This window comes from Chelon labrosus (genome assembly GCF_963514085.1).
Source record: "Chelon labrosus genome assembly, chromosome: 23".
Lineage (NCBI taxonomy): Eukaryota > Metazoa > Chordata > Actinopteri > Mugiliformes > Mugilidae > Chelon > Chelon labrosus.
Window position 1 is genome coordinate 407,068 of NC_140356.1, and position 125,254 is coordinate 532,321.

Below are 125,254 nucleotides of genomic sequence, written 5' to 3' on the forward strand. Positions count from 1 at the left end.
TTATTATTAGTGTTAAATATATTAATTTATCTTCTTGTGTACTGATTGCAAGGTCAGTGTGATGTAGCAATAGGCATCCTGTGTACAGTATGTACCCCAGACCTATGTTAAACACAAAGAATATTTCAAAATCTGTAAATACACAACAGTTCCCATACCAGTAAATGTACCAGAGGTTAGCTGTGCTGCACATTCACAGCCCTACTCATGGAAATACTATTACTGAAACTGGTTATTTCACTGATTAGCAAATTACTCAGACAGTGTAGCCTTTGGTTTGTGGAAAAAAAAAACACCACAAAAATGGTTTGAGGAGGCCCAGCTTTTACCAGACATTTCTGACCTACTGTATAATTTAATGTAGGACTGTTAATTAAAGTAGCCTATTCTTGACAAAAAAATCAATCACATTTAACAGCAATGGACTGATTGTGTCAAAGAAAAAAACAGGCCCCCAACTGGTAAGATCACTACAAACCAAACTAAAACTACTTGTTTCATGATTTAACACAGGCAACACAAAACCACAGTTTCACATTTCTTCAAAGACACTTCTTTTACTTTGACCTACTCTGTTTAAAGGGGTGTGGCTGCATGTAGGGGAGCTTTGCAGCAGTCTGTATTGTTTGGCCTGAGCAGACTGTGGGGAGGCTTTGTTGGTCCACTGGGGGCTGGGAGGCGGGAACCATACTGCTTCGTACTGGGCTGGAATTAGTATTCTCCTACCATTCCCAGAGGAAAGGCACAGCCCCACTTCCTTTTGTCCCCCATTCATCACACACGAGCGCACACACGCACACAATATTTCTTTAGGTTCCTCACAGTTTAAGCTTTGGTCACTGTAAAATAGGCTAAATAAACTGTCTGGAGTGGGTGGGTGTTAAGCCATTTACTTGTAAGTGTACAAAACTGCTGGCCAGTGGTAAAGGGATTTTTTTCTCTCCTAAAGCCAGTGTTTTTCATACTTTCACAAAATAACGTTTATTCTATTTTAGTGAAAGCTTGTTATTTTTTCTTGCTGTGTGAGAATGCAAAAAGTGTGGACTGATCACATTGGTAGGTCTATTATTTGGAGATATATGCCCCTACAACTTTTTGAAATGTTCAGTCCCCCCCCCCCTTAAAAACATAAAATGTTAAAAACACTATTAAAAAGTTGAATATTCATTACTAAATAAAATTTTGTAAATTAAATTATAATGTAGTCAAAAGAAACCAAGAAAGAAATTATCTTATGGAATGAGTCATGATTGGTTGAACTTAACTAGTGTGCTCTTGTGAACTGTTGGGAGCAGAAATCTGTTTAACTTAGTATTTAAATATAAGTTTAATTTCTAACGTTTAGCTTGGCTAACATTGTTGACAATATTCCTTCAGTTGTTTCTATTTTCAAATCGCCACTACACAGAAAAAGGAATGATGTCTAATGATCGTACACCTGCTAACATAAACAGTACATATTTTTCTTAAGAATTTAAGCTGCAAAGCGAGGATCAAACAGGTTGTAGCGAAGTGGGAAGCTCTTCTAATTTGTTAAAGTGCGTTGGCGCTCTTGTTCATTTCTTTATGTGCCGAATTTAGAGATCCGGACGCACGGCCGGTGGCTCTTTGCAGCGCTGTTCAGCGGCACTGATCCGTCCAGTCTGGTTAACACTAGAGTCCCCGTCAATCATTTACAAACCAAAAGAGGGAAGAGTTTCAATTCCCCTTTTACTGAGCAATCAACTCGGGGGGTAGTGGGGGAGGGTACAGGCAGGAATTTGGCCACTCATTCGGCGGAAGTGAAGGAACCTTCATAGATACAGAAAGGGAAATTACATCTGCTCGGAGCCCTCTTGATATTATTATGTTTCCTTTCCACTCTCTCATTGTGGGCGTCCAGACCGCTGCGGCTGCTGCGTGTCCCTAACCACATGTAGTCTATACCATCATCGAGCCAGATCGGGTTTAGGATGATGGAGCGACAGAGCGGAGAATGGCATGCTATTTCAGTCCCAGCTGATCGGCAACGAGATTCTGACATTTCACCATATCCATTTAATTACTGTTGCCATGGCAGCACAGGCTATTGCCGGTAAAGGCCAATTCGGACTTAACACAAAATCAATTTGCCATGCAGCTTTCTCAAGCACATAGACGGAAACCGTTATAAGCCAATCACATAAACCAGTATAGCACTGCAACATAGCTACGCCTTTCTAATATGTGAATGAAAAGTTAGCTAGCCGACCTATGGAATAGCTCATCATAAGATAGATAGCTTAATGGATCAGGTTAGAGCAGGTCATATGTGGACACGCTGCCTTCGACAAAGAGATGCTGTAACTTGAAGTCGAGCACCCTCAACGCACATGAAACGTGCCGTTCACTGAATCCGAAGCCGAAAAAGGCGCCTTACCGAAACTTCTCTCTCTTTTCTGCATTTGTTGAGCCGCTGGAGCAGCCGAAGCACAACCATGCAACCAATAGCTGCCTGGTCCAGGGAGCAGCTGTCCGCAGGTAGAACGAGATCAGGCTTTGTTAGAGAGGGGACAATCCAGCACTGCGACCACAGGAAAATGAAAAGGAGGAAACAAAGACAAAAAGACTCAACCAAGGAGCAATAAGCGAGCCGTTTGCTTGTGTCGTCGGATGTGAACGAGCGTTTATCGCCAGTCGGTACTCCGTGTGCAGAGAGATGCAGGCATCGAATGAAAGGGTGACAAAGAGATGCTTCCTCTCCGCGGCGCAGATACCTTCTAATCCGAGGCAACCTAATCGCAGCTGCAGCGGCAGCTGCACGCTGCTTCGGCACTTTATCGTGTCACCAATACCGTGTAGGCTGCACAGCCAGTCTGCTCTCCAGACATGACACACACACAGACACACACACACAACTTTTTTAAGTGCTTACTTCAAAAGATTTCTTGTTTAGATGCTCACAACAGTTAACAAGAGCACTGAATGTCAAATTCAAACCAATGTGTGTGTGTATATGTATTGACATTGGTTTCTTTACACTTTATTATTGAGAGGCTATTTTTTATTTTTTTTTTAATTTCTGCTCTCATTTGTTAACACACACATATGATGTGGACAGAGAGAGAGAAATGCACAGAGATACAAAGAGAGAGAGGGACATAGTGATAAAGCCATAGATAGATAGATATTCGCGAGTGTGTGTGTGTGTGTGTGTGGGGGGGGGGGGGGGGGGGGGCGTGTATGCCTAGTTCCAAATGTATCATTATGTTGCAAATTACTGGTTGTCTCCTGGTCTCTCACCTTTCCGTATAAGTTTTAAAAGCAGAAGGCTTGATCTAGAAATAAGCGGCTCCAAGTGTATCGGAGTGATCAATTTGTTGTAAATTGTACAGCTACAGGTGTTAATTATCCCAGCATGGACCATATAGGTATGGTGTCCATGGCTCAGGCTGATTTCTCCATGCATCAGTTACAAAGTGACAAGAGATGAGGAAGCCTTTCATTCTTTCCTGCTTGCTTGCTTGCTTCCTGCTTGATGCACATTATAATATAGACAAAGCTAAGCCTAGCAGAGCATGCAAGTTTCAGTTTATTGAGAAGATAATACTGCTGTCAGAGTGGCATTACTGATTAGCTACATGGAGAAAAACAGCTGTGATGTCTGTTCTTCACTAAGAGATAGCCTCCACCTACTAAATAACACTGATCTAGAGTCTAACTACAGCAGTGTAAAAGGGTACATTGATGTAAGCCGATACTGTCCATGTGAATAGGACAATTGCATATTTGACAGCTAAGAGGGATTTCAGCCCAAACCCAATACAGTCAAAGCACCACCTTTCCAAAATGCCACAGAAGAAGCGAGTGCCTGTATTATGACATGATTTATACCAGGCATTCAGACTTTTCTGTGTTAGCTTGTTTCACAAGGCGACTGTATTGGTCCTAATTAATAAACCTTAAAACAATTAGTATGTCAGTAAAAGAGTAGCCTACAAAGTGAATCTGTCAGCCATTTGCACATACCTTAGGGTACTTTGGAAACCAAGTGGCCTTTCATCATTTAAAGTTCAGCAACAGAACACAGAAAATAGCCTATCTAAGTGCAAATGAAAAGGCAGCAAATCTAATATTAGGCTAGCATTAAAAGAATCTCAAGCTAATAGATTGCTGTTTTGGTGGCATTCATTCACAGCTTGATCAGTGCAGACAGCAGGGACGCATTAGCCTCTAGTGAGTCCATATTTAAATATGAATTCAAGCAATTCAAGCAATTATTACAGTTCAGTAATGCATTAGTTAGGGACAATCTCGGATTTGATGAAGCCTTGAAGAGGCCCATATGTCATGGCACCATGACCCCATAAGACCCACCGCCCACCACCACATCACCACTCCTTGTTTTATGCACTTCACACAGCCTGCAAAGTTATTCCCTTAAATATTGTGAAAGAAAGAGGAATGATCAAGGTAGGGGAAGGCAGCTGGAGGAGGAGACACAAGTCAATAGCTGGCATTCAGCTCCAGCCTGAAATGCAGAGATAATGAGATGGGTCATAAAATGCTCCTTGCAATAATGAGAGATGAGTTGCATTAAACCTGACAGGGCATTACCTGCCAGTAATTAGGTTTTGTCATGGATTGTATTATTTCAAGGCAGTGATCATGCAATAGCTTCCAGAGTGTGTGTAGTATGTGTGAGGCTGGTACGTCTTCTGGTGCCCTTCCATCCGTATTTCTGCGTCCTACCAATTAATCATTCTCCGCATGATTTGAGACAGAAAATACAGCAAACATGCATAGCCTACTCTTTTGCGCAAATGGAGACGGGTGACGCTTGCTATGCTTAAAGTAGCGCACACGACGCTATAATTCGATTCTGTCTCTAATGAAGAAACAAAATAGCAGGGCCTGCACCAAAAATCAACTGCATCCTCAAAATGGTCGGAGGATTCGTTTGACTACATGTAACATTTAACACGAGCAGAAGACAGACAAATGTTTTTTGCCGTGAACTCAGGATCCAGAAACACAGAGGACTGAACACGTACCTTGTAAAGCCAGGGATGCCCAAAACAAATAGACTACTTCGTTTGTATCTTCTCTGCTGTCTTGACTTTGAATCAAACTGTCAACAACTTTCACAATTCTTGTTTTTGCTGCCGATTGCTAAAGAAAACCTTACAACATAAGTTAGATAAAAGTTGTTGGGCTGTTTCGGCTCCCCCGCGACTTAGCGCATCCCGAACTTCGCTACACGAGCGTCCCTTTCCCACCTGCGGCGTTCTCACCTTCTCCTCCCCGTCTGTCTGTGTGTCTCTCCGGTTCTCTCTGACAGTGAAAAGCCGCACAGAGTCGAGCCTCCTCTCCTATTTAAGCTCCTCCACTAGGTCCCCAGTCAGCAGCACACTCCAGCTCATCCAAGGAGCTGACAAGCAACGTTAGGGAAGGCAGCGCATGTTGCTCTAATGGACCTCATTAAGCTCTACTTACAGATGTTCTCTTAACATAATTGATCTGCAGCGAGTTGAGAGGACGGCAACCTATTCCCCAGCCCCCAATTATGGCCCGGTAATTAGATCCCCAACCTCCAGTTCTCCACATTCACCCTTCTTACATTCCGAAATATCAAAGTATCTCTTTCTCTCAAAACACCCCCGCCCCCCGATCCCCATCTACCACCTCACCTTCATGTCTCCTCCCTTCTCCTCCTCCCACCCATAAGACAATATTGACAGTCAGATCTGCTAACCTTCGCAGTGTAGCCAGAATTACAGTGCGCTCACTCCAATATTTGACAATTCCCCCCGTGCCTCCCTCCCTCTCTCTCTCTCTCTCTCTCTCTCTCTCTCTCACACACACACACACACACACACACATTTCTCTCTTTCGCTGGGAGTCAGAGAGATTTAGTGAACATACGTAAAAAGAACATTCCATAAAATGTTGAAATGACAATGATAACAGGGTATTTGTCAGTGGAGAGATTATGTTTTTTCTATGCAAGTCTGTATATTAAGGTGAATTAAAAGCACACCCCTAGTTATTTCACTGGGTGTACCAGGAATTCACATAGGTTTACGGCACTTTACTGTCCACATACACTAGCCTGCAGTAACCTAATACTGGAGACAAACGCATCGATACGCAAATAAAAACCATCTCCTTTTCTGTCTTTGACACATGCTACCCAGACTACCTCCAAATGCGGACAGAGATCGGATCTATCAAATGCGATATCAGTGCGTCCTGGTGGGGTTTCCAAAGTTTGAACAGGCCCTGAGAGGCCCATCCTTATCTTCCACACTTAAGGCTGGCAGCAGGAGCGCAAAGCCGCAGTCTTCAGTGCCAGTTGTAACTTAAAAATAATAACTACTATAATAACAAGTGATCACTAAGGGGTTCTACCTAGGGCCCTAGTAGGGAGATCTGATCTTTTTATTTATTTATTTATTTATTTTTTATTTTTTGAATGAATTGGGCCCTCCAATTAATTGGTGTCATAATGTATTTCAAATATATTTATAACATCAACTGAGAGAATGAACTTTGTGTCACAGCCCTCCCAACATATTGGACATTCTGGGGGACGCAAAATGGTTTAATCCGCTCATAGACAACGACCGGCGACAAGTACGTCAGTGAGCGCAGACTGAATGACCTGGAGGCTGTCATCATGCCGACCAAAAAAAAAAAAAACACAAATCGGGGTACCAGAAAAAGAAAGAGCGGAAAGAAAAAGAAATAGGGCAGAATGAGGGGAAGTAACTGTTAACTGCTTTCTTTCCGAAAGGTGAACAGAGTTTACTTGTTGCGTAACTGGATCCAATTAATGTTAATGTTGTCGTAGTCCAGAGTCCGTGGGCATTTACTGGGATGTAAATTACATCCTTACATCTCGTGTAAGGCTTCAGCAAGGCTTTATTTCTTTTTCAGGAAGCTTTATTGAAAAATTAGATTTGATTCTCTGTGTGGAGTTGGCTCCTGTTCAAGAATAAATGTTTTTAAATCAAAATGTGTTATGGATCAGAACGTTACACAAGATGTAGCCTAAAGTTTATAGGTGTTTGAGCACAAGTAGTCCGAATGCATCAATTCAGGTGGTGAATGAAAGAGCCAGTCATCAATATAATCTGATCTGATTTTAGCTTAAAACCCGATTTATTTGTAAATAAATGCCCACAATTTTTCTTTTTTTTTTTTTAATTTTGCTCGTGCGCTTCATGCACTGGCATGGAAGCGCACAGTGACATAAGAGTGTAAAGGGTCCAGAATCAGTAATATGAAGTTTGATTAAGTTTGGGTATATATACTTCACAAAATACCCTTGCAGTTTGTCCTGGGCAGACACTTTTAGCTATGCAGAAAATTAAGGCAAAAAATCGGAAGAAAAACTATAGGGATCCTGCAACTTCGTTTGCATGGACCCCGAATAATAATAATAATAATAATAATAATAATAATGAGCCCATGCAGATTCACAAGAGTGGGAAAAGGCTAGATGAGTGGTGTTTTTGAGTAATGGATTGCTGAATTACTGAGCAGAGTTGTTGTCCATTTTAAGTGGGGTTAAGCACAGATGACTCTGTTTTTGTTAGTAGTGGAGAGAGCTTTTACAAATCCAATTCACTTTAGTTAGATTCTAACCTGTTAGATTCACTGAATGTAATAGTCAACATAGCTGTACAAAAAAATAAAAAACTTAACAGCAGAACTGCTGGGCAGCAGAGAACATTCATATGCCACGGGATTACAAACTGATTGTCTTGATGAGGCAGTTTATTGTAAATTATGTCTCTTTTCACATTCAGTCGAGGCGAGAGCTGAGTGGCATGGCATTGTGTCACTTGATGGTCGTTGGCAAGAAAGAGCCTCCTTATTGTTTTTAAGCGCACAGCTATACGAGTCTGTGGCTGAACGTGCTCCTGAGTTGCCTCAGCCTGACATTGTTTTTTGGCTCCCAGGCACACAACAGCAAAGAAGATGATGCTTGTCACTACTGGAGAACTGGAGAATATCCGTGACTGGTTCAGTTACATCAGGGTAGACTGAACACTGGCCATGATTTTACGATTTTGCGTTTATTTCAGAAGCTCAGAACATAGTGATGACAAACACAAAGAAGGCTGCAGATTTCAGAGACTTAAGCTGAGGCTTCCAGTGAAACAATGCTGGCTGGAGGGATCTGGAGTACAAGGAGACACAGGGTTTGTCAAGGCCACAAACAGCATACGGAAATACCTAGTCAGATGTAGAGGTGGCCTCAGCACTCATACGACGTCAGTAAACTGAACAATATGGCAGAAAATGCAGTGAAGAACTGGAGTACATATAGTGCTGGAGTCTGATTAGTGGCTGGGTCTCAGCTGTGCAGGCAGATTGGTAACTCTAACCCTGTAAAGGAGAACCACACACAGACGCACAAACACAGAAAAAACAAGAAACACAAGGGAAGGGGGGAATAGAAGACCCATTAGGAGAGAGCCTGCATTTGTGATGATGTTGAACTGGATTGTCTTTTACTGAGAGGTGTTTCAGTTATATGGCCCCCAGTCAATGAAATGATTGGGGCAGACGAAACAATAGAAACAACTGTCAGGCACTCACTAACAACATGTACCAAAATGCATTATGCACTTTATACATTTGACTCACCAGCTATCTAAAATTGTTACAATACTAATCCTTAAACCCTTCATGAAGATTATTGTAGGCTTATATTGCAGAAATAATATGAGAACCAAATGTGGTTTGTATTAAAAAAATGTTGTTACTCAATTTTTCTTTGGTTAACATTTCAGCCTGTAGCCAATCACAATCTATTTCTAGAGTGAACTAATGTTAAAATGCCTATTTTAGAAAGAATATTAATACAAATGTTCAGTGTTGGATTCCTTGGTTGTCAAAATTTACAAAACTATATAACTTTAACAACCATCTCCAACTCAACATATCATCTTCTTTAAACTATAATAATTTTATGTCTAGAACAATGCTGCAGCGTGAAATTAATATATTATGATATTATGTAAATGCACATTGTTAAATCCCAATCCCATGCACATTAAGCCCCCCCAGATGGGGACACCCCACCTGTCTCCTCCTCAACTACCTCATCACTGACCAAACCTACCTGGACCACACCCCCCTACCTTATATAACCCGGCCTTTCAGCCCTTTGACCCCTCTTTTTTTCCCTCCAAATCATCCCATGAGAACAAAGAGATACTGGATGTGAGTTTTATGGGCTTTCACCTTTCTAATATTCATTTGGTTGATATTGCATATTGTTTGATTTATTCATTGTATGTGTTTCATGATAATAGATTCCTAATTTTAATCCTTTACCGGTAGAAAAAAAGAGATTGTGGATGCATTGCTGATGTAAGTCTAAAGACAACCTAATTTCTTATTATATATTTGATACTCTCTAGATTTGTAATATTTCCTTTATTTTTCATATAGACAAAATCATCCACCTTTATCATCCACCTCTACCATCCACCTTTACCATTCATCACCAACAAACAACTGTTAACTTCATCAAAATAAACTATTGGAGCTTGGAACGCTGTCTGGATCCTGTGTTTGAATGTGCACCCAACCTCTGATGTTCAGTGAATCAGCGACATGAGGATACATATAGTTGACAGTTTTTTTCACACATAGCTATCTCACCACTTTTAAGCATACCAAGCCATGGCAGGCATTAAAGTCAATACAATGGTATGCAAAAGTTTGGGCACCCCTCTAAGATTTCATGATAAAAGAAGATCACAGCAACAAGATTTGATTTCCCACAGAGATGTAGACATTTGAGTGTTTTCCAGACCAAAATTCTCAGAGTAGCATTACATAGTTTTGTTATGATAAATTAAAATGTAAAAAAAATGGTATATGCAAAAGTTTGGGCACCCTTTTAATCACATTGATTTCAAGACCTGTAGGGATTTATAGTTGACAGGTTGCAGCACAAAATTGCTTTGACTAGCTTGTGAGACCTTCAATTACAAAGACAGGTGGAACCAATCATGAAAAAGGCTATTTAACAGAGGCAACTGCTGGCTGTGCTTGTCCTAGGTTATTTTTTAGAGTGTGGCAACATGGGGGCATCGAAACAACTCTCCACTGACCAAAAAACTAAGATAATTCATTATCATGAATTAGGAGAAGGGTACAAGAAATTATCAAGAAGGTTTGGACTGTCTGTCTCCACAGTCAGAAATGTGGTGCAGAAATTGAAGGCCACAAGAACAGTCCTTGTGAAGGAAATACTGGAAAGGCACAGGCGAAGGATGGTTAGAATGGTCACAGATAAGCCACAGACCACCTCCAGAGAACTACAAGAACATCTGGCTACTGATGGTGTAGTTGTTCATCGTTCCCCAATTCAGCGTCGCACCAGGAAAAGCTCTTTGGAAGGCTGATGCGCAAAAAGCCTTTCCTGAGTGTTTGTCACAAGAAAAGTCGCATGAGGTATGCAAGAGCACATCTGGACAAGCCAGAAGCATTTTGGAAAAAAATACTGTGGTCAGATGAGACTAAGAGAGTTATTTGGTCAGAACATGCATGGCGAAAAAAAAACCACACTGAATTCCATGAGAAGAACCTATTGCCTACTGTGAAATTTGGTGGAGGGTTCATCTTGTTATGGGGCTGTGTGGCTAGCACAGGGACTGGAAACCTTGTTAAAGTTGAGGGCCACATGAATTCCTATCAGTATCAGCAGATTCTTGACAAGAATGTTCAAGAATCTGTCACAAAGTTGAAGCTACGCTGGGGTTGGATTTTTCAGCAGGACAATGGTCCTAAGCACTGTTCAAAATCCACCAAGGAATTCATGCAGAAGCACGAGTACATCTTCTGGAATGGCCATCCCAGTCCCCAGACCTTAACATCATTGAAAATGTATGGATTGATTTGAAGCAGGCTGTTTACGCATGGAAGCCAAGAAACCTGACTGAACTGGAGGCGTTTTGTATGGAGGAATGGGCCAAACTACCACCTGCCAGACTTCAGGGACTTGTCTGTGGCTATGGGAGGCATCTACAGGTCTGTTCTTGCAGCAAAAGGAGGCTCTACTAAATATTAATGGAATTCTTTCTTTGGGGTACCCAAATTTATGCACATGTCTATTTTTGTTTAAATACACATACAAATGTTTCTGTTGGACCAATGAAAATGATTTCACTACTGAGATGTTTCTGTTATACCTTATGGAAAATAAGGTATAACATATGTTAAAATAGTTGCTGCTTCAAAAACTCAGCAAGTGACAAACTGATGCAATGATTTTCCTAAGGGGTGCCCAAACCTTTGCATACCACTGTAATGTTAAGTTGCTCATACTGAAAAAAACACATTTTGTATGTGTATCACTAACCTAAATTGTAATGCTTCAATATGCCAGCTCGATAACCAGTTAGCCCTGTTAACTCAACTGCACCCTTGCTTGAAGGCTAACTTAAGGCTAATTCATGTGCTTTAAGGTGGTAATTTTAATTGTACTGAGTATGACTCTGTGGAATCACAGTCTGTAGAATCAAATATAACATTATCCTGCTTCTAAATGACAAGAGATAATAGAGGAATGTCATTAAAATATCCTGCTTGCTGGTTGTACTTATTCTTTGGTGGTTTGATAAATAACTTTAAACATCTAAGTTTATATTGGCATTTTAATGCCTCTTTGCTTCTTGAACAGCTATTAACATGCTATAACGTAGTTGCAAACAATGCATGAGTAGTACTTAGAAAAAATTAGATAAGAAATTAGAAGACAGGAGCTTGGTGGCAGAGAACAGAAATTAGAGGAACTTGGTTCCTTGAGAGAAGGGAATAGAGGATAGATGCTTAGTGCATCTATTATGTTACTATATGCCTAGAGTAGCATAATCAAGGGATGGAAAGGAAAGTCTTAAGCCTAACCATTAGAAGTAGAGAGCGTGTCTCCCTCCCGAACCCAAACTAGGAGCTGGTTCCACAGTAGAGGAGCCTGTTAGCTGAAGGCTCTACCTCCCATTCTACTTTTTGAAACTCTAAGAACCACAAGTAGGCCTACACTTTCAGATTGAAGCGATCTATTGAGATAATATGGTACAGTGAGGTCTTTAAGATACGATGGAGCTAGGCCAGGGGTGCTCATTACGCCGATCGCGATCTACCGGTCGATCGCGATCGGCGTAATGAGCAAGTAGTGCGGGTAGATTGTGTGCCATTGAAAATTATTTTTAGATGTTAGTCTAAAACATTTATCCGTTGCAACTCCAAAACAAACAGCAAGACAAACGTTCATCTTTATTTATTTTTACTTTATATTTGCAACATGCCCTCAGTTCAGCGGCACACATCCACAGCCACGCACAACTTTAACAACTCAAGACTACCGTCTTTCTTAAAGACACAGCGCTATTTTTCTAAAGGTGCAGTGCACCAATTTTTCTTGATAAAAATAAATTATAATCCGGGGTCTGTAGATTGACCTACAGACCGCGGATGATGTCTTCTGACCTGGAAGATGTCGCCTCTGAGCTGCGTGCGCACCCGCTACAGTCGGCTTGTTTACCTGCAATTTGCTACTGCTATGGTTCGTAACATTGACTGTATATGGTTCGTCAGCAAACTCAGAATCAGAAAAATATTCAGCCATGTTGCAAAAAACTAGCAGCAGCAAATTACAGGTAAACAAGTCGACCTGCGCGCGCAGCTCAGAGACAACATCGTCAAGGTCAAAAGACATTATCCGGGGTCTGTAGGTCAATCTACAGACCACGGATGATGACACTCCAGACTCAACGGAATAGCACTAGCGTATCATAACTAAATATTGGTGAAATGAACGAGTTTTGCGGCAGATTGCGAGATGCGTTATTTAGGGGCTGTGTCTCAATGCCCTGATCACTTCCGCTATATGGATATACACTGATCTAATTATCTCTTGAACAAGTGCAAATGAAACAAAAGTGATACTGGTGAGTAAACAATGGTATTTTATGCTAGAAATAAGGTCCAGGTTGTAAAAAACAGTAGTTTCCCTTTAAGCCTCTGTAACTCAACAGAGGGTGTAAAATATATAGCTTTATAAAATAGACTCACAGACACAGACTCTCTATCTGTTAGAAATAATAATTTCTCAACAGGGGCGCTTTCATGGTTCTCAATTTAAGTAGTACTGTGTAAGATATAATGCCGTATCTGCAAATAACAAAAAAAGTCATGTCTGGGGACAGAATGTTTCGCTACCATTTGTTCAAATGTCATAACCACATTATCAAAGAGTAAGTCCCTCAGTCTATGGGCACCATTATCCCCCCACTGTTTAAAACCACTATCAAACATCTCAGGCTGGAAATCAGGATTATTCACAATAGGGGTGAAAACAGATGTGAACCTGTTTGACCTTCCCTCAAGTCGACATACTGACCACCAGGCCATAAGTGTATGAAATGTAACCGGGTTATTACAACTCTGGTATTTTTTAATTACTTAAAAAACAGTAAATCCCTTAGTGGATACTTTGAAAGGGAAGCTTCAACTCTCAACCAAATAGAGAGTCATTTACGACTCAGTCATAAATATACCTCATGTGAGTACACAACTGATATGATCTGACATTTGGCAAGTCCAGACCCCCTACAGAACCTGGAAGTTGTAATATAGCCATCTTAAGTTTTGGTCTGCGCTTGCTCCATATAAAGGAACTTAGCCAGCCATTCAGGTCTTTTATGACCCTATTTGAAAATATGACTGGAATCATTTGAACAGGATGCAACAATGCAGGGAAAATATTAATTTTAACCAAGGATATACAGTTGAAACCAGATGTTTACATACACTGTGTTAAAAAAACACATAAACCTTTTTTCCTCACTGTCTGAAGTTAAATCAGACTAAAGCTCTCCTGTTTTAGGTCAGTTAGGATTACCAAAATTATTTCTATTTGCTAAATGCCACAATAATGAGAGGGAGAATTTCTTGGAGAATTTTTTATTACTTTCTTCAAAGTCAGAAGTTTACATACACAAAGATTACTATGTCTTTAAACAATGAAGGAAAGCCCTAATGATGATATTATGGCTTTGGAAGCTTCTGATAGGTTAACAGACAACATCTGAGTTAATTGGAGGCACACCTGTGAATGTATTTTAAGGCTACACCTCAAACACACTGCTTCCTTGTTTGACATCATGGGAAAATCAAAAGAAATCAGCCAAGATATCAGGAAGAGAATTGTGGAGCTCCACAAGACTGGTTCATCCTTGGGTATAATTTCCAGATGCTTGAAGGTGCCACGTTCATCTGTTCAAACAATTACACACAAGTATAAACACCATGGGAATGTCCAGCCATCATACCGCTCAGGAAGGAGACGGGTTCTATGTCCCAGAGATGAACATGAATGTGTTTTGGTCCGAAACGTGCGAATCAACACCAGAACAAAAGCCAAAGACCTTGTCAAGATGATGTCTGAAGCTGGTAAGAGAGTGTCATTCTTCACAGTGAAACGAGTCCTGTACCGACATGGGCTGAAAGGCCACTCAGCGAGGAAGAAGCCATTACTCCAAAAGCGACATAAAAAAGCCAGATTACAGTTTGCAAACACACAAGGACAAAGACCTTAATTTTTGGAGACATGTCCTGTGGTCTCATGAAACTAAAGTGGAACTGTTTGGCCATAATGACCATCGTTACATTTGGAGGAAAAAGGGGGAAGCTTGTAAGCCTGAGAACACCATCCCAACTGTGAAGTATGGGGGTGGTAGCATCATGTTGTGGGACTTGTTGCGGGTTTCTCAAGCAAGCTGGTGAACTCCAGTCATTGTCTGAGCTGCCCATGTCATAGGGTAGCAAAGTATTGGTGCATCTGTTGTCAGGTGGAAGACCACTCACTAGGTCAATAGGCTCAGTTACTGTATGTCCCGCCTAAAGAGGATCGTGATGGGTGTGACCTGTGGAGCTGTTTGGTTGCACAAGATGCCATGATTGCATATGGAATCACCTAGGGCTGCAAACCTGAACATTAAGTGTGGAAATTCTGTAAATAAAGATTCAGTAAGTTGCATGCAACTAGAAATTAAACTGCCCCCATTGTAGCCCAGCTGCTTTCTCATGACTCTGACTCTCTGACTTCCTGACCTCAAAACAGCGATACACCTGCGTCAGTATTTGGGCTATTTCAGTTAGTTTTGTCAGGTTGTTTGTTGGTTGTCTGCCACAGAGTCGTTGTTGTGTCTTTATACATAGCAAATGCTGTAGTCACCCAATGCAGTCTGGTAACACTGCATTGGGATTTTATAACAACACTAGACAGTTGTTTTGCAGTCAGTAATGTGTATAACAACGTTGATGTTACTCTTCCTTCCATTCCTGCATAAGCCCACTCTAACAATTTGACTGGCTCGCAGATCTTTGCCGGACTGTAATCAGTGGGTAGGGAAGTTGGTTGGATTCTTGGGCTAGTTGAGTTCAACAATAGATTTAAAAGCATTACAGAGCAAGTGTGATACCTTTTGATTGGATAAACTGTTCGTGTGGTTAACCAGTCTGCTTGCAGACCAGTCAATTGTCAATTGTTCGAACTGTTAATAATTGCTTATAAGGCCATATTACATCATTTTGACATGGACAAGAAATGCCAGATTAAGTATCCTGTAAATTAGGGCTTTTAAATGACCATTTTATATAAACTGAACTGAAATATATTTGCCAATTCAACCAACTACGCTGATGAGTTCATTCAACTAAGTAATTAAAATCAACCAAATTAACAGTTATTTACTACGTTAGAACAACATTTTGTATTTTTACCACCTTAACTTAAACTTTCAAGGCAGCCCTTCCACTAATATTTTTATACAGAAATGTGTTGGATTTTACAGTGTATGTCTCCTATAGTTTGCAATATCCACTTGGACAGTGCATGTGATATATGGGTGTTTAGTGTAAGTCATTGTGCACTTTCTGGCAAAGTTTTACGTTCCTCGTCTCTGCCTCCCTGCAGTTAGTGCTGTTTTTGTTAAAACATGCAGAGGTGGAAAAAGTACTAAAATATCGTACTCAAGTAAAAGTACCAATACTTGGATGAAATATTACTCAAGTACAAATGAAATTACCCATCTGAAAAATTACTCAAGTAAAAGTAATAAGTAGCTAATTTAAAATGTATTTTAAGTAAAAGTTACTTAGTTACATTTAAAAAAAAAAAACCTGTAGAACGGGGCGGGGGATCTCTCCCATGTAGTGAAAATAGGACAAGGGGTCATACATCCAAAACTGTTTAGTTTTTAATTAAAGAACAATCTATACAAATGTATTAAAGTCTATACAAATGTATACACATGTAATGACAACATAACACGTCACACATGACATGTAAGACCCTTAGAAAGGTATAATGTGCAATTTTAGTTCTGACCATCCCATAAAACTTTTTCAGATAATCAACTGTCAATCAAACTGTCTCTGAACCGTCGTCGCTCTTCTGATCCACCTCCATCTCGTTCTCAATCTCCTACAGAAAGACTTGGCGCTTGGTAGTGGTAGCCTACATGCTGACCATACGTCACTCACTACGTGATTCCGGGCGCGATTTTTTTTTCAGTTTTCGTTAGTCAACGTTTTTTTTTTTTACTCAGTAACGGATGGGATTTGTAATGTAGCGAAATACAATACTTCACTCAAAACGTAATCAAGTAAAATTTAAATTACCGATTTTAAAAACTACTTGAAAAATACAAAATACACAAAAAAACTACTCAATACAGTAACGTGAGTAAATGTATTTCGTTACTTTCCACCTCTGAAAACATGGCACATATGTGTCACTGCACTGTACTCACTGTCTCCTATTTACTTAATTATGAGAAGCCAGTAGAAAGGGCACACGGTGTCCTCAACCTTAAATAGCCTGCCCACCCTCACTTTCTCTCTGTTTGTCAGCTACCAAGCACATGAATGGCTGATAAAGAGGAGGGTTGTGGATGACTGTTGTTTTACTCCATATTGATCCTTGGAGCACAACTTTCCATCATGCAGTGAAGGCCAGGGCCATAGACGACAGCTAATTAAGATGGCTAATCACTTAATTTCACAATGGATACAGCTCTGTCACTCTTCTCTCCAGCACCTGTGCATATTAATGACATTATAAAATACAAGCTAAAAATGTATTTTTATTTAAATAAGTGAAGCGAGAAGTAAGAGTTAAGCAAGTATTACACTGAACTAGGACAGCCAAAACTGTCCTCCCAGAATATCTCTGATAGTCTAAATCTGAAATTTCTAATGGAAATCAAATCCTGTTTCTTCTGCAACTTTTTACAAATGAACAGCAATGAAACAGAAGTCCTCCTTGTCAGATCTAAGTCCACTCTAGCCAATTTGACAGTTTCTCATTAAATATCAATATCTCAATATCTCCACTGTACTTCCTTCCCCTCAGGTTAAGAGTCATACTTGACAGTACTTTATCTCTAAAAGCCCATATTAACAAAGTCACTTTGTCTGCTCATTTCCACCTTCTGCAACATTAACTGACTTCGCCCATCCCTAAAACAGAAAACCACTGCCATTCTTGTCCACTCCCTTGTCACCTCACACATCCACTACTGCAACTCTGTTCTTTTTGGTTCTTCCAAATGTCTCCATAAACCTCAAATGGTTCAAAACGCTGCAGCTCATATCATCACCGAAACTTCCTCCATGGACCACATCACCCCAGTTCTTTAGCTGCTCCACAGGCTAATTACTTGTCCCACTTTTCCTCTACTATCCACCACCTGCCCAACTGTGCTCTAAATGTGCTCTTTTAAATGTAAGATCTCTCTCGTCTATATCTCTTTTAGTGAATGATTTGATAACTGATCATTAGATTGATCTTTGTTGTTTGACAGAAACATGACTGCAGCATGAATATGTCAGTTTAAAAAAGTCTACACCACCCAGCCAAAGCAAATATCACATTCTTCGAAGCACAGGCTGAGGAAGAGAGGCAGCAATCTTCCACTCTGATTGATCTGTTAATCCTTGACCTAGGCAGAGCTTTAATTCGTTTGAAAGCCCAACTTTGTATCACCCATCTGCTCCTTACACTGATTTTTTTAGCTAAATCCTTACACTGTAACTAGATATAAGGAGTTAATTTCTTTATTATTTACCCTGGTGCCATGTTATGGAAAGCAACAACCATCAATTAACTTTAACACAAATTGGTTGTTTTGTTGATAGCAGCCCCTCTGAAAAAAAGTCATAAATTCTAGGAGGCTAGCTCCCTGGTATAATTCACAATTGCGCATTCCAGAGCAGGCAGTCTGAAAGCTGGAAAGAATTTGGCATTCCACTAATTCTGAAGACCCTCACATAGCCTGGAAATGTAGTATAACAACTCTTTCAAGCTCTTTCCTCATTACATTGGTCTATTTAAAATCGTCTGTCATTAACCCATCAGCTGTTAAGTTGAAATTGCCCAGGTCTGTGCATGCACCATTTGGATTCTGAGCGTGATCACCAGTATTTTGTGGATTGAGAAGGATTTGGGCCAGAGGAGCATTCATGGATCCCACAATCTGTCACTGTGGAGCGTACACTCATCAGGGTTCTGTGTTCTTTCCCCTGTTCCTTGTGGTTTTGGTGTTCATGTCTGCTGTCCTTGTTTGTGTGTGTGTGCATGTGTATGTGTGGTACTTCCATCATTTCCTACTGTGCAGTCAGCCTGTACGCCTGGGCCATATTCCTAAAGATTCTTGGCGCAAAGAGTTGCTCCTAGTGGCCACATTCTAAGAAAATTCTTAGAATCATGATGTTTTCTAAGAATTTCCCCTCAAAGTTAAGAGTAGATCCTAGTAAAGATAAAAGGTATTCCTAAAGAATCTTAGCTCTTAAGAGTGCTCCTAAGATGAGATCTGTTAAGAGCAGGGAGGAGGACTTTTAGGAGGCTTAGGAGTTTCTTAAGCAGAGGAGAAAATGGCTGAAAGAGGCATGAGAGATATTCTCCAAACACTAAATGACTATCAAGCTTGTTACAATCGCAATATCACTGGAAATGAAAGTCATCACAATACTGAGTTATTTAGCAACAAGAAAAATGCAAAAATGCAACAATGCAGCAGTGATGACTTGGGGCCAAATCTACGTCTCAAAACACTTTTATTCTCATTGACCAGTTGAGCCAGAAGCAAACCCTGTTCCTCTGTCCATTTGGGTTTCCTACTTAATTTCTTCTCAATTGCTGTTCGGTTTGTCGAAGATTTGAACGGCAACCAACACTGCTTCTTCTAGGCCGGTTAGCAAACACAGAAATTGATGAAAACTGAGCCATTTTACCTTCGTTAATACTAAATGGATGAAGGACCAGAATGGTAAATGAATGGAAGCAAATCAACCTGGTTGGATCTATTAATGATAAACTTTTACTCATTTAAAAGTCATACTCTTAGTCTCTCACATCCAAATTAGAAAACACAAAAAAATATTTCCTGGTAACGTTTGAATTTACAAAAATTACACAGCAATTGGAAAGAAATGTTACAGCAGATGTCTATCTGAGGACATTGTCACTAAATATAAGGAGTTCATTCCTTTATTATTTACTTGAGTGCCGTGTGGCAATAAACAGCCAAAGACCAAAGACAGCCACCAAAACTTAACTCCAGCATAACTTGAATATTTTTTTGATAGCACTATGGCTTCACTTGACACAGTTAAACCTTCTGAAAAAGAAGGTCATAAATCATGTGAGTACAGTGGCATTTGAAACATCTGTAGGACCTAATTTAAGTTTGGACTTCTTGAACAGAACTTTCTGAGCTGTCTTCTATGGCATCCAAACCATGAATGTGTCTTTTAGACGCCTTTCCAACTAAATTATGACACATGTCTTAGTCATTTAAGACTTTGCTCTACTAGATTCATTCATTCATTCATCTTCTATAACCACTTGTCCTATGAAGGGTCACGGAGGGGCAGGAGCCTATCCCAGCTGTCATCACAGCTCTAGCACAGTTCTGTGCTAGAACCAATACTTATCACATTATACATACTTCCCTAGGCCATATTATGAGGAAACACAGCTATGTAGATGACACCTAGTGATATTTATCTATAAAGCCAGATGAAACAATTAGTCAAACTCCAAGCATGTCTTGAAGGCAATGTGTGTCTGTCAATGACCTGTGACTATCTACTTCTAAACTCACAACAGAAGTAATTGTGTTTGTTCCTAAACATTTCAGAGATTAACGGAGGTGGTTTTATAGTTTCTTTGGATGGCATTACCTTGGCCTCCAGTACTACTGTGAGAAACCTTGGGGTTATGATTTACCAGAATATGGCATTTAATTCATACATAAAACAAGTGACCAGGGTCATATTCATTCACCTGTAAAATATTGTCAAAATTAGGAACATCGTGTCCCAAAGTGGTGCTGAAAATCTAGTTCATGCATTTGTGTCTTCCACGCTGGATTACTGTAAGTCATTATTATCTGGCTGTTCAAATAGCTCTCTAAAAAACCTCCGAACTCAATCAAAAGTTTCAGCAAGAGCATTGACGGCAATTAGTAAGACCATTCATTTTACATCGATTTCATCTTCTCTTCACTGGCTCCCTGTAAAATTTCGAATAGAATTTAAACTCCATCATATCTCAAAGACCATAGCATATTACGCCTCCCTCCTGTGGAACCAGCTCCCACTTTGGATTTGGGAGACAGACACCTTCTCTACTTTTAAAGCTAGGCCTATACCATTATAGTTGGGGCTGCCTCAAGTGACCCTGAACCACCCCTTTCTGATCTGCAGCCCTGCACACTATTTATCTGTGGTCCTGATCCCCATCATGAGAGTTCATTGACTGTAGTTATTCATTCACTTAAATTGCCCCCCGGGGACAAATAAAGTTTTCTGAATCTGAATTCCTTGCTGAATGCCATGCATAATTCTCAAACCTGCTGATGATATTGCAAATACTGTATTCTTACATTATACCTAGTAAATATTTCTCCAATTAATATTTTGAATGCTGCAGTAGCTCTAGCCATTCTTCAAATACTAGGAGAGAATAAAAGGTTAATAGCAACCTCATAAAATATTGTAAAGTCTTTCCAGATAATAACTTCTTGTAAGTGTGTGTGTGTCTGTGTGTGTGTGTGTGTGTGCATTTCAAAGTCCAAAATGGCTCCAAACCAAAATGCAGCAGACAGATACTGGACAATGGAGATGAGGTGTAGGTGTCTCTTGTGTGAAAACCACCCTGGTTGGATCTCAGTACAGTCGAATCAATACATCGTTATAGATTGTAATCACGTGAAGCGTATAATCGCCTAAAACCTATCAATTATAGAGGGGAAGATAGCTGGGGCCTCCAAATCATGGCCTGCAGCCCTCTTCCACCTTGGATTAGGATCTGAGATTGGGTCATGGGGGTTGTGCCTAGGCTTGCCAGATATCAGATTAATGACCACTCCAGGGGTGCACATCTCAGTCAGCAGTTAGAAGGAGAATGAGCAGCGAGTTACAGCAAAATAAATAAAACATAATTTGGTGTGGGACCTGACATAATTATCACCTAAGACATAGGTTGTCTTGTTAGTGCATAAAATCAATTTTATGATCACACATCAGACAGTCATATGGTGTAGTAAAGGGAGAATCCATCAAAAGGCTTAGAGACAAACACATTATTTTTTTTTATTTACATATTGTATTTTGCATTCATTTAATTTTGTTTCATCATTAAAATATATAGGTAGAATCCAATTTAATTCATACAAGCATTTGAACTTTCTCCAGTCATGGAACAAAAACAAAACAACAAAGAAAACATCATATTGACAAGGTTATACTTATCAGTAAACTTTTGTAGGCAGTATTGTTATCTGCTGTGGAAGAAATCTAGTCATGTGGTGCCTTGGTGGTAAATTTTATTTACACAAATCATTGAACACACATTATCATTTCGTATTCTGTGAAATCTAGAATAGAATTTAAAATCCTCCTCCTTCCGTACAACACCCTTAAAGGCTTAAAGGCTCAACCATTATACTAGCCAGTAATGGAACTATTTTTGTCACTGACAATTTTATGTCCCTGTTCTCTTGTCTATCCCCTATATCAGTAACTTTATGAGCACCCATGCCCATTAAGTCTATTTCTACAATTAATATTTTGAGTGACAACCCTAACCATTCTCTTTTATTCATTCATTGTTGTTTGTATCATGATTAGAAACTATGTATGACAGAAGTATGTATGTAAGTATTATCTTGCTCCTCCTCTCCTCTCCTCTCCTCTCCCTTTTTCTGTCTCTACCCGCACCCAGGCACACAAAAGTAACGCACAAGCAAGTCAATAAACAAATTCAGAAAAAAAGGAGAAATTAAATTTCAAGATTAAATCTGAAAAAGAAATGATGACAGAACAAGTAAATTTTCCATGTTTTGATTTTGGAAAAAAATGACAATGAATGACAAACACAAACAGCAGCCGACTGACCCTTCACAGTCAAGTTGGTAAGCAGACGCTATAGCCCTTCCGTGTTCATTTCATGTGTGCCTCTGCAGCAGAAATCTGCAATCAGGCAAGGTGAGGTTCTCATTTTTTGCTACTGATATTGTAAATGGGACAACCGCCAGGTTCCAGCTTCTTGTTACCCTCTGTTTTCTTTAAAAAAGTAAAATAAATAAATAAATAGATAAATAAATAAATAAAAAACTCTGATAGTTATGGGAAATACAACTACAAAAATAAATATGTATATTTTCAATTTATCTCACCTCCCATACCTGTCTGCACTCCCCACAAGCTTTGGCATCCCTCCAGGCAGCCCCTCCAAGACACTATTTAAATTCAGAATTCCTAAGCGGATTTTCTCAATTTAGCTATACTCTTAATCTTTGGCGAAATGAGTGATGACTTCTTTCAATAAAAATAAATAAATAAATAATAAAACTGACAGGCTTCAGCGAACACCAGCGGATTAGTTTCCTGTGGAGATGAGGTTTTCCTTTGTGCCGCTGTGTGTCTGTTTGATGGGGTTTAACAGGAAGCGTTCGTACTAAAATTGGTTGCAGCAGGGATCATGGGTAGATGGCCCAGGCTCGATACAGACCCCCACGCTGCAGCTGTGTTGTGCCTTTCCCTTCATTTTCTTTTCCCTTTAAACACTCATATTTGACAGACACACAGATACACACATACAACCACAAAGCTGCCTCTAAACACAGAGCAGCACACACACCAGAATATATGCTATTAGGAATATTGAACACCAAAGCATCTTTTGTTTGTATGTTCCAATCAAGTGTTCAGTTCCACATGCTTCATAATGAATGGGACAGTCCAAACTTCCAGTCCAAGCTTACTATCTTTCATCACACAGGGATTTACACCAATCTGGAAGTCTTGAGCTCCAGTCATTCACCCATATGGCCTTTGTCTATGTGGGGTCAGAGGATTTTTAATTAAATCAGTGGTTTCTGGGGCTTTGTTCTGCCACTCCTCTTTATTTATCATGTCAGTGTTTTTTGGTTCAAGAGAGAAATATAACAAACACAAATAATAAGGCCAAGTGTTTGGTCACAGAAAATGTGAAATGTGAAAACTTCATTACCATTTGTGGTTGGAGGAAATCCACTTTGCAGAAGGTAGTGCAGGCTTTTTTTTTGCCTAACAGAGGTACATCCAATTTAATCCCAGTTTCTTACTCTTTTACAACTTTGCAAGCAACCACAGCCAGCACTTCTTAATATAGTATTAGCCAGATTATAATTTGGGGGTTTTGAGGCAGCTTTCTGTATGAAGAAAAATAGGTATACTCAAGCTCTGTTTTGGGGCTGTTCAGCACTTCCCAAAGCCAGAATGAGTGACATTTGTATTTGATACTACACTCCCATATGCATATCACATTATGCATATGCATAATTGTTGTCCCTAGTTTTGCCTTGATTTGATACGTCGCTGATACTTGCACATTTCTGTCTGTCACCCACCTGAAGTTTGAATGGATAGCACAATGGATCACAATGCGTTATCTATGATTTGATGTTTTCATTTGTTACCTATACCCCAAAACTAGAGCATTAACTTTAATTTATTCAATTCTGTTTGTACTACTGTACACTGTACACTATGTGCTGTACTTGTGCAGTGTGTAGATGTCTAGAGGGTAGTGTTGTAAGTACAGTAAGTTGTGCACACACCAGAAATGACAATAGCTGTGTCTTCAATCCATCCATTCAAGCCCATGTCAAGACATACAATCTTTCCAACAAGTTCTGGGTCTCCTCCCAGCTGGCCATACCCAGGGAGGCATACAGAAGCCACCCTCACCAGAATGAGCCCAAATAAACCAGGACAACAATATGCAGAGCCCTCAGCATCTCGGGGCAAATCTCACCTATGCCCTTGTTGCAGAGAAGCTTCCTAACTACCTTAGCCTCTGCCAGGTACATGGACTAGACTTGTTCCAAATGATACAACCACAAAATAGATCATCAACTTGGCCTAAGGTGCTCTCGTACCAACATGGTGTTGTTATGGACGGTCTATGACAAGCATAGAACTCCAGAAATATTACACCTCTCTGTTTCATATCTGGCATGCTATTCTCTTTAAATGTGTTGATTATCTGTTGATGATGTGTTAGGGGTGTAACGGTACACACAAGTCACGGTTCAGTACGTACGTCAGTGTGGGGGTCACGGTTTGTTTGGTACAACGGGAAAAAGCAACAAAAACTCGCACATGTATAAGACTAGCCTTTTTTCATTTATTTTGAACAGACACAGATTGACTGAAAAAAAACTAAAAACCACCTCCTGTTATAAACTTACTTAAAACACTTAGCTTAAAATATAAAATAAATGAGTGTTTCAATTACTCCACCTCCGCGAAACATCGTCAGCAGACAGTCTTTGTCCGGTCCACCACTCGCGTGCCATTGCCACCAGGAAACCAAAGCGTATGTTGCAGATACCATTCTATGTATGTAAAAGCACAAGGACAAGGATCTGTTTACACAGTGACAAACCACACAATAGCAGCAGCTAAATGAAACACAAAAATAAGACTGATCAAGTATTAAAAGGTATCAACACTCTGATACCTTTTAATACTTCTCATCCCACAAGAGTGTAGAGACTGAATGTATAAAGTCCTGGTGAGTTTTTTGACATTAAAATCCGTTGACTAAATTTTCTGTGACACAGATGTGTTTGAGAGAGTTTATTGCACCTTATTCCAAAAGGGTTGAGCTGGCAATGGGGGTAGTGCATGGGTAGGAAATGTTGGCATCACTGTTGGCACTCTGCACTTGAACTACTTTTCATTACTGGGGATTCTGGGTGAAACACAGAACTGTTTAGCCTGTGATCAAAAGTATAATGACATTTAGTCATTCCTTTTTTTTGACTGGGTGATACTGATGATTAGAAGGTCTCACCTTTTGAAACATGTTTGCTGGTGTGTAGTATACACATTGTGTGAGTTTCTTGCTTAAATATTTGCACATTTATTGTATTTACATAGTCTCTTTTCCTTGTACTGTGTTGGTCATGTTTTGTTTGTCAGTCTGGCCTACTGTATGTGGAATATTTGGCTGCAAAACTATTTTCTCCTAGTGGGACAATAAATCAACTCTGAACTTTGAAAGTACTGCTGAGAGGGGCAAGCCTAAGGAAAAAGTATTTCCAAATTTGTTTCAGTCACAGTACAGTGATCGGAAAAAATATGAACAATATTGAATGAACAATGTCAATAAAAAATGGAGAGAAGAGAGACATGGTAATGACATGTGTCAATTACAGGCCACGCCTGACATCAAAGGGAATAATTTACTTTATTACCTTATTCCTTTATTTGATTATTGCCATTAAGACGGCGCATTGTTGTAGTTTTAGCCTTGCTATAAGCCTGAAATAATATTGTTATTGGTATAGAGCATAAATTGTGGTACCGCATATGTAATGTTGCATCATAATTTGCAAATTATTTTCCCCAGCCTGTAAATACAGTGTATGGAAACTGTACTCTACAGCACGGGTAGATTTCTCTAACCCCAAAGGTCTTACACTGTATAAAGAATCTTCAAATTGAAAAAATATATACTTCACATCAACCGTTTTATACATTTCCTCTGCTCTCTGCCTCCATTTCCTTCCTTTCATATTCATTCTTTTGCTCTTATTTCCTCTCATTTGCTATTTGAAGCATCTATTAGAGTTTTAACACCACAGGAAAGCGGATTAATTGAAATGCAATGAAAACTGCACAGAGAAAGCAAAGTTAACTAATGGGCTCAAATTTTCAAACGAATGCAAGATTAAAGCAAATTGAATCTCCCATTGGGTTTTGACTGAAACTCTTTGAAAAGAAGCCCCATAGTGGGTTTTAGAAATGAAAAATAAGACTTGTTCTAAAATATTAATAACATTTTTTATCCCCTCATTACAGCAAGAAATAACATTTGTTCAGAAACTTACTTCTATCTTTACCTTGAGGAAGTCTATGTGTTATGTTGGTTTACTCCTCCAACATGAGTCTACAGATCTTACTCATTGGCACATCAGAGAGCAGGATGTCATTGCAAAAAGACAATAGTTATATTTGATCTTTTCTCATTATTTGTCACTGGGGGTATTTCTTTGGGAGCCATGATCCAGATAAAGGGAATTTGAGGAAATGCAGGAGTAGGAGTAATAAATGTTGTGTACATGATAAACAAACAACATAAGGAAAGCCTCCCTCTTTGACAACATATTCAACAACTATATGACTTGGGCTCTCATTTATATGTACATTCAAATCGACATATACACGGATCATACACCACAGAGGCCCCTCCCCTAACAACATTCTGTTAGCAGACACCACAGACACCCTCAGAACTACTTTGGCGGCACAAGGGAGGACAAACACAATATTCGGCAGGTGGTCATAAAGTTATGCCTGATCGGGTGTATATTTAAAAGTGCATGGAGGATTTAATGTAAATAAAACTCACATCCAAGCATGATTTAAAGAGCAGCAGGCCCACTGGATTGACAGGAAAAGGTCTGAAACACTGGGCTAGAAGCCATTAAAAAATATCACTGCCAGCCTAATTAAGACAGGACATCTGGTCTTTCCTCACAGAATGGATTACAACACACAACAAATAACTTCTCTATGACAAGTTGAGAGGTGTCATACATCTCAGTGATCGTCAATCAACATGGGACTTATTGAGCTTTTTCATCATTAACGAGCAAATGCTTGTTGTGTAAAAAAAACAATAATAAAAAACAGAAAATCAGTAGAAAACAGTAGAAAAACTGATTTTCCCGTGTCTTTTGATGCTGCTCAAACTCCCTTTTATATTCTGCCAGTTTGCTGGAATAAACATGAATCTATTTCTTTGATGATGACTTGCATGGTGCAAATTTGCTGCATATGGTCATTTTGGACTAAATGATCCACTGATTTAGCTGTCGGACTATAAATACTGTATGCCATAATATCTATGGAGGAGTTATGTGGACAAAATGAACACAAAATATCTAATATACAATGGATATTGTATAACGCTTTTAAAGGTATAATGAACAGCAACAACAATGTCCAGTTGCCTTTGTTTTAACTTTGTTTTTAAATATACCAAACATACCATGACCTAGAATCATCTGAGTATCATCAAAGACAACGTGTTGAAACAGAAACTAATCCTTTTAAATAATCCCTTAGATTCAAAGATTCAAAGAGTTTATCGTCACGTGCACTGTATAGAAACATCCCTGTACAATAAAATTCTTCTTTTGCTGTCCACCCAAATGCCTAACAAATATACAATCTTAGAAGTACCAGTATGAAAAAATACCAAATATACAATAACTACTGAACAATCCATGTGCACCACACATCCATGTGCAATGACAGTGTAAACAATGAATTGAAATGTAAACAGAAACTGAATAAGTGAACAGTGCAGTGTATGACATGAAGTAGCCCATGATTTTAGTCCATGATTATACAGTCTGCTTGCTCTGTTTGTTTTCTTTATTCTCACTCTAGCTTGAAACATATACAACTATTCAGCCATTATCTGCTTAATTATCTACCTCAATGCTCTTCCTTGTCAATTTAACAACGCTACAACCACAATTTAAAATAATATATTTATGTAATTATATGATCAATTAAAATATATGATATATGCTAGTTTTATGTGTCTTTTTTTATTTCAAGTTTAATGTGTCTTTTTACTGTTTTATTATTTGTCCTTTTATGACGTGATATTTGTACTCCCAAACTTTCAGCTGCTAAACTGAGTTTTGTTGTTTTATTCTATTCCATTCTGTGAAGTCAAGACAACTTAAGTTCAGGAACTAGACCATCCCCCATATCATTCTATTTCCCACACTTACCAATAAAAATGTCTCCTAACCCTCTCTCTCTCCGTTCATCTGAGTTCTCAACATCCACCCTCCCCATTCTATTCTTTTCTTTTTTTCCCCCTCTTCCACCTGTCATTACAGGTGACAAGGGTTCCTGGGTTCCTCTGCCATCATCAGTCTACACATTTCTCCCCTTTTTCATCTCATCCCTTCGACCCCTTTTCATCCCTTCCACTCGACCCCTTTTCATCACTTCCCTTCGACCGTTTTCATTCCTTCCCTCTGCCCTTTTCATCCCATCCCCCTTGACCTCTTTTCATTTTTCCACACTCTTGGACAGTGTGACCACCTTTCACTGTTTCTGGCACCAGCATACGGGCCCCTTATCCGCAGGTCAAGACCTACTACATCAGGGGTGCCCACACTTTTTTGGCTTGTGAACTACTTTTACAATGACCAAGTCAAAGTGAGCTACCTATATATGTAGATCACTTTGACTTGGTCATATGTACACACACACACACACAGTGTTTAAATCTCTATCTTTGTTTTTATTTTTAGCAAGAAAATTGGTGCACTGCACCTTTAGAGAAATAGCGCTGTCTCTTTAAGAAAGACGGTAGTCTTGAGTTGTTGTTGAAGTTGTGCATGGCTGTGGATGTGTGCCGCTGAACTGAGGGCATGTTGCAAATATAAAGTAAAAACAAAAAAAATAATAATTCCCAATATTTTTTCCCCACGCGATCTACCTGCACTACCTTCGCGATCTACCGGACGATGGCGATCAATGGGCACCCCTGCACTACATAGACAATGAAAATCTTGACACCCCCATAGACAACGGGTAGAGGACCACTTCAACAGCAATGACACCAAGGCATGTGGCAAGGCATCGGAGCTCCCTAACTGTAACCAGGAATGTGTCCCAGGTCGGGTTTTTAAGGGACTGTACAGGACAATTAGCTGGAGTCTTCACAGACATTTTCAATCTGTCTGTGGTAACAGTCCCAAAGTACCTGAAATCTACGATCATCGTGCCAGTCCCAGAGAAGTCAAACATCACCTCCCGGAATGACTATCAGGCAGTGGCCCTTACTCCAATGGTAATAAAAGTCTTTGGAGAGACAGGTCCTCTCACACATCAAGGACTTCATCCCAGCCACACTAGACCCACATCAGTTTGCCTACAGAACAAACAGATCCACAGAAGATGGCTGAACTGGAGAGACAGAGCACATACGTGAGGATGCTATTCGTGAACTATATCTCTGAGCCCACAGCTCTGTAGCTGTATCCAGGACTTCCTCATAGAGCGACCTCAGGCAGTGAGAATGGGCCCCCAGGCGCACCAGGGCTGTGTGCTCAGTCCCATCTGGTACTCTCTGTTCACCCACAACTGTGTCCCTGCATTGGACACCAACTTACAGAGCAGAGATACAGAACCTGGTCGACTGGTGCTCAGAGAACAACCTCTATGTATGCTGAAAAAAGACAAGGAGCTTGTCATCAACTCCAGGAGATCCTAGGTTGAGGACTTCACTCCTTTTTTCATCAGTGGTGAGAGAGTGGAGAGGGTGTCCAGCATCAAATTCCTGGGGGTACACATCTCCGGGGACCTCACATGGACAATATACAGGACTGCACAGGTAAAAAAAAGGACACGTTCCAGACGACACTGAAGAAGGTCAAACTACAACAAGAGATGCTGGTAACCTTTTACCTTATCGCTGCTCTATAGAAAGCATTTAAACATACTGCATCTCAGCATAGTATCGCAAAAAAAATTCAGACATGGTACAAAAATGTATAGTTCTTTACAGAAAATGAGGGGAAGCATGTCTGTTTGATATGCAATAAAACTATTGCTGTGATGAAAGAGTATAATACATGACGACACTCAGAAACCAAATGTCAGACCTACACTTGTGCCGAACCAAAGTACATAGTCAAGCAAATGGGAGCTAGCCTGAAGTTCTACACTAGTTTTTTTCCCATGCTAACAAAACATGGGAAAATGCCACACTAGGCAGTTCTGAGATACTCAACTCATTGCAGATGGTGACTTCATAAAACAGCTTCATAAAAATCATTTGGATTGCCTGATTCTTGCCACTGATCATCTTCTCTAAATTTCTGAATCCATGATCCCAGACCGAAACATCTCTCTCAGGAGGCGTCTGGGAGGCATCCTTACCAGATGCCCTAGGCACCTAAACTGACTCCTCTTGACATGAAGGAGTAGCGGTTCTACTCTGAGCTCTTTACCCTATCTCTAAGGCTGAGCCTGGTGACCCTGCGAAGGTAACCAATTTTGGCTGCTTGTATTTGCAATCTCAGTCTTTCAGTCATTATCCAAAGTTCATGACCATAGGTGAGGTTCGGGAAATAGATCGACTGGTAAATTTGGCCTTTAAGCTAGCTCTTTCTTCACCATGACAGACCGTGCATAAGCTGGTCCGTGGTTCCACGTTTGGGACGAAAACTGCATTGTTCCTCCTCGATATGAGGTTCAACCATTGACCAGACCCTCTTTTCCAGCACCCTGGCATAGACCTTACTGGGGAGGCTGAGGAGTGTGATCCCCTATAGTTGGAATACACCCTCTGGCCCCCTTTCGGTCTGCCACTAAAGAGGAACTGCCCCCAATGTCCACGAAATGTTGCAGAGGTGTGTCAGCCAAGACAGCCCTACAACATCCAGAGCCTTAAGATGACCACGGCGGATTTCATCCACTCCGGGAGCTCTGCCACTGCGGAGTTGTTGCATTACCTCGGCGACTTCTGCCCCAGAGATTGGACAGTCCAAGCCCAGGTCCTCCGGCTCTGTTTCCTCTATGGAATACGTGTTGGTGGGATTGAGGAGCTCCTCGCCCGACGCTATCCCCAGTTGGCGTCAGATGGTAGTGGGTTTGATGTGTTCATGGGAGGGGCTTGGCATTGTTCAGCAGATGCCCTGCGGATGGGAAAAAACTGTTCGCCATGTGAGTGGTCCTACACTCAATGGATCGCAGCCGTCTGCCAGAGGGGAGTCTGACATAGTCCATGTCGAGGGTGAGAGGGATCAGCCACAATCTTAGCTGCACGCTTCAGAGTCCTGGAAATGTACAGCTCGTCGAGAGACTTCAGACTGCAGCCAGTCACCTTCTCTGCAGAGCGAATGACACGCTGCAGTCTGCTCTTGTCCTTACCAGAGGCTGCAGCAGTTGGTGAGGATGGACTCAATGACGGCAGTGTAGAAGTCTTGTCTTTGGCAGATTGAATGTCTTCAGCTACTGCAGGAAGCACATCCTCTGCTGTGCTTTTTTAAGTAGGGCACTGATGTTCAGCTCCCATTTGAGGTCCTGGGAGATGATGGTGCCCAGGAAACGGAAGGAGTCCACAGTGTTGGCTGTAGAGTCACACAGGATGATGGGGAGGAGTGGAGCTGTGTTCTTCCTGTAGTCCATGATCATCTCCACTGTCTTGGAAGTGTGGGACCTGAGATGAGCCCGATGAGGGTGGTGTCATCCGCAAACTTCAGGAGCTTGACAGACTCGTGACTGGAGTTGCAGCTGTTTGTATACAGGGAGAAGAGCAGAGGTGAAAGGACACAGCCTTGAGGGGAACCCGTGCTGATGGTACGGGAGTCTGAGATGTGTTTTCCCAGCCTCACATGCTGCCTCCTGTCAGACAGGAAGTCTGTGATCCTCCTGCAGATGGAGTCAGGCACGGTCAGCTGGGAGAGAGACGGAACGACCGTGTTGAAGGCCGAGCTGAAATCCACAAACAGGACCCTGGCATATGATCTGGGGGAGTGCTGGAGGATGAGGTGGAGGGACAGGTTGACGGCATCATCCACAGATCTGTTTGAGCCAGTGGCGGCTGCTGGTCTTTCAAATAGGGGAAGCCCAGTTTTGTAAAATTGGCCAAATATTACATCATTAAATTTAACAGGGTTACTAATTAATTCTCCTGATATTGTATAGGCCTATGTTTATAGTTATTATTAGTTAATTACAGTGCATGAAAATGCACTCTACTGTTATCAGAAGTGTTCTTCGTATTATTATTATCATTCTTCTAACCAAAATTAATTTAATTAATTCAGCTTGAATCGTTTAACGTAGAAACTTCATTCAACTTTTAAGCTATCAACTTTTAAACTACAGTGGGTGCAGCTAGCTAGCTGGCTGGCTAGTTTACCCCCTACAATTGCAAATAAACGAACTTTTTAAAACTGAAATGAAAACAAGTAGCAAACTCAATAATGCTATATATTCACGATTTTATTTTGACAGATGGAAATAGTGTGATATATCGCAACAGATAATTAGCAGTGGCTTAGTATTAACCCTATGGTATTACTGTAACTTCACTCGCCAAATATCCGCATGGGACTGACCCAAAATCCTTCGATGCAGAAGTATTCTGGTATAGGCTTAAAGCGCTGTCAATCACGACGAGTTCCAGCCACGTTAACAGTTCATCCAATCATCATACAGAAGCTCGGCGTCCTGGTACATCCCACTGCCCATTCACTCCCTGAGACGCCCGGCTTCCCTGGAAGTGACGATTTTGGAGCGTTTGTCCAATAAATGTCGAGCTTTTTTGCCCTGAGATCGGCCCCTTTCTGAAGCCCCATTGAAAGTCCATTGAAGCCGAGCCTCAATGGGTTTTAAACGGACCGTGATATGAGAAAAAAAATCACGATAGACGAACGGCTAAAACTTATTAACGATTGTGTTATTATAAGAAGTAGCCATGAAGTCGATCATGTTCTAGCACATTTTAGTTTAAATTCGTAGTATTTGACGAAATTGCCAGTGATATTTTAGGGGAGGCTGAGCTTCCCCTGTAGTCTTAGAGCAATCGCCTCTGGTTTGAGCTGTAGGTGAACTGCAGGGGGTCCAGGAATGGGTCTGTTAAGTCCTTAAGGTGTGAAAGCACGAGGCGCTCAAAAGACTTCATCACAACCGATGTCAGGGCGACAGGGCGGTAGTCATGGAGTCCAGTAGTCCTTGGCTTTTTGGGAACTGGGATGATGGTGGAGGCTTTGAAGCAAGCTGGCGTGACATGACTTCAGTGAGATGTTGAAGATATCCGTGAACACTGAAGACAGTTTATCAGCACAGTGCTTCAAGGTGGATGGAGACACAGTGTCTGGTCCAGCAGCCTTGCAGGGGTTCTGCCTCGCAAACAGCCTCTTCACGTCCTTCTCCAGGATGGTGAGAGGTGAGATGGAGGAGGGAGTCCACCGGCTGTGAGGGAGCCTTGGTCATTGTTGTTGTCGGGGAGGAGGGGGGCACTAGTGTGAGGGCCTGTGAGGTTTCACAGATACCAGTGCTGGTGGGAGAGGTGTCATCGTGGGGGTGGTGGTCGTCATACTGTCCCATTGTCTTTCAAAGCGGCAGAAGTATTCATTCAGGTTGTTGGCCAGGCGTGAGTCGTTCACATGGTTCCACTGACATGAGATGTGGTTCTGCTGAAGGTTTCTTCCTGTTCTAAGGGAGGTTTCCCTTGCCATGGCAGCATCATAACACCCATACAAACACAGAGTATCAGCTTATTCTACACATCTGTAATGTTAACACAAACCTGTTGTAAGGTTTCAGAGCCATACTACATAATGCAAGAGCTTTGTTTGTGGCATCTTACTCTCTCTGTAGCGAGGAAGATGGGAAAGTAAAAAAAAACAAACAAACAAACATTAACCCTTCCAGCTCATTCCAATCTTTTGGCACATTTCCATTTTTCACCTCTATCTTAATCTCCATTGAGTGACTGTCATCACCCTCCAGCAGTAATTAGGAATGGACTCCAGACAACAACAGAGGGCCGGTCTAGGTCATCAAGAGGAGCCAATTACCTTTGGCAAACATGGTAAGCAATAACCAAGCCAGGCAACTTTTACAGCGGATTAGCAATTACCCAAAACTAGAGTTACCCTAACCAGCTGAAGCGCTAATGTTTAATTTGCTTCTCTAATGATACACACCATTGTAATGTAGGCAAGTGGGAATGAAATGAGTCTTGAAAATGTATGGATTTCCAGTTAATTTAAAAGCCGACAGGCCCGCAGGTAGGAATAGTAGGAAATTTCTTTGCAATTAGTAATGGCTGCTCCTCAAAGGGAAGGCAGCAGGCAAATGTTAAGAGGACACACACACACACATTTACTGTCTCATTTCTGTGCCCTTTTCAGCACATTTACTCGTTCAATTATTCACTTTGAAATTTGAATAATAACAGCATTTGCTCTGAGAAAATAGAGTTATTACTGGTCACGTCTGTTCCGTTTGTTACAAGAAGCAGTTGTTGCAAACATGAACTAAATGCACTTTGAGTATCTCTGGCCTGGAGTGGTGTGTTTCCCGTGGAGCTCTATACTACATCTGTTGTCGTGGTCTCATCAGCCTGCCTAGTCTTCATGGAATCCTGCAGTTATCCACTCCTACCTGAATGAACAATTCTCCAACCTGCCTATGATTCCTCTTACATTTTCAAACTGTCATGTAACATCATCAGTTTGTATCATAAGATTTCACATGTACACTTTAGTCAGATATGTGTATCTATGACAGATGTATGTTTATCTTGCTGTTCTCTTCTCTTCTCTCTTTGCTGTTCTCTTCTCTCTTTCTTCTGTCTGTACCCGGCTGGCCTTAGGCAGATGGGTCCCTCCATATGAGCTGGGTTCTGCTCGAGGTTTCTTCCTGTTAAAAGGGAGTTTTTCCTTGCCACCGTTGCCTTCAGGCTTGCTCTGGGGGTTTCAGGCCGGGTTTTTGTAAAGCGTCTTGAGACGATTTGTATTGTTATTGACGCTATATAAATAAAATTGAATTGAATTGAATTGACTAACTGTCTCCAAGTGGAAAAGTATGCAGTGACAATGCCTCTTAGCCGAAATAAGGGAAATGACATTAATAAGCACCAGTAGAGTTGTGCTAATTATAATGTATGAAGAAAACTGTGATTTAATCTATGGGATCTGTCATTCAGAAGGGATATTCTGTGCAATAAAAACTAGGGCCGTTGTTAACGCGGTAATCGCGATGCGATTAATTAAAAAAATTAACGCGTTAATCGGACGAAGAAGAAGAATGAGAGCAGTATTTCCTCTATGGAAACGTGTCCATTGAAATGGTGGTCTGAACATGCAGGGGCCTACAAAAGCTTGGCACTTCTCGCACAGAAGTACTTGGCTACACCTGCAACGACAGTACCGTGTGAAAGACTGTTCTCATTGTCTGGTCACATTGTGCAAAAGAAAAGAGCAGCACTGTCCACTGAAAATGTTCCCAGACTGGTCTGCCTTAGCGATTGGCTTAATAAATAGGAGAAAAATTAGCACTAAGAGTTCAGAGTTCTGAATCTGATGTGTCTAATGACTGCAGTTTTTCATTCATTTAACTGTCATTAGGCCCTGTTCTGTTTGTCATTTGTTGTCTACTACCTCTTCATTTTTAAGACCACATTGTTGTGGCATTTTATGTGCTGTGTTTTTGAAATAGACATGTCAAGTGGGTCTACAATGCACTTTTTAATTTAAAAGAAGAAAGAAAAGATAAAAGACATTTTTCTTTGTGTTTATTTGATTCTAACTCTATATTTTTAATATAGAGATTAATCGCGAGTTAACTATGGAAAAAATTAAAAAGTAAAAATTAAAAAAAATAATCGTTTGACAGCCCTAATAAAAACATATGTACAACTTCAAGTTTCAAAATGTGCTGTTGTCTTGTCATCAACTGTAGATGTAGTAGTGACATTTTAAACAAGCTTCTGCTGACTTGTGCTGAAGTAGTGTGTTCTATACTAGGCAGTGGCTCTTTAACTCCTAATATGTTATTTACTGTAGAGACTGTCGGTTTGCACAAAACACCCAATGTCAGAGGCTCCAGTAATTCTAACAGGCCTGCCATAATCTGGGGTGGATTCTTGTTTAAAAGCAAGTGTGCCAATAGGCTGGGCTTGATAAATCAGGTGGACTGGACAGCTCTCTAGTGGATTCTGTCTGGAACAAGGTCTTGTTAAAAAGTGCAATGGGCACTGAGGAAATAGCCCTTCTCCCCTTGGGTTTAGGGACTCCTCCTTTCTAATGAAGCTGCAGGATGACGCTTGTTATGTGCTGCTGCCTGTTATTCTCCTGGATGCAACTTTCTCACTCTCTGCCTTGTTGTCTTCCAACAGCTGTAGTGCATTGACTACACTGTGGAGCCAATCCTGCAAACCATTTCGGGTCCTGTGTTTTCTTTCTGCTCCAGTATTATAGACATTTGAGAGGAGAGGGATTAAGAGAAGATGTGGCCCTGCAGAAGTTGAGACAAATGGAGGCAGTCAGGACTGCTGGTGAACATCCACTCTTTGAACAGATGTTGGGCTTTGATGGTGGCGATAACAATGAGGATAGTCTAGTGGGTCATTACTGCCCTAACAGTGACAATTATTCACACACTGGCCACATACTTGTAGGAACCTACACTGCCGTGGATCCCAAACATGGAAACATGGAAAGCTGCAGGCTGTTTTGTGCTATACAAATGCAAGAGATATGTTTTTTTTTCTCAAGATCTGTTATATCTATATATTGTACATTGTTACACCATGCAATATAGAGATCTGTCACTCTGAAGAGAGGGTCTGCATGATTTCAGGTAATCATAATACCAAACACAATATCACATTTTTGCTAAATATTACAGGAAAAAAAAAATAGATTTTACAAGAAATATTCAGTATTGGTTTTTTTTTTTGGTTTTTTTTGCATCAAAAGTGAAATGTGGGTCAAGACCCTGTTAGACAGAGAGCTATGCTACTGGGAAAAAAAGATGTCTGAACTGGTGTTTAGTAGTATGTGAATAGGTTTGGTTTCATACGTGTGATTTCTGTGAGAGGCTAATTTTGAATACGGTTCCTAACAACTGCTCAGAAACCCCTTCAACCCTCTCCCAAATATCAGTTATTTTACCCATCCAGCTACCACTACACATTCTTAGCACCTACACAAAAAAACAATATTTCCTCCCACCCTACACACCCCTCCCCCATTCATTGTGTTTTTGCAGATTAATCATAAACCCGCAAATATGTTCCCTGTCTTCGCCAGGTTAGATCCCCATTTAATTAAACTGGCTCATTATGTCACTCTCTGATTAGTGGAGGAGAATCAATTATTCAATTCACAAACATGGGCCACAGGAGCTATATGTGCACAACAAGCTCCTCATTTAATTCCAAGGACACTAATTAGCTACAAAGCAGCCATTAACTTTTGTTGTCTTCTTCCTCCACAACAGCCTTCTTTTCCAATTACCACACATGTATGATATAAAAAGTTTGCAAGCAGAAAAGACAGGCCTGCGGGAGGTATTTTGAGGTGTGGTGGGTCAGTCTTGCATTATTTAGCCAGATTCTCTTCAAGTTCCTGAGGTCAAGAAGAAGAAGAAGCATGCAGGAGAGATCTGATATGTATATCAAGGAGCCTAAGCATTCAGGAAACAACCCCAGGGGTTTACAAATTTGCAGGGCTGCTTACTTTTGTTTTCTGCAATCAAACAGAGGGCAATTATCTGAATTATTGACAGCAGATTTCCCATTTCAACTGCAAATTAAGGCTATCAATAAAGCTTTCTGATGCAAAAGTGGCTAATTAACCAACAGAGTGAAGCTCTGAAGCCTTGATGTAAGAAAAAAAAATATATAACAGTCAGCTGCACATTGTGGAAACACAGGGGAACTAATTAGTTTAATTATCAAAACAGCTAATTAAAATTACACAGTTGCCTAATTAGTTATGTGTTTCTTGTTGTCTCCTTCTCTCCCTCTTTTTTGTTGGATTCTCTCTCACTCTTTAATTGACAGGTTGAAGTAAAATACAGAATGGGTGTGTGTGCGTGGGTGGATGAGTGGGTGGATGTGGAAGGGGCTATGTCTGTCCACGTGCTTTGAAGAAAGCAGAAGAGAACTGAATAACTGTTGTCCCTTTGTTGAGAATCCTCAAATTTTCCTCCCATTCATTTATCCTCAGAAGATTGAATATGGGTAAGGCAAGGAGACGAGGGGAGCAAAACAAATGTGTGGGCAAAATCTGCTGTTAAATTTGACCCCATGCAGTCAACATTTTAAAACATTCATCATACTTTTGAATCTCAACGATAGGCTATCTGATGCCATGTTGTAAAATTAAGCCAGTCTATTTCTCATCTGTCATTTAATCCCATGAATAAACCAGTAGTGCAAAAAAGCTGAACAATAATTATGCAGCTTCTGTCTACAATGCATCTCTTCTCTCCCCTGTAGTTAATAATAGTAAAAATGGTTTAAATAAGTAGTATCAAATCCTTGTTGTGAATTATTATGGTACTTGTAGTTGGTTTTGCCTCAACACAACTTACTAATTATTTTCTTGACAAAGATGTTACATCACTAAACAGCAAGAGTTTCTTTTGTCCTTTCGGTTTGGAAGGCTTAATTTGTTAGTTTACTTGTACGCATGGCGGCTGAACTTTTTCAGCCTGCCTGATCATCTGTGATGTGATGCGATGTGTTCATTCCCTCCAGCAACTAGAGGTGCTCTGCTACATGTAAATGGTCTAGTGTTGAGCAGATCCAGCCAGAAGCCTTTTTGGCCAGGGGTATTTTTAGCCACACTAATCAGCTTATTATTTCTTGGGTTCACAGGAACTTTGAACTGCGGACTCTCCTCATCTAAAAGATTCATGAAGGACTGGCTATCAGGGGAACCTCCTCAAGGCTAGAGAGGTCAGAGGTTGGTGTTATCCCTACAGCAACCACAGAAAAAACAAATTAGACTACATGGGTTATTGTGTATGTTTAATGTAGCATGCAGCATGCTGCGGTTGTAACTGATTTATAACTGTGGTGAGGTATTTGACATGTACAGCCTGGTGCAAATGTATGGGCTAGCTTCTCTGTTCTAATTTAAATAAACTGTACAATTACCATGACAAACTATGTTACTGCTGCAAAAGCAGAGATCTGCTGTAAATCTCTGATTTGGGGATTAAAAAGTTTGTTTTGAATTTAGGAACATACCCATAAATCAAATTCATACAACCCCCCCATAAAACAGTTTCACCATCTTCCATGTGCATTATTGTGGATATACTGGAACTGAATAGATTGTGAGAGAAGACGATGGCTCTCAGAAAAGAAGGCCTTTTGTATATAAAAAGCAATCTAGTTGGGGCCAGCTGGTGAGGGAAGCATGTAGATTACAGGGTGAATTGCCTGCAAAGCATGGTTTGATTTGAATTAGCTCCAATGTTTGACTCATACAGAGACCATTTTGGCTCAGATAGAGCAAAGACAGATTCCATCAGGTCCTTATCTGTTACAAGCTGCATTGCTTGCAACTACATTCAATAGGAACCAATAATGCAGTTATTTCTTAAACATTAGGATACCTGGTTTTTCTGCAATGGTCAGCAATGACGTGTGAAAAAAGCATAAAAAACATGCACAGCTTCTTCTCCTTGTAAGGAAAAAGTAATTTTATCTTGTAATGGGATGTATAATATTCTGCCCTCCTGTCCCCCAAGTTGTGAGTCTCACTGCTGCATTGATATATCACAAAAACTATCTGCAGACTGACAGCAAGACCAATTTGGGCCACATGTAATCTGACCATGACATTTAAGAAAAATTAATTCCTTCGAAGATAATTACCACCGTGAAAAAGGACTAGCATCAAACCTCTACCGAAAGACAGTAGCACGTGAGGCTAGTTTTGCAGTTCTTTAGTGTTGATCTATAGAAGAGAAAATGTTTGACAGCTTTTTCGCTACATGATCCTTTTGTTTGTGCAGAAGTGTCTTTCTCCCTGATTCAGCTATTTCTAAATATATATATATATATAATTGTTATAGATAGATTGAGATAGATTGTTCAATTATATATCTATATCTATATATAGTTATATATATATGTATATAGTTGAAACCAGATGTTTACATACACTGTGTTAAAAGACACATAAACCTTTTTTCCTCACTGTCTGAAGTTAAATCAGATTAAACCTCTCCTGTTTTAGGTCAGTTAGGATTACCCAAATTATTTCTATTTGCTAAATGTCACAATAATGAGAGAGAGAATTTCTTAGAGTTTTTTATTACTTTCTTCAAAGTCAGAAGTTTACATACACAAAGACTACTATGTCTTTAAACAATGAAGGAAAGCCCTGATGATGATGTCATGGCTTTGGAAGCTTCTGATAGGTTAACAGACAACATTTGAGTTAATTGGAGGCACACCCGTGGATGTATTTTAAGGCTACACCTCAAACACACTGCTTCCTTGTTTGACGTCATGGGAAAATCAAAAGAAATCAGCCAAGATATCAGGAAGAGAATTGTGGAGCTCCACAAGACTGGTTCATCCTTGGGTACAATTTCCAGATGCTTGAAGGTGCCACGTTCATCTGTTCAAACAATTATACACAAGTATGGACACCATGGGAATGTCCAGCAATCATACCGCTCAGGAAGGAGACGCATTCTATGTCCCAGAGATGAACATGAATGTGTTTTGGTCCGAAATGTGCGAATCAACACCAAAACAAAAGCTAAAGACCTTGTCAAGATGATGACTGAAGCTGGTAAGAGAGTGTCATTATCCACAGTGAAACCAGTCCTGTACCGACATGGACTGAAAGGCCACTCAGCGAGGAAGAAGCCATTACTCCAAAAGAAACATAAAAAAGCCAGATTACAGTTTGCAAATGCACACAGGGATGAAGACCTTAATATTTGGAGACATGTCCTGTGGTCTCATGAAACTAAAGTGGAACTGTTTGGCCATAATGACCATCGTTACATTTGGAGGAAAAAGGGGGAAGCTTGTAAGCCTGAGAACACCATCCCAACTGTGAAGTATGGGGGTGGTAGCATCATGTTGTGGGGCTGTTTTGCTGCAGGAGGAACTAATGCACCTTATAAAATAGATGGCATCATCTCAAGACATCAGCCAGGAAGTTAAAGCTTGGGCACAAATGGACAATGACCCTAAGCATACTGCCAAAGTAGTTACAAAGTGGCTTAAGGACAACAAAATCAATAGAATAGAAGAATAGAATGTCTTTATTTGTCATTGTGGTACAACGAAATTAAGTTTTGGAGTGGCCATCACAAAGCCCCAATCTCAGTCTCAGTTACACAAGTTCTGTCAGGAGGAATGGACCAGAATTACAGCAGACTAAAGGAGGAGATAGAAGCCACAGACATCAAGACAAGAAAGCTCCTCACCATGCACGGAGGGTTTCACCCCAAATCCAGCTTTTTTTGTGTGTGTGAAACGATTTTTGAACTATTTGACTCGAACCTGATTTGAATTAGATTCATATTTTTGAGTGATATGAACACGTGCAAAACAAATTATTATTCAACAATTTTTAATACAAAATAAAAAAATTAACAGAAATCTGTCCTGCTTAACTTAAAACTGTATAAATTAATATAAAACAATAGAAAGCAGAGCATTCTTCTTGTGCAATAAAAAAAAGTTAAAATATGAGACGCGTACTTTTGTTTCTAAATATGGAACGATTCTGTTTTTCAAGGGACGGTTGGCAACCCTCTTGATATGGACAACTACTGAATTTATTTATTCATTTATTTATTTATTTATTTTTAAGTAGAGAGAGATATTTTGTCTTGTTAGCCAACCTTCGTGCTTGAAAGAAAGAAGTCAGAGCAGTCAGAGCCAGGCGTATATACACTCAGCGCTCAGACAGCGTTTTGCACTCGAGCACGAACGGCAAACGGCGACTTTGATTGGTCATGTGCGGTCCCTCAAAATATATATTTTCTGACGTGTGTATACCATCTCCTACTGCACGAGAGAATGTACAATTAGCCATAGTCATACGCTGTATTAGACTATCCATATGTAATAACTACACTGTAAGGGCCGGTACAAAATTCCTCAGGAGACGAACCCGGCCCGGGGGCCGCCAATTGAATAGGCCGGCTCTAGGGGTTTCAGGACAGATTTCAGGTGGGTTTTGTAAAGTCTCTTAAAACTATATGTATTGTTATTGAATTTAATTTAACTGAATGTTTGAGAAGCCCGACGATAGACTGGCGACCTGTCTGGGGCAGGGATTCCCAAAGTGTGGTGTGGGCACCCCTGGGGGTGCGTGAACTGCCTCTAGGGGGTGCGCGAGATGAAAAATGCAATGGCGGAGAAGAAGTTATCTTCTTCTACGCACCGTGTCTATGTGGCAACTAACTGAGCCAGCTGCGCTGCACTTGAAAATCGTCAGATGGATCCTCATTTTTTGTATCTGTTCCTGATTCTATGCTCTTTGTTATTTATGTTGTGGGTCGTGTGTAACTTTATTACAACTTAATTAAAGTTAGCCTACTAATTTTATTTCCATAACAGCTGTGTTATAATGACGGATTGCGTTAGCTCCACGGTCATTTAAAGTTGCTGCAATTTTTGTTTAATGCGGCTGAAAATATTAGCCATATTTCCCCCAACTTATCTGCTTTCTGCCTCTGAGCCTGAGCCTGTGTCATACATCCCCTTTGCTCTTAAAGGTGGAAGTTTGTGCGTAACTTTGTTTCATTATATGGAAAATGTTAGTGTTTCAGTTTAATTCAAATGCGAGAGCACATTTTTGTGATCATGATTATTTTGTTATATGTGTGTTCTGGTAACTTGAGCATGATTAAACATGCTGCCTTTAAAATGGCTATAAAAAGGCTTGTTGCGTTTTATTTTTTGTGTTTTTTGTTTTGTTTTTTAAGGTGTGGGGGATTGGGGGTTGCGCCCTCCCGCGACCCTTCACAGGACAAGCAGTTACAGAAGATGAATGAATGAATGTTTGAGACCATAACTGCTGGCTAATACAGTCTAGAAGTAACACTGGGTGGGACAGTTAATGTTAGCAACCATGCCAATATTAGCTGTCTCTTAGACATTGGAAAAATTACAATTCCAATGTATGGTTACTTCCTCTGTTGCACCCACACTTATCGATTGCACATTTTCCAACTTTTAGAAGAACCATAATTCCGTGTTTTAACGCTATCCAAGTTTGCAGTTTTTAATTTTCTGGACCCCCACATGACTATTGTTTGTCCAGTCTAGCAACAAGAGGTCGGGACTGCACAAAGTCAATTGCTGTGGAGACAAAACATTTGGATTATGTGGGCATGAGCACTCAACAACATGACAGGGACACAAGCACAGAAACATACATTCAACCATCATATGATGGCTTGAAACTTGGACAGAACTGCATATTTCTGCTAGTATCAGGTTCCGTAATGTGCAGTGGGACCAAATGAGCCACACAATTAATTTAATTTAGGTTTCCTTTTCATACACTTTCTGTTCCAGTGAGGGTGTAGAGAGAAGCAAAAGAAGACAAAAGGAAGGGAAAAGGAAGGAGCTGATACAGACAAGAAAAGAGTATGTTTCAATTCCAAGGTGCCTGGGACTGTTTTGAATCCGTAAATGTTCTGACAGGGAAAGAAGAAATGAGGGCCACATTGTTTTAATTTAACACTGCTGAACGAAAGGAGTTAAAAAGCAGTCTTTTTTCTCTTGAGTCAATGCTAAAAAAAGAACAATCCTTGATTTTTTCCTGTTGGTTTATGAAACTGTTTCTGTGTGCAGCCAGAGGGGTAAGTTGCTTCAATGTGGACATTAGCTGCTGGGCAGAAATAAGGACACCCCCTTTCTCATTCCTCCACCTTATCCCCACCCCCAACACAATTTATATACCTCCTCCCTCCACAGATATAATCCTCTCTCCTTCCTACACTCTGCTTCTCCTTGCTCACCTCTGCATGCGCTAGGTCCCACCCTTAATTAAGTCTGCTGGGGTTTAAAGTGTTGCATATTATTTAAAGCCCATCTCAGCACATTTAAAAGGATTGTGAAAGTGTGTACGATAATCAGGACACCCGTAGCCATTAGTAACAGCGTTGGCTACTGAGAGCTCTTGAGTCTTTCACAATTGTTTTTTTTTTTTTTTTTCTCTGCATATATTTTGAGGAATAGAGATGGTCGATTATTCCCAAATACCCCTTCTGTTCCACAAATAAATCTTATCACAGCAAAATTCAATTATTGTTATCAAGATTATTTTATAGGTTGCATTTGTAGCTTAGGAAGACCTTATTCTGTTATTCATTTTCATTTGTTTGCATGTATTTTTGTGCCAATAAATGAGCTCCACTCTTACTCCCAGAGCGCTGTGTCCCGAGGAGGAACAATGTAACAACTCTATGAGAAACCAATACTGGGTGCATTATTGCAGTTAACCTCAGGCCGAGCACCTGTTACTGCGTTTCTGTTCTGTGCTCACAGTGACATTTAAAATGGACATTTTTTTGCATTGATTAACAGGTTAGTGGAAAGGCTGCTAGCCAAGAGTCTGATGAAGGACATTTAAATGCTTGCAAAGTGACAAGATTAAAGATTAATTTATCTGGGTCCATTCCCCCACACCATCCCTGTAGTGGAGGATGGTGGTCCTCTAGCCCATCACACCGACTGCCCCAGGATGGATTTTTTTTTTAGTGAAAAATGATAATCGTGTAATGGGAAGTCAAATGTGTTGATGTGGGTTGTTCAGCCTCTGTGAGGTGCAGAAGATGGAGACATAGGATAGGTATGCCACTGGTGAAGCTGTAGCAACCCACTACCATCAAAATAATCAAGGACAGGTGCGGCATTAATGTGTCAATAAAAACATGAATATATTATATTGTATAGGTTTGTGGAGATTGAATTGGAAAGTTTATTAAAATATCCATCTCCCAAAAGAAACAAGCTACCTTTATTGAACTCCACTAGCTAACCACCACACCACTGTGCCGCCCTTTTCTTTTACCAGTGAGTAAGATTAGGGGACCAATACCAAAAAAGGATTACAGTATTCTGTATAACAACACACAACTTCAAACTTAACAATAATTACTTTCCTTATAAATATGGGTTTACCGTGCAGAATAAACCTATACTTAAACCTCCATGAGTTCAAAAACATTATAGCCTGTAATTACACGATGAGGAATAACATTATGACCACTCACAGGAGAAGTGAATAACATTCACCATATTGTGACAGTACAATGTTCTGCTGAGAAACTTTTGGATCTAGCATTTGTGTGGGTGTTTCTTAGACATGTACCACCCACCTAGACCAGACCAGGTACCCCCACCCCATAGCAATGACACTCCTTGATGACTGCAGCCATGCCCAGCAGGATGCAGCTTGACATAGACACACACACAAAAACGGTTTAGGAACAACTTAAAAAAACATGAAAAACAGCACAAAGTGTTGACCTGGCCTCAAAATTCATTAGATCCCAAACTAATCAAGTATCTGTGGGATGCACTGGAACAAGCCTGATCCACAGAGGCCCCTCTCCTCAACCCACAGGACCCAAAGGCCCCCACTAAAAAAATTTGTTGCCAGACACCACAGGACACCCTCCAATTCCCATGTCCATTCTCTGATCAGTCATAAAAGTTTTGGAGGCACAAGGGAGATACCTGATCAGTGCATAAACCCTTTGATACCATTGACAGCTGTAAAGAACAATGCTGGGGTGGGTAAAAGGATGACATGGAGCCTTAAATGAATGGATACATAGTCAGTACATTCACATGTCTACTGCACTGTATTAAAAATCTTTACATTAGACACACAGTCAATAGTTTATTTGCTGTAGAAACAATCTGAAAATGTGTACTCTTGTGTGAACTTTCCTTCTTTTATTAGGTCTTGGTCCAGTTCATCGCTACAAATCTGAAATCAATGAAATTACAAGGTCAGACAGTCTTTAATCTTCATCCATGCATGTTTATGCTCTGATAATGGGTTATTATTAATCCATTATTATTACTATCTGTTCTGCAAGTTTTGATGGTTCGATGTAAAGGGCTTTCTTGATGAAAAAATTCGCGAGTTTGCTGAGAATTTGCTCTGAGAGCGTGATTACAGAGCCCGAAGGGCATCCGATTCCACTCAAACAACCCAACCGGTCTTGCACCATCACTGGAACCTGGTTGTAACCACTGGTTAAGTCTATGGTGGAAAACCAGGAGGCACAAGGCGTCCAAGGATTCCTCAATGCCTTGCAAAGGGAACACATATTTCCTGACCTTACTGTTGAGCATCTGTAGTCAACACACATGTGCATGCTGCAATCCTTTTTCCTAACTAGTACAATTGAGGGAAGCATAGGGACTGCTTCTTTCTCTGATCACCTGTGCTCCTATCAGTTGATATGCTCTTTTACTACATTGTATGCAGATGGCGAAATTCGCCTATAAACCTGCTTAACAAGTACATCATCTGCAAGGGGTATGTCATGGTTTATCAGATTAGGGCAACCCATTTGGGTCACACATGCTAAGCATAGTGAGAGAAGCGCGAGTCGGACAACGAGAGGCACTTTTCTTATTATTTTCAGATGTTGGCTAATCGCTTTGACTGCCATGTCCATTGGATCACACCGTTCATTCAGCATGCACCCACACACAGTATGCCCACACATCTCTACCCAGGAGTGATCACACTGCAAGTATTACCATCTGGGAGCTCACAGAGTGGCCGGACACCGCACGAGAAAAAAGTTCTGCCCGGTTGATGTGTTGAGAACAAGCTGCGAGAACTCCCAAATGAGGAGCGAGAACAAACTTCTTGCTTCTCACTAAGTATGTAACAGCTTTTACCTCACCATGCTCTTCAGGAGACAATGGAGACAGGTCAACTGCTTCTGTCTGATTGGGCACGGTGGGTGGAACCATTTGGGATGCCACGGTGGCTACACGACATAGCACCTCTTTGACTCTTGCGGGCAGAGTGACATTGACTTTATCCAATGACCCTAAAGTGGTGCAGGGGTAGAGCAACACCTCAGTGGAGCCCACATTGATAACTATTATGCAAGCAGTGCCACTAATGACCCTCAAACAGAGATGGTGAAGCAAGCATCTCAGCGGGTAATCCAGAGTCCCGAGACTTAAACAATACCAGAAAAAAGCTTTGAGCAGTGGCGGCCACCGTCTTCATCACATTACATGGGATACAACAAACCTAACTACCTCAAACTTTTATCTTTCCTGAAAGCTTCTGAGGGGCCTCCACACTAGCCTGCACAAAAATCTTTGGGGACATCAAAGGCCATTCAAACAAGGCTAAACCTTGCTTGCCAAAAAGCTCCTGGTAGCATTTGCAATCACATTCATCCTAAAATCATCAGGGACCTGAGAAGACACATTACCAGGGGGATGCCTAAGGACCAATAAGCCACACCGGGCACATAGTTCAACGCACACACTCCATGTAGCCTATATAAGGGATAGTCAAATCATTGGCTGTCCTAGGTTGCAACTTGTGACATGCCTAGAGGTGCTCTTGTCCTCAGGGTTCAAAATGCTGACAAAAAATCCTGATGGAAGACACCATGGAGCCAGATCTATCGAACAAGGCATTTGAAATCCACCTATGTCCAAGTCATGTCCATATACAGATGTGGGCAAGACGAAATTAACATAGTACTGTCAATAAACACAGGACATGTCTCAAGTCACATAAACCAGTCTCTCTGTTACAGGTACACTAGCAGTGGAAGGAACACTAGAGGAACACACAAGATAGCTGTAACATTACAGTCATGGCGGAGCCTCTCATTAACTGCTTTTAACTGTTCAATTGACCTTTGGCTAAGCCCCGCCCTAGAATGTAGATTGACCAATCACAGCCAAGAGAGCTCCCACAGGGGTCCGACACTTTTTCCACAGCGCTCCATTGACTTTAACGCAGGCGTCTCATATTTTCAGTTTCGGCAGGCTATACTGTCGGTATATATACAGCATCCAGGGTATGGATAAGCCCAATGATGTGCGCGCAAAACCCTGTGGAGCTAACCAAAACATCACCGTTACAGCTTAAGTTGCATAGTTGTTGATACGCTAGCACACGCTGAAGAAATACAACGTTATACGTGCGTAACGTTAGTCCGTTTGCTTCGTAATAACGATTATAGAAGTGAATAGAGACGTACCCAGCTTTGCATGTACAGTGTTGCTCCTTGATATTGATACCAGAGCCTTATAGATAACCAGAAAACCACAGCCCAGAAGAGAATGTCGGACGTAGCAACAGTAACTAAGGGGGGCGGGGCTTAGCCAAAGGTCAATTAGCTCCCTATACTCTTGCGAGGGCTTATGGTGGTGCTAAGGTTTTCTGCACCAGTTGAAATAAAACAAATCCGACAACGCCACCCTGGGAATATTACCCAAAAATTATTACTTATTAACAAATACCAATAAGGTGTTCAGATTCGTATGCAGACAGGCATGATACAAGGTATCATCCATAAAGTAGTTTTTATTTAATAGGTAAAGTATTAAAAAGCCAGCTGTCACACACACACATCCATTAAAAGAGGGCTCAGAGCTGAGGCTTACCGGTGGAGAGGAGGGCTGACAACAACCCCAAACACACACGAACCGAACACACACAAGCAAATAGGGGGTGCACAGTAAAGGGGATGCCGACCTCAGGGGCCCAAACGCCACCACTTTAGGCTCTTGTCTTCTGAAACATTCAGTGGAAATCATGTCATATAGAAATGAAACAATTCTGCATAACTACACAAAATTAATACAAGAGTACAAATCAAAGACAAGTTTAGCCTTTTGTACACAATATGAAGAAATGAAAATCGAATTGCAAATTTGCGACAGCAAAATAAATCAAACATTGCACATTCATAAAAAAATGGATAGAGGTTAACATACAGAAACATTTACGCCAGAAAATGCCAAGTTCATACTACCACATACACGCCATCACCTAGAGGCCAAGCAGCACAGCTAACAACAACGTTAGCCAAACATAGTAAGACAGCTAGCTCTGGGAAACACTACGGTGCCGGCTGTCAGCAAAGCAGACTATGCTCTAAATAAGATAGGTGCACATATAGAAAGCTGGTCACGTGAGGCTGCTGTATATTATTATGTGTTTCACACAGAATAAACCTCCTATGCAGCTGATATAGAAAACGTTGTCCTCATCTCATTTTTCATCACAGAACACAGAGTCTGAAATTACACTTTTTTGGGCCAGACTGCCTACATAGGTATTTACAGTGATTGTCATGCTTAGAGAAATTAATGGCAACCATTGAAATGATTGAAATGAATGGAAACTATACACAAACACACATATATGATGATTGGTGCAAGTCTATACAATGTTATTTTCAGCTTCAGCGTGGTTGCGCGAGAGCTTAAGTAATGGGCCCAATTTTACTCAATTAGGAGGTGTTTGTGCTGATGGTTATTGAGTGTTATTGAGTCCCTTTGGGTTTGCTGGCAATTCCTGCGGGACTCCTCGAGGCCACAGTCTGGATAATTAGAGTTCATGTGAGAGGGTTAACCCACCTCAGTGAGCACAAGAGAGCATGACAGCCTACTGCTGCATCTTGCTTTTGATGTCTGGGCAGCTCTCTCTCCCCACTATCTACCTGAATGTCAATCAATTGGGACAGTGCAAGGGCTTGACATTATGTCTGCGGGTTATCATTATATGTATTTTTTTTTCCTGATCGATTGGCTCTCGCCTGCATTGGTGCTTCTGGGGGTAACTGTCACTGCTAGTTAGGGACTGACCAGTGGGTATCATTAAGAGTGAAAGAGCCTGCTTGGGGGAGGCTTTGTTGTTGGGAGGGGTTATGAAAAAGCCAAGGCTTTTTCTTTTAGCCTCCTGGACTTAGTTGACCTTTCACTTAGGTAGCAGCTGGAGCTGAGAGATATTTAATTGAATGGAGTCTTCAGATGTATTTTGGAGGGAGCAGAGAAGATACCGCCGGCTCAAGACCATGGAAGAGTGAAAAGACAGAAGGAGAGCACAGGGGGAGTGAGTTTGCTTGACCTTCAAAGCCTAATTGATAGGCTTTTCATAGACCTTGTTTGAGATGTGCGTGGTCCCTGTTGTTCAGCAGACCCTTAAAACTCCTGCACAAGTACAAAGTCAACTGCAGGTAGGGAGCCCCCAGTGGCTCGTCGCAATCAATAGCAGTCGGCTCAGCTAACGAGGGCTGCAGTTGCTCCCCAGCTTTCATAAGCCCCATTAACAGGCAGTGCCCAGCCTAATTCCACCGCCTTACTCATTAATCCACAGAAATACGAAGAAACAGCAACATTATGGAACAGCTTGAAGAATAACTTATATTCATATTCAGTATATGAAGTCAAAATAGAACAGCAAAATGATCCATCTGGTTGATGATTGATTAGGAAGAAACTGAGTTAACAAACGAGGGGATACATCAAAACAAAAGAAGCTGTGCAGTGCTTTCCACCTCACTCTTCACCCTGTATTTCTCCCTTTAACTCTGTATCTTTTTTTTCTCTTTCTAACTCCCTGTTTATTTTAGCTCACAGAATTTTAACAAAAGGTGTGATGGGCAGCACAGAAAACTAAAAAAGATTAATGACAATTCAATTCACTAAATGCCACAGAGCTATGAGGTAAAAAACTAAAGCTTAGTACCTGATTGTGACAGAACAGGAGAAAATGCCGCCCTTTTTTGTCCTTAAAAAGCAATTTAATTACAGTTCCCTCTTCCTGCTTCCTCTATCATCCCCACTCTGAGGAGCCAGCAGGGATAAGAGGCTCCAGTGGAGGCAGCAGCCTTGAATGTATTGAAAGTACTTCTAAGGGATCATGTACAGAGACTAACTAATAAGCAGCTAATTTTGTGTACATATGGGAGCAAAGACTTGTGTAGCCATCCTTCTTTCCACCCCTCTCCACTGGAAGTCCTTCAGCTGTGAGTATGAAGCCAGGGAGCGGACCTCAGATCTGAGGCTGCTTCGGCCATTAATGCTAATCTCAGAGATTAAAGATTTATACCACTTGATACAGCTCACGAGCAGTGGCACACATACCGAAAAAGGAGTATGGGGGTGTGTAGCTTTCTAAAGATTTCTTTATTTGAATGGGATAGTAGGGTGAAGGTGGGGTGGGTTGGCAGACACAATAACGAAGACCCACTTTTCAGCTAACTGGAATCTCTTGAATGAGTTGGAGCTCAGTGAAATTTAATTTGGAAAACAAATGATCTTTCTGATACAAGTGTTTATAAGAGAAAGGATGCATCAGTTCAGTTAGGATGTAACAGACAGTTTTTGTTCATCATTTGCTTGCTGATAGATCCATGGTTCTTCATTGCCTGACAAAGACAGATACCTCACTAAAAAAAAGTATTTTTTTTTATTATTTTCATAGTGCATATGAACTCAGAGAGAAAACTGTATAAATAAAAAGCTTAATCTGGTAGTGATATTGTGTCTAGTATCAATTACATTATGCAGGGATGTTTTGTAAAGTATTTCAAAAATAGCACTGGTGAAAGTTACTAGGTCTTAAACACCATTCGTCGCAATATTTTACTGCAGAGACTACAACATATCCTTTGGAGTCTGGTTTGTTCATGTCAACAAACCATGGCTCAGGGTTTTTACCTCATAAATACTTTCCTTTGGCGATGCCACTAAGAATCACTGCTAAATTCCCATTGCTATGCAGGTGACACCAGCAATATTAATTTGGGGAGCCAGATGAGAAAAATCAGTTAAATTATGCATGACTTAAAAGCAAATTTCTTTGTAAATTTCTACTTCTACATTCAGACAAGGCTGAAGTAATTGTATCTGGCCCTAAACACCTCAGAAACTGTATTACTCTAGTTTCCCTGAAGACATTACCTTGGCCAACATTTTTGACCAGAATTTATTTCTCAGTCAGTCGAAACGCACCGTGTTATCAGGATGTTCAAATACCTCTCTAAATTCCTCCAGATGATCCAAAATGTGAATTAACAAGTGAGATCATATTTCTCCAGTTTAGCTTCCCTTCATTAGCTCCCTGTGAAACCCAGAAGACAGTTTAAAGAGGCACTATTTACAGGCAAGTTCCCTGATGACCCTAATATAACATGTAGGGCTGGGTGATATGGCTGGAAAATGTATCACAATATAAGTGTTTCAGTCGATATCGATAATTATTGATTCGTTTTTTTAACCTATTCTACCCAGACTTCTCAACTGTGCTGAGCGGGAGCATGTCCTTCGCTAAATGATACGTCACTATTTCTTTATATCGCTTTGTTTTGTCGTATAATGCCGTGTTGATCAGAGGTTAGACTTTGTTGTTTGTTTGTTTTGGTCATAAAAATCCCGTCATAACCCATTTTTACCCGTCACTTTAATTTTTTTTTAAAATGATAACAATGACATATTCAATAGCATTTAATTTTCATTTGTTTTAATTAATATTCAGTAGCGGTGGAAAAAAAGATTCGGCTCATATAACCGGCCATCAAAGACGACACGAGTCATGAATCTAGATGTCTATTTAACCGGGTCAGTTGAGTCCTACCACGTTTGATTGAAACAGCACCATTCAAACATCTTACATCTCATTTGGCAGAGAAACAAAACGTACCACCACTAGCAAACTAAGGCACTCAGCCACTCACTCACTTACGCACAATACGCAGAGAAACGAAACTTAACCGACTAATAACTGTGGATCCCTGCTTAACCGAGAGTCAGCAGCCACTCACTCGGCCGGCAGATAAACAAAACTTAAACGACTCTTACACTACTAATCACGAGAGACAAGAGCCAATAATATGCTCGCTCTCAAGTTTACAGACAACATCGGTCTGACGCTTGTCTGACTTAAAATAACCAAAATTAGGGCTGGGCGATATGGACCAAAAGTCATATCCCGATATATTTAGGCTGAATATCGATATACGATATCCCGATATGGAGCTTTTTCGGGTTGTGGATGGCTTGCGACTGGGGCTTCTGCAGCGTGCAGTTTCACACACAGGTTGTACCACTGTTTTAGGTGGTGAAAAAGATTTGTAGTGCTTCCACCCCTGGCTGTAACTTGTTTATGGCACAACCTACATATAACCAGGGGTCACATTAACCGAATATTTTCCGTCAATGACCGTTTTTTTAAAACTGGCACGATTTCCTGGTACACCGATTATATATACACATATACACCGTCAGAGCTCGGCTAACCATATACAATATATATGTATGTCTATGTCTATGCGGCTAACGGCTACCAAAATGGAGGAATTGGATGAAGGCACGTTGCTAGGACTGATGAGTGTTTGTGCAAATTGTGCAAAATAAAAGAGTTTGCATACCACCGAAACACTTCAACCCTACGGCGCCATCTAAGAGCTGTTAGCGCTAGCAGTCCCGGTCCCAGTACGGACAAGATGTGTCGGCAACCCAAACTTTTAAAGTCAATAGTGTCAATACTGAAAAAGTACTTAAAGTTAATGAAATTTTAATTGAATTGCTATTGAATTGCATTATTATTTAAATAATTAATTAATTTAAAAAAATTAAAGTGACGGGTAAAAATAGATTATGACGGGATTTTTATGAGCCTGTCAGTCAAAATGACAGACAACGAAAAAGTCTAGCACAACCTCTGCATATAACGTAATTTTGTTGCTCATCTCATACTTTGAATCTGAACCATTTCCAAATTTCTGAGCCACTGCTTTTTCTTTTACTAACCAATTTCTCCTCTGCACACTCTGCAGGTGCAGACGTTGTTGCGCCCCTCCTCTGTGCATGAAAGAGGAGGGGCGGGGGCGCGGGGAGCAGTGCAGAGAGCTCCAGGTCAGCAGCTTGCCTGGAGCAAGGATCACAGTGCAAATTTGAACTATATCAATATACGCGATATAGTCTAATTCCATATCGCATTGAAAAATATATCGATATATTTTTTTTATATCGATTTAGGTCTCCATAGTTTTCAGTTTCTATAACCACAATTCACTCAACTGAGGCACACCTACGCTCTCTCTAAACAATGTTTTATGAAGGATCGTATAAGGTGGTCCCAGATTCCAACTATGCCCTGTTATAATGCCACAGGCAATGCATTCATCTGACTCTGTTCTGACTTTCTAAACAACATCTTTCCAGTCAAGAACCAGAGTCTTCGTGGAAATGTTGAATACAAGGAGGAAGGAGGACTGAAAAACAGTAAAACTCCAAACTGTCTCCATCATGCACAATTTGCACAAAAACTCATCAGTCCTAGCAACGTGCTTTCATCCGATTCCTTCATTTTGTTAGACGTAAGCCGCATAGACATAGACACATATATATTGTATATATGTATATGGTTAGCCGAGCTCTGACGTGTGCATCAGTATAATCGGTGTACCAGGAAATCGTGCAGTGACAGAAGTTCTGCGATGTTTGGAATGCAAACTGCGATTAGAGACAGGAGCCAATTAATAATGTCATTAGCCACCAAGTGGTCAGGGGTGTGAATTGCAATCTGTCAAAATGACAGATGGCCTTCAGATTTTTCCATCGCACGACGCCTGGTTATATGTAGGTTGTGCCATAAACAAGTTACAGCCAAGGGTGGAAGCACTATGAATCTTTTTCACCACCTCAAACAGTGGCACAAACTGCAGTACAAAGAGTGTGTGAAACTGCGCGCTGCAGAAGCCCCATCACAAGCCATCCACAACCCAAAAAAGCTCCATATCGGGATATATATCGTATATGGATATTCGGCCTAAATATATCGGGATATGACCTTTGGTCCATATCGCCCAGCCCTAAGACCTATAATTAATTTCTTGTGGATTATTTATTTTTTTCCCCCATCAATTGATTAAATCATGCCAAACACTAATTACAAAACTACCCACACGTGGGTATGCGTCTCAAAGACGATTGCAAATGTCATGGATGAGTGTGGCATAATCTCTTCACTCTGCTAGAGACAGCTGGGATTGAATTTGGTATGCCTCTTCTAAATGAGCTGGTAAACTTGTCCATCTAAACTAGTGTTTCAACCATTTATTACAGTGCTGATAACCGTCTTAAAAAAAATAAATAAATAAAAAATCATGTAGTGGCCAGTTAGTTAGTGGGGCTCACTGAAAATCATATTAAAAAGAATAGGCTTATTATAAGAATAGAGCTTCGCAGGTGTCAAATATGTAATATACTGTAATGAAATGTAATATTACTTTAAGACTAAACATCAGTTGACAAGATAATTTTTATAATTCCCTTAAAGTTATTTTTTTTGCCAGCTTTCCCTCCTGGTGCTTTTAACTGGGAATTATATTTTTCAATATTATATTTTCCCATATTTATTTAGTATTATAGATTGTCTTGGGAAGGAATATGGGGAACTGTATGTGCTCTCTGTTCTTATATATGGACTCTGTGGTTGTTCATAAGCTGGTCATGCCTCCAGCTGAAGAGACAACAAACTAAAGGGTAAATGTAAATCATACACATGGCCTTTAAAACAATGTTAAAGTGAGAGCAGTGGTCCTCCTCAAGGAGAGGACAGTAAAGGTTGCGCACTTCTCTGTTGGCAGGTTTTACAGGCCCTCAACACTCAGCTCTCTCAGTGGCAAAATACTACAAAATGTTTGGAGAAGTGCTACTTCTGACCTTTCCTTATACACAGAGATATTTTATGTGTGTGTATGTATGTGTTGGTGATGTTGATTTTTGGCTGTGGGTCAGTCAAGTACATACAGAAGTGTGAATGGCCCTCCAAAGCAAGGCGTTATTACAATGTTTTCTAGTCAACACTGGGGTTACCAACAATGCTATAGCTGCCAAACCTTCTCACCAGTCTACATGTGAGATGTTTGTACAGCACCTAGCAGGTCTTCACCTAAAACCAGAGAGTTATGGTTCATACTGACACCTTACAAGGAAAAGAGGATCAGGCTGAATCAGTTCATTCATTATAAACAATAGAATTTCTCTATTGACACAATAAAATACTGTATGATGTTGCTTGTGTTGAAAGAAAAGCAAAGATTGGGTCAACTATTTTGCCCAATTACCAGAGGTGCATCTGGCAAGCTCATACATAGCACATACATGGCATATACACAGCTTTGGAAAGGGAGATTTATGAAATGCATACCTAAGAACAGCTACTGTGAAGAGTCTTTGTCTTTGAGGTCGGGGCCAAACAGAGGCAACTGGACTTATTAAGTTTTCGTAAAGATGTTCCACTACACATCCAAGAGGCTTCTTCAGTCTAGTCCATGTTGCTGAAATTTCATTGCAGCAATTCAAAATGGTACTCAGTAGTTTGTCTCCTGGAATCTTGGCTCATATTGATGTGCCATCCTGAAGGAGTTGGACTGCAGGGTTCAGGTATCACCCCAGTAGTGGCACTGACCCTAGCCAAACGCAAAACTAGTGAAAAACATTTAGAAAAGACGAGGAGGGAAAATTGTCAGTGGCCCCCACCTGTAAAATCATTTCTGTTTTGGGGATTGTTTCATTGTTGCTCGTTTAGTTCACATGTTGTTAATTTAACTAAGCAGCTGAAACTGTTTGACAATGTCCGCTGCTACTTAAGTGACCAGTTCAATATTGCAGTTTTGACTTGATGCTATTCTCCTGGTAAGACCAATGTTCCTTCATTTTTTGAGCAGTGTAGTAAAGTAAAACAAACCATGACATACAAGAAATGTGATTTTCCAAAATATCTAAACAAAAAACTATGGCAACTGCACTTTGTTTTCTGTAAAATATTTCATGATTTCAGCTTCACAAATGTAACGAACTACTGCTATTGCTTACTTTTGTAGTTTTAATGTAATTGTTTGGACAAACCACCCCTGCCTCTCGCCCGATGACAGCTGGGATAGGCTCCAGCAGACCCCCGTGACCCAGGACTAAACGGGTATAGAAGATGATGAATGAATGAATGTTTGGACAAACCAAGCATTTTGACAGTGTCATTTTGGGATATGGGCAATCTTGAGGGCATTTCTCTGCTTTGTCATTTTTACAAGCAGACAACAGAGAAGATAAGGATTAAACCATACTGAAAATGAATGAAATACAGTAAGCAGTCTTATACAAAATATTTGTGCTGCATCTCACTTAACAGCTTTCATATGAATGCTTTTACCTGTATCTGAATATTTGTACTTAAGTAAAGAGTCTGAATACTTATCATTGATGGAACAAGGAAGCAACTACCGTATTAGTGTGCAGAAATATTACACAACTCAAAGAAAAAAAATTTCCCATCTCATGTCTTTATTTTCATCATTTAAAGTCAGAATAATAAACAACTCAAACTTTACAAATAAACATTTCTGACATTTAAAAAAAATAAATAAATAAATAAAAAATAATCAGTGACCAATATAGCCACCCTTCTTTTCAGTAACACTGAAAAGTCTTCCATCCATGGAGTCTGTCAGTCTCTTGATCGTTTTGTGCACAGCCTCCCAGACACGGTTCAGAGTACTGTTTTCCTTCACTGTACATTTCACATTTAAGAAGGGCCCACAAGTTCTCAATAGGGTTAAGGTCAGGTGAAGAAGGGGGCCATATCATTATTCTTTCATCTTTAAGGCCTTTACTGGCTAGCCACGTAGTGGAGTACTTTGGTGCATGAGATGGAGCATTGTCCTGCATTAAAATCATGGTCTTCTTGAAAGATGCAGACTTTTTCCTGTACCACTGTGTAAAGAAAGTGTCTTCTAGAAACTGGCAGTAGGTTTGGGAGTCGAGTTTTAGTCCGTCTTCAACCCGAAAAGGTCCAACAAGCTCATCTTTAATAATTCCAGTCCATACCGGTACCCTACCCCAGCTCCACCTTGCTGGCATCTGAGTTGGAGTGTTCTATGCCCATTGCTAATACCTACGAATGCTGCATCCCTATGAATGATATTTTATAGTTTTTGACTTTTCAGAGTCTGTTAGATCTCTTTTCTGGCTCATTTTTCCTGACAAAAACAAGCTGCCTAATAATCGTTTCTCTCCTAAGGCCACATCCTCCCTCATCACACAAATGCACATCACCTAGAATGCTTAAATACAATAGACATTCAAGTTTATTCAGCTTGGAGTTGGAAAATATACATAAAAATAATGATATGGTCAAAACAGTCACTTTCCTAATAATTGTGCATGAAGTGTAAATCCAGGGTGAGAGAACAGATAAACCAACAAAGAGAGAGGCTGGACTATATATACACTGAGAACTAATGAGGGAACAAGACACAGATGAGACCAATGAGGATGAGGCACAAACAATCACAGAGTAGGGAATACAAACAAGGACAGGAAGTACAACTAACTGGAAGACACAGCGTAAGGGACCATTCTAAAACAAAACAAGAAGCAAGGAAAACCAAACACGATAACTGAGAAAGTAGAATGACAGCCTAGCAATCACGTATCCGTTATGATTCACTCTGTCAAGGGATCACTGCAGGAAATAATTATAATAATTGCATGTTACCTTGCAATTTCGGTGTGTTGTAATGTCAGTAAATTCAAGTGCATGGCTAATTTTGAAGCCAATTTGTCGTCTTGTTTTGAATGATCATTTAATTCGTTGTTAGATTTCACATGATTTCTTTACTGGTAAACACAGTAATACATCCAAAAACATGTTCTAAAAGCTCAGTACAAGAGCTGCCAGCACTGTTTTTAATGCTTTTAATACTTTCATTAGCCACTTGGCACTCTCTATTCACCTTTTAATTTTTAGCCCACACGCCATAGGGGACAATAGAGCAATTCTGCACCATGGACAGGTGATCTTTATGGCGGGCCTGGAAACAATGGGAACCAGTGAAAGTTCAATTAATGGTAAGTAGATAAACCCAGGAGCAATTACATCTGCTGTAATCCCACTGAATTCAATCAAAGCAAGCAAGACATACTTTCAGAATAATGAGTGAAATAAGGAGCCAAAGGAACTGAATGACTTTCAGTGTACACCTGCAGGAATTGTTTCAAGAAATGGTAACAGCGGTGAGGGAATTTAATTGGCTGGCCTATAGCTGGAACAGACTAAATTTTAACACAAATTTTGTCATTCTGATATTAAAGTATCTATGATAGTATCTACTCTAAATAAGAGCAACAATAAAATAAATGTTTTTTCTTCTATACAGATCCATAAATTGCCGACATGTTTAAACAATGAGAAGGCTTTTATATCTAGAAATTTGTTCACTGCTGTCTTACAATAAACACATTTATGAGTCTGTCCAGACCAAGCGTGTTACAGCAGTAAAGTGTTACATGAGACAGTCATATTGTAATGTACTCAGTTTTCCCAGAGCTATAGAAATCCAAATCCAGTTATGGATTTAGTATTTACTGAAATAAAATACTTACAGGAAATGCTTATATGTGACCAAACAGTCTGTCATACAAAGTATTCTCATTTGGGTAGAGGTCAATAGGTAGGCATATCAGGGGCAATTGATCAAGATCATATTATTTTGATGGGAGTGTCTGCCATTGGAACTGGCTAGTATCATGACAAATCAAAATGCTTAACTGTGTTTTTCTTTGACATTCAGAGTTAACTGGTCGCAAAAATCATATCCAAGTGACTGATTACGGACCTTTGTTAGTCACCGTGTAAAATCACTTTGACAGTACGTATCAAATAATTGCAAAATCTTTTGAATAGTGTTAGAGTGTGCAATGCAGTACAGTGTAAACATTCAGTTGACATTGTCACAAGAGTATTTATGTTTAATGTTTTTGGTATTTTTGTACAGTTGAATGTAAGGTTCATTGGTGATATACACATTACATGTTCAATCCCTTTTGTGGATATTTTCCAAGAAGACAGCATTCATTCATTCATTCATTCATCTTCAGTAACCGCTTGTCCTGTGAAGGGTCGCGGGGTGTGCAGGAGGTGGGGTACACTCTGGACAGGTCACCTGTCTATCACAGAGAGACAGACAACCATTCACACTCACATGCAAACCTACAGCCAATTTAGAATCACCAATGAACCTAACAAGCATGTCTTTGGACAGTGGGAGGAAGCCGGAGTATCTGGAGAGAACCCACACAGCGCAGGGAGCTCAGTAGGTAGAGTGGGTTGTCCACGAACCAGAGGGTTAGCAGTTCGATCCCCAGAATGTGCCACATGCCAAAGTCTCCCAGTGCGTGACACTGGTGTGTGAATCTGTGTGTGTGTGTGCTTGTGTGAGCGAATGGGTAGATGCGTCTGTGACTGTAAAAGCGCTTTGTTGTACCAATAGATAGAAAAGCACTATATAAAAGCAAGGCCATTTAACATATACAGGAATGCAGAATTTAAGACAGAAATGCCCAGTTGGCCCATAGATTTGAACACAGAACCTTCTTCCTGTGTGGCATCAGTGCTAACCACCACGCCACTGTGCCTGACAGCATTCACAATTTAATTTTAATTTAACCTATGCAATGCAATGTTGAGGTATGTACTGCATAACGTCTGCCGCACAGTTGTGCTGTACATTGAATGGCTTTCAAGCAGAAGTGGCAGACGAAAAAAAATTGCCTTCATTATACAAGTGCCCAGTGCAGTTGTTGCGCTAAGACCTGTAGATACTGTAGTTGTTTTTAGTAGAGCAATAGTCAGCAGTGTATTTATTAGGGGTCCATGCAAACGAAATTGCAGGATCCCTATTGTTTTTCTTTAGATTTTGATTCTTCTTATTATAATTCTTCATCTTAATGTTCTGCGTACCTACAAATGTCTGCCGAGGACAAACTGCAAAGGCAGATGTCCTGCCATTCCACTTTGCCAAGGTGTCAATACACATGCGTAGAGCTAGGTGGCGCTATAATAAGTCAATTTATGTTTTGCCTCATATCTCGAGAACCGTGTGCCCTAGAAACAAAATTCTGTCTCCCTCTGATTCCTTACATAGCCCTGGCTCTAATGGACTAAGCCACGCCCATTTCCGCCTGCCATTTTTTCCGCCATTTTGAAAAAAAATGCACCTCAAAGCAAAATCAACTCCTCCTAGCCCGTTCATCCAATTCTTACCAAACTTGGCATGTATAATTTATGGACAAAGATAATGAAAATTCTTCAAAAGAACTTTAGTAGGGTTATTGATTACAAAGTTAATGAACATTTAGAAACATTTAACATGTATTTAAGGCCTATAACTTTCGAAGTATTCTCCCAATCCTTATGAAACGTAGCAGTCCTCATAATAATATGCTTGCATACAATCATGTCAACTTTCGTGAAATTCGGGCTGTAGGGGGCGCTACAACCACTACATGTTTATATCTCACAAACCACCACAGTAAACTGCTTGAAATTTGACAACAATAATCTGTGGATGACTCCTTAAAGCCCACCAAGTTTGGTGCAGTACGGTCTATAGGGTGTGCTACTGGTGACTTATGTCTCTGTGTCTTGCTCAGGGACGACTTGGCCACGGCATGGACTCCTTTATGATTGCTTTAGATCATCTAGTTATATTTACTTCCTTTTCAGATCAGTTTTGTTAAGATTATTAATGAAAATTGAAGTTTAAGAACTCACATTTTAACGGGATGAAGGATTTGAATCCAGATCCAAATATGTTTTAATACACATTTTTTCACAAGCTCAAAAATTATTGGACGCTTGATTCAAAAGCTGTTTTGCTGACTGCTTTGGGATATTCCTTTAGTATGTCTTCATCAGAGGTCTGGAATCTGAATTCACAATTTACTTGCAAAGGAGCTTTCATTGCAGTTGGAACAAACTGTTCTAAGGCTGCAAAAACAAAACAAATCCACAAAAGGGGTAATTGGTACATTTGAGGTGGTCAAATAACAGTTTGTTACCTTCTGAGAAAAGGAAACTCAGCAACACAAAAAGGCCTGAACCTTCACAAATGATGTGGTGCATGTTGCCAAGATTCTTTCTATGGTAACATCCATCACGTGAAGAACACTCTCCAGGAGTCATTATCAAAATCTACCATGAAGAGAAGATGTCAGAATGGCAAAACCAGAGGGATCAGTATGTAAAGCCTACTGCAACAGAGTTGAATCAGTGTGATGACAAGAGCATTCATAGCTTCCAGTAACACACAGTCACTAGCGTTTATACATTTGTAACTGAGGACAGTACAATAAGGGAATCAGAGTCATGAAATGAAATACACACAGGAAGTAAAGTAAGACATGGCACACAAAGTAAATAGATGAAACAGGAAACGTCCGGCTAAAAAGCGTACAGACTGAAAGCAAATGGGATAATCCATGATATTTTATATTTTTCTCAGTTAATCATACACAAAGGACTTGTACTTCAAAGATAACTGTACCAATATGTATAGCAATAGCATTTATGGCAAAATTACCATAAGTATTGATTACATACGTACTGTATGTATTAAAGGCAATGCTGTACTTTAAAAGGAAACTAGTTGTAGTCTACACATAGACAAAGCATTGACTTCCCAGCTTTGGGAATTATAACTGATACACACAGTTTTAATACCACCACTTCCATATCTGGGTTAGAGTACACCCTGACTTGAAGCTTATTACAGGACCTTTGGAGATACCCTATATGGCATATATTATGATTATATTGTATAAATTAGGGCTTCTGCAATTTTTTTTTTAAACTGATTAATCAGTGATTTTATTCTATTAATCTATTGATTTCTTTCTGGTAAACTTTTGGTTCACCAAATAATTAACAGAACTCTCCCTACTAAACTTTTATCATACAATACAAATGGAACCTAACGCACAATAAACATAAATAACTATAATGCTAACCTTAGAGTATAACAATCCTTAAAATGGGTGAGTTTTTAGTAATCTGTCGTGAACATTTATTAACATCCTCCAGTCAACAATGGCTACCCCAGAGTAATGGAAGTTGTCTTTGCTTATAATGAAATTGAGCATCAACAGCTTTTCCAGTAAGAGCAATGTAGTTGTTAGCAGGCTAGATATTATAAAGCCAGGTTACAAGATGGTGGGTAATAGGACTGCAGTGGGGCTGTGACCAGATAGTATTGATAATATGGGAAATGTGATCATCTCATCCAAAAATAGGATACCTTGACCTGAATATGAGAACAGGCCCACAGGAGAAGCTATAGACTGACATAACTGATGTATCTAAGATGTAGCCTACAATAAGCTGAGTGGAAAACTATGCACAACAGTTTGGTAGGAACAGACAACTATAACCAATGCACAGTGGAACAACTGGTAGGGGCGGCGCTGCATATTACAAAGAGGCAGCCTCATGGAGCAGAGCTCTGGGCACTCTGAGAAAACCAAAGGGGGAGGGTTGTTGGGTTAGGGGTGGATGGTTGGTGTAGGGATAGGGCGAGAGCGAGAGAGAGAGAGAAACAGTCAGTGCTCCATGAAAGCTCCCCCAGATGGTTCAGGGTCACCATCCCCAACCATAAACTTTATAAATAAAGGAAAGCCTAACCTTGGTAGACAGGGCGTCTGCCTACCGAATCTAAACTGAGCTGGTTTCACATGAGTGAACCTTGATTTCTGAGGGGTTCTGACTCCCAGTCTTCTTTTGGAAATTCTTGGAACTACATGTAAGCCTGCACTAAGAGAGTAAAATGTTCCAATAAGGTAACATGTTATTATAGCGGATCCGCATATTTTGTGCTTTAGGTTTAGGCTTATGTAAGATACTTGATATGATTTTCAGTGGCTATATCACAACTGATAAATGGCAATAACAGGTAACTGTAATAATGCTTTATTATGTCTCGAGTGATTGTACTGGAAACACTTTCTTTCACAACCGGGCCATTTTGGGTCAAGTGACTCAAGTGACTCAAGTGACTCGCAAAACCAGCTCATATCAGTGAGTGATTCAGATTGATCTGAATCCCTCAAAAGATCTGGGTTTTACACTACTAGTTATGAGTCGGTTAAGTTTCATTTCTCTGCGTATTGTGCGTAAGTGACTGAGTTTACTAGTGGTCAAGTCGGGTGGTACGTTTTGTTTCTCTGCCGAGTGAGATGTAAGATGTTTGAATGGTGCCATTTATATATTAATCAAACATGGTAGGATTCAACTGACCCGGTTAAATAGACGTCTAGATTCATGATTCTTGAGTCGTCTTTGATGGCCGGTTATATGAGCTGAATCTTTTTTTCCACCGCTACTGAATATTAATTAAAATGAATGAAAATTAAATGCTACTGATTATGTCATTGTTATCATTTAAAAAAAAAAAAAAAAACGGGTAAAAATGGGTTATGACTGGATTTTTATGACCCTGTCAGTCAAAATGACAGACAACAAAAACGTCTAGCGCAACCTCTGATCAAGAGGTACAGGCAGCAATATACGACAAAACATCAAAGTGATATGAAGAAATAACGGATGAGATGGCATATCATTTAGTGAAGGACATGCTCCTGCTCAGCACAGTTGAGAAGTCTGGGTAGAATAGGTTAAAAAAACAAATCAATAATTATTGATATCGACTGATAAGAAACACTTATATTGTGATACATTTTTCAGCCATATCGCCCAGCCCTAATCAAACTTTATATCATTGATAATAATATGATTCTGTACAAGCACCCCAACTTTTGTGCAACATTTCAATATCTCAAAAACTGCAATAGCTAACTTCATGAAATTTGGCATGCACAATCCATAAAATATTGTGCAGATGCCCATCAAGTTGCGTGATATTACATCTACAGGGGACGCTACAGGTGACACAGAAACATTTCATATGACTTTAAAGGGGGACTACAGTTATTTACAACCCGGACCTTATTTCTAGCATAAAATACCATCGTTTACTCACCAATATCACTTTTGTTTCATTTGCACTTGTCTTCTGACCTGGACGGCGCGCGCACCCGCGACGGTCGGCTTGTTTACCTGTAATTTGCTACTGCTAGTTTTTTGCAACATGGCTGAATATTTCTCCGATTCTGAGGTTGTGGACGAACCATAGCAGTAGCAAATTACAGGTAAACAAGCCGACCGTCGTGGGTGCGCGCAGCTCAGAAATGACGTTATCCAGGTCAGATGACATCATCCGGGGTCTGATCTTCACTGATTGGCTGGGTGAAAACCACATACTTCTCAGTCACACTGAGAGCCACGGGGACACAATTTAAAATGAAGTTACCCTATATGGTTCCTTACCCCATAAAGGTTAAATAGCATCTCTACGGGCCAGTTGTTCAAAAAAGTTAATCTGGATCAAAATTATCAGGATTTGGAAATCCCATTCTTTGCTATCCAGGATCAGGTAATCCATCTTATTTTCATGCCGGTTGTTCCAAGCAACACTGGATTGGATCACCCTGATCCAGATACACAGTTTTCAAGATTACCAAATCCGGATTACCAGTGCTCTAAATGGGACAGCATATCACAATGTGGGCTACCAGCTATGTAAAGAACAACAGGTAGAAGAACCAACACTTTAAGTGTTTCTTATTTTGAGACAAAACACAATGATGACCCCTCATCTGAGCCACAACAAATAAAAAACAAATAAACAAACAAATACACAACATCACTACCAGGCACAATGTCCCTCTCTGTGATGATGTTGATGATGCACCTGAGCCTGTTGAAGAACCAGACCAACCTCTGGCGTTCTGTCAGAATGAGGGACTGACAGGACGTCTAGTAATCAGAGTCAGAATCAGAATCAGCTTTAATGGCCAAGTATGTGTGCACATACAGGGCAATTGTTAGAAATTATTTTTGACAGGTTCATCTCTGATGATTGTTTCTTTAAAATTAATATACAGTGATGAATGACAGAAACATTATATTATTTTAAATATAAAAATATTATTTTTGTTTGTTATTGAAATCTGTTTGGGGGATTATTTCATGGGGACAAGATAATTTTTATTTTTATTTTATTTTTACTTTACTATACCGCTTAATTGGTAGCCTATGTCTACTTTATTTACTTTATCACTGTAACAGTTGAAGAAGTCAAGTGCAAAATATGAATAAAAGTATGTACACTAAATGATACAAATGTATTATTTGACCAATTTTAAAGTTTTACTACATTTTCTTCCTGAAATCCACCTTGAAATCCTAAACCCTGTTGGGATCAGGATAATCCTGTTTTTTGGATCAAAGTTATCCAAATCCTTCTGAAAAGTTTTGAACAACACAAACTGAAGGTTTGATCCAGATTAAAACTAGGGTTGGATTCCGTGATCTAATCCGATTTCAAAATCCTTCTTTCCCTTTTGAACAACCCATTTTCAAGATTTGATCCAATCTGATAACCAAAATCCGATCAGATTACCTTTGAACAACTGGCCCTAAGGCATCTCCTCCTGTTCTCAATTGTTGAAGGCCCATTAAACTTTCTCTTCTGCATAGTATGCTGTCTATACTTAGGACCTTGCTCAATACTGTTTGTTATCAGTTGTTTGATCCAGACAGAAACCCATGAATACCTATGAAACATTCCTGTGTCTAACCTGTTAAAACGGGTTATCCTATTCTGTGCACAGGCTTACCTTTCCTCACTCAGCTCCTGATGACATCATGGCTAGGGCTAATTGTCAAAGACTGTCATATTGTTTGTGTACATCATGCAATAAGTTTTTATTGTTCACTCAGTAAAGTCACTTCTAATCTAAATAAATGTGGAATGTGTCTGAGAGGGCCAAGTCAGATATTTATGGATCATACTGAAGTGTCCTTGACAGGCGCATGAATGTGTGTGCACTTGTGTGAACAAAAGTGTAGACATGTGTCGCACTTTGAGTACCAATAGGTAGAAAAGCACTATATACACACACAATATGCCTGCCACAACCAACCACTGCCAACAGTCTCATCATCATTACCTGCCAAGATTAAAATAAATATCACATTTTACCACTTAATCTTTAAATCCATATTTTGTTTGTGCTCTGCCTTGTAGCATTAGTTTTTTTATATAAATATTTTTTATTGTGTTTGACGCTTCTTTATTTGATCTTTTGATAGTTGTATCTCCAATTATCTTCAGTTTTCTGTAGGTCATATTTTACCCTTTTCATCCTATTTAAGTATGTCGAACTAGAGATTAGTCTCATTCTCTGACCAAGTCCCACAAATCTTCTTCACCATTCTTGTTATCTTTTATACAGTCACTAATTTTTAATCTTAAGCAGTTTCTTTATTTAAAATACTGATATTCAGTCCTCTTTTCTTTTTTGTTCTGCTATTCATGCACCTTGTGCAGGCAGCTAAAGACAGTGAACCCAGTGCTTGGCACAGGTGTGTGAATGTGTAAGTGAATGGTTAGAGTAGGGTTTCGCTGTGACTGTAAAAACGCTTTGAGTACCAATAGGTAAAAAAGTGCAATATAAAAACAAGACTATTGTCTGACTATTGTCTATTCTAAACTACTATTTACTTTCAGTATAACTCAACTCACTTACAGAAGTTTTCTGAGGACTTTGTACTTGTAGGGTGCATAAGTGGTGGACAGGAGGAGGAGGAGTATAGAGGGCTGGTGGACTGATTTGTGGAGTGGACTGGAAGAAATCACCTGCTGCTTAATGTGGACCAAAGAGATGTTGATAGATTTCAGGAGAAAGGGAACAGCTCCTCTGCCCCTCAGCATCCTTGGTAGGGATGTGGAGATGGTGGAGGAGTACAAATACCTGGGACAACCTTACCGCCAACTGAGGAAGCTGAGGTCCTTCAGTGTGTGCAGCAAGATGCTGGAAATCTTTTACCAGTCTGTTGTGGTCAGCACTCTTTTCTCTCAAGCCATCAGTCTATACAACTCCCATCTGTGTGTGACAGATGACACTGGACTTACTGTTAATAGCCCTATTCGCACGGGACTAGTAAAATGTCCTCTGACATGCAGTGGAATGAAGCGGAAAGTAGCAGAGACATAACTGCTCCCGTGCAAATAGGGCTATGACAAATAGGGCTATGACACATTTTGCACATGGTAGTTTTTTTGGTCAGTGTAATTTGTTTTATTTAATTTCACTGCAATTTAATTTCATTTAAACATTCAATAACTGTATGGCAGTGTAAATATTGTGTATAGATTTTTTATATTGTTATATATTATGTATGGTATGCTAAGTGCCCGCACATTGTTGTGAAATTTCCCATTTTGTGCATGGCTCATCTTTTGACACAGTTTGTGCTTGTGTTAGTGTTTGTCTTATTTAAATTCCCTCATAAACATGTGTTGACAGTATCTTTTGCAATATAGGAAGGGATACAACCATCACACTACAACAACCTTGAATAAAGTATCAGACACCTCTTGTGTTTGCAGATTTAAAGGAGTGAAGTGCAAAAAGGGCTTTGCATTGTGTTTTATGTGATGGAGCTTTTTGCAGTGCCCAGACCATGACTATCTGACAGTTCAATACAGTCCCAATATGCAGTTTGGTGCTTGAGCAACAGTTTTTGAGTGTGTCCTTGACCCACAATTAGGAGCAGTCCTCATGGACACACATAAAAACCCTGTCATTCAGTGCTTTGTGTAATTGCGGACATGACAGCTGCATTTTGCAAACACGTGACTGTTTCAATGGTCCTCCACCACTTGAGAGGCACTCAATTTTCTGCAGCTGTTTGTTTCCATGTAATTACTTTTTTTTGCTACCAAGGCCAAATGGTCATTTTTCTTTAAGGAGCACATAACTGTTTCTTTAGAAAGCAGGAGTGGGATGTGGAGTTTAAGGTTTCCAACACTGACTTAAGAGTTTTAACCAAGGCTGTTAAATGTAGACAAAAGACAATTTCCCCAATTGTCGGATAACCCCAGAGACATCACAAGTTGAACTGATACAATCATGCACTTTTGAGCATCTCAGAAGCATGGCTCAAGAGTCATCACTTGACACTATAATTAACATGAACGAAGCATTTGGCCCCATCAGCGCAGCTAGATAATGGGATTCCACAATACAAGTGCTAAACTCCTGTGGAAAAGAGACCTATTTATTTTGAAGTGACTTTTTTTTCTGGTTTTGGGCCATTCTATTTGATATCTCTTGGTCTTGCAGTCTTTTTTTTTTAAAGTAACACTTCTGTCTAGGATAGCCTTGTCTCCTTATGTGTTGAATAATTCTCACCTTGCTATCCAATACTTGAGGACTGAGGTGAGAGGGACTCCACAAAAGATGAATTACAAAACATGTCGATCTTGATTTATATTTATTTTAAACAAACTCAATTATGGAGTCCCTGACGTGTATGAAACATACACAGAAGAAGAAGAGTTCTTATACTTGTGATGATAATTGATGATTTCAATTTTTTCTCCCTATCCTCAGGTAAGTATTTGGACCCGTTGTCTGTGTTCTCCAGCATGCCTTATGCTTCCATTGCCTTGAGGTAAAACACGCTGAATTTGTCGAATTTGCGCAGAGCTGTTTCGGGGCAGATTATTATAATACCAAACACAATAAAATTGGGAAGAATCCTACCAAATAATATGCATCAATGTTACTGTTAAAGACACATTTGATCTGTTGAGTAGGCCTAACTTGCAGAATGACTGTCACATCATGTGAAGGACACAAATTTCCGGCTCTTAATGTGCAGATATCCGAGACAGCCAGAAAGATAACATGAAATATGCAAAAAAAATGCAATAAAAAAAAAAAAAATGCAATATGCAATAATGTAGAAAAGATTACTATTACTTTAACATCCACTGACTTTTTCGTCCTTCCTTAAGTTTGGGAATGATGGTTAGGTAAGGTTGCATTAGCAGTGAAGTCCACAGTTTGAGTCAGTAGGCTATACTGGTTGGGTGGAGACACTGGGTCAGATGGATCCAGGGAATCCCTGGGAAAAGATGGGGAAAGTTATGTATGTGAGTGTGTTCTTGTTCGGACTTGTGATATATCATCACTCGCTGCCAATGAACTGTTCCTATCATTGACTGTATCCTATTCAAAGTTGGCGTCAGACCAGTTTCCTGTACGTCTACTTGCCCCACCCCTTTCATTGAGCAGCGGCTCAATCAGCGGCGCGTAAACAATGCAACCCGGAAGCAGGAAGCTCAACTTTGAAAAGAGCGCCTGGATTGAAAGTGTAGACGTTACCTGAAGGTAAGCCTTGTATCGCTCCAATGCTGTACACAGACTATGCTAAAATAAATTTTATGATGATATAGTACTGTTTCTCATGCGAAGGAATGCTGGCGCTTTAGGGTGATCACTGTAGTTTGACCACTCCCGTGGAGGGTAACAGTAGTCTTAAATCTACTCCATTTGTTCACTGTTTCTGACTGTGTCTTCGTAGATTGCAAACTCTTTAGAGATGACCTTGTAACCCTTTGCATCCTGATGATCAGCATCCACTCTTTTGCTGAGGTACTCAGAGAGCTCCTTTATCAGTGCAAATTGTAGCCCTACACTCCCACAAACATATGCTGTGAAGTTCAGACTGAATATCTGAAAAACGGGGCACTAAGCGACACCTGAGCTGGACAAACTTCTGAACAGATTGACTCTAATTATGGCTTGAACTTAACTTCTTATCTTTGAAGTGCATTTACTTTTGCAACAAACTATTTTATAGTTGGCTATAATGTTGGATCATTCTCTTGACTAAACAAATATACAAGTATCATATTTTTGTTTCATTCGTTTGACTACTTTCAGGACTTGTGTGAAAATCCACTGATGTTTTGTGTCATTTTTAGGCAGTGTTAACAATTCTGAAGGCTGACTTTTAAGAGACTCTATATAATAAAAGAATGACGCTGAGAAATTCCTTTCTCACACATTCATGCCCAACAGTCTTCCTCCTGGGGGGCGTGAATGTCTGAGAAAGCATTTATTTTTTTTTTCTTTTAAGCATTTTTCAAAATCATGCAGTGGATGGAGTGGCTGAAACCTGTGCTTGAAGTTATACTTTATATATAGCTATGACATGCGTATTGATTAAAGTTCGTTTTTCAATAATTACAAAAGAGATATAAGAGAGATAGAACAAATAGCAAGCTTATGCTTATTTGATTGCTTGTGTTTCTGCAGGGTCCTCCTCATCACTGTGACCATGAGTTTCTCCCCTCATCCATTAAGTACCCTTGGGTGCAGCAATATCCAGGAGCAAAGAGACCGCTGGGAGACAAAACGCAGTCGAACAGCCAAACAGTTGGTGCGGACGGAGCAACATTATTGCCAACAGCTGGAACTTGTCACCACTGTATGTACTGTAGAGATGGACTTTACGGCCCTTTGAAGGGAGACAGATCTTGTGGATCCATTCCTTTCAAAGAGCCGTTTATTCATTTTTATGATGGTAACAAATTTTAACTGGGAATTAACCACTGGGAGGACGATAGGGTCAGATCAGGATCATTCAAACTTAGACTTCCCATCAATATATATTCTTTTGGTGGGCTACCTGAGTTTGAATTATTGTGAAATACTGATTCTAGATAAATTCGAAAATTTGGTGAAGATATTTGCGTTGACCGGTCAATTGCTTGGCAGCTTTGCTCAGCAGTATATCACCAACACTATAATATTACGGAAAACATTCCACTTTGCTTTACCGTTTTTGTCGTCACAAAAGTGCATTCAAATCTGCTGAGTTTTCTTTGGCTCATTTTGTCTTTTTGAGTCACCAGCCATTCCCTTCAAATAAAGCGTGTCCTCCTCTTTCTTGAGAACACAGCGTAGTAAGACACTCACGTGAAGGCAGTATGGACAGCTCAAATGTTGTCATGCAGTATTTGCATATCAAATGGCTCACAACCTCGACTCAGTTCCCATCGCTTGTTGTAAAGAGCCGGTCAGAACAATCGGTGCATTCGTGAATGTTACATCTCTAATGTACTGTAGCAGTTAGGAATACCGGAGTGACAGAACATTGATAACATAGATTTTCATTTTTTTACTTTGCAGTGATGGATCGATTATTATTTATACTGAGTACTTTTATATAATACTTTAGATACCAGGGGTATAAGACGTCACAACTACGGATACTGTTAAACTTTACCCTCACTTGTTAACAACGCCTGTAGAAATGAAGTCAATACACTAAACATAATGCAGAAACCATAAGCTATTAGTTAGCAACATGCCTCTTGGCACAGTTGGATGTATCAGTCACCTTTAACCTGCATGTTACACAGTTATAGAGTTTTATAACCATTGTTAAAGAAAGTTAAAACTTAAAGTTACGCTACATTTCCTCTTGACATCCTTATGTAATCCATTCCTACAATCACACATGGTTTCTTTAATGTTTCTTCAATTTAGTGTTTTTATTCTTGTTTTTACCATTAACCTTTGCTGAACATTCCCCTTTCTTGCCAGTCTGGTACAATGATAGGCCTGACACCACATGACAGTATGTCCGTCTTGTTTTTATATAGCACCTTTACCTTTTGGTATTCAAAGCGCTTTACAGTCACAATGACACATCTACCCATTCTCTCACACAAGCACACACACATTCACCTGTTCTGGGAGAAACTGGGGGTTCAGTGTCTTGCTCAAAGACACTTCAGCACGTTGCACATTGCCGGGATTGAACCACTAACCCTCTGGTTTGTGGACAACCCACTCTACCTACTGTGAGCTCTACCTATTTAAGTCAAGAGAGAAATAACTGAGAAATAACATAAATTTATCTCCCTCTGCTCTGTTGTTTCTCCCAGTTCTTTGTGGAAATCTTGAAGGCTAAAGGAACCTTGAAGCAGGACATTAGAGAAAGCATCTTCAGTACAATTAAAGCCATTCATTCTGCAAACCAGTAAGTATTCTCTGAATAATTTAAAGAATATCTGTTCATTGGGGATGCTGGTGTGTATGTCTTGTGTAAGGATGCAGTCTAGATAAACTCTCAGTTTACCAAACCATAGTTCTTATCTGCACCATTAGCAGGAGTCATTGTTCTTCCAGGTAGTAATTACCTCAGATCATATCAGGAATAAAGAGCATTATTGTTACCACAGGAAATCCATGAACTCCCCATGTAGAGTAGGGCTGGGCGATATGGCTGAAAAATGTATCACGATATAAGTGTTTCATATCAGTCGATATTGATAATTATTGATTCATTTTTTATTTTTTTTTAAGCTATTCTATTGGCTTCTAGTCACTTCAGCATCTTCGGAGCAATGCTAGCTACTGTAATCTAATGTTGACAGTTCTCAAAATTCCTATAGTAAACAGGGACAGTCAGTTAAACAGTGCTCATCAAACAATGCTCCTACATTTTATTGAGTATCAATGACATATTTTAATGTTAGATAAGTGAAATCACTAGGGATATACCGAAAAATGAAAAGTATTGGCCGAAACCCCGAAACCGAAACACCGAAAGAAATTATTATGACAGTTATTAGTACCATTGCATTTAGGGCTATGACTGTTTACTAACCTCACTAAAATCAAGGCATTGCAATTGTATAAATTTATAGTAAATTTTCAAAGAGCAAATCAATTACAAATTTATGAAAATATTTATTTAGCACATTCCAACAATGCACAATATAAAATTTAATTAAATTCAAAATAAAATGTTTAACTTGACTCCACTCATGTGTACATTAAATAATAATGGAGCAGAAGCTTTTGCAGCTGGAAATCAGCATTGATTGGTGCACTGCACCTTTAGGAAAATAACGCTGTCCCTTTAAGAAAGAAGGTAGTCTTAATTGAAGTTGTGCAGGCTGTGGATGTGTGCCGCTGAACGGACATGTCACAATAAAAACAAAACAAAAAGATGAACGTTTGTCTTGCTGTTTGTTTTGGAAGTGCAGCAGATAAATGATTAGACTATTATTTATTTTTTCCAATGGCATGCCATCTACCCACACTGCCTTCGCGATCTAGTCGATCGCGATCGACTTAATGGGCACCGGCTCCATCACTGGGAAACTTCCTTGCTTGAATGTTTGAATTTCAGGTGATAAATTAAACCCGACATGGAGAAATTCTTTGCAGATGCACCCCTCTTGAAATTTCAGCATCACACGTTTTGCAAATCGCTGTCAGTGGGTCTTTATATAATATTTATATAATACTTTATAATAATACTTTATATATTGAAATAGGCTACGTCCACGTGGCAGACATGCCCGTGCTGGCTGCGGTTGTTGCTTGCGTCATCACAACATCCTGTTTCGGCCGCGTTGTTTCGGCGATAAAAGTCTTTCAGACGAATATTTTCGGTGGCTGAATATTCGGTGCATCCCTAGAAATTACTCATCATGCCCTTGTGTCTAAAGCATTCAACTGTGTATATTTAAATAATGCCAGAATTTGAATATTAATATTAATCAGAATATTATAACACACCATTTTGATTTTATTAAGGGGTGTGTTTCAACTGAGATTGAGGAAAACAGAAAAAAAAATCCTAACCACACAGATGGATAGTACTGCAAACAAACAGAGGCAACTGTTGTAAACAAGTTCAACTCCATAGAACTCGGATGACATGGTTCACGTGCTTCTTTTATGAATGAACCATACAGGCCAACTTTTCCCCAACTTTGTTGGCTGTGGAATTTTGGGCTGGCTTCTAGGCTAGTGATGAACCACTTGTTCGACAGTTTGAAGCAATGATGGCTAAAGCTTGATACCAAATATTAGGTTAAATTCCTGTATTTGGCCAACTCATATTAATTGTTAATTAAGCCCTAAAATGCCCGTTCCCTTGCAAAGCTTAAGTTTCTAATAAAGTTTTAAATTGCTTTCAAATTGTGATTGTGATTGTAATTGTGATTTAAATAAGTTAAATCTTTGTAACATTTTCTCCCCCAGATCTCTACTGATCCATTTGGAGAATGGGTACTTTGGGAACGGCCTAGAACAGTTCTGTTCACATTTGCACCACTACAACACATATGTGGATAACATCTATAATGCCAACAAAGTGCTTGGGGTAGGGTCACTGTATTTCCTTATGGCTACCACAACTCTGTCAGACTTTCTGACGTATTCTGACGTATTCTGACGTATGATATGATAACATTTTAATCCACGCTGAGACACTGTCCAGTGCATTCCCATTTGTTACACTGTTTTCAGTCCAAAGACAGTGTGTGTTTTTTTGATTATTAATTACAGTCAATTCCAAAAATGCCAGTATGGCTATACTGACACACCTATTTACTTCACGTCATGGTAGAACCACGTTTTAAAGTGGCAAATCTAATTTAATTTGTGATGTAGTTTTATTATGAATTCAAAAGAATACTTATTCTACCTGGCTCCATTTTTTGCACATGCTCAATCTATTTCATGCTTGCAACATCTGAAGTCGCAAAGACAATATTGTTAGGGTCCACTGAAAAACTGACTGATTATATTGATTACTGAATACGGATCAAGCCCTGTACAGTGTGTACTGATTCTCCAGCAAACTGACATAGTTTGAGAATGAAACCAAACATTATATTAAAACCCTTTCTACCCGCCAGGACAAGAAGTCCATGAAAACTGATTTGTGCATCTCCTTTAATATTTTCCTTTTGTCTTATCTACCCAGGAAAATGCTCACTGTACCTCAGAAATATCACTGCATCGAATCTAACATCTCAGTGTTTATGTGTTTTCTTAGATCCAGCTGAAAAAAAACAAGGCCTTCAGACATTTTAAGAAACTACAGGAAGCCCGGCCAGAGTTCAACAACCAGAAGCTAGAGGACTTACTTCAACTACCCATTCAGCGAATTGATCAGTAAGACTTCAAATAAAAAGGGATTTATGATGCTTGCTTTTCCTCTGATTACATAAACTCATTGCACAACAGGCTGTGTAAGTATAAATGTTCATTTTGGAATATTACTTGAACATTACTTGAGAACCCTCTAGAGAATTTTCCCCAAAACGTTCCTGATGTGTGTTTTACATACATAATAAATAAGGAATGTTCTACAAAGGTAGAAAAACTGTAACCCTCAGGCAACAGTCTCACCACCTTCAAATGATCTTGTTTTCCATCTGTCAGAGTAATATAGTCATCGTTATATGCACTGTAATAAGTTTAAATATTCATAATATACAAATTCTTAATGGTATAGGAAATCCAATATAATATAGTGTTGGATATGGTGTTCCATGTATGTCTGCTAGCATTTTGCACCCTGCCGTTATGTTCTGGATTGTCTCAGGGGCATCTTTGCACAGCCTGTACCTAGAGTCACTCCTGATGTTGTAGATCTCAACCTCTATTGATCTTGTACTCAGAGCCTGTTGCTGTGCTGCGATGATTAGCGCCTCTTGTGCTGTCTTTCAGTCCAGCCTTTTCCAGCCACTGGTAGGATTTCAAAGTACTTGTAGTTGTCAACATCTGGTATGTTGTCTTCTGGTAGTCCAATCCCCTGACAAACCTTTCCTCTTCTTGTTATCACATGATCACACCTATCCAGTCCAAATAACATTCCATATCATTGCTCTAGAGCAATTTTTATGCAGAAATGTAGAAAATTATGAAGGATGTAAAAACATTTAAACGGCACTGGAAGTCTTAGATGAGTGTGTTGTTTGTGTGTTAAATGTATCTAACTTTCACCACAATTTTGAGACAATGGTAACCTTAGAAAGACTTCAACATTCAGATGTGTATCATAAAATGTTTAGCTGTCAGTTGAATTAATGAACCATATCAGATAGTTATATTTTCTATTTAAGCGAGCATGTCGTGGAACTATTTTTTTCATCAATGACCAGTTTTCTCTGCACTTCCCATCATCATTATTGATTTGCCTGTCCTTCAAAGGGAAACTCAGGAGACTCAAGGGATATGTCCAATTGTATAATGGTTTTATGTGACATGGCTAGAAAATCATCCACGGCTGGTGGATTTCTTTTCTTTAGTTCTGTGGCTGGAAATAGCAGGAAATTGTTGTCACCCATCCAAATTCAAGGATGATAGATGGCAAGCAAGGGCTGGAGTGCAAGTACTTGTGTGGCTCCTGTGGGAGCAATACAATCTTTGCCTTTATTAAGCGGCATTCGCTGAGCTGACTGGAGCAGTCATCAGCTTCAGCTGAGGTCCACATTATGAACATGATGGGGGTCTCGAGTTGATTGTGGCAATTATTAGAATCCCTCCATGCCTTTTATTGGTTGTGTTTATTCAATAACAGAGATGCAACAATTGGCGTCCTTGGGATATTTAGAGGGCCCATGTCAAGAAACATGATGCTGCTGGTCCAGAGATTTGTTGTTTAGTGAAACAACTCCTCCTACAGCTGCGCCCCAATCTTGTCATGCATTTGTGTTAGTTCTTCTTGTGCATTTTGACTGTCTCTTTCTTGAAACGAAATGCTGACACTCCTGTCCCTTTCCATTTCCTTCCATTAGTGCCCTGTCTTGTCATACAAGGTGATACTGGAAAATTAGACATATATATTAGAAGTTCTCTTCTTTTTGTTGTGGTTTTGTTGCTGGGACAGGAGCTATTCCCAGAATCTTTGAACAATATGTTTGTTTTGCTTCTACATTTAGATTTGAATATAAATGTTTTACTTTACACAACTGCCTATTCCATTTTAGACATTCTAAAATCAAAGCATTTCTGTATCAACAAAGTAATTGTCATCTTCAGCTACTGTTGCTGCCATTACTCTGATGTCCCACAGTCTCAACCGCCTATATCACTATAGACAGCTGGTCAGCAGCCAGCTGGTTATTGGCTAGGATTTTATTTTGAATAAAACTGGAAATTGTTGTTGAAAATCTGAATAGGGATGCACATTTTAAACAATCCTTCCCGTGATTTTGTTCATGTTAACAATCAATAATTGATTAGTTATTGAGAAAAAAAAAAGTAATCCAAAAACTTTATATTCTCGGACATGTAATAGATCAGATTAGATATGATACACAATTACAAGTTAAAAGCCAGACACATTTTCTATTTTATTTTTTTATAAATGCAATAAATGCAACTTTGGTGTCCTAAAGAGTGGTCAGCAATTTTTGTTTCTTTGAACATTATTCCTGGTGGAGCTAAAGAATTTATACATTGCTTGTATTCAAAATTTTCAGAACAGATTGGCATTAGGTGCTCAATTTCTATTCAGTGTTTTTTTTAACTCTTGATAAGGTTCAAATTATATTAACACTATGGAAAGTGTTAAATATAATCAACATAGAAATCTTTTATAGTTGATTAATTTTAAATACTACTGGGAGTCAATTAATAATCCACAGTTTCACTCCCCAAAACCATACATGCCCCTTTAATTTACAAAGAAAACAACACAAGTTGCAGTTTGAATCAACATGTATTTCAAACAGGCACACCACATATAAAATAGCATTGTCTTTGTAACCACAACACAGGTCACAAATCAACTAATAAATCAACTCCTTAATTAGAAAAACAGAAGATGAATTGATACAGTATACATTGAAATGATCATCAAAATAAAGAGTGTCCACTCTGCAAGTCAAAATTAAAATTTACAAGTTCCTCCATGGACCCCACCATTGCTTGGACTGTGCTCTCAGCAACACCAGATGCTTGCAGCAGTGCTACATCAGAAGCACACCTGTTTAACGTATGATTATTGTCAACAGAGAGCTGGGTAGTTATTGGAGAGTCTGTACTGACTGCCTGTGAAGTTGAGGGCTCACCATCTTCATTCTGAGTGTCCACATTGTCAGCAGTATTAGTCAAAGCAGCATCTCTGTGGAAATGTACAAGATGTTTCTGGAAACCTGAATAGGTGCAAAATGATAAACAACATCCCAACTGTCCACATTTCAAACATAATGTCTTTCCAGGATATAGACTGTGGTGGAGTCTTGCTGACAAAGCAATGCAGAACTTTTGTGGTGTGCCTTACAGACATAACAAAGAAACATATTTGCATCCAAGGATACTTATCACATCAAGCGTTGAATCTTGCTCTTAGCTCCTTGACTCTGGGACTTTCTTTGGCACTTCCCACATCAATGTTAAAAACTGTGGTTTGGATGAACATATAGAAATTGTAGAGGGATTCATGGTAGTTGACACTGAAGATGAAGTGTGCTTTGAAGAGCTCATCAAAAGTTGCCAAGGATATCTGTGCCTTGCAAGGGATGGCCTTGTGATCAATGATGACGTAGTATCTTTGGATGCTGTTCTTCTTTTCATCAACACACAGGAAGAAGGGCTGTCCCAGTTCCACACCAGCAAGGAAGGTTTCAATACTGGCTCCCTTCTTTAACAAAATGTAAAGAAGAATCATGATAAAATCATGAAATGTAGCGCAACTACATTCAAATGACTAACTAAGCCAATAAAAGTGTTGTGCTTCAACACAAGAAGTAGGATCATCAGAATAACTGCATAAGTACACTACTATTTGCATACCTGCAAATATCTCACAACATGGTCCACAGCTTCACTCTTATCAAACTCTTCCTACTTATACCACTAAGTGTAACAGTAGAGATGGTGTGCAGCCGATTGAATAGCTTCTTTCCATGGCACCACACTGTCTCCAAAACAAGCTCAGACGAGACAAAGGGAGGGCTGGATAGGCAGAGACAAAATGGAAATCAATGTCAGCTGTCAATGCACTTCAAGGTCACAACATCCTAGTAAAAAAAATAAATAAATAAAGATGTTGACACTCTTTGCATCTGTTATTGTAGATGGAGACTGCCATTGGTACAATACATTACTGCATTTACCACAAACTTATTATTATTAATAAGAATGGTTACCAGGGAAGTGGATAGTTTCTGGTACCTTTTTGCCTGATTCACCTCTTATTAACTGGTTAGGTGATAAAGGTCTGCATACGCTATATGCGGAATGTTGTTTTAGCTTACAGACCAAATGGCTCACTCACACAATAGTTCAGGGTAGAACTTGCACTTTAGATAGTTATGGTTTCTCACACGACATATACATTAGTGTATTTAGCTCATTTTAAAGCATATGTTTGGTTCATAGCACTGAAAACTGGTAAAAAATAAATATATATCAGGCCTGCTTTGCCAATATAATTTATTGTACTCTTTTTCATTTTTCAAGTAATATTTTTTGACAAAACAGATTGACTATGTTTAATTTTCTGTTATCTCACAGGTATAAGCATCTTCTGCAGGACCTGACTGCCAACACAAGTCCACACAACCCAGAGTTTGAGCAACTTTCAAGTAAGTGTCTTTACCAATCGTGCCTCTGCTTCTGTAAACATGTTGCTGCATTTTAAGAAAAATGTCTACAACATAAAATGCATTTACTTCACTTGCAAGTGATGTACGAGGAGCTGCTCATGGACATCTGTCATGTCTTGTTCCACAAGTATGTGTGTGGTATCTTAACCAGTACTGCACAGATAACATAAATAAAGCTATACTATTATAGAATGTGCGGATAATCCTTCAACAGTGAGAAAAGAAACAATAAAAAAAACTTGTGCAGACTTTCATTACACCATATTGTTGAACTGAAAGACAGTCCTCATTTTCTTACTAAAAATGAAATAAAAGGAAGCAGTATGTGTTAAGTTCTAGTTTGATGTGGATTTTGACACAATAAATTGGGAGCAGATCAGAGGATATTAAGCAAAAGCTATATTAATAAGTAAAATCTTCAACATCAACTTGAATCTTGATAATTAATTTTAATCGTCAAGTAAACAGCAAATCTAACTCAAGTGTGAATGTACACAAGGAATTATTTATGTGCATAAATTTAAAGCTTGTTTTTGGTGTGCTGCCTTTGCTTACAAATTTAAACAAACTCTTTCCCTAAGATGAAGGTAGGTGTCCAGCTGCTTCACCAACGCTTCTTACCATTAGAAATTCTTTTTCTAAACTTTTATTGGGAGTTGGATATGTGTATATGCATGTGTAGGAAAACGTTCTATTGTCGACATGAGTGTATTGTAAAGGGAATTGTATGAACAAAGAAATTCCGGACAAATCATGCTCTATCTGATGAAGCAAATTACCAGATAGAATCACAAGGGGCTTTGTTGTGAAACATTTTTTCTTCTTTTTTTCAAAGTGCATTCAGTTGTAATTGCCATGCTTCAGGAGTCACGCCATGCCTCGCTAATGACAAACAGATCTGACCTGACTAGAAGCAACTCTCCAACTATATCAGACAGTAAAGGTTTAAAAGTCCTCATATCATGGTCAAACACTGTATAAACAGAGAATAAATGTAAGCTCTAAGAAGCAGTAGCTGTATTCAGAATGTCTAATGGTTTCAATGCATTATTAATGCCTCAACCAGAACTTGGCCCAAGAATACTTTAATTAGAAGTTGTTATTTCTCTAAGCAGTGGCAATGGAAAAAGTCCACACTGATGCTCTGTTTGATTTGATTGTTGTGAAATTAAGCGAGCAAATTAGATGGTGATTATATTAGTGTGGACAAGTTGCCGTGAGTATCAAGTTCATCTGTGAACTTTTATTGCTCATCATAAAAGCAAGAAATTTGAAATAACAATCCATCTGATGGTATTTCACACAATAATTGTATGTGTCTTTCTACTTTTCTGATTTACAAAGATTATGAAGCTTTGTACAAGAAAGTAGGAGGGAGTAAGAATTCACATGCAAATAGATAGATATGGGATAATACAATTAGTCTATTTACTCAAAATCTATCTGTAATAATCCATAATACCTCTCTAAACCCAATAACATAAAATAATGTAATTGATTTCCACAATAATCCACATTTCCTAATAATGTTACTTATAAGACTCCTCTAATAATAGATTTCAAAAACATGGACATTGTTTAAATACACCAACATAAGTAGTTGCTGGAAAACAAGAAGCAAACCATGGCCTTCCGGGTTGCCCATTTTGTGGACACTGATGGGTCAACAAAATGGGGAACCCAGAAGGCCATGGTTTGCTTCTTGTTTTCCAGATGACACTCCAGCCAAAAAGGAAATGGCAAGGAGACCAATCCAACCTGCAAATTGGAGACAAGTTGGCTCTTAAAAGACAGCCAAACCAAATGAAATGAATGGCCCACGGGACTCAGAGCTGACACCTTTCTGGGTCAGGACAATAGAGTCCATAAAGTGGACGTCAGGGTTGTTAAAGGTGGTTCCTCCAAAGTATATTTGCAACCTGTTACAGATGTAGTGTTACTGCTTAAAGGTACTGTACATAGTGGTATAGCATTATACTAGGCGGGGACTGTGGCCCCCTTTAAGTGCAATTTAGGCTGCTGCACTGTTTGTCCCTGCAGGTTTATGGTAGTTCCTTTTCAGCCAGTCATCAAAGTTATTATCTCCACTCACGGTTCATTTTCTTCCTGCTGTACCCAGGAGGGATATAAGTCCAGGGATATAAGTAAAAGTTAATACCGCGACCAATGCTAATGCGCTAGGCCGCCAGTGGGATTATCCATATTATGTTAGCATCGAGCTAATTGCTACTTATTGCCACTTTTGTTGTGTGGAATAAATAATAACTTCGGTTATGTTTATGTGTGTTGTATTTTTGAATGTACAAGAAACAGACTAAACAAAGTATAACATGCCATTTGTTTTTCTTTTTTGTTTGTATTCCAGTTTCACAGATCTTCTTTAGTAAAACATAGCCTTCCTGAAGACTCCGCTATGTTTTATTGGGAAACTGTTTAACTATCTGCCAAGCTGCAAGTCAGCTGCATTCTTACAAGGGCAGAATAGATACAAATGAAACTGATGTAGTAATTTAGTTCATTTTTATTAGTTTTTTGCATATTCCATAATACACTACATGATTATTTATGACATGTACATAATATAATAAAAAAACAAAAAAAAAAAAAACATGTTTGATCATGACCAGAGGCGTGATTTCTTTACGCTGTCCATACGGACCATTTTTGTGATCACAGTATTTTAAGCCAATTCTGCAAATCAGAATTCTGAAAGGATTCCATCAATGAGTGTACAAATACAGAGGTTTTTCCATGTGATTGCTACAGGGGCGGTGACTGCGGTGTGCATGGTATTCCAACGTATCCAGGACAATAGCCAGTGCCATGAAAACCACCTGCAACTTTGCCGTGTGCAAAAACTGCTGAAAGGGCGAAAGATGAAGGTGTTGGCTGCAGGTTAGAATCTTTGATCACATATTCCTTTCCTGTTCTTTAATAACTACCTCCATGTCCTCCCTTATGTACTTTTTTTTCTGCATCTATAGCTCTGTGTCATTTTGGACTAATATTGGGCCTTAGGAACCGGTACCAACTTAGAACCTGGACAAAATTCCGATTACAAAGGAATTATTGAATAATCACAATTTCGATTCTGCCTTAAACTTTGTAAACAAGTTTAATTTATAACTGACGCTTGTTTCAGTCCATTAAATGTCCAGCCTGATTTGGACATTTGCCTACCAACGAAGGTACGTGTTTTTGCTTTCAAACACCTAACTTGCATTTACTAGGTCCAGGCTAACAAACCATTACTGTAGCCATGCTATCTGAGTGTTTTTCCACACAACACAATAACGGGAACCCAAAGAAAAAACAAAAATGCACGTGGAAGTAGAGCCCCAAAATTGAGCAAGCTTTTGGGGTAATCAAAAGAAGCAAAGCCCTTGAAAATGATGCTGACCCCCAATGATGCTTAACAGAGGGAAAACCTGATGCACAGGCCTCTCCACCTCTTGCATCTTTTTGTAAAGCTAGGGATGAGATCTTACAATGCCCAACATTGGATAGGCATGCATCTGAGCCTGATGCTTCAGCGTCTGTAAAAAGTAATCACCCTGTCTTTCCTTTTACTTTCCATTTATAAATGTAATCATGGGCTGTATATTTTGGCTTGTAAAAACTTAATGTCAGAGTAAAAGAAAGTGATTCCTCAGCAAAATGTATTGAAGGCGACAAGATAAATGTTCTGGAGTGGCCAGGGCAAAGGACAGATCTCATTCCAACAGAGAATTTGTGGCTGGAATTGAAAATGTATTTGATATGGATAATGTTTTGTTGTTGTTGTTGTTGCTGTTGTTTTTTTAGCGAATGCAATGTGAGCGTGCATAATATACATGATAAGACAAATAAGTTAAAATATGAAAGTAATTCAAATGAAAAGCACGTCATATTAAATTTACCAGGCTGGAACCATGAAGTATTTTTCATAAAAATGTCAAATATCAAATTATTCTGCAATTAAAAAAGAAGAGCCTTGGACTCCTTTTAAAATTAAAAAGGCAGGCACAGATAAACAGAAGGGAAATTGGCTACATATGGAGACAATCTGCCTGGACTTGCCTGTATTGCTTTAAATTAATTAGATTTATTGGACTTGCTGCAGTATTTTGCACATCATACTAAACCTAGTAGAGCTAAGAGTTAGCGGGTGTATGTGCTGTTGTCTTCCTTCTCTCATTTTCATTTAATTCCCCCTGCTCCTTTGTGGTTCCTTCTCTACTTGTGGAGCAGTGGCCATTTTCTTTTTGGTATTCCCGCTTCCGTTGTTTGTCTCCAGAGAACCTGGCCTTGTCATTGCTCTACTCGCCCTGCCAGTCTCCCCCTGGACCAATTAGAGCCCAGCCTTATCCTGAGGCCCTGCAGATAAAAAGGAAGCTGAAGTGTGTTTGTGTGTGTGTGTGAGTTTGTTCAAAACTGCCACAAGTATGGATATGCAGGCTTATTTTATGTGTGTATTTGTGTATGTGTTGGTATAGGTTGGAGTGAATGCTAAATAGCAGCTCATCTCTAATGCCGATGTGGGAAGTTTCAAAAGCTTCCTCTCATCCAAGTTCTCAGGCCCTCACAACTCTGTTGGCTTCCTTTCCATCCAATAAAGCTCTAGTCCCACCAGACAGACTTCAGAGATACAGCTACCCCACCATGCAACCCCACACCGATCCTTCTCCTTGCTCCCCACCAACCCTACCTCTTATGTGAGTAAAGGAAAAGCTTTGCCTTTTACAGATGAGAAACGTTTGAGCCCTTCAAACATATTAAGTACCTCGGTAAGAGATGGGTGGGTGGGGGGTATTGTGAGACACAAAGCCTGAATCAATGGGACATCGATACAGCAGACAGACGGCCTGTTTCCCTGAGAGGCCGCAGATTTGTGTCTGCCTGCCCATTCCTTAAGTTGAAGCATGGATGCTTCTGATCAACAATATGACTGGCACACAATTGTGTTGTGTATTTTTGTAATTTTCTCAAGCATTATTCATATATCTTTTGACTTGACCAACAATTTAACAATAAATATACATTTAAGGCTGTGGATTCTCCAATGTGAGAACAAAACATGCATATCAGAATTAGAATGATTAACAGATTTTCAGATTCTTTAAATCCAAACAAATGGTCAAAAATGATTATTCAAAATTATTCGATGCGTCAAGGTTGCTAATGTTTCTTCAATCATTCAAATTATTTTAGAATTTTTTGTGTGAATATAATATATATATATATATATATATATATATATAAGTTTGAATTGATTTGAACAATTAGCTGATAAACGATCAGTTGATTTTAATTATTGATTCTAGTAACTTTTCATTCAAAAATGAAAAACATGTTACAAAAAACACAAGAGTTTGTGTGTTTTGTAACAATAAATGAAACTTATTATTTGCACTTGAGTAAATGGGTCTTTTACAGGTTGCATTAGGCTGCAACAGGGTTTATTTTATTTTAAATAAAATGACACAAGACACTTGAAGAGAAATATTGTCTGTTTAAGACCCATGGCATTTTAAAAGCAATTTGACCCCCACCTGTGCCCATCTCTTAATCTCATGGGCTTGTCTGTGGCTGAAAATATACTCTCTGAACCCCAGAGGCACAGCTGTGTCCACCTGGACTTGCTGCAGTCGCAGGCTACTGGCTGGGGCAATTACAAAAACACCTTGGACCTCGACTGAATTTTCATCTTATCTATCCAAATGTCAGCCTCTTGCTTATTAGCTGTCATCATACTGCTGCCATCATGGTGAAAGAGATAAGCGCTTTCCTCAGCAGCCACACCTGAGTGTGCTTTATTTCTTCCTTATTTTCTCCTTCAAACAGCACTCATTTACCTTTTCAATTCAGTATATCTTAGTTAGTTTCAGTGTTTTTGATATATGCGTTTTAATGCTGTTATTCTACACTGACTCGATGTTGGGTAAATCTGCATTAAACCTGTAAGTGTGAGTTTTCTGAAGTTGTGATTCTCTATCGCGTCTGAATCGTTTTGAATGTTTTATGGAGCTTAAAACTTGATCATCTATTAACATTTGCAAGTTAAAGACAGAATTACTAAAATGCATGATTAAAGAGCGATTATTTATCATTTTGTGATGGCTGAGTAGGCGGAAACATTTGAATGTTTACAGTGTGTAGCTAAAACCACAAAGAGCTGCAGAGGACATGGAATGTGGATTAATAGGCTGGAATAATAAAAGTGTTTACCCAGTGTTGGTATTGGACTATACAGTTGCTATAAAAAGTTAAACCTTTTTAAACCTCACTTATACCTTCTATCTTTGTTAAAAAAATGCAACCTGTGAAATGCCTCTGAAAACCAATGTGATGCATGATTTCATGCATGATAAAATATGATTAAAAACACATGCACGGCATATGTAATTATAACACCAGCAAAAAAACAAACACAAATGCCCAACACCGCCTCAATATACATCAGTCAGGCATAACATTATAACCACTGACAGAGGTAAATTACATTCAATTCAGTACATTTAAATTTTATTTATATAGCGTCAATAACAATATAAATTGTCTCAAGACGCTTTACAAAATCCAGTCTGAAATCCGTCCTAAAACCCCCAGAGCAAGCATGAAGGCGACGGTGATGAGGTAAAACTATCTTTTAACAGGAAGAAACCTTGAGTAGAACCCAGCTCATATGGAGGGATCCATGTGCTTGAGGCCGGCTAGGCAGAGACGGAAAATAAGAGAGAAGAGAGCAGCAGAAAGGAACAAGATAAACATCTGTCATCACTACATACATTTGACATTCACCATCTTGTGACAATGCAATGTTCTGCTGGGAAACCTTTGCACCTGGCATTCTGGTGGATATTACTTAGACATGTACCACCCTACTAGACCAGACCAGTCACCCCCACGACATAGCAATGACACTCCTCCAGCCATCCCCAGAAGGACGAACGTCAAAAACTCCAAATGTCATGACGTTTTGAGCAAACAAGGTTCATCGCCTTTTTGGGGTCCTCAGGAACCATTTCCGTTGTCTTTTAAAATTGATAAAGACGTCTTCTTACTTTGCTTGTGTTTTGTCTGTTTGCACATGCTCAAGCTGCAGTGCGTTGAGCTCTATCGGCCACCATGGGAAGGCACGTTTTCTGTAATGTAAGAAGGTTACTGAATATAATTCATACTAATACAGAAACACCAGATACAGCACTTCTATCATTAGGTACACAGCCCTTTAATAAGGTAGAATGACCTCACCTCTTCAATGCTTTCAGGCCATCAGGAACAAAATATGTAGCTCAGCAACCTTTCAGCACAGCATTCTTAAGTTTTCTTCATGTATTTTTTTAAAATGGAAATGTACTGATGATCCCAGGAAAATACAAAATTATTAATTATTTTTATTATTAATATATATTATTTTAATAACTAAAAATTACAGTTTTGTAAAGTTTACATTTGAGTTTTTGGTTATTAATGTTAACAAAATGCAGACGCACTAGCTGCTTCTTTCATGTGGTTCCAACATTCAGTAAATGTTAAATAAGTCAGATAAACTTGGCAGTCTCCATTTTCTGGGGTGAGTTCAATGTTGGGAGCAGTCCAATCCATACTGAGTAGTTGAATATCTATTTATGTTTGTTCCCCCCTCTCACAGGAAGATGGTACATCCGTGAGGGCTGGCTGAAGGTGGTTCCTACAAAAGGTGCAGAGGCAAAGCCCAAGATGTTCTTCCTGTTCTCTGACATGCTGCTGCAGGCCAAGCGCTGCAGCCCACTGCATCTTACCAATGGCGACAAATTTGCTGGCCAGCACATCTACCCACTGCAGGACTGCGTTGTAGAAAAAGTGCTCGGTCACACCAGGAGCCGGGGAGGCCTGCTCAGTGTAAGTATCAGCCAGCTAGGCTCCTAACTGCTGTTCTTCTGTTCATGTCATATGTTTCTTTCTAAATCATTAGAGAGCACTGGAATAGTGTTTTTTTCCCCCTATTTTTATCAAATTTTGAATTACTTTCAATAATCAGTGGGTTCTAATAAATGTAATCTATCGAGTAAACTTCAAGCAGACATTCATTAACAATAATGAAAACCAGTTTAGACTTACTGACCTCTACTATATTTACGGTTTGTACTTTTTTAGTGTTAGTAAATACTGCAAAGGCGGTATTGGGAACTGATTCACGAAGATGGGACATCACTGGCGAAATTATAGCCCCAACTTGTCAGGAAGAAGTAGTTGGAGAAAATGATGCTTTGTGGGTACAATGGGCACTGTTGCTATAGGCAGCAGGGGAATGAGGAGGAGAAAGTGATGAGCTGCTGAAAATTGACATAATAATATACTTTCCAGGAGCAATGATTGGCTATTCAAAGAAACTTTTGCAGAATTCTAGCCTCGCCTTTTTCAGGGAACGTTCAGCTGACTTTCTTTGAATGGTCCGTGCATATTCTGAAAATGTTCTGTAGACATTCGAAGAACATGTCAATGAACACTCTGATGACATCCAGTGAACCTCCAGCATATTTCACCAAAACCAAACTTTCCAGGAATGTGGTCATAACGGTGATAATGTTGTGTCTGATTGGTGTACCTTTCAGTACCTGAAGTAGAGGTGAAGGCAACAGAACAGAATGTCTGGATTGTCACTGTCTAGTCAGATAGAGGTGTAAAAATATAATTTTACACCTTGTATATTTTGAAAATGAACCCAATCAAACATTCATTCATTCACTCATTCATTCATCTTCTTTACCCGCTTATTCCTGTAAAGGGTCGCGGGGTCTGCGGGTGAGAGGCGGGGTACACCCTGGACAGGTCACCAGTCCATCGCAGGGCTAACACAGAGAGACAGACAACCATTCACACTCACATTTACACCTACGGCCAATTTAGAATCACCAATGAACCTAATGAGCATGTCTTTGGATGGTGGGAGGAAGCTGGAGTACCCAGAGAGAACCCATGCAGACACAGGGAGAACATGCAAACTCCACACTGAAAGTCCCAGTCGGCCCATGGATTCGAACCCGGTACCTTCATCATGAAGCATCAGTGCTAACCACCTCTCCACTGTGCCGCCCCCAGTCAAACAAAGAAAGCAAAAAGTTTATACGTGCGTATTTATTTATTCAGAAAAACTAGCCATCATCCCAGCAACTGTGACTTGCACTTGTAGGATTGCAAGTTAACTTCGAGCTTAAATTATAGTCCATCTGTTCAAAAGTGTTTCTAACTCGGGTGTTGTTCAGCACCCAGCTTTGTTTAAAAAAAATCTGGGATTTGTCACAGTCTGATCTTCACAACACATGTTTGTAAAATTGTGGGATGGCACAAAAAGAGGCTTGTTGCAAATTTCAGAAAAAGAGCTGTCGTTGGTCATTAGGCTAAAAAAGATTACAAAACCACCTCTTAAAGAGTTTGGAATCCACAGTCAGACAGACTGAACAAATGGAGAAGATATGAGATGAATTACCTAACCCTAACCCTCCACAGGAGTGGTCCACCAAAAACTCCAAACTCCAACTCCAAAAACAATGTAATCCTTCAAAGATCAGTTAATTAAGGCCGATTAATAAGTTAATTTCAAGGCCAAATTAGAGTCCATGTGTTCTAAAGTTTGGTGTGGCTCCAATCAATGTAATTAAACTAAGATGTCATTCAGTGACCCACTTTGTTTAAAATTTCACCACAGGCTGATATTCTCAACATGTTTGTGGCAGTGTATGATGGCCCAGATAAATGAGCTTTCTGAGGACCAATATGAGTTATAAATAATTTTGTTGAATGCGGGATAAATAAAGGATTATCTCACCTTTATATATTGGTTTCATTGGTTTGATTGGAGCTGGGGTAGGCTCCAGGCCCCCTGCGACCCTTCACAGGAGCAAGCGGTTACAGAAGATGAATGAATAAATGAATGGTTTGATTGGGTTCTCTTCGTCTATTAAAAGGACTTGATGTTGGACTGATGTTTTGAGTCATTTCTTATTGCAGAAATGTAAAGAAGAAAATTTTAAAACATGTTGTTACATGTATATAAGGAATGTGATCTTAAACCGCTGAATCTCAGCTTTAGTTTGGGGCTATTCACATCCAAAAAGGTTTAGGAATTTTCAATACCGCCCTTTCTTTCTGGCCAGTGGCCAAATCAAAAGTTTGGTACATCCATCCGTCCACCCATTATCATTTGGTTATATGAATTGGAGACACGATGGAAGCAGACTTAGCACTGAAGTACAGTTGCCCTCTCCCCAGCATCATATTCCATTTCTTCCCAGTGTATCCCTCATTCCCAGGCTGATTGAGATACTGTATATGGTGTCTCCATGTGGAGGCACCCTGGAGGCATCCTTACCAGATACCCGAACCAGCTGAACCTCATTTCAGCCATTAGTATCCCTGATGCCATTATTAGGTGAGGGTTGGAATGTAGATTGGCTGTTAACTCAAAATCTTTGCTCAGCTCCCTCTTCATCATGGCAGTTCAAAAGAAGCCTGCATTACTACAGCAGCCACACCAAACCACTTGTCCATTCTACCATTCTACCATCACCCAAAACAAGCAACAAAATTCAGAGATTTTTTTTCTCATACTTTGCATGAGGCAGGAACTCACCCCAACTTAAACAGAATAATCTGCCATTTATGGCACAGAACAATGGCCTCAGATTTAGCCTCAGGTGCTGACTCTCATCCTGGCCACTTCACACTCTGCAGCAAACCAGCCCAGTGCGTGCTGACGGTCTCGGTCTCATGAAGCCAACAGAACAACATCATCTGCAAAATGCAGAGGTGCAGTTTTGAGGTTTGCATACTGGACACCTACCTCACCCTGGCTGTGCATTGAATTGGTGCTGTCCCCGACCTCCATGCCACATTTAAGAAGTCAGTCAGTCAGGACTGAAAAATATCCAGAGTTTTTAGCATTTCTGGGCGAATGTTTTGCCGCTGAGGAGCCTCTTATTTAACTCAGTGACCTCTGTCATTGTCGAGGACATAATGGCAAGATTTCAGGAGATCCTCAAAGTGCTCTTTCCACCTCATGACAACATCCCCAGTACTGGTCAGTAGTTCTCCTCCCATGGCACACACAGTTTAAACTAAGCTCTGCTTTCCCTTCCTGAATCCTTGTACGATTTGTCTACTTGAGGTCTGCCTAATGTCCCTCTCCAGCCTCCCTGAACTCCTTCCACAACAGAATTTTTGCTTCTGCAGCTGCCAAAGTCTCAACATTTCTGGCCTTACAGTACATGCCTTGTGTTTCTGGAGACCCCTGGCTTGACAGCTCTCTTCACTGCCAGTTTTCACCAGCTGGTTCTAAGGTTGTTGCCACAACAGACACAACAACCTTCTGATCACTGCTCCTGATAGCCACTTAAAAAAAGCCCACACAGACTGTCCCCGACCTTCCTTGGAACGCATGAGAAGTCCTCACACACAGGGGCCTCTGCCAGGCAATCTTCACCTCACCTTATGCTTGTCCAACAGCATAATACCACCCTAGTTCATATGAGGAAGGCCGTTCACTGTCCAACATCTGTGACCTTAGTTAGTATGTGTTCCTCCCTTTTGGCTGGTCTGTTGGTGGCTTTTCAGTCAATCAGTGTACGAGTAGAGGAACGGAAGGCTCTTATCAATTTTCATTCTATAATATATGAACATTTATCTAAACAAATATTTTCACATGACAAGACCATCTGAAAAAAAAAAGCGGCCCAACTGAACGTCATCATTTGGTTGTTGGCTATCATATTTACGTTATGTTCAAGGATCACTACAATAAACCAAAGAAACGGAGATCATAATATATTAAGCAACTGGTGGCAGGCAAATTGTCAGTTAAGGAAATGTTATTTTGTTATGGTCGCTGTTATTAACTCTGGCTTTAACTGACCATGAAGGATTACGGAACCAGTCACACACATCCAAGCTGCTACTGCCATCTATTGCTGTACTACTAAATGGACGTATAAATGTATCTATAACTACTTACGGTGAAAGCATGTACGTTTTTAAAAGCAGGGCATATTCTGAGAGTTTTTTTCTGTCTCTTCCTGTTAAATGGGAGTTTTTCCTTGCCACTGTTGCGTTAGCACTTCCTGTTGGGGTTTCAGGCTCTGGGTTCTGTAAAGCGTCTTGAGAGAATCTGAATTGTTATTGACGCTCTATAAATAAATGAAATTGAATTGAATATGACCTTTATGTTCCTTTCAAGAATTGTGCTTTTGATGATGCCATGCAATTTTGACAAGGGTGATTTTAGGAAATTCTATTCCATCCAGAGTTACCTGAGTATCCCATTGCAGGTGGATATTATCAGAATTTTGTTAAATCTGGCCAAGTTGTGTTTGTGTACTACACATAATAATCATACTTGTTTGTGTACTACATAAACTCAACTCACTCATCTGGCAGTTTTAGTAAATAATCACATAATAATCATACCTAAAATAAATGTATATGCATCTTCTCCCCCTCATATTATGCACATTTGTGTGTATATTTGTGTGTGTGTGTTTGCGCGGTTAGGTTACCCTGCAGATCTCTTCTGGGCCTCCCATTAATACATCTTCTTCAAAGCTGTCAGCATTCTCCAGTATCTGCTGCACGTTATCTAATGGCATTTCATTAGCCTCTTATCCCAATGAGGCCCAAATGTATACTCTATAGCATTACACATATTTTCTCATAAGGACACATATTGATCCTGGGCCCCGTGTGTGCTCAAGGAAAAGGGCTGTCAGCACTCAAGAGCCCTTCTCATGCGGGGCCCTGAAGAATTAAAGGCAAATTGAATTTGATGGTGATAAATGCATTGGTAATCTATATGCAAAGTTTGAAAAAAATCTGTTTTATTAAAACCTCTTGTGTTGTTTTTCACTCTAGTGTGCATGTTTGTAGAATGCCAGCTGTTATTTGTGACTCAACCCCATTAATCTGTTCATCTTTTGCGTTGTTGTTTCCCTCCGAATGTCTTAACCTTTCTTATTCTCTTCTCTGTCTCCAGCCTTCCTCCTGCTAATATATTCCCACTAATTCAAATTTTTCCCACATCGCTGACAGATTCTCTTAAATGTGTAAATAGTCAACGTGGAGGCTTCTTGATCTTACATTCTTATTATTCCAAGGAATCCCTATTCCCTATTCCCTAATCCCTGTAGTCAAATTTCCTGAACTGGAATCTGTTTAAATCAACCACTGTCTCCCAACTGGTGTGTGGCTAATATCTTCCGAAATTAAATTTGGCCTACACAAATATATCTAATTTGATACTTGATTCTTTTAAGGATAGGTGCATTCAAAATCTTAATTTACTCTGATCAGACATAACATTATGACCACTGACGAGTGAAATGAATAACATTGACCATCTTGTGACTATGCAATGTTCTGCTGGGAAACATTTGAACCTGGTATTCATGTGGATGTTACTTAGAAATGTACCACCCACCTAGACCAGGCTCCCAGGCCCCATAGCAATAATGTTCCTTGATGGCAGCAGCCATCATCAGCATCATGCAGCCTGACACAGGCACACAAACAAAAATAGTTTAGGAACAACTCAAAAAACATGAAAAACAGACACTGACACTTAGTGTCCTGTGGAGTCACACAATTAGTCAAATTAGTCATAATGTTATGTCTGATTGGTGTATCGACGTAATTGTCTTTGATGAGCTGTATATGATTGTCTCTACCAGTGTAAATTTCAGTGAAAATATACATGAAAATGGCGCTGGTAAATGTGAAAGGGCTTTTAATATGGTAAAGACTTCATTTTAATCATCTACAGTAACTTTTTGTTTGTTTGTTTGGTCTCGGACGTCTCACATTGGTTTGTTTGATAAGGACCATCTGAGGCTTATTTTAGTAATGTGTGGGGGCTGACCTCTACTGGTGTTCTAATATTACTGCAGTTAGTTTCAGTTCAACTCTAAGAGTCTTTGAAAATACAGAAAACTGATAAATCAGCATTTTTTATCGTAACTACTCATACTGTTAAGGCTTTTGTCTGTGAAGTCAAAACATTCGTCTGTGAAGGTTCTCAGTCATCCAGGTCATGGTGTATCCAAAAACATTACAGAAGAGCAACTGGACTTGCTTTTAATATAATGTCAATATATTTAATAAATCAAATCAAATGCTTTCCCTGACAGTTTTTAGTCATATCATTATTAGTAGTAGTGGCAATAGTAAAACTAGTAGTAGTGAGTAGTAATAATTACTTTTGCCAATTAATCAAACTATGAGTTTCTGCATTACTTTCCGCATTCTGCCACTTTTTTATAAAACCCCTGGAACCTTAGCAACTTCTTTCATGGGAGAAGAATATGGCGAAAAATCTGAATTTTAGCCAGCACAGAGAGAATGTGCCAAACAAAGCTTCAGTTTCATCTTGTTCATTATCTAACCAGTTGCTCGTCATCTCGGCATGTTACTCTTGAACACACAAACAGAAATATAAATCAACAACACTAAGATGAAGGCCTATTCAGTGCCAAGAAACACAATAAGTCATCTGTACACTTAAAAGTGAATAATTACCCATAATAATATGTTAGCTTACTCTCACCATCACACACCTTTTAAACTATTCTGCCAACAAACATTGTAACTACTCTCCTCTATCTCTTCTTACTGCAGTTAACCTTCCCCAAAGCCAAACTCCTACTGATGTCCAACAACCAGGAGGATCTCAATGACTGGTATCAAAGTCTGAGCTCAGCTATCAGGTAGACACACACACTGTGGGGTAAAAACAACCATAATGTCTGCTCATATGATTATTTTAGTCAAAATTCCTCATTTGTGTCCATATATGTGGCTGGCAATATGCACAACTCAATGCAGATACACGTGTGGCTCTTGTATGTGTATGTGTAACCCTGTGACTACACAGGAGCATGTGCACGTCTGAGTCTTTACGGGTACATAAACACTCCGACCAACCGTTTACCTAAATGTGACCCACATTAATCACCAATTATTAGTCATTATTGTTGTTTTAACTTCATCAACTTCATCAACATTAACTTTCATCATCTTCTTTTATGTACAATTTTTTACAACTGTCTTTACAACTGTAAAGTCACCAGACATAAATGCTACCCTGGTTTTATTAGGGTGCCTTAGCTATAGACTATACTGAAGCCATCAGAAATACAAGATTAATAGTTGATTATCATGATTCTAATTTAGGGCTGAGCGATATGGCTGAAAAATGTATCACGATATAAGTGTTTCATATCAGTCGATATTGATAATTATTGATTTGGTTTTTTAACCTATTCTACCCAGACTTCTCAGCTGTGCTGAACGGGAGCATGTCCTTCGCTAAATGATACGCCACTGCGTCCATTATTTCTTTATATCGCTTTGATGTTTTGTCATATTCTGCTGCCGTGTACCTCTTGATCAGAGGTTGCGCTAGACTTTTTCGTTGTCTGTCATTTTGACTGACAGGGTCATAAAAATCCCGTCCCATTTTTACCCGTCACTTAAATTTTTTTTTTAAATGATAACAATGATATATTCAATGGCATTTCATTTTCATTCATTTTAATTAATATTCAGTAGCGGTGGAAAAAAAGATTCAGCTCATATAACCGGCCATCAAAGACGACTCAAGAATCATGAATCTAGACGTCTATATAACCGGGTCAGTTGAGTCCTACCATGTTTGATTGATATATAAATGACACCATTCAAACATCTTACATCTCACTCGGCAGAGAAACACAATGTACCACCCGACTTGACCACTAGCAAACTAAGGCACTCAGGCACTCACTCACTTATGCACAATACGCAGAGAAACGAAACTTAACCGATTCATAACCGCTGCTAGTGGATCCCTGCTTAACTGTAAGTCAGCAGCCACTCACTCGGCCGGCAGATAAACTATACTTAACCGACTCTTACACTACTAATCAAGAGAGACAAGAGCCAATAATATGCTCACTCGCCACCAAGTTTGCAGACAACAACGGTCTGGCTCTTGTCTGACTTAAAATAACAAAATATTGCCGAACTGGTGATGTGACCTTTCCTTTTTTTATCTACAATTTCCTCTCGCGCTGTCGCACTCATATTCAACTTTCACTCCACGCCGTTCTTTTTTTTGTTGTTGTTGATGCCACCAACCTGGCTTTACTGGGCCGTGATAGGTCGAGAGCCTAAAGCCCTTCCTCTGCCTACATCACCCAGAATGGCTTGCAGTTCTGGCTCGGGGTTTTCTTCCTATTTTCCTCTAACGGAGTTCAAGTGAAATTATCGAACATTCTATCAAACGTATTTTCTATTGATACTGATCACGTGTTTATCGCAATAGAAATCTTTATCGTTTTATCGCCCAGCCCTACACCAGCTAGTGAAAGAAAGCATGGAAGAGATCCGAGGACCATGAAAAGGAAGGCCTCAACAACCTGTGGGACCAGATCCAAATGGTCTGAAATCAACCAAGTGGTGTCTCGAGCAAGTGCTACCTCTGCAGCTGGGCCAAACGGGGTATCGTACAAGATCTATAACAGCTGCCCCATGACCATGAGGCTCTTGTGGAAAATGATGAGTGTTGCCCGGAAAACTGCATGGCAGTCACCACTTTCATCCCGAAAGAAAAAGACTCCCGAAACATCAACCAGTTCAGAGGTATTGGAAGGGAAAATCTTCTTCTTGGCGATGGTGAGGCGCTTCGCCAACTACCAGCTGGCCAACAAGTACATAGACACCAGCTGTCAGAAGGCAGGCGTACCAGGGTTTTCAGGCTGCGTCGAACACTCCCTGATGATCAGGGAACAGATTCAGACAGCCAAACGCACCAAGTCAGACCTTCATGTAGTTTGGCTGGATCTGGCTAATGCCTATGGTTCTGTCCCCCACCAGCTCATCTGGTATGCCCTCAGCTTCTTTCACATTCCATCATGCATCCAGAACCTCATAACCACCTACTTCAATAACCTCCAGGTGTGCTACTAGACAGCAGCAGCCACAACTGGGTGGTACCAGCAGCAGAAGGGAATGGCAATGGGTTGTTCCATCTCCCCAATTCTCTTCACAGCAGCCTTTGAGGTCATCTAATTGGAGGAAGACAAATGGTTAAAGGGGTCAGATCCCCAGCAGGGCAGCAACTTAAACCCATCCGAAGCTACACGGATGACGTCACCACACTACTCCAGACAGCAGTGTGCACTCACAGACTCCTAAAGAGATTTGAGGAACTGTTGACATGGGCCAAGATGAAGATAAAGCCAACCAAGTCCCACAGTGACTCAATCTGCAAAGGAGCCACGAGAGACAACATCTCCTTCTCAGTGGATGGCGAGGAGATTCCACGCCTGGTAGAACAGCCGTTGAAAAACCTGGGAACGCTATACACAGCTGACCTGTCAGATAAAAACATGGCTGCCACTGTCACTGCACAGCTCACTACTGGCCTAAAGAAGATCAACCAAAGCCCATTACCTGGCAAGTTTAAGGTCTGGTGTTACCAGTTCACCCTATTCCATCGTCTCACGTGGCCCTTAAAGCTGTGTGACATCCCCTCTTCAGCAGTCCTGAAGATGCTAAGGCAAACAGTTACATCCGGAAGTGGCTAGGCCTTCCTCAATGCCTGTCAAGTTCAGCTCTATTCGGAAGGAACGCCTTAAGACTTCCACTGAAAACCATCAGCTTGGGATACAAACTGGAGAAGGTGAGACTGCTGTTAGAACTGAAAGATTCACCTGACCCAGTGGTACAGAGTACCAAAGTCCAAGTCTGAACAGGATCATTAGCAGTAGACCAGGCCATAACCTGGCTGAAACACCAGGAGGTCGTAGGGTTGGTGCAACATGGCATGACAGGTTTTGGTCCAAAGCCTCAAGAGAGGAAAGGAAACAGCTCGTGATTACGGAAGTCAGGAGGGAGGAAGAGGAGGGCTACAAGGTCATGGCTGTAACTCAATCCCAGCAAGGCAGATGGACCACCTGGGAGGCTGTCACCGACAGGACCATCATGTGGTCTGATCTATGGAAGTTTCCCCAAGCAAGACTAAGTGTCTTGATTAGAGCCACTTTTGACACTCTTCCAAGCCCCCAAAATAATGCACCGCTGGTACAGCACAGAGGAGCCATACCAACTTTGTGGCCACCGAAGTCCCAGCCTCCAACACATCCTCTCTGGTTGCAAGACTGCGCTGAACCAGGGGCGATACGGGTGGCGTCACGACATGGTTCTGCGAAAGCTAGCTGAAGCCATGGAAGCACGCAGACTCGAAGTGAACCATGCCAACCCAAACATCCCGATCGCTATGCTGAATATAAGAGGGATGCACAGAAAAACAAAATCCCTCCGAGTACGCCCACTCCATCTGTGGCGGACGTTTAAGCTGGAAAGGATACCGGTGCTATGGAAAACATCCTGTGTAGTGCCGGTGCCCAAGAAGCCCATCCCATCTGGCCTCAACGACTTCAGACCGGTTGCACTGACGTCACATGTCATGAAGGTCCTGGAGAGACTCGTCCTGGCTCAGCTGAGACCCCTGGTGACCCCTGTCTTGGACCCTCTTCAGTTTGCGTATCAGCCTCATGTTGGTGTGGATGATGCTGTCATCTACCTGCTGCACCGTGCTCACTCTCACCTGGATGGTGGAAAGGGCTCTGTGAGGATCATGTTCTTTGATTTCTCCAGTGCTTTTAACACCATTCAGCCCTTTCTGATGAGTGAGAAGCTGCTCAGGATGGGTGTCAGCTCTTCCATTGTTTCCTGGATTACTGATTACTTGTCTGACAGGCCCCAGTTTGTGCGGCTGGGGGGCTCCCTGTCTGATACTGTTGTCAGTAATGTGGGGGCACCACAGGGGACTGTCCTGTCTCCATTTCTGTTCACTCTCTACACCTCTGATTTCCAGTACAGCTCTGGGTCCTGCCACCTGCAGAAGTTCTCTGATGACTCTGCAGTGGTTGGGTGTATTAGAGATGGACGGGAGGTGGAGTACAGGACACTGATCGCGGACTTTGTGGAGTGGTCCCAGACAAACCACCTACTCCTGAATGTGGACAAGACCAAGGAGCTGGTCATTGACTTCGGGAAGAAGAGGACACCAGTGGAGCCATCACCATCCAGGGTCTGGAGGTGGAAGTAGTGGACTGATCCAAGTACCTGGGAGTCCACATGAACAGCAGACTGGACTGGAGGGACAACAGTGATGCTGTGTACAAGAAGGGACTGAGTAGACTCTACTTCCTGAGGAAGCTTAGGTCTTTCAACGTGTGCAGCAAGTTGCTGGAGATGTTCTACCAGTCTGTTGTTGCGAGTGCCCTGTACTTTGCTGTGGTTTGTTGGGGGAGCAGCACCAGCAAAAAGGACATAAGTAGGATCAACAAATTGATCCGAAAGGCTGGTCATGTGATTGGCAGTAAGTTGGAGACGTTTGTCTCAGTGAGGGACAGGAGGACACTGGACAAACTGCTCTCCATCATGGACAATCCGTCACATCCACTACACCAGACAATAGAGGGGCAGCAGAGCTCATTCTCCAACAGGCTGATCCAGCTCCGCTCCCACACTGAACGCTACAGGACTACTTTCATACCATTCTCTGTCCAGTTGTACAACAACTCACCTTTCTGTGACAGATAACTCATTGTTATTAATGTTAATGGACACTACTGCACCTTACACCTTACCCTGTATATATAATTTATATTTATATTCTTCCATTTCTTGTACATTTGTTCATATTCTAATATGATAATTTGTACATTTTGGCTTATACTATTTCTATTTTATGTTACTAGATCTTATTCTACTTATTTTTTATTTCTATTTTATTTAATTTAATCTTTTCTTTTTATCTGAGGTTCTTAAGAGTGTGTTTTTTATGACAACTAAGCTACTGTAACCAAGCAATTTCCCTTGTGGATCAATAAAGTTTATCTAAGTCTAAGTCTAAGTTTTGAAAAACTCATTTTGGCAAGGAAGTTTCCCAGTGATGGTGCGATGGCAAAAAGATCATGGAATTCATTGCCAGCGGTTCCCAAACTGTTTTGGCCGCGCACCCCCTTTTCTATTTTCAGCCGTGTTAAACAGAAATTGCAGCAACTTTAAATGACCTTGGAGCTAACACAACCCCCATCAACATAACACAGCAGTTATGGAAATTAAAAAATATACACACAACCCACATCATAAATAACAAAGAGCATAGGCTCAGGAACGGATAATAAAAAAAACAAAAAAACAAAAAGGATCTATCTGAGGATTTTCAAGAGCAAGAGCCCCCTAGAGGCAGCTCACGCACCCCCACCACAATTTGGGAATCCCTGCCTTAGATAATCAGCTGTTCTTTGTTGCAGAAGATGTGGGATTTTGTTGGCGTAACAATTTTCTTTCTGTGTTTCGGTTTTCGGCCTTGGGGCCCCCATTTTCGGTTTCGGACAATAATTTTCATTTTGGTGCATCCCTACTTTTGAGGATGTATTTGACACACTTTTGGACACATGTTGAATGAAAAGACAGTTTCTCACAGGCTCACATTGTACCATGGGCCTGTCCGCCTTTCAGACAGCCTCTCAGTATTGATCAGCCAGACCTCAGTAACTCTACACCCAACCTACCTGGCCCCAGCTCCCCAGATGAGAGTCTGGACTTGCCCCTCTATCTAAAGGGGCTGGCTATGCCGAGGTCCCCGACCCTGGCATGCCCAGCCAGGCTAATTAGTTCATCACTGTCAAAAAAAGAGAGAGAAGAGCTCAGACCATCCAGCAGAAGGGGGCAGCAGGCTGGCTGCTTTAAACTCCAGGGAGTATAATTAACTGTGGCAGAGGGAGGAACAGGGACCAGCAGCATTGACACCACACAGGGGTGCGGGATTAAAGGTTGTGTACACATAGATAAATTATTTATTGAACAAAGGCTATAGACTGCCCTCCTGCAACTGAGACTATTGGATATCACTCTTAATGGCTACCTTGACATAGACACTGTGGAAGAAGAAATTTTTTTCTCCAACTTTATTGGCAACACTGAACTCACTCAGTTGAAAAAGATGACAGACATTTTGTACTAATATTTTCCTACTGAACAGAATACCAAAGGTTAACACCACCCATCTCAAGCCAATTGAAACTATCTTCTGAACTGGTCATGTCTGTTCTGACTGAGATGGTTACACTGCCCATTTTTATCTGACTAGTTGATAAAATGGTGGTTAATGGTGATATTAAAGTATTATAACAAAGTATGTTAAAAATAACTATTAAGACACAACCATATATATAGTATAGTGGATATGTAACATGCTACTCCGTCCAAACATCTAGACCAGGTTCTCTGTTGGTCAGTTTTTTTTTTTGTTTTTTTTTTGTTTTTTTCCAAGTTTGTTTATTAATTTCAAGACAACAATACAAAAGCAGTTAAAAAAATATATCTGTACAAAAACAAGTTACCTTTTTTGCTTACATACACAAAATAAACAACAATAAATCAAATCAAACCAAAACACAACAACCCTCCACAGTCAGTAATGAGGATTAAATACAAAAACACAGACACATATACAATATCCAAATTCAGCAAAACCTTACAATAGGTAGCCACCCCAACAGAGCATAACATATGACATATAGCTAGGTTAAGGCCAGTCTAGTCCTAGTCAGGAATATGTGAGAAACTAGTACTCTCAAAATAAAGAAAAAATGGGCCCCAAACCTTCCAAAATTTTTGAGAAGAACTCCTTGTAGAAAGTCTGATTTTTTCCAATTGAAGGAAATAAAGAACATCCGCCAACCAGCGTGCATGACAAGGGGGGGTTCTTAACTTCCATTTAGTTAAAATTAGTCTTCTTGCTAATAAGGTGACAAAGGCAATAACATCTCTATTAGATTGTGATAGGGAAGGTACAAAGGAGGAGACACCGAACAATGCAGTGAGAGCATTCGGCTCAATCCTCTCTTCAACTATGTCTGAAATAGTTTTAAAAATGTCCGTCCAGTAGTTACACAGAGATGGGCAGAGCCAAAACATATGAATTAAATTGGCTGGGGTTTGCTTGCATCTATCGCATTCTGGAGATATATCTTTGTAGATCTTAGCCAGCCTCTCTTTAGTGTAATACGTACGGTGCAGAATTTTGCACTGAATAAGGCCATGGCGTGCACATATTGAAGATTTATGCACACGACTAAGAATTCCGTCCCACAAAACCTCAGATAACTCCTCCCCCAAATCCTCTTGCCACAAGGCCCTTATGTTATCCAGTGGATCTGGACGAAGAGAGAGAATTTGATTATAAATATCTGAAATTAACCCTTTCAATGAGTAACTAGATTTGAAAAACCTATCAAGAGGTGACTCGTTGGGCAAATTGGGGAAATTTGGGAAGGCTGTGCGAGCAAAACTGCGAACTTGTAGGTATCTAAAAAAGTGATGTTTAGGGAGTGAGAACTGGTCAGAGAGCTGTTGGAAGGACGCAAAGGTGTTGTTAATGTATAAATCCTGAAATGATACTATGCCTTGATTTGTTGGTCAGTTTTTGTGGCTAAACAGAAGCTGTAACTGCTAAAAGAACACAATATACACAAAATTAATAAAAATCCCCCACTCAGGCAAGAAAATACCTAGTCAGGAATTCATTAACAAGTGTGTGATTTATATACTATTTTGCCACTGTTGCCGCAGCTCCCGGCTACTTAGAGATTATAAACATCCAGGGAATGGACACAGAGATAGTGGACTCTTATAAGTACTTAGGTGTTCACCAGAACAAAACACTGAACTGGACTGACCATGCTATAGGGCACTTTATAAGAAAGGCCAGAGCAGATTCTGTCTGCTAAGAACACTAAGGTACTGCAGAGCACTACTGAGGTCCTACGACTGTGGTGGCATCAGCCATTATCTATGGCGTGGTCACTTGAGCCTGTGGAAGTGGTGGGTGATCTGAGGATGGAAGCAAAGCTGTCATCACTGGTGGAAAACTAGTCCCACCCCCTCCATGGTGCTATAACAGCAGTGGGCAGTGCCTTCAGCAGTCGACTGCTTCACTCGCACTGTGCGAAGGAGCGTTAGGTCCTTCCTTCTTGCTGCTGTGAGGCTGTCAATCGAAAAAGTTCTTATCACACATGTATAAGTGACACAAATGTTTTAAAGCAATTGTAATGCTAGCCATGTCTAAAGTTTAATGTGTACAGTGCAATCGTTTTCTTATTTTATTATTAAATGGGTTTTTCTGTATTATAAATGAAATTAAAGGCTGAAGATGTGTCCAACTCCTTAAACTTGGACAAAGCATTACAACTAAATATCAATACTGCATCATTAATTGTACACAATGAACTAATGACCGCACAGATCAACTTTAAGATCTCTAATTGTATTAAAAAGTTATACTATCTCTGAATGTCTGATACAGGAAGCTGCAGTCTACACGGGCAGCATGTCGTCAAAGAGATGAGCTACGCGGCAGACCTCTCCACTCAACTGCTTACAGCGACAACATAACCAGCAGCAATCCTAATAGGAAGAGAAACGTGGTGAGTCTTGTCCACATATAAACACAGAGATCATCACTTACTAACGCTAGCTTTAATAATTCATTTTGTACATTGTAAGAAAATGTTGAATGTTTCAGAGGGTTTAATAAACTTTCATCTGCTGTTTTCTTTAGATGTGCACTCCAGCGAAGCCAGACTGCAGCCCTCTCAAGTTGATGAAGCAGCCTGAGACTCCAGGTGTGAGGTTTGATTGCTGTTTAATCAATCAGCAAGCTTCATAAGTACACTTTCCCACAGAAATTAGTTTTTCTTCACTGTGAGGTATGATCTTACTATGAAGTTACTGTACACATTAATCTGCTGAAAGGGAGAGTTTCTGTGTATATCTTAAATCTCTGTTGAATCCCAAAGGTTTGAGGATTTTTTTTTTAATATAACATTACAGCTAGTTTGGAGCAAATAGTTAACTAGTATGTACAGTTCAATTCAATTCAATTCAGTTTTATTTATATAGCGTCAACAATACAAATCATCTCAAGATGCTTTACAAAACCCGGCCTGAAACCCCCTGAGCAAGCCTGAAGGCGATGGTGGCAAGGAAAAACTCCCTTTTAACAGGAAGAAACCTTGAGCAGAACCTAGCTCATATGGAGGGACCCATCTGCCTAAGGCCAGCCGGGTACAGACAGTTGGGTTCAAAATAATAGCAGTGTGTCTAAAAAAAGTGAGTCAAGTTCAAAATACTTACAATAGCTTTTATTTTCATACAGCGGTTTCACTGCACATAGTATTCCAAATCAAAATATCAATACAAATGTATTAAATTTGTTATTACTTTACAGAAAGTATAGAAAAGGGAATATTAGGCAGTGTTTCTGAGAACCACTTTAAATCTGTGTCGTGTGGAATCGACCAACTTCATTTGAGATCATTTTAGCTTAGCAGCTGTCATCGTTTTCTACACATCTTCATATGTTTTCTCCTCTTTAATCAACCTTTTATTCAAAGTATGCTGTTTTTCTGAGCAAGGTCTGGAACAACCCATTTTACTCCAATTTTTAGAGAGAAATGCACTATAACCGGCATGTACAACATTTGCTGTCTTTGTCCTTAAATAAGGACCACCTGTTTTTATAAAAACTTAATTATTCAAAAACCGATTGATCTGGTTAGTGATGCTGGACTGCTATTTTTTTGAACACAACTGTAACTTACACATTTGGAAAACCTGTACATTCTTGTGTAGTTTTCCAGCGAGATCGCTACAACAGCTGACAGTTTAATAGCTGTCCAAGCTCCAGATTAAAATAGAATGTAAGAGATAACAGGGCTGAGACACCAGTATGGCCATCTTTGTTAATATTTATTGTGGCTTAAATTCTAAATCCATAATTTATGGAAATGTACTCTGTATCCAATTTAGCATTTACATCATTTGTTAGTATAATTGTTAGTAAATATTTGAGGTTGAGTGCTGACTTTCTTGCTGCAGTATACTGTAATGTGCACATGCCTGAATAATAATTTGAAACTGTCTGTCCAGCAGCGCAGAGACATCCCCTTCCAGCGGTGTGATACTGTGAATGGAATTCAGTCTGAGATGGACTTGACTGCTGAACAAATCATGTCTGAAAGTTTTACTTCAGACTAACTTTTATGATTCATTGTGTTTCTTTGCCACATATGACATACCATGCTATATATGCTATATATATTTTTCTTTTCTTTAACAGGAAGTCTGAAGAGGTTTATTCATTTTTAAACTAATGTTTCTGATTCTGTCTGTCATGTGCAATATTAACTATGCTGATATGCCGCTTACCAAATATTTTCTGGTCTACAGCAAAAATTATGTTCCTTGTCGAATGTTACAGCCATGTATTTATGACTTTACCTCTGGAAATTGTTTACCTCTGACTGTACCTGAATGCACCACTCCACATCATTCTTCCATTTTTATATTGCATTTACAAGCTGCAGGAGCATGCACACATTTGATTCAAAAAAAGAGAGAGAAGAGGCTGTCAAGTCGTTCATTGTGACAGGGATCATTTTGTTCTGCAGTTTTTTTCTTCACTTTATTAGAAGCAGTCAGGCAGGTTATGCCTTCATGTGTAAGAACCTCTAAAATGACCAATGTTACATAAACACCATCAACATACTATATTAAATTCTAGCAAATAAAAAATGCAATTTGAACCAAAATGTTTTAAAAATCATCCCCACTAAAACCACAGTGTTTGATCAGTTCTTTGGTTAATTCATGTCATTTTCTTTATGTACGTCATATTATGTTTGATATTATTGATCATGATAGTTATGTTTTATTTAAAATTGGCCATTAGAACATAATTGTATCTAGGTAACTATGGATGTACCATACTTCACTAATTATCACTGCTGGAACAACAAAACCAGTCTTGACACGCTGTTAGATAACCATTCAGTGCACACTCACTCCTCATTACACTGCTTGTCTGTTTTGGTTGTATGATTGCCAGATGTACAGTAGCGGCTTAAGGCTTTTGTGAGGTAGATTGTGGAGAATTATGAATACAAATTGTCTACTTTCATTGTATTAACACTAAACACTGCGTCCAGGCAAGATAATCTGGTTAACAAATATGAAGATTTATATGCTGACTGCCATGTGTTTTCAGTTACAGCATAGTGTTTATCCTTAATTATACCCAATGATCTTATTCTTCATCAACAAGAAATCTCTTATATACTGTTTTTAACATTGTTTGTTTTTTAATCTGCTTTTACACCTTAAGATGCAGTTTAAAGCTGTTATAAGGTCAGTTACATGTTATAAATGTAGATGGAAAAGGCAATTTCCCAATAAAACTCTACATGAAACCATTGTTCCCATTGTTGCCAAGTTCTCTTACACATAAAATCACTCAAGGAATGTATACTATCTCACATCACACACGGCGAAAAGTCACCCTGACTGATATCCACAAGTAAAACAAAGAAGACAGCCAAACCACTTGATTGCAAATTGTGTACGTCTCCCTTGTGCCTCCAAAACAGTTGTGACTCATCAGAGAAAGGACATGGGCCTTCTGAGGGTGTCCTGTGGTGTCTGGCAACAGAATGCTGTTAGTGGGAGCGTTTGGGTCCTATGGGTTGAGGGGAGGGGCCTCTGTGGATCATCCCACAGATACTTAAAGGGGAACTCCGGCGCAAAATGAACCTGGGGTTAATAACACATGTGTACCGAGTTCGACCGTTCTCTGGTATTTGTTTTCATGCATTTGTTTTGTTAGTCAAATGTGACTAGTTTTCTTGCAAACCGCTAGTTAGCATATAACGCTAGCCTTCGGGGCACACCTACACATAAAAAGAAATCACTTACACGGTAGCATAACTAGGGTCTCTACATGTAAACCGAAGCATTGAGAACTTTGCAAGTATACATATGGGGAAACTGAACTGTCTGTTGCCGGAAGAAAGCACTGAGAGCATAGGAAAGAGAGTTCAGTTTCCCCAAGATGGCGCCCGCCTGGATATGCGAGCCAGACGCGAACGGTACTGTGTTCCTTTTTTAATAAACTGCCTGTATACCTGCAAAGTTCTCAATGCTTCGGTTTACATGTAGAGACCCTAGTTATGCTATCGTGTAAGTGTGGTGATATTGTGAGCCTTGTTAGTGGTATAGAAATAGCGATTTCTTTTCATGTGTAGGTGTGCCCCGAAGGCTAGCGTTATACGTTAAATAGCGGTTTGCAAGAAAACTGGTCACATTTGACTAACAAAACAAATGCATGAAAAACAAATACCAGAGAACGGTCGAACTCGGTACACATGTGTTATTAACCCCAGGTTCATTTTGCGCCGGAGTTCCCCTTTAATCTGGTTGGAATCTAGCAAATTTGTAATTGTAAATTTTTTTGAGTTGTTCCTAAACCGTTATTGTGTGTGTGCCTGTGTCCTGCTGGGGATGGCTGCTGCCATCAAGGAGTGTCATTGCTATGGGGTGGGGGTGCCTGGCTTGGTCTAGGTGGGTGATACATGTCTAAGATCCACACAAATGCCAGGTCCAAAAGTTTCCCAGCAGAACATTGTATCGTCACAAGATGGACAATGGTATCTACATCTCCTGCCTGATTGGTGTATCTTTGTAAGTCATTGTATCTCAAGATCGCAAACTCAAGACAGTGTTAACAGTTAATCTTTGTGCAGCAGCACGGCAATGTGATGCTGATGAAGACATTTTAAATATTCAACACTGCTATATGCAGACTGCATAATAAGAGATTGGGTTCCTATTTTAGATGACAGATCATAGATGGTCACTTTATCTGCAGAGTTCACATTCTGTGAAAGTCACCACACCATTCGATTTAACTTCAACAATAAATGTTCAGACAGTCTAATAACGAATCAAGATCAAACGACACCGGTTTTCAAACTACAATACTGCTATGTGAACACAAGATGGCGGCAAATACAACTTTACAAGCTTTGTCAGTCTGTATGTCTATTGAGATCAGTACCTACTCTGCTATGATCACATGCTGGGCATGTTTTCATTTGCAAACTTGAGTGTAAACAGAGTTATGAATAAATAAAAAGGCACGTTTTGATGTAGCCTACTAACTACTGCAAATGCTAAGTAATGTTTGTTCAAGGCTGCTGTAAATGTGTGTGTTTCACTTGTAAGATATAACAGGCTGTACAGGAAAGGCGGGCAACTATGTGTTGTACTCCACAGGCTGCAGTGCTATCAACAAAATAATCAGGAGTAACGTTGGGGTAGATGCCCTCCACTGTATAGTCACATAACACTGCAGTAAATATAATGTAATTCCTTCCTTAAACTGAGCATCAGATACTCTTGTGCTACCTGCTGGTGAATATGCCACCGTGCAGCTCTGGAACAATAACAATGAGTGATGGGCAAACTTTCCTACGCCCCTCTACTTCCTTAACTCTCAGTATTGGTTGATATGTTGAAATAACAAATGTGTTAATTTAATCATCTTTGGCAGTGGTTAGAGTTGCTGCAGCCAGTACACGATCACACCTCACATTACCAAGATAAAAATCAAGCGAAAATGTGTGACGTTGAAGCTGTGCGAGTACAACGAGATGTTCCTCGGAACAAGGAAGGGAACCAAATTATTCAAGCTTCATTCAATGAGAATGGGAAATCCAACGATGCTTGGTAGGCGTTACTTTTAATTGCTGCTTTCAGCTCGTATTTACTTCAAAATATTTAGAAAAGCTATGCCCACATTCTTCGTACTCGATACTAGTGCTTTTCTATATATTTAGCTTATCATAACGTGCAATATGTAAATTTAGTAAATTGAAATTGTTATAAAATTCGCTGATTTGAATGAACAGTGAACTGTAATTCTGGAAAACGCTACTTTATAAACTATAATTTATTATAAAACAGATTATTATTATTTCAATCATTTTATATCAAAGGCTCTCATTAAAATTATCTGAATTTTAGGCAAGCTGTCAGTTACTGTCACTAAATAGGCTAGAATAGTTTTCTAAATCCCCAAGTGACTTGAAGGCAGCATGGGGAACATTTACCGTAAACAGGTTATTTTTTAAGAGAGCAGGAAGTTCGTCACTCGCTTCAGGTATATTCTTTCACGGTCCTCGCGTTAGTTTAGACCGCAGAATTTTGGAAGTTATAAATGTCTAAACTCACATTTGAAGTGCGACAGTAAACGAAGCCTCCTTCAAAATGAGCCTCCTTCGAGCGGCTTTAGTGTTCATTTGTTTGTCGAGGTCCTCACCGGTCAGCATTTTACCATGGCCGCCTTTAAGCTGCTCCCGACAGGTGAGAAACGAACTAATGTAACGTAATGCACTTCAAAAGTTAAGAGTGTTTATATGTTTGTGTTTTTTCCCACACATATAATCGTGGAGTAAAAAAAACAAAAAACAAAGTAACATTGGAAATAATTGTGCCCGTTCACTGATTAATTGCACATGAATCTGTGTTATAATGCGGTTACTACCCTTACGGCACAGACGGAAGCATGATGAAAAGTCCTTACTTGACTTCTATTCTACTATTCTTCTTTCTAATTGCCTTTTCGTTTTTTTTTTCTGCCACAGGATTTGAATTGTACAGCGAAATCAAGTGAGTAAAATCATTTCCTTGATGCTGTGTGGCAGATCATTTTAGATGATCACAGCAACAAGCGTTTTTACTTTTGTTTGCTTCTGGAAGTGAAAGCAGCACATATCCATGTGCTAACCTTTCATGTGGGGACAAAGGTTTCTGGTCAATTTTTAATTTAGTTTGCTCCACTCTTAAAGTGATATGTATGTGAAGGTTCTCATCCAAGTCATGTTATATCCCAAAAAAAAAAAGGCAACTTGACTTGTAGAGTTTCTCAAAAAAAACAAACTCTACAAGTCCAGTTTCCTTTTTAAACGCTTTTGTTTGATATCTCAAAGTGACAATTAAACAGTATAAACTTAAAACAGATTATCTGATCTAATTACATAGAATTGCTAATAACAGTTTATCAATATTCATATTTATAAGACTTATAAAACACTGAATAAAAACTGTAATTCTAATTCTCCGGCTAAAGAACATAATTGTGTGGCTTGTGTATTGATTAACAGATTGAGAGTCCTCATTTTCGTGGAAACAAGAGAAGAGAACCATTAGAGTATTACATATTCTGGTTTCCTATATTTCCCATTCCTAGATTATTTATGCGAATATTAACTGAAAGCATTAACTGTTTATGGCCCATCGGGGTCACCTTCTTTTTTTCTGGTGTCTTTTGAATGGCCTGTTTAGGTTTTGCATGCAGGAATTATATTGGGCATGAACCACATCAGATGGTGACCACTACCTTTGGAAAGGCGTATAACATTTGCTTAGTTTGTTCTGAATTCAGCAGAACTCCACAGAGCACCTATTTCACTCATTTTGTATGGATCATTGCCCATAAGATATCTGGTGGTTACGACAACATTTGAATACATTTTCTAATATGTCATAAATATTGCAATAGGTATTGTCAGATTTTGTCAATACTACTACTTTCTTGGTTCTTTTTCATTACTAAAGATTTGCTTTTTAAAAATAAATTATTTAAGAAAAAATATAACAGGATTACAATTAGGATTTGATGTGTATTTTGCATATGCTGTAACTAAATGTGGAAAGGTTTAGACAGGCAGAAATATCCACTAAATATTAAATAAGCGTTTCCTCCCAGGAAGTGAAGAAATACCAAATCTCTTGCTCTAAAGTATGATGACAAATGACATTTCCTTAGATGTTTCTTAAAATCCTTCTGGCAGGTAATTCATAACTAATGGCATCATCAGTTACAGATGTGTGTCATAATATTCTCTTTCTGCGTTAGATTTTGGAAAATGGCCCTATCATTCAGAATATCTGAAACCAACTGTAGCCTATTGGTAGTCCCTTTAATGAAGGAGCCCTCTAATGCAGGGGTCTTCAATGTTTTCCAGGCCAAGGACCCCCAAACTGATGGGGAGATGGAGCAGGGACATTTAAATTTGTGGAAAAATTGCGGGGGGAATATAAAAAAAAAAAAAGTCTAATCAACCAAAACTTTCGCGACCCCCCTGCAGTACCTCCGCGGACCCCCTAGGGTTCACGGACCCCCTGTTGAAGACCTCTGCTCTAATGATTAATGTAATAATGTAACTCTAATGTTGAGTTGACACAATACATAAAAACTATAAAGATCATCATGATTATGATCATTTTTACTTTCATATTAATAGTTCAGTAACATGTTTTTACTATTATTTTGTAATACCCAGGTATAATGTTAAGTAGTTCAATTTTAGCCGTGGCACTGTAGGAGACGGCAGCTACTTCAGTCACTCCGCAGCACTGTTCTCGTTTTTCTTGTCAATTTCCCTGCGGGAACCTCCCAAAGGGATCAGTAAAGTTGTCTATCTATGTATCAATAAAGTTGTCTATCTTTAATAATAACTAAGTTAACTAAGTTAAATCAACAGTGACCCAACTGTTTTAGGTGGCGAAAAAGATTTGTAGTGCTTCCACCCCTGGCTGTAACTTGTTTATGGCACAACCTACATATAACCAGGGGTCGCGTTAACCGAGTATTTTCCGTCAATGACCGTTTTTTTCAAACTGATGGAAAAATCTGAAGGCCATCTGTCATTTTGACAGATTGCAATTCACACCACTTGGTGGCTAATGACATTATTAATTGGCTCTTATCCCAGTTTGCAATCCTAACATGGCGGGACTTTTGTCAGTGCACGATTTCCTGGTACACCGATTATACTGATGCACACGTCAGAGCTCGGCTAACCATAGACATATATATATATATATATGAGGTGTTGGCAACCCAAACTTTTTTCCCCTACCATTTAAAGTCAATACTGAAAAAGTACTTAAAGTTAATGAAATTTTAATGAAAATTAAATGCTATTGAATTGCATTGCGTTTTTGCATTGAAAACGAGTAAAAATAGATTATGACGGGATTTTTATGACCCTGTCAGTCAAAATGACAGACAACAAAAAAGTCTAGCGCAACCTCTGCATATAAGGTAATTTTGTTGCTCATCTGATACTTTGAATCTGAACCATCTCCAAATTACTGAGACACTGCTTTTTCTTTTACTAACCAATTTCTCCTCCGCGCACTCCGCTGAAGTTGTTACGCCCTGTCCTAGTGTGCGTGTGTGTGCATGTGTGTGCATGAAAGAGGAGGCGGCGGGGGGAGCAGTGCAGAGAGCTCCAGGTCAGCAGCTTGCCTGGAGCAAGGATCACAGCGCAAATTTGAACTATATCGATATACGCGATATAGTCTAATTCCATATCGCATTAAAAAATATATCTATATATTTTTTATATTTCACCCAGCCCTAGGATGGAGCAATACTGTATAGCAACTATACATAACTGGACTCACCTCTACACATAACGTGGGTTCTGCAACCAAACTCCTTGAAAGGGGCCAGATTATCTCCTTTTCCAGGTTGCGCAATATGAGAGGTGCCATGTGTGCATACTCACAAGTCCCTGACTGGACACCTCCATGTTGGAGTTTTCCTCAAGGAACGTGAGGGTCACTTCCATTTGACTGTAAGTTGTTAGGGGAAAGACTCTGACTGTTGTGTTATACACCAAACAGCAGAGAGTCAGCAGCTCTAAGTGCCATGGTCGTCTGCTGCAAAACAGTGGATTGTTCTCTCCAAGTAGGGGGAAAGTACCTGCCTGTTAGAGAATAATTTCTCTTCCCTATGTGTAGTTAATGTTAGACTACTGTTGGGGTCAGTTATCTGCCCTATTTTCTCTTTGAGGAACATGCCAAGGCCATGGTCCCTCTTATTGGCGTCTCCAATCTAAAATAAACTCCTTCAGCCTTCAAGACATACAGGACTCTGGTACTTCTTCTTCTTCATCGGCATCACCACAAATTCCTCCCTAACACTGCCCAAATTGAAGGAGTTTAAGTATCTCAGAGGGCTGTTTACAAGTGATTGTACAATGGACCAGGTGGTTTGTTGCGGCGGCTGCAGTAATGTGGGCAGCGTCTAGAACTCTCGTGGTGAAGATTGAGCTGAGCTGTAAGGCAAAGCTTTCGGTTTACCAGTCAATCTACATTTTAACTCTCACCTATGGTCATGAACCTTGGTTAGACTGGAGTTGAGCCACTGCTCCTTCTTGTATTGTCATGTATTGTCATTGTTCTGGATTGTTGCAGTAATAAAAAGATACTGTACACTGGCATAAAGCAGCAGATTTGTCCATTCCCAGGTTTATAAGAGTATCAAAAACTGTAATATCCTATTGAAAGTACAACAAAGATTAGAATAAGTCGCACATAACGATAGGCAATCATGCAATTAATAGTGATAACAAAGTTGATTTCTTAAAATATTTTAAACTAATGACAGCCCTACCTAACATATTGTAATGTCATATCACACACCCTTATTACAGTACATAGAATAATATAATTGTATGTGGAAGGTGGGAATTCGTTTACAGGTATCTACTGACAGCACTTTAAGATGGCTGGTTAAGATGGCCCCAATATGATATCGTAATTCAAGAGCATATTTCTTATGTGGAGCTCTTTGACTATGGTACTGGCCATTTAAGTCCAATTCAATCACAGAAGAATTCATAGACGTCACAGAATGTCAATTCCAGTTCTTACCTTATTGTTAGAGTGCCTTTTGTCTTTGTCATAATTAATGGTGGCTGTGTTTCACTAAGGGGAAGTCCTGCTTTTGTCCATGCTGGTTCCCTGTCATGGCTTACTGGGCAACTAAATGAAATTGATCCATTGCTAATACACCTGTGCTTTTCCCTTTTGTGACAAGTCAAAACATTCACCACGAAAAAGGTCTTCTGTGCATACTTATTCAGTTTTGTGCTCACTTAAGATGGTGTGTGTGTGTGTGTGCGTGTGGGGGTGCAGATACTTGTATGGACAAAATTTTTTCACAGAGTTTTGAATACACTCCCAGCGGTCCAGAGGAGCTGACCGTGTCAGTGGACACCAGGCAGGACAGTGCAGGACACCTGCAGCCTGTTCTAAATGCTAGCTGGAAGATAAAGGATGATGGTAAGTCAACATGCTAGCTGAGGGTTAGGGTAAAGAAAACTATCATGGTTTCAATTCTGTAGATGGCAGTGAGGTTCTTTGTATACTTTATTATAAATTGCAGATTAAATTAAATATATTTCTAGTTTCATGAAAAAGCCATCAGTCAATTCTTGTTAATATTTATATCAAAATAATCTCACAGTCATATGGAATAGATGAAGTAATTTAATGGGCATTAAATTCCATTAATTGCTTTAGTTTATTCCCAGTTCTGGCTATCTGACAGTTTCAAAAACAAAGCAAAAACGTTACTCAAAATGAAACAGAAACAGAAAGAATGTCTGGACGTTGACTCTCTTATTAATATCAGATAAATTGGTTGAGATACTCTGGGTCTTGCCTTGCTTCCAACCTGTCCAATTACCTTATTGTTATTGTTTCTTGCTTCTTATGAATTGTCATTGATGTCTTTCCACATCTGGATTCTGGACCATGGCAGTGATCCAGAACATAACCTCTGCTGTGTTTCACCTCAGGCAGTATCCGTTTTCTGAAGGCAACAGAGCTTCATGTTCTGGTGATGTCCACCAATGAGAACCTGTGTGTTCGATATTCTTTCAAAGACAAACTCTCAATGAGAAGTCCATCTGGGGAAAAGGTGGGTGACTCAAAGTGATGTCCATTTTTTCAATTCATGTCCAACCTGTATGGCAATCATGGCTATATTTCTATTTACAGAGTGACATATTCTCACTTTGAATACAGTCCAGCTGGACTGAGACTTTATTTAACGTTGCAGACCAGGATCAATTTCATACTAAAATACAGAAACATTGTTAAAAGAGTTGATTTCCTGACAGACAGTATTATTTTTGTGTTTTCAGTGGATGTTCTCAGCAAACATGGTGGTGTTGGAGCCTGCTCATGTGTACCGGGTCTCTGTCTTCAACATACCCAAACCAGAGATGGGCCACAGCGCCTACAATATCAACAAGAATGTCCGTGTCCCTGGTGAGTTTAAGTCAGAACTAATGTTTCGTTGTAGTTGTTGTCACTTCATATTGATTAAATTAAACCTCATTTGTTCTGCTGTTATGTTTTGAATGACTGTATGATCCATCTGAAGCAGATTATCAAAATCATAGCAACATGTTGGTCTGAAATCTGTGTTGCCGAGTTACCAAATGTTAGAGGATTCAAGCAGATGTTATAATCTACACACACTCCTAAACTCAAAACAACTCTGGTTTATTCAGGCTGTCAAGATCCCCAAATGCTGAAGACCCAATACTGCATAGAGAGAGGTTAGTCACTGATGCTGTGTATTGTGTTAAGTAAGACTAAGTAATTTATATAAACAATGTCTCCCATATGGTCTCTTTGCTTTACTGTAGGAAGTCTATGGAACCCAAACATCAGTCTGGCAGTGAGTGGAAAATCGGCTCTGGTTGTTAGTTTCAGCCCTGACATATTGTGCGATAAGTACAAAGTTGCTGTTGGGTGCTCCAGCTCCAAGAAAGTAGCTGATGTAAACAAGGTAAGTGTACATTGAGGTGGACATTCAAATGCTCTGTATGTGAAACGTAGTTGTGTAGTAGTCTCTCTCTCATAAGGTGAATGCATTCTTTTTTTCTTTTGACCTGACCCAAAAAACTTCCTGTAACTGTTCATTATAACATCCTATCTGAATGTTTTCCACTGTAACCTAGTTTTTACCATATTTTTTCGTTCCAGTACAGGAAATGATGTGCCCCATTCTGCCTGCAGTATTTTTCTGTAGAATATATAGAATAGGCTGCTCATTATATTAGTAAACCACTTGCAAAACATATTTAATATTTTCATGCACAGTTGCAAAGTAATTTGACTGCATTGTCCAAACATTCACTCTATAGCCACACTGACAAATCTATTTAGATTTCATAGCTTTTTTCTCCTTTCGTTTCAAAACGTGGTCAATGTGGTAATTATGAACACTGTAGTTTGTGGAGGTCTTGAATTATCTATTATTACTTTGAGAGGTCTTTCTAATGCATTATATAACCTGCCTTATAATTTATCAGGGGGTTGCTGTGTTGAATTGCACTTGGTTTATTGAATAACTGCAGCGTCAGTTGTGTACACGAGGTACGCAGGTGCGGTAGAGAAACATTTTTAGCAACATAGCTCTAACTGTCGACCTTTTCAGGTTTTCTTAAACAGAAAGGTGCTCATGTTAAAATATACCAGAAATTCAAGCATTTGAACTGACAATTGTCTCGATAAATGTGTGATTAAATGCTAAAACTCTCTTCCAGACCGATCAGAAGACCTTGAATGTAACATTCAGTCTTGATAACTGGCCAAGATCCTGCTGCGAATTTGATGTTGAGGTAAACCTTGTCAAATCTAGTCTGATGATTTATGTTAGTTTATTACCAATCAGATTTGTGTAGCTGGCTATACATAATGCATACTGCATTGTTTTTTTATCTTTTACAGATCAACCCTCTGTTCCCACAATGTGGCAGTGACTGTACCCGTCGAAGGATACCTACGCCTACAAATATTTGCAATGGTATGTTGGCAGGTTTGGAATGTCCCTATCGTAGCAAAGTATGGGAGTGACTGAATACTCTGTCTGGTGATTACAGTACAATGTTCTTTACATGTGGTGTGCTTCCCAGATTTTCTTGTCCTCATAAAGTGACTCTATACGAAGTTGGTGATCATTTTACAATGTCTTCTAAAATCATACCCATAGTTGATAACATATATTTACATGTATACAGTATAGGGTCAATTATGTATGTAGCTTGGGCATGGTATACATACAACAGAAGTTTTTGATGCAGTATTTACAAAAATGTTATGTTGCTATTACAGTAGTGTATATAATGGGCTACATTTGGGCAAAATGTGAACCAGTATATCCAACTTGTGCTTAATTTACACCAAATCAGACCAACTCAACATACTGTTGCCAAAATGTGAAGCTTTGGGAGCTAAATTACTGCAAAGGCTGGCCACACAAAACAATGAATGTGGTTTTCAGATGCTTGATGAAAGATATTTCATTGGATTTCATTGGATTGGATCAGTCTAACAGCCCACCAACTGACCTGGTATAACTCTAAAACAGTATTTCATTGGAGATCTTAAGAGGAGAGATGGAGAGGTATACAGATTTGTGATCTGCATGCATGTTAGTTTGGTGTCATGTTTCGTCTGTAAAAACAAAAGCACTGCTAATCAGCAACTGTTATGTTCCCCACAGCAAGGCCAACAGAAGCCCCAGAAGTCCCTCCATACACATTTGTCACCGTGGGAGTGGTGTGTATTAGTGTAGTGATAGCAGTTCTTCTGTGTGTGCTCTGCAAGAACCTAGGTTTGTCACATGCACTTTTGGTTCTATTTTTGTTATGTTCTTGTTTTTCTTGTTTTGTGTGTTTCATGTTATTCACCCACAATTTACTAAAGTAATGCTCTCAATTTCCATGTTCAGGCAGAACTGATGCTGAACCACAGGGTGAGACATATAAGAAACTGCAGGAGCAGGAGCAGAAGCAGCCGCTTAAACAAGCTCCCAAAGTGCTGGTCATCTACTCACAGGACCACCCCCTTTATAGGAACATAGTACTGAAGCTCTGCGCCTTCCTCCAAGCCAAGTGTGGCACCAAGGTAGTGGTAGACATGTTAGACTCGACCTCAGTCAGCATGGTGGGGCGCCTTCGCTGGCTTGAGTGTCAACGGCAGCAACTGAACAACCCTTCTGACAAAATCCTGGTTCTGTGCTCACGAGGAGTCCAGGCCAAGTGGAGGGCCTTGTGTGGTCAAGGGCGGGTGACACTGAGGGAAGATGTTCTCTCCCCCACAGATGACATGCTCACTCCCTTTCTCAACCTTTTCCTACCAGACATGCACCAGGCAGGTATGCTGGGCAAGTACATGGTAGCTTACTTTGATGGCATCAGCAGTGAACAAGATGTGCCATCAGTGTTTGACATCGCAGTCAAATACAATTTGATGAAGCACTTTGAAGACATGTACTTTCGCATCTTAGATATGGAGAAGTATCAGCCAGGTCAGGTCAATCACATTGAAGGAATTGGTGGGGACGACTATTTCAACTGTCCCTCAGGTGAAGCCCTGAGGAATGCAATTGAAACCTTCCAGGCTTATCAGCTGGAAAATCCTCACTGGTTTGAGAAGGAGTGTATAGATAGTGAAGAAGAGATCATGAATGAATCCAGTCTGCTTATTGACCAGCTGCAGATCCCTCCTGTCCTAGAGTGTGTCCCTTTAATTAGAGATGGGCCGCCGAGCTACATTCAAGAGGTAGAGATAAATGAAAATGGCAACAGTGTTCAGATTCTTACACCTGAACTGGAGCCCCAGGTGTCATCAGTGGCAGAACTTAGACTGGTTGTAAATCCTGGTAGCAAACATCAGTATCCACCAAGCATGGAGTTGACAGATAACCCTTGTCCAGAGGCTGTCCACATAGCCGAGCCTCTTTTAAACAAACCACAACCACAACCTAGACCGCTTTGGATCTCCCACAAGGAAGAATCCTTGTGTCAAATTCCCACTGAGGATGATGAGGATTCCCTCCTTTCTGTGAGTAAACCTTCTGCCGATTCAGACCAGAGAAGATCAGACCTACAGACCTCTCTGGACTCAAATCCGATGGAGTCCTATTGTGCAGGCATACAGAGTGAGTATTTGCCTTCATCTGAAACTTGCCACTCCCATCATGTGGAGATGGAGAAGGACATGGATCTAGAGCATAGCACACAAGGTCCAAGCAGTGGATCTGATCAAGGTTACATCTCCAAATTATCCTCCCAGCATGAACCCCCCTTTAAAGAGGATCTGGAGACTTTGGCAAGACTGCAGGAGAAGCTGTTTCAGCAAAATCTCAGATACTCTGACACAGGTCCTGAACTGAACTTACATTAGAAAGTAGGACAAGACTGTAATTCACACTTCATCAGCCGACATTCCTACACGGTTTCAGCACCAAGCGGTTGTTTTACTGTGTCAGAACACAATCTCCTCATGACATTTGACTTGGAATATGTTGCAATAAACAATAAAAAAACAATAAATTAAATTGTTATTACATGTCACACACTAGATTGGGTAGCAGCATTGATCTAACATGTCTGACTCAAATGCCTTAAAAATCCCTAAACCGTCACAATGTTATTGAGATGTGGAAGGTTGAGCATGGCCAACCACAACAACACAAGCTGCCCGACATCTTTGGGCTTTCCACCCTCAATACACTCAATAGATATACATCAATGTTTGGGCTATAACAGTGAATTTGGTTTGATTGCAGATGTAATAGTAGAGCAGGTCGCCCACGGACCAGATGGTTAGCGGTTCGATCCCTGAAAGTGTCCTTGAGCAAGAAAGTAGTTGCTCCCAGTGCTTGGCACTAGTGTGTGAATCTGTGTGTGTTTGTGCTAGTGAATGGGTAGGTTATTATTGTGACTGTAAAGCACATTATGTACCAACAGGTAGAATAGCTCAATATGAACACAAAATCATTAACCATGATTGTTTGTTGATGGTCAGTGGTTGAGCAGTCGTCTGTGTTTTAGACTAGAACTTAGTTCATAATTAATGGTTTCTGTGATGGCTTAAAACTTGCAAATGACCCTAAAAGGCAGACCAACATGGATTTACATTAATGTTATAGCCTTATTTGGTGTAAGCAACCTTGTTGGACAAATGATGTACAGTAGATGCAATGCCAACCAGACCACACACCACTGAAATTAAATCCTACTCTTCTCTAGTCACAGCTAAATGAATCTCTGCTTAAAACACATCAAATTTCAAGACAAATTCATTATAAACTGTAATCATAAGATCTTTATCCATTTGAATTTTTACACAATCTTTACAGTCCGTCTCAGGGCTTTTCCTAAAATGTTTGGTAAAACAGTAGTTTTATGTCCTTTGAGACATACACAAAGCAATTAATGGGGCTCAGAGCTCATCGTACTTCAATTTCACTGGTGAGTTAGTCTGGCCACGAGTATTCATGTGAATGTATTATGAAGCAAAGTTGAATGATTGTTGAACATTGTGCTGTAATGAAGCTTAAAAAAGCGCATACTCTTTGAAGGACTGACAAAGTCCGAGGTTTAGGGTTTACATTTTAATTTGCTATTTTTCTCTCTGTATACAACATTCTTATCAGAGTGTTTTCTTTAACAGCACTTCTGTTTGTTTCAGGCTCAACATTTGTTATAAAAGACTCCATAATAAATTATACAGCACCTTCATCTGACTGAATCCTTTGTTTCAACCACATAATACTTGTATCTCACATCTACAGTACATAGATTGTATTATATCAGTACAGGTATACACCACACAACTTTACAGTACAGGTAAAGTCCTATCTGAAAACAAAATCAATGTCCCTGATAAAAAAAAAAAGTCTATATATCATAAGATATGAAAGTGGTCAAATTGCACACACTGTTTTTGATTGCACAAATAATTTGGATCCGTGCAGCATGATTGGCTCCTTTAAATATCCATGTCCATGATATCCTTTGGTAGATTCAGTGCTGTTCACTGTGCTTCTTCGTGCAGGGTAAAAGCTCCACAGATCTTTAAATGTAAATATACCTGTATGGTCCTGCCTGCGAACAAACTGTGTTAAGCTCCATGTGCAAATTTAAAGAAAGACTGTAAACTGCATTGCATACATAATTAGCAGACTACTAGCACGTAGAAATAATGCAAAATAGTAAAAAATATAACATCTTAAACACTTTGGCAAACTATGACAGGCAACAAACATTAGTGTTGTTTTCAGGGGAGACTGACTCCTGATTCCTTACACTGCTGTACATAAGCACCGGGGCTTGTCCAACCAAAGTAATACATTTTCCAAGTTGTTAACACATTCATTCATCTTCTGTAACCGCTTGTCCCGTGAAGCGTCGTGGGGGGGGGGCTAGAGCCCATCCCAGCTGTCATCGGGCGAGAGCCGGGGTACACCAAGGACAGTTCGCCAGTCTATCACAGGGCTAACACAGAGAGACAGACAACCATTCACACTCACATGCACACCTACGACCAATTTAGAATCACCAATAAACCTAACGAGCATGTCCAAAGACTGAGAGGAAGCTGGAGTACCCGGGAAGAACCCACGCAGACACAGGGAAAACACGCAAACTCCTTAATTGTAGCCTAATTTGTATATATATGATGCACTGGGCAGACTTTTCAAATAACACTATACTAAAGTATTTGTGGTCTGCAGAATCTGGGTTTGAAACTTGACAAAAACTCAACACAACACGGTCCTTGATGTTGTTTTGTCCTCCTAGCTCTTATTCTGTTCACCTAACCCTCAATCTGCATACACTCAGCACTCACAAGCAAGCAAAAGGCACTAAAATTAGTTTAGATCGCTGACTTTTTGGACAACGTCATTACTTCGGTACTTCGGTCACATCTGATATACTTTGATGAGTCACAAAGAGACATGATGAAGGATAATGACCGTATCACTGTCATGCTTACAGGGGTAATTAATGGAACTAAGCCATCATTAATACGCAGATGCTTCCTTGCTGTGATAAGCGAAATGTCTGTGGGATTATAGAATTACCAATAGCACCCACTATTCTGTCGTTTGACTATTTTAACTTGTGTTATCATCTCTATGTATCCTGCACAAGACAGCCATTAAGCCTAGCAAAGCATAATAACTTAAAGCAGGAGGAAACTATTAGCCTAGCCTGTCATGAGGACACAAAATTCAGACCACTCTTTGGAGCAGCCACATGTAGCCACTGCGCAAAGCACTTGCTCACAAGCCATTCAACTCTATGCCTACAACAATAACCCAAATGAGTACTATTGATCTGGCACACCAGCTGGAAGCGCTAAAGTGCTGCTCAGTGCCTCCCAGTATGCCTTTTACAATTACTAAAATAACACCCTAGTTTAGGATATGCCACCTTTGTGATAGAGGGATTGAATCCCAGCAATGAAGCTATGACGAAGGTTCAGTACGGAAGAGCCGACCCCTCGCAATCTGTTCCCCTCCGGTGAATGTGGGCTACTTCTGCCACTCTATTTTCTCATCTCACTGTCAAAATCAGTCTGTGCTCAGTTTCTATGTCACTACTTCCATCCAATAATTATTTGCCTGCCTCTCTGAACCAACCTTTCCCTCTTTTCTGTGCTTTCAAATCATGCAGTTCTGCCAGGCTGTCTATCCTGCAACACTCTGCCTCCTCATCTCCACCTCTCCACGGTCATCCCAAAAAGACTTCATCGGAAGACGATATCATTTGGGATTCAGTGCCATGACACCAACCACAAACCCCTCAACAAAACTCCGCAAGCCCCTAGGCCCCCCTTCTATCTACCGTATGACAGATTTCACTAGTTTGGACTTGGGGTATAGTGCACCGAGACACAGGCGTACACTGTTCCTCAGTTCCCCCCAGAACTGCTCCCACTTCATCTCTCCTTCTTGAACTGACCAAAGTCACACTGCGTGCAAAAAATAACTGTGCTTTTTTTCTTCAGAGAGCACATACCAGAGATTTTCATGTCAGGAAAACATAGAATAAACCTAAAGTGTTTTAACAAACAGCCAGTTCCGTCTGTTTGTGGCAAGGGTGATCATAAAAGAATTGTTTCGAATACACTTGATTTCTGATTTTGTAGGATTTCATTTTGCAGTCCAGCCTCTTTTTGTAACAGTTGTTGATAAACATCTCCTTTTCAGATTCATTGAACCAACTATATTGAATTGAAATGAATTGAATTGAACTGAATTGAATTTATAAACAGTACTTGGAAGTCTAACAGATTAAATGTTAAGAAAGGCAGTAAGGATTGTCACATAATTAGGACTTCTTTAACCCCTCTTCCTATTTATGTTTTTCTTTGTTGCTGCTGGAAACAACATTGACGTTTGAATAACTTATGAAGTTCTTATTGTGAATGTAGCTACACATACAGACACTGTGACATTATCATTAAGCAGACATGCCAGTGCTCAATAGCATTGTGTAAGAAACACACACAGATCAGGAATAACATGACCACTGACAGGAAAAGCAAATAGCATTGACCATCTTGTAACAATACAATGTTCTGCTGGGAAACTTTTGGACCAGGCACCCCCACCCCACAGCAACGGCACTCCTTGACGGTAGCAGCCATCCCCAGCAGGATGCAGCCTGACACAGGCACACACACAAAAACAGTTTAGGAACAACTCAAAAAACATGAAGAACAGCACAAGGTGTTGACCTGGCCTCCAAATTCACTAGATCAAAAACTGATCAAGTATCTGTGGGATGAGGCCCCTCCCTCCCCTCAACCCATAGGACCCAAAGGCCCCCGACTAACAGCATTCTGTTGCCAGACACCACAGGACACCCTCAGAAGCCCCATGTCCATTCTCTGATGAGTCACAACTGTTTTGGAGGCACAAGGGAGACCTACACATTATTAGGAAGGTGGTCGTAATGTTATGCCTGATCAGTGTATAATGTTCTCCAACGTACATGATGTTGGAAGGACATTATTTTTTCAATACACATCCATTAGACTTCTGTCCCACTACTGCAAAAACGCTCTCTCCCATCCGCTGTCCCATGTAGCTTTTGGAGACACAAATACCCTATAGAAAGTACACTGGTCAACAGTGTGCACTACTATAGCACTACATTCAGTGGGTCATCAGCCTTATCAAAACTTTTTCACTGAAAACAGCTGCCGGCAAAAACCTGTTGATGAGGGGGATGCTGACTGGTAAACCAATGTGCTGAGAGAAGCTACAGAGACATCATATATAGACTAAGACATATATCATAATTGCATCATGATATACTGAAATGCTTATTACACTTATTTTTCTTATTTTAAGTGCCTTATCTTGAGAAAAATATGATTCCATGTATTATAATGTACTGACACAAATATCTGTCCCAGAATTTGGTCCCATATATATGAACTTTTTCACTCTCCTGGCCCTTTCTGTACTTTGTATAACATTTTAGAATGCCAAAAAATACTCCAGGTGTATGAAATAATTAAAGGGTGCATTACTTTCTTTTTCCTTTTTTTTTGCGGCAGAAATTGAGAGTTAGGCCTGTTTGTACTGTGATCCGTTGGCCTACAGCCCTTGAAATGACAGATATCAACATGAGCAGTAGCCCGTGATCTTTTAGGACTCACAATTCAAAAAGTGACAGAAGTAATAAAACAGTAGCACAGCCAGGGAATACCCACAGAAACTTCTGTTGGCCAAAGATCCATTTAAAAAGGACTTGTGTTTGTCATGGCACTGTTGGGTCTGTAAGCAGGGTATTAACTTACACACATCTACTCAAGTACCACATGCAGTTTTTGGAACCAACACTGACCAGTGGACAACACTGTCATTAATAGAAAACACTGTAAATAGGTTGAGCAGGTTCAAATTGCACTCAGCACCACACACAGTCCAGCTGCTGCCCCTCTGTGTTCCAGTGAAATATACACAGCTATAACTCAACAAAGTCCAATAAAGTTAGTCCTCCAGTTGCTGTGCAGTATTGCAGAGGCTGGATCTGACAGTAGCACCTGTAGACTGGTCTAAAGAAGGAGCATTGTACAGATGGCACCAGACATGCCCAAAAACTGGAAAATCCATTCAGTTGTTACGTGGAATTCCAAGTAGAAACCTCTGAAATTTGAGTCAGCGCCAAGCATCCTGATATGCAGTTATCGGACATCATTCCAATACAGCAGCAACAGACTTACAGCTTGTAATAATGAAGCAATAAATTATTATTATTGTTGTTTTCTTTTTCTTGTGAAATTATTAAATTCACCAAAACTGCAAATTAGTTAATTAAACATAAGTGCTCACACATCTATTACCATTTTGGTAATCTGGTAATATCTAAACTGATTGGTAAAA

At 39.9% G+C, this 125,254-nt stretch overlaps 3 protein-coding genes across 4 annotated transcripts in view; 2 read left to right on the forward strand and 1 right to left on the reverse strand.

Moving 5' to 3' along the window:
* lmo3 (LIM domain only 3) overlaps nucleotides 1-2,527 on the reverse strand; it is a 45,397-nt gene extending 42,870 nt beyond the window's left edge. The window contains exon 1 of the mRNA XM_084573913.1: nucleotides 2,399-2,527. Coding sequence (XP_084430039.1) covers nucleotides 2,399-2,423 — 25 coding nt within the window. The 5' untranslated portion in view covers nucleotides 2,424-2,527. The remainder of the gene's footprint in view (nucleotides 1-2,398) is intronic.
* A 67,408-nt stretch (nucleotides 2,528-69,935) lies between these two features.
* Nucleotides 69,936-106,594, forward strand: arhgef39 (Rho guanine nucleotide exchange factor (GEF) 39). Of its 2 annotated transcripts, none has more exons than XM_084573739.1 (12): nucleotides 69,936-70,246; nucleotides 71,177-71,348; nucleotides 72,814-72,908; nucleotides 74,927-75,047; nucleotides 75,726-75,844; nucleotides 80,198-80,268; nucleotides 83,056-83,184; nucleotides 87,923-88,152; nucleotides 94,912-95,000; nucleotides 103,658-103,778; nucleotides 103,913-103,976; nucleotides 105,283-106,594. In XM_084573739.1, exons 2-12 carry the CDS (start codon nucleotides 71,199-71,201, stop codon nucleotides 105,312-105,314), a joined length of 1,221 nt encoding a protein of 406 aa, XP_084429865.1. In that variant the 5' UTR covers nucleotides 69,936-70,246; nucleotides 71,177-71,198; the 3' UTR covers nucleotides 105,315-106,594. The 2 variants fall into 2 exon arrangements, with proteins under 2 accessions (XP_084429865.1, XP_084429866.1); XM_084573740.1 differs by having other exon boundaries at nucleotides 105,286-106,594.
* A 2,601-nt stretch (nucleotides 106,595-109,195) lies between these two features.
* il17ra1a (interleukin 17 receptor A1a) lies at nucleotides 109,196-120,686 on the forward strand. The gene is made up of 11 exons (XM_084572981.1): nucleotides 109,196-109,551; nucleotides 109,833-109,857; nucleotides 114,181-114,327; nucleotides 114,846-114,967; nucleotides 115,194-115,320; nucleotides 115,566-115,613; nucleotides 115,704-115,846; nucleotides 116,607-116,681; nucleotides 116,791-116,866; nucleotides 117,566-117,676; nucleotides 117,794-120,686. The coding sequence occupies exons 1-11, from the start codon at nucleotides 109,456-109,458 to the stop codon at nucleotides 119,248-119,250; spliced, it is 2,427 nt and encodes an 808-aa protein (XP_084429107.1). The 5' UTR covers nucleotides 109,196-109,455; the 3' UTR covers nucleotides 119,251-120,686.
* The last annotated feature ends 4,568 nt before the right edge of the window (nucleotides 120,687-125,254 follow it).

Coding starts and splice junctions, on each gene's coding strand:
- arhgef39 (XM_084573739.1), top strand. CDS start 71,199: ATGAGTTTCTCCCCTCATCCATTAAGTACCCTTGGGTGCAGCAATATC. Junction 71,349..72,813: donor AGCTGGAACTTGTCACCACT/GTATGTACTGTA, acceptor TGTTTCTCCCAG/TTCTTTGTGGAAATCTTGAA. Junction 75,048..75,725: donor ATGCCAACAAAGTGCTTGGG/GTAGGGTCACTG, acceptor GTGTTTTCTTAG/ATCCAGCTGAAAAAAAACAA.
- il17ra1a (XM_084572981.1), top strand. CDS start 109,456: ATGAGCCTCCTTCGAGCGGCTTTAGTGTTCATTTGTTTGTCGAGGTCC. Junction 115,847..116,606: donor AAGTAGCTGATGTAAACAAG/GTAAGTGTACAT, acceptor ACTCTCTTCCAG/ACCGATCAGAAGACCTTGAA. Junction 117,677..117,793: donor TGTGCTCTGCAAGAACCTAG/GTTTGTCACATG, acceptor TTCCATGTTCAG/GCAGAACTGATGCTGAACCA.